We start from the raw sequence: 142,933 nt of genomic DNA, 5'->3' as shown, positions 1-142,933 counted from the left end.
ACATAAAAATAAATAAATAAAGTTTTTAAAAAGGAAAAGAATCCAATTACCTCTAATTGGTAAAGCAAGTGGGTTTGAATCCCAGCTCTGCCACTTTCTGGCTCTATGACCTCAGACAAAGTATGCATCCTGCACCTAGGCCTCCGTTTTCCCAGCTACACAATGGGTAAAATAGACCCTCCCTCATAAGGCTGTTGGGCGTGGTGGGGGCTGAATGGGTTAAATCACAAAAAGCGCCTAATTAGAACATCGCCTGCCTGGCCGAGTGGAGAGCACTCAGGACAGGCTGACCCTCATCGCCATGCTGACAGCGGGGGGCAGGGACGAGGAGCTTGCATCCAACTCATTACCTCTGTAGACGTTACCTTTGTGCCTTCTGAACCCAGTGACTTTATGTTCCACTCAGTTCTGAGTCTCTTTGGCCCCACTGGCCCTCCAGCCAGAAATGCAATGACTGTCAAAATTCTCACCGTGACATCACCAGGTGATGTCCGTGGGAAGTCTATGTCCATAAAATGACTCAAACTAGAGGAAGCGGAGCAGGTGGGAATCCGGCTCTTACTCCCGAATTGTGTCGGATTTGTAGTGTAAATCCCACGGCCTTGAATGTAATATTGCAGCATTTTATTGGCACCAAATTACATTACAGACTCATTAGCTCTCTCCTGGCGCTTCATCTCTGCCAGACGGAAGCTTCCCTTTGATGGATGTCGGTTTCATTATTCATGACTCTCATATAAACAGTGGCTTCGAAAACAGAGATCAGCATGGGACTACGTTGCTGGCCTTCTGAAATAGATTCACTTTTTTTCACTTGGCCAGTCATTTAAGGATTAGTACTGAGCATGCACTGGACAGATGTAGTACCTGCTCACAAAACAACCTTAGGATATATTTAGAAATGCAAACATTTAATTAGGAATCACACAAATCATGAATCATAATTAGGATGGAGCCCACAGAGCAGACTGTTGCTTGCCTGCTGCGGCAGAGGCTGATGACTGTCTCCTAACATGCATTCTCTTTCTTTTGCATAGTAATAAAGCACTTATTTTTAGCAGGATGCTTGCTATCTAGGATAACGACTACATTTCCCAGCCCCCTCTGCTGTTATACATGACCGTGTACAATTCTGGTACCAATTTCAATGTGTGGGGTTTTTTTTTCCCCCCGCATACCTCCAAGCAATTATCAGACACCAGCTGGGTGTCCTACAATTCAACTCAACTCTGACATTATCTGCCTGGAGATAGTATCAGACTCTACGGATTAAAGACTCAGCTTCTCCACCTCCCCTCCCCCATTCAGATGCCAATTGCAAGTCCAGATTGTCACCTGCGCTTCTGACTAACCAGCTGTAGATGGGAGGTTCCAACAACTCCTATCTCCACCTTGGGTTCAATTAATTTGCTAGAGCGACTCACAGAACTCAGAGGAACATTTTACTCACTAGAATCAGTTTACTAAAAAAGGCTGTAACTCTGGGACAGTCAGATGGAAGGGATGCACAGGGCAGGGTGTGTGGGATCTTCCATGCCGTCTCCAAGTGCACCACGCTCTCTGCACCTCCATGTGTTCATCACCTGGAAACTCTCCGAACCCTGTCCTTTTGGGTTTTTATGGAGACCTCATTACATAAACACGATTGACTAAATCACTGGCCATTGGTGGTTGAGCTCCATCCCCAGTCCTTCTCCTCTCCCTGGAGGTCAGGGGGGTGACTGAAAGTTCCAACCCTCTAATTATGAGGTCGGTTCTGGCAACCAGCTCCCACACTCAGGTGCTTCCAAAAGCCACCTCACTAACAAAACAAGACACCTTTGCTGTTTTCATCACGTAGGAAATTCCAAGGGTTTTAGGAGCTCTGTGCCAGGATCAGGGATGAAGACCAAATATATGTTTCTTATTATAAGTCACAATATCACACATGTGACTAAGTCCTGGCCAATGTAATGTGCAGAAGCGGAGTGTGCAATTGTATGTCACGCTCTTAAAAGGAAGTGCACACCCTTTCTTTGTCCTTTTATTCCTTCTCGTGGGCTGGAAGGCAGGGGCTGGTGCACTGTCTTGCAGTGTCGACATCAGGGCAGCACCTGGTGATGGTGGATCAGCGAGATGGAGGGAGCCTGGGCTCCTGACTCCGTGACTATTTCTTGAGAGACAAACTGCTATTTTGTTTCAGGTGCTATAATTTCAGGTTTCTGTAACAACAGCAGAACTTACATCCTAATTAACATATCCAATTCACCCATCACCTAGTACACTTCTTCCTTGTTAGGAGAACCCCAGACTTATTCAAGTATCAACTCTAAACAAAGGTGACTGTTCTCCCCCAACTCAGAGGTAAATCCTCATTAATATAAAGCAGTCAGGGCAATCCATTTCTCTTGCCAGTGACTGGTTTGGGCCTGGACAAGATGCAATTCTAGGCCATGAAAACTGCCAAAAGTTCTGCTGGGGAATTTCTGTGAAATATTTCCTTGTTCCAAAATAGAGACCCAAGGGAGGTAGTCACCTCTATAAAGTACCAAGCAGGGTGTTAGGTCCATCTTCTGATAGATATTGCTGTGTCTGGATGTGATGCTTGGAACTGTGGCAGTCATTTTGTAACTAGGAGGAGAGCTAGTCTGTAGATGATAGAGCAGAAAGATTGAAGGAATCTGGTGGCATGGTTGAGCCATTAAATTAAGCAAGCCTGGAGCTACTCCACCTCCAGACTTTCAGCTTGTGAGGTAGTAACATGTCCTAGTCAATTAAATCAGCTGAATTAGGGTCTTATGTTACCAGTAAACATGAGCATTTTAACCAAACAGCATGGTACGTGAGGTCATGATCAGCTCTCCAGTCTCATCTCTCAACATTTTTCTCCTAAGCCCCAAACTTCAGATTTACTGGAATCAAAACCATGCTTTCATTTCTCCAGGATTCAATACATGAAGGGACTTCTGCACAGCCAGCTTTCTCCATCCCTTTATCTGGCACCGATCAATTTGTCCTCCAAAATCAGCTTAGCAGACACCTCCCCCAGGGAACCTTCTTACCAGACCCAGTTTCCCAAGATCCATTCAACCCTGTCTGCATACCTGGGCCTCGGCCTTGCTTCTTGCCAAGAGTAGCCCTAGCCACGGCTTGCTCCATTCTCACAGTTGGAAAGAGCTGGTTCCTGTCATTGCCTCCAACCAAGGACTTCCTTTGCATGGTGCTGACTGAGAAGGAGAGACTGCCCGCATGTGCTCAGACCTGCAGAGACCCTGGTTGCTCTGTCAGCCCCGTGACACTGTGGGGAAGTGTGGCCAGCTAGTGCCTGTGGGCATACTTTGACAGGTGAGGGACAGGACGTGAGAAGGAGCCGTCCCTTCAATTGTCTGCCCCTTTCCTCCCTAACTGTTTAGAAATAAAGAAGCTCTTTGCATCCTCCTTGGTGACTGGGGAACCGGCCCTGTCTACAGCAATGCTGTGGCCAGCTTGCATGCCTCATGCTGTGTGTGTTCCCCCTCTGTCCCTGCTTCGCTCCCCCTCTGCCCTCACTTTTGCTTCCTTGGGTTTGCACCCCAATAACACATTCACATGAAAGCCATACTCTTAGATCCTGTTTTCCAGGGAACGGGGCTAAAAACCCTCCCCAGCCCTGAGTCAGAGTTTCAGGGAAGAGACACACATACGATCTCAGAGCCCAGCGGGGATTATCATCAGGAACTGAGGCAGCTACTCATCACACAGAAAGGGTGCCTGGGATTCCATCCAGGCACTGGCAGCTGGAGGGCCCCAGCACCAACGCTGACTCCCACATTCTCAGGTTAGCTGCTTGCGCTCCTGGTTCCTTCCTACCCTCCCCTGACCTGCAGTGGTTTCTGTTTCCTCAAGGCCTCTGCCTATTCCATCCTTCTGCTTATATATGGCTTCAGCTTAATTCTGAACTCTGCTTCCTCGTGGTTTCTGTGTCCCATTCAGCCTCCCCAGCAGAGAAGATAGGTTTGGGTCAGGTGGTCACCATCCACTACTGATGACACTGTTGCCAAAGCTGGGTGTCAGGCCCCTTTGTTACTGGCTGCCCTGGTCCAGTCACTTGAGAGTAAGTGTTCAGACACATCTGCATCAACGTGGCTTTGCTGTGACATTCACAAAGTGACCGAGGGGCACATCTCTCTGAAGATGGGATAGACCCGTGTGGGTGTTCTGAGTTGCATGACATGAGCTGTGTAATAGCCATGCACAGTAGAACCCACAGGAAAGTTTAAAGAAAAACAGCAACAGATCATTTATCACAGATACTTTGAGAATCACTGGGAAAGCTGCAGGAAAGGGCTCTGAGCCCAACTTCTGGAAAAGATTCCTAAGCCACACAGCAGAACCAGGTCACCAAGGGAGCTGCTGCCTCTGGCCCCAGTGCTGCCTGTGGAAGGCTTGTTGGAGGAAAGCTGGAATGACTGGCCAGTGAATGCCACAGTGTCCATTTACAAACTCCAGACTTCATAACATCGATGACCTGTTCCCCTAGCTGTCACATGCTCCTTGAGCATTTGCACATTTTGTTTCCGTTACCTGGAATGGCCTTCCTGAATTTCTGCTGGTCAAAATCTCCTTTCTTCCCCTCTCCTTCCCTTCCTTCCTTCCTTCCTTCCATAAAGCTCTAAAAAGTAGCAGGCGTGATGTCGGCTGATGAGACTACCAAGATGAATATGGCAAAGTCCCTGCCCCCAAGAACCTCATCACTTGGTTCGGGAGCTGGAGACAAACATAAATTAACCTGCCTTCCCATAATGCGCCCTTTCTGTGCTACACAGGCGCACCTGGAAGATATTGCAGATTTGGTTCCAGACCACTGCAATAAAGTGAATATCTCAATAAGGTTTTTGTTTGTTTGTTTCCAAGTTCTTATAGAAATTACGTTTACATCGTACTGTAATCTATTAAGTATGCAATGGGATTATGTCTAAAAAACCAATGTACATCCCTTAATTTAAAAATACTTTATTGCTAACAAATGCTAATCATCATTTGAGCCTTCAGTGAGTCAAAGTAGTAACATCAAAGATCATGGATCCCAGATCACCATCACAACTATAATAATAATAAGGTTTGAAATATTGTGATTTTTACCAAAACGTGACAGAGACATGAAGTGAGCAAATGCTGTTGAATAAATGGCACTGATAGACTTGCTCACAGGGTGACAACAAACCTTCAATTTGTTAAAAAACGCAACATCCATGAAGCACAGTAGAGTGAAGTGCTGCAACGAGGTGTGCCTGTAAAACCCTTTACAATGTGAAAGGGAGTGAAGCAGAGGGGTTCAGAGTTCAGCTCTGGAGACAGCCTTGCCAGCTGTGTGATTTTGTGTAAGTTTCTTGCCCTCTCTCTGCCTCTCTTTGCCTGTATGTAAAATGGCATTGATAGCAGCACCTCCCTCACTGGACCAGTTCTGAGCCTCTCAGGAGACACCACAGGGGAAGGGCCATGTCCAGGAGGCACATGGTATTTATCAAAGGGCTCCGGGGACGCACTCACTCAAGCATCTTTGCATAGACAACCTTTCCACAAGCATTTTCCCTGCATAACTAATTGGTCATGAGGCAATTTTGCCGTAAAAGGTAAAATAACTGGATGACAGTTTGCTTTGACAGTTTGCTTGCAACTGGTTGACAGTTTGGTTTCATTTCTCCACTGACAGAGGACTCTCACTTTTATATTCCATCAGTCTTAGCCCTCATGATGGTTTGTACAGTGATGAGTAGACGTGGCAGTCTTAAAATAGAGGGTGATAACTACATACATGAACTTGATAGAAAACATGGTGACAAAAGTTACTGGGAGTGTGAAGTAACAGAGTAAGCCAGAGCACATACTGTACTAGGAAATGATAATGTATCAGTTTGCAAATCCTTCAGTGATTTGAAGGCACAGAGTTGAACCCACACCTTCCATAGAACTTCAGAACGTCAGTGAGTGGACATGTGACCACCTGCCAAGAACAGCTTCCCCAACACAATACAAAGCTCGGGTACAAGTATGCATCCTAGCATATGGAAGCTGATGCCTCTCTTAAAGATGGAAGAAATTTTAGAGAAAAAGAAAAAGTGCAAAGCTGAACGGGGAAATGAGTCACAAGCAAAATATCTCTAAAATACTGTTAACAAAAGACTTGGAAGACAAGTGCTTTAGGTACAACCTCCAAAATAAAATCAATTATCTGCAGTAGTGCCATAAATTGACACACATTTTATTTATTTAGTTTTATTTTTTTTAATAAAAATTTATTTATTTATTTATTTACTTTTGGCTGTGTTGGGTCTTCATTGCTCCTTGGGGGCTTTCTGTAGTTGTGGCGAGCAGAGGCTACTCTTCGTTTGTGGTGCACGGACTTCTCATTGCAGTGGCTTCTCTTGCTGTGGAGCATGGGCTCTAGGTGCATGGGCTTCAGTAGTTGTGGCACGCGGGCTCTAGAGTGTAGGCTCAATAGTTGTGGCACACGGGCTTAGTTGCTCTGCAGCATGTGGGATCTTCCCAGACCAGGGATCAAACCCGTGTCCCCTGCATTGGCAGGCAGATTCTTAGCCACTGCGCCACCAGGGAAGTCCCTTGACACACATTTTAAATGTACTCAAATATTTTTGTATTTTGCAATAAAGTCTTTTTAACTTTGTTATTCATTTCTCATGTTTCATTATGTCTTTTTATTTTATTTTTATTTTTTTAAAATTTATTTATTTATTTACTTGGCTGTGTTGGGTCTTCGTTGCTGCACACGGACTTTCTCTAGTTGTGGCGAGTGGGAGCTACTCTTCATTGTGGTGCATGGGCTCCTCATTGTGGTGGCCTCTCTTGTTGCAGAGCATGGCCTCTAGGCATGTGGGCTTCAGTGGTTGTGGCACATGGGCTCAATAGTTGTGGCTCATGGGTTCTAGAGCACAGGCTCAACAGTTGTGGCACATGGGCTTAGTTGCTGCTCGACATGTGGTATCCTCCGAGGGCAGGGATGGAACCTGTGTCCCCTGCATTGGCAGGCGGATTCCCAGCCACTGCGCCACCTAGGAAGTCCCATTATGTCCTCTTAAATGCCCCTCTTTTATTTTTCATTATTTTACGTTTTACAGCAACCGTTGCCTTAAGGCCAGTTAGTGGTGAAAGTGTTTGCAGTGGAAATACCAGACATGCCATCAAACACACTGTCCCTTCCCATCCTTCAAAGCCTGGTCAGATGTCCCCTCCCAGGAGCCTTTCCTAGGCCTCCCATGGGAAATGAGTCACTGCCTCTCTTCCTCTCCTCCCTGTTGCCATTCTTCCTCCAGAGGACACACCTCTGGGATATCAGAAATGCTGGGAGAGGTGTGTGTGTATATTTGCTGAGCTGTTAAAAAAAACCAGGAGTGGCCTTTGTCAATATTAAACATTAAAGGAGATTTTTAATGAAATAATGATCAAAAGTCGATGAAACAGTGGCAGTTTTCTGAATCCACCCACACTATGTGGTGTTTTAGTCCTTAAGTATAGAGTCCCCTCTTTTCCCTCACATCCCGCTCTGCCTGGCACATGGTATGTTGGGTAATAAATGAATGAATACATGAATTTGCACTTGCATTGAAACATACAGTAGATTTTCCCAGTGCAAAGTTCTGGGATCTGAACCTTGAACTCTCTGGAGGAAATGAGCTATGGAAACTGATTGCAGGCAGAAAAGATAGTAATGGTACTACAGTACATCATTTACTGAGGGCAGCTCCCCGAAAAGATTTGTCCCCATCCTAACCCCTGAAACTGTAAATATGAACTTAATTTGTAAAAAAAAAAAAAAGGGGGGGGCCTCAACATATGAATTCTGAGGGGATTCTTCAGTCCATAGCACCACCCAGGCCAGGCTAATCAGTGCATTTTCTCACCTGGTCACTTTAGCTTAGGATCCAAGGCATGACATTTGCTGCAACTTTCAGGCAACCGAAGCTCTCTTTTCCTCTGCATTGAGGAAACCGTGAGGCTAGAGCAGCCAGGGGCCAATGCAGAGAGGCTGGCAGAGAGTACAGCCCACCCGGAAGAAAGCAGAGCTAAAAAAGTAGATTGAGTGTACCTAGATCCAGCCAGACTGAAGCAGGATCTCCATGGACATCTTGGTTAACATGACAATAAGTGCTTTTGAAGCTGTTTCTGTCACTTGCAACCCACAGAATCCTGACTAGCAGACTGCGCTCTCGTGGCTAACAGTAGTGGAGATGGCGATCTGAACGTATTTCTGCGCAGCTCTGAGAGGCCTTCCTGGGAGCAGTCTTGGTGCTTAAGCCACGATCATCCTCTGAGTCCTGATTCCCAGATGGCATTTGGGTTCTGACATTTTTAATGTACTTACCCTTGCTCCCCTTAATTGGTGGTGGGAGCAAGGAAAGTGAAAGGAGCGTAAATAAGTACAGTTCATTGTTTAAATAAATTCAGATAATTAAATAAATGCCGATCATTTCAGGGAGTGCTCCCTGTTACAAAACAAAACAAAGCTTCCTGGACTGAGGTCCCAGGGTAGGTCCTGACCAAGGACACGGCCCAGCAGTGGAAGAAGGGACTCCCCCGTCTCTTTCCCTGAATCCCGCCTCGGTGCTTCTCTGGAGGCAGGCGCCTGTGTTCAGGCCAAACTCTGCTAAACGCTGTGTGACGTTAGGCAAGGGCTGAACCTGCCTGTGCCTCAGTTTCCTCATCTGAAACATGGGAAAACAAGAGTGAGTGTCCCTTTCCGGGGATGAACTGAGGAGCGAATACGTGTAAGGTGGTTGGCCCAGCACCGGGAGACAGTGCGACCTTTGTAAAGGCCGAGACGATTACTTGCAGGCTGGATCCTGCTCAGCCAGGTCTCGGACCCGCTGTCGCCCCACGGAGAGCCCCCAACTCCCACGGGGCAGCCCCTGCCTTCTCATCCCCTCACAAGGTTTTGTTTCAGAGCATTTTCTGCTGTGCGATCCCTTCTCTTTCGGTTTCTTTCCTTATCTTTCCTTTTACTTTTTATCTTTTGAAGGTCGCAAGCTTTATGAAGGCCAGAAACCGTGTCTATGTCGTCAACGGCTCTTTCCCGAGCACCTGGGCTCCTGCCTGGCACACAGGAGGTGCTCGGTGGATACTGGTTTGAACACAGGACGGGGCACACTGGCAGGGGCCGCTTCCGTTCCAGGGCCCGCCACGCCGCCACCACCACCCCGCCAACCACGCACTGCTGGGGGGCGGGGGGACGGGCGGTCCCGGCGTGAGCTGCTCTCTCCTCCTTTCAACGTCCCGGCGTAACTTGATGTGGATGCAACTCCAGGAGCTCCCCGGACAAGGCCACGGCCCCGCAATCAGAGCCCTCCTAGTTGCGCCCTCGGGGAGGGAGGAGGGGGGTGGCCCGCGGGAGGCCAGTGGCCCGCGCGTCCCGAAGTCCCTCCCGCCGCCCCGCGTCGCTTTAAGGCGGAGGCCCGGGAGGGGGCCGACCCCGCCCGCCGGCTCGGCGCGCGGCCCCAGGCGTCGGCATTTCCTCCCGGCTCGCTGCGGCGGCCTCGCTTCCCCTCGGAAGAGGAAGCTCCCGGGGCCGAGGAACGCCAACAAGCGCGGGGCGGGCGGGAGCGCGGCGGGGGACCCCGGGGGCCCGCGGCGCCGGGAGGGGCGGCCGGGGGCTCCAGGCGAGCGCGGCGGGACCAGAGGCTGGCCGGGGACGGCGCGCGGTGGGCGCGGGGCGCGGCCGGGAGCCGGGGCGGGCCGCAGCTGGAAGGAGAGCCCGAGCGGGGAGAGGAGGCCGCGCTGGAGGGCTGCTGTCCCCGGCCCTGCGACGGGGGCGCCGCCGCGCAGGCCAAGGAGACCGGCACCGCGGGGCTGCCCCGGCGCTGCGCGCATGCTGGGCCGGGGGCGCCGCCGGGGCTCGCGCCCTGGGCTGCTCGGCCGATGCTGCCCCGGGCGCCTGGCATGTCGGTGCACTACACCCTCAATCTGCGCGTCTTCTGGCCCCTGGTGACCGGCCTGTGCACCGCCCTCGTGTGCCTCTACCATGTCCTGCGGGGAAGCGGGGGCGCCCGGGCCGAGCCCCCCGACGGCGCGGACGGCGGCTTCCCGCTGCTCAAGGTGGCCGTCCTGCTCCTCCTCGGCTACATCCTCCTGCGCTGTCGCCACGCGGTCCGGCAGCGCTTCCTGCCCGGCTCTCCCCGCCTGGGGGGCCACTCCTCCTTCTCTCCCAGGCGCTTCCCAGAGCCCAGCCTCGACATCTTGCTGGAGAGTTACTACGAGCATGAGGTGCGCCTGTCGCCGCACGTGCTGGGCCACAGCAAAGCACACGTGAGCCGGATCGTGGGAGAGCTGGTGCGGGCTGGCCGCGCCCGAGGGTCCCCGGGCCCTGTCCCCGGGGGGGCGCTGGCCTTGGCCTTCCGCGGAGACTTCATCCAGGTAGGCAGCGCCTACGAGCAGCATAAAATCCGTCGGCCCGACGGCTTCGACGTGCTGGTGCCGCTGCGCCTCCCGCCCCTGGTGGCGCTGGAGCCGCGGAGCCTGGGCGCGGAGCCCGCGCTGGCCCCAGCCTTCCGCGGCTGCTTCGTGTGCGCACTTAAGGCGCCGCCAGGGGCTTCCGGGGGCCACTGGCTCCGGGACTGCAAACCCTTCGCCGATGGCTTCTGCGTGGATGTGCGCGGGCGGCGCCACCTCTCGGCTACCCTGGTACTGCGCTGGTTCCAGGCGCACCTGCAGCGCTCCCTGGCCACCGTGCGCTACAGTCTGGAGGGGCGTTGTCGGGTCAGCCTGACCCCAGGCGGCCTGGAGCAGCCTCCCACCCTACACATCCTGCCCTGCTGCACCGATTACGGCTGCTGCCGCCTTTCCATGGCCGTGCGTCTCATCCCTGCCGTCCACTTGGGCGACAGCGTCTTCCTGGTGGCACCACCACCGCCACCCTCACCCGTCGGGCCCCTGTCGGAGCTCCCGGGAGGCCTGCGCACCGATGCACTGTGGGGTGTGAACACAGCGCGCCAGGAGCAGAAGCTGCTGAGCTGGCTGCAGGAAAGGGCCCCTCCAGGTGCCTGCTACCTCAAGTGCCTGCAGTTGCTCAAAGCTCTGCGAGACCTGGGCGCCCGCGGGCTGGACCCGACGACCGCCGCCCAGTGGGGACGCCTCCTATCCTCATATGTGCTCAAGACGGTGCTGCTGGCAGTGCTGCTGCGCGAGGGGGCTCCCGCACAAGGCTGGGACGAGGCGCACCTGGGCGAGCGCTTGGAAGAGCTAGTACAGTTCCTCAGGGACTGCCTGCTGCGACGCCGTATGCTCTTCCACTGCGTCCTGGGCCCTGGAGGGGCGGCCGCGGAGGTGGGCCCACTGCCCAAGGTACTGCGTGAAGCCGCTCCGGTTGACCTCCTGGCCGCTTTCGACAGGCAAGCCCGGGAACTCGCGGCGGCGCGGTTGCTGTCGACGTGGCGAAGTCTGCCCCAGCTTCTCCGGGCCTATGGGGGTCCCCGCTACCTTGCCAGGTGTCCCCCACCCCGGAATCAGCACACACAGGGGTTCCCTGAAGATGAACCCTGACCTGGCCTAGTGCTCCTGAAGCCTCACCCACCAGGTGGGGGTGAGGATGGCAATGAAGCCAGTTTAAGGCAAGGTGATGACCTGCAGAAGGCGTTGGAACATTCAGAGGATGACATTTGGTGACTTAAACATCACCCCTGGCTCCACATTGCAAATAGTTACGGCATCTTTTCCACGCGCACTAGAGTGTTCTGGGCAGGCTACAGAAAGACATCCAACGTCAAGAGTGTTCTGGGCAAGCTACAGAAAGACATCCAACGTCAGCAGCTAAGAGTTGGTCCAAATGTTGGTTTGTGTGGAATGGTTCTGTAGAAGGATGCAGCTTTTAGGGAGGTTCAGTAAAGGAAGCAAGAACTAGCTGCAGGGAAAGTTCCCTCTGTTGGTTGTTTACACAGGTCTCTCTGCCCCCACATTTACAGAAGCCACGGTTTTTTGACACAACTGCCTGGTAGGTCCTGGGTTCCTGATTGTCTTTTTAAAAATCTGAATCTTTATCTACAACTGGAATGGTAGTTCTATTCTAGGGGCTCATGTTCTGAGGAACATACTTGCCACTGTTCAAATTAATATTAATGTTTTTTTAAAGGGTCCCATCACAGGCGTTTGATAGAATTGTGCAGAGTTCAGTCACAGGTGTTGAAAGGCAGTCAAGAGTTGGGTAGTGAAACTTCCAGAGCAGATAGCACTTTATTTTGATCAGTTCCTTCTTTTTGTGGTAACTGCTAGTGCCAAGTGTGGCATCTGAAAGGGAGGCCAGTTGCATGTATGGTTAAGAAATGTGCAGTCTTGAAGAGCAGACTTGCTCAGCATCCCCCCAGGCACGTGCTGGGATGTGCACAGTCAGCACCCCTTCATGGAGCGTCTGCTGTGAGCCAGGTACAGTGCAGGGTGGCAACAGGATACATGCTTCACACTGGTGAGGGCATAAAACATGTTGGGTCTCGAAAAAGGTGATATTTCACTCTTTGCCTAGCAAGGTGTCTCGCCAGGGCTTGCTGCTGGCTGGAGACAGAAATCTTCTTTTGTTTTAAGTCTTTTTTAGCAAGCTGTTCTGCATGGAGATATCTTTCCAAGTTGAATGAGATAATGACGAGGCGATGCTTGCTTTCAGCCAATGCTCAGTGATCCTTCTTAGTGGGGAAGTTTTGCTCTCATTGCCCAAGCGGCCTTTATGTGTCCTGAAGGCCACCTTTGAGGAGTGGTTGATTCAGCACAGGTCTTGCAATGCATTTCACTTTAAGTTCAGTATCTGGGGCTCTGTGCTTGAAGAGTATTTCCCAATCAGTCAACAGAACAGAAAGACAGCACAGAGGAGGGCAAGTTAGGGGGAGATGGAGACAGCCCTGGTCAGCTGTCTGCTCTTTCTTCTCTCTGGGCATAAATATCACCAGGCTGGGTGTATTTTGCAGCTAGCCCATTCTGAAATCCCTCCCTGTCCTCCCAGATTTCTAACAGCTCTCAACTGCATCAGTCGACATAAAAGTCAGCTGAAGTTCAGAACGGTCCATCATCCACTGAATAGAAAATGCAGCCTGTCCCAGTGATATAATTTGGGATTTTTTTTTTTTTTTAACAGAGACTCATAAAGGTAAATCTTGGAAGACAGAAATAGCCACATGAATTGGGCCATTGTTTAATTCCTGTGCTGTTGTGAGGGAACCCTTTAAACTTTCTTTAGGGGACCTCCTTGGCCACTGTGGGGAAATCATTGTGAATAAATGATTTATAGGGAATCCTTCTCATCAGAGCTGCATAGATTTCTGATGTCCTTTGCTACCTTGGACTGTAAGAGAAACAGTTGCAAACGTTGTGTTGTCCCTTTGAGGTTATACGGGGGACATTTCCCCTTGATTCCACGAAGTCATTCCTAGTTTCTGAGGTCAGTTAGGTCATAAGGTACTGCATTTAGCAAAGGAATCAGTCTATCGACTTCCTGCGAAGATATAAACTGCACAGTGTTTTTTTAAATTACTTTTTAAATAAATTCCAAGAATAAGTAGATCTTTATATAAATATATATTTATAATGTTTCCATACTCAGCTACCATTTCCCCTGCAGTTGGAGTGGGGGAAAGTGAGGCTATTGGAGGGATTATAAAGCTTTAAAATCTGAATTTTCCAAATATTTCTAGCTGAGTTGATAGGTTCCTTTTTTATTTGAATAGCATTTTGAAGTTTGAATCTGGTAACATACTGTTCTTGTAGTTTTCTTTTTCTTTTCTTTTTTCAGGTTAATTACCCAAAGCCTCATCCATCCTCAAGATTTTTAAATTTTATTTCTTTTAATTAATGGGGCATTGTGTTTGTGAATTTTTAAAATATTGATGTTTTATTTAATCGCCATGCTGAGCAACTGTTCTCTGTACATGGTAACCAAAACCTTAAAGATTTCGATCAATTTTGATCAATGTTTAGTATTCCAAAACATGTACTGTGTACAAATGAAATAATATGGCATGTTAGCCAGGTGTGATGGTTGCCCAAGGCACTTAAATTAAGCTCAAGTCTGTATTTTATTAGGGCTCCATCATGTCCTTGATCTGAAATATATACATTTTTGGTGTATGCTTGGTACTGGAGAGTCATATATGCAAATAGTCTCATACAGGGAGGCTCAAAATTGTTTGTGCTTTTAAAAAAAAGATTAACTGTCCGGCCAGTACCCGAAGAAAGTCTTTTGGGGAGATGACTCAGCCATTTTGCCTTAAGACACCGTTTAGTAACTCCCACTGACCAGTCTTGGGAGCCATCCCGGAATGCTCGTGGGCTGAGAGAAGAAGATGTTTTTTGCAAAATGAAACTGAAGCTAAAAGAAGGGGAAATGTGAGCAAACCAAGAGAAATCTGAAGATTTCAGAAAGGAGGACTTAAGATGGATGTGAAATGAAGAGCTGGGCAGAAGGGGAGATGAGGTGGAAATCATATGAGTGTGTGAGAGGTTTGGGTTAGGAAACACATTTTCTAGATATGTGCTACTTCAAACCAGGGGTCGCAAACTCAGCAACCTGCAGAAGTGCAGTAGGGAGGTAAACAAGGGAAGGTGCGGGCGGGAGCGCTGTGCCCTCTGCAGGGGGCACGTTGCTCAGCTCCCTGCAGGGAAAAGGCTGGAAATTTTTTTTTTTTTTCAGCTTTAGTCCCTGTAAGCCTTTTTTTTTTTTTAATTTTATTTTTTTATTATTTTTTTAATTTTTGGGGGGTACACCAAGTTCAATCATCTGTTTTTATACACATATCCCCGTATTCCCTCCCTCCCTCAACGCCCCCCCAAAGGCTGGAAATTTTAAAAATCGGATTTTTTTTTTTTAAAAAGGAAACGTTCTGATTTTTAAACAACATTATTTTAAAATATCCAAAACACATGTGGGCTAAAAGACACATTTGGTTGAGCCTGGGGGCCACCAGTTTGCGACCCCTGCCTTACACAGTTAACCCCTCAAGTATGTATAAGGGGATATGTGTTGTTATGGATATGATGCTGTTATACATGGTTGGGGGTGTGATGTTTCAAGTCTTTTTTCTCTCTCAGAGCTAAGCTTTATTGTAGAAACAAACCCTCAAAATTAACAGGGCCACAGATAACACTTAACTCACAATTCCCAGAAGCATTCTCCATCCTGGAGTCAGATTGGACATCAGACCACTGGGGGCCGGTTCTTGGCATTTTCTTCCTGGTGAGCTGGGGCTAAACTCTGGCTCTGTTGGAGTCTGCAGATGAGTCATCAGGAAGGATTGCAGAAAAACTTGTTTCTTTTTTATCTGTATTTTATTCTTATTTTTAAACGTATTATTATTATTATTATTATTATTATTATTATTATTTTAGTAGTGTCCTGCCTTTGCAATGATAGTAGGTGGCTGTGAACAGTGCTGGGTCTCCCCGTCAAGCTTCTTAGGCTTGTTACCAGTTCCAGCGCCAAGAGCACTGTTCTGATCAGATGTTTCTATCCCTTTCTGACTCTGTGGCTCCCACCAAAACGGACATCCTAGCATTCTGAAGGAATGCAACTAATAGCTTTCCAAAGTGTCTCCTTTAACCTCATGGAGTAAGTCACTTCTTCTGTCACATGTAGCTTTTGACCTTGATGATGACGTATCGTATCCATGTGGAGGAAGGTTATTACCTCCCTTCCCAGTGGTGGGAAAAATGCATGTCATGAGTTCCAGGATCCCTTGGGAGGGAGAAAAGTTCAGTGTTATCATTGTGGCATTTGTTAATTTTTTTAAAAAATTGCATGTCTGTTTCTTAGACACTACTGTTTATTTTGTTTATACCTACATAGCACATGATTTGGTGGGCATAAAGCAAGTATAAGATGGGAGAGGTTGAAGATATATGTGATCATCTGTACAGAGAGAACAGACTAAAACATGCAGCTAAATTACATGTAATCTGGTTTTTGAAGTATCAGATATTCAGGAATATTTTTAGCACCATTTGCTTTAAAAAAAAAAAGAATGTGCCTTGATTCAGTCACTTGACTTTAAAACATTCCTCTTTTTTTGCTGTTATTTTTAGTGTGGATTTTGACCCCAAACTGTGTATGATGATGCAGTCTATCGGCTGTGGTCATAGCATATGTTTTGTTCCAATAACAAGACCAAAGAGGTAGTCAAATATGGTTCAGCTGCTACAGTTGTGTGATTAGAGGCGTTTTAATCACACCCAATTTCCATGGCCCAGATAGTCAAGGCCGGCCATTTGTTTTCTATTTCAGGTTGGAGTAAATTTGCACTTTTAATCATATGGGTCCTGTGGGGACCTTGTTCTTTCATACTTTGCTTTATTAATAAAGGAACTTGTAGAAACCTCTGGACTGACCATCAGATTTGGGGAGGGTTCTCGTCTGCCTGGAGAGCAGCCTGCGGCCACACTGGCTTGTGATCCCTTACACAGGCCCACCCGCTTTCAGTGAGTAGGTGTACGGGGCTCTTTTCCACACAGCAAAGCTGGGACCATTGTACAGAATTGGCACCGTATGCAGGTGGGAAAGGATGCCAGTTCATGGCTCTGTCAGCAGCCTGGAGTCCTGCCTTCAAGTCTTTCTTACCAAGAACCTTCTGGCCCTGCCTCCTCTCTGCCTCCCCCAGCCACCCCTCCTCCACCCTTGGCTCTCACACACCACCCCAAACACAAATCTTGACCTGTGGCTAATTTATAGCTCAAGAATTTTGCCCAGAAGTCTCTTAGGCCCCCAGGCCCCTTCAAATGGTAAACATTTGCTAACATGAAAAACCACCAGGCTTCATGAGAGATGGAATCTTGGAGGTCACGATAGAACTCTTCAAAACCTCGGAGCCAGGTGGAAGTTTAGGGAAACCTGCGGCACTGGCTGGTTAAACAGTGGTTGTGTAGAGCACTTGCCGGGGGGAAGGGTGTGTTGGGGTGTGTTTTGTTTAGTTTTCAACAATTAGTTCTTGAGTGGGTACTGTCCCCAGGTGTTGAGGACACACAGAGGCAACCGAGACAGATATGGTCTCTCTCATGAGCTCACAAACTGCTGTGAGAGGCAGGCAGTTAAAGAAGGCATTTCTTCACCACTGAAAAGACACTGAATAACCAAGCAGAAAAATTGGCCCAGCCAGTTGACATTAGCCAATATTTTTCATCAGCCACCCTTGCACTGGCACGATGAGTCCCTGAATAAAGTGGTTACAGAAGCAGAGTTAAGACAGTACATGGACTGCCCTTTAGCAATATAGCCGGAAAGTGCATCCTGGATATGGGCCCATTCTTTGAAGAGACTGACTGATTCCTTGATGGCAAGATGGCTCTATTGGACCACGTGGGTCTCATGTTTGCTATGCATCTGGCTGCATCTGCCTCATGAGAATAATGGCCTCTATTTCCCCTTTCTCTTTCCAAATCTCCTATGAATGCCTTTGATTGAAGAACTCTACCCAGGAGCCAATTGAGGAAGGGAATGTAGGAACTGTAGTTCCCACCTTCTCTTCTGTGATACAAAGGACACCTTACAAGGAGGTGGCAATGAGGCCAAGTTAACAACAGACACTTGAGCATGGTTCATCCCTTGTCAACCTGGCCTTTATACATACTCCTGTTGCCCATAACTAAGCTTCTAAGTTGAGACAACAACAATATGTACAGATGAGAATGCTCACGGCTGGCCTTCTAACAATTTCAAGTATGGTATGAGTGTCAATTAGGAAAAAAAAGAATAATTTGACCAAGGCAAAATAAAAAATTTATCTATTCTTGAAAAGAAAAGTCATTTCTGTGCAGTGTGGTGGGTGTTAGGTGGGGGAAAGCTCTGGAAGCACAGAAGAGGGGCACCTCATGCGGTTCAGGGGGTTCATGGAGGGCTGCTCGGAAGAAGTGATATCACAGTTGAGATCCAAAGAGAGATGGGAGTTGGGTGAGTGAAGGGAGTTAGGCTGGAGAGGAATGCATCAGACACACAGGTGGCAGGAGCAGTCAGTTTGGCTGCAAGCTGCGGGTGGGCGGGAGTGGGGAGGCTCCAGGGGCAAAGGATGAGGTGGGAGAGGTAGGAAGGCACCAGGGCATAGGGGTTCTGGAAGCCAGAGCTTCTCAAACTGGAGTGTGCAAACCACCTGTGCGTCTTGTCTGAATGCCAGTTCTGATTCCACAGGTGTGGCTGTGATCTGAGAGCCCGCCTTTCTAACAGATGACGGCAGTGCCATGATGACAGGGCCACACTTTGATCACAAGCTTGTAAACCACCCTGAAAGTCTGGACTGATCCCCAAGATACTGGCAATCCACCTTTGGAAGCAGTGACAGGGTCACATCTGAGTGTGGCGCACTCTGGCTGCAAGGTGGAGGATGGGTTAAGCAGGGCGCGGCAATTCATCTATTTTTGTAAATAAAGTTTTATGGGCACACCGCCACACACGTTCATTTACGTACTGCTCTGGGTGCTTTCTCTCTCCACTAGCAGGGTCGAGTAATTGCAACACAGTGCTGAAAAGAATTACTCTCTGGCCTTTTACAGAAGAGTTGGCTGGGGGTGATCAGACTGGAAGTCATCAGGTGCTGCAGTGGTCCAGGCCCGGTCAGGGGAGTGGGGACAGAGGCACAGGTTACTGTGGAGACAGGCCAGCACTTTCACACCACGAGGCCTGTCTTCAGGTCTTGCATTCTGCTCTTCTCACCTGTGTGTCTCTCTGTAAGTTACCCAATCCTGTCTGAACCTCGATTCCCTCATCTGTAAAATGGGATTAATAATAGAATGAGATTAAGTTGATCGTGCCTGCAAAGGACTTGCTGCACATTAAGTGCCCAGTGTGTGTCAGTGTGGAAATAATTATTGGAATGGGATTATCATTTCGTCTGTGTCTCCACCCTCTTCCTCTGCTCCCTTTGGGCTCATTCTTCCTCCTCTGCAGGGTGTGTTTCCCTTTTGTCCACCCAACCATCTCTCTCTCTGCTACCCAAATGTTCATCTTGCTCCTTGATGCCCATGGTGGTCCCCTCTAGGAAAAGCCCTCACTCTGGGTACCATGTACCCTGATTACAAAAGCAACCCCTGTTCTCCAAAGCTTCCTATACCTCTGCCCATGGCAAAGTGACTTTGCAGTCTCTCCCATCAAGAAGGAAGCCTTTTCACTTACTCCTCAACACTGGAAAGGCTTTGTAGCTTTCTTTAGTCAGTAGGATGTGGCAGAAGGGGCACTGTGCTCATTTCAAGCCTAGGCCTGTCTGCTGCTGATTGTTCTCTTGGAAGCCTGCTGCCCCCATGTGATGACTGGCCTGCTGGAGGATGAGGGACCATGTGGCCCCATCACCAGAGCTGACAGCCACCTTCCCTTTCTCCCCCACAACGAACCAGACAGCAGAATGATTGAAACACTTGAGCGAGCCCAGCCAAGACCAGCCAAGCCTGGCCCAGATCAGCAGAACCACCCAGCTGGCCCACAGGCTCTGAGCAAAAATGAACACATTGTTTTAAGCCACGGAGTTAGTGGTAGTTTGTAGCTCAGCAGTAGCTAAATGATTTGGAAGCTTAAAAAAAAGAATCTGGCATAGAGGGGCTGCCAGTGGAGTAAATACAGGCAGTCTCGACTTCTGTGCATCTGACTCTCAGACAGCCAGAGTTTGATACAACCACCTTCCCACAGAGTATCCAGGTTTCCCTTGCCTGCTGAAGCACAGTGAGTGTTGGCTGAGTTGTGGTAGTGTTGCCATCTTTTTGGGATGTGTTTACGTGGCTGTTTGACTGTGTTCCTGCCTTTGCCCTTATCTCGTAAAAGCAAATGGAAGCTGGAAAATGAAAGTGCTGATTCAGGTGACAACATGCCATAGGTCCAAAGGTAATACCGTTGAGACCCTGATTCAGAGTCCCCTTGGGGCTAAGCTTCAGCTTCAGTACTGGTTGGTGTTAAGCTGGTGGGCGGTGTGTTCAATTGTAAAGGAAAAGAACAACAGTGATAAACGACATGTGGAAAACTATCACTTAGGAAGACATTTGGCACAACTTATAAAAACCTAACCTATAGTGACAAATTATTTTTTCTCATCATCCAGAAGCATGGAGGTAGGCATCCAACAGTTCAGGGATGAATCAGGGACCCAGGCATCTCTTTGCTCTGCCATTCTGGGTATTTTCACTTTTATCCTCATGCTTGTCCTTTCAAGATCCCCAGTGGCTACTATGACCATGGAGAGGAGAGAGTGGATTAAGAAATGCAGTAGCCTTCCCTTACATCTCACTGGCCAGAATGGTGTCACATGACCACTCCTAGCTGCAAGGGAAGCTGGAAAGAGAGTCAGGCACATGGCATACAGCAGCCCTGAGCAAAATATAAAAGAAGGATAGGTATTAGTGAGTAAATAAGATTCTGCCGCAGAAATGCTAGACACAAATAGCAGAAGATTGTGTCAATGAAGTGAGAAGTAATTGGGGAATTCGTAATTCTGTAATTATATAATTTATACCCATCCGGAGTCCTAGCATATAGTAAATGTTAGGATTGAAGTCCTGGCTCTACCACTCCCTGGCTATAATCTTTTAGTTAAGTCCATTAACTTGTCTGGACATCAGTTTGCTCATTTGCAAAATAGGGTTGATAATCCCTACTTTTATAGGCTCATTGGGAGAATCAAAGAGTAATGCACGTGGGATTGAGAAGCGCTACCACATGGTAGCTGTCGTGTCTCAGGAGTGGTGCCCCAGGAGTGGAACAACGGGAAGGTGAATCCGTATCTTAAGGGGTGGGGGTCACCCTCAGGCACTCTGCCCAGAGCCTCCCCATCACCAAACTTCCTTTCCCGCAGGACTGTGAGTTTGCACGCGTGAATGTTTGTTGTACATGTTCCCAGAAGGGAGGACACCCAGTGAGAGAACTGACCACCCCATATCTCTTTCTTTCTTGTGAATTGCATCATCTTCTAAGCATTCTGCTCCCCTCATTTCTCAAGTGAAATCTGAGTCCTGGTGGAAAGCTTAGGCTAGTGGTCCTCAGTCAGCCCTGGCTAAAAAGGGGCTTTGTAAGATTATCCTTGCTCGGGGCGCCACCCTGGCCCAGTGATGTCAGAAACTCCCCAGGTGCAGCCCAGGCATGGACACAGCTCTGTGGATGATTCTAACATACAGCCAGGGTGGTGAACGGCTGACTTAGGTCAGATGGCCCCTCTGGAAACTTTCAGTAGGAAAACTGGGGTCTCCCAACCAGGTGCTGTGGAACCACCAGCTGGTGTGTGTGAGTCTGCTTGGTGACAGAGACAAGCAGCTGACCGGGTACCTGTGGGGAAAAAACCCCAGAAATGAAGTCTTCAGCTGGACATACAAGGCAAGATATTGCTAAGCAGGCACAGGATTTAATCCCACTAGCAATTCCCTTTTTCTACAACCCCAGGGATATGAAAACATCGTTTTTAATTTTTGAATTAAAAAAAAAAAAAGTCATCAGAGTCATCCTGAAACTTCTCAGCAAAGAAAAGCCTCTATAAAGGAAGCAATGGTTCCCTCACTCTTTTCATCCATCTTCTAGCCTGGAGGGAACATCCATCACACACAGCCTGTGTGTGCTGCCTCTTTTCATGAATATTCAATGGTTTTGCCCACACGTTGTCTCAGTGTCTCCCCTCCCCCCACTGCCATCTTAGATGCAGTGACTTTGAACCAGCGCTTAAGAAAAATTACAGTCCGTCAAGCCACCTTCCAATGCAGCCAGGAAAAAAATATTAGGAGTCCCACTGTGTGCCAGACTCAAACTACAAGCTTTTAAGGACCTTATCTCATCCAAGGATTTTTATCTTTATGGTTTATTTAATCACTGGTCTCCTCGAATTAGGAGCTAAGCCTCTGAAGGGCATCTGTTGACACTTATCAAAATGAAACCATTGAAAAGTATTTCAACCATGGAGAGAAATGGTTGTGGCATTCGGAGATGGGGAAGGGGCCCTCAGGGTCTTGCACGGCAGGACACTGCACTGAAAACACTTCTCCACATTTGAAGCAAAGGATTTGTGATGACTGCTTATTTTTCGTCTGATAAATACCTGATTTTCAAAAGTGGAATCAGAGGTATTTCCTTTGATTCCATTATAGGAATCTCCACTTGCCAAGCCTTCAAAATGCATTTGGGTGTTTTCACACTAAGCCTAGAGCTGTGAGACTGGCCAAGAAGTCAGAGCCCTTCCTGCATGTGGCAGAGACTCTTCTGCTGCTTGCCAAGCATCCCTGAGGAGCCCAATATCTCCCAGCGCCCCTGCATTTTGACAGGGCTGAGTGACTGGTTCTGACCAGTAGGCAGGGAGCAGAAGGGACTGGCCATGACCCCGCAGAGGCAATAAAGGCCACACGTGAAGATGAAAGCAGCACAAGATGGAACTGAGAATGACTGCCCTTGCCAGTCACCTGATTCATACAGGCCTTTGAGTGAGTGAGAAATACAACTGTGTGACGTTAGGCCCCTGAAACGAAACATCAGGGCTCTGTTTCAGCATAGCCCAGCGTAACCTAACTCATACAAGAGGCTGCTGAAGAGGGCTCCTAACCTAACCCTGCTTAGGAAGACCCCACTGGAAGCCTCTCAGACTCATGTGTTGATTAAAAATGAGAAGATGTTCTTCCCTAGAGCCCCAGAAGTTTCCAAATTATGAAGTTTTTCACCTCCATTTGCAGTCATTCAGTAACTACTCAAGTGCCAACTGCATGCCAGGCCCTGTGCTGGCCCTGGGGACAGAGTGGTCAGCAAAACAGGCACCATCTCATTTGGCTGCAGCTTTCAGTCTGCTGGAGGAGACAGACGCTCATCCAATAAGCCTGCCAATGAGTGCTGAATAGCTAATAGAGGTAGAAGATTTGAAGGAGAGAAACAGGTTTCTATGACACTGCAAACCAGAAGGAGTTTAAGGCAGCCTGGGGGGTTACAGAAGACTTCCTGGAAATCTTGGAGCCCAGCACAGGAACCCAGGGGGTCTGTCTCAGAGACATCTTGCAGAGCATGTGCTGTGTGCCAAGCTCCTTGCCAAAGTTTTGATACAGAGTATCCTCATCTGATCGTTGCAACAGTCCTAGGAGATGGTGCTAATATCATCCCCATTATACAGGTAAGGAAACCCAGGCTCAGCAGGATGAGGCTGAAGGCCCCAATGCCACTTAGTAATAAGTGCAGACAGGTATTTGAACCCACAACTACTGGCTCCCACGTGAAGATGTGATGTGTTTCTGGTCCCTGCAAACTGAGCCAAGGAGGTTGGTCATGCAGGAAGTAGCCCCTCTGGAGTCCCACAGTGAGAGATCAAAATGAAACCAGCAGGCAGATATTTACAAGTTGCCTGGAAAAGCCACCCACTGCTGCAGGAGGGGGGACAGCTTTCTCCCTACCATTCCCCCCAGCCCCTCCTTAAAAGCTCTAGAGTTCCTTGTTCATTTTTACAGCCTCCCCTCCCCCTCCGCCCAGAGGGAGGGCTGACTTCACCGTCCTTTCAGCAGACAGGAAGGCGTGGGCTGCGTCCTGCAGTAGCCTGGCCACGGAGGATGGCTCCCCTCCAAATTCAGCCCAGATGCAAATGATGGGACAGGGCAGCTCTCTCTTCTCTTGAATTTCTCCAAGGCTTCCCTTTCTCCTCAGAATAGAAGCAGGAAGGGCGGGCAGAGGTGCGTTGAAATGTTGGCTGCTACGAGCTTATTGCTAGAAGGACTAAACAGATTCCCCTCATCCAGACACATGCTTCACACGCAGACACGTGTGTACATGATGCGCACACAAACGTGCACACAAACACGCACACAAACACACACACTCTTGAACTCACACACATGCACTCATAGCTTCTATAGCATGTCCTGTGTTCCAGGAAGTTTTCTGGGTCTGGGCCAACAACTGCCCTGTGGGCCAAATCCAGCCAGCTTCCTGTTTGTGTAAATAAAGTTTTATTGGAACACAGTCACCCTCATCATTCATGCACTGTCTTAGCAGCTTTCCCACCGCCATGGCAGCACTGAGTAGTGTCAGCAGTGACCTCATGGCCCCCAAACCTAAAATATTTACTCCCTGGCCCTGCACAGGAAAAGTTTGCTAACCCCATGTTCTAAGGGCTTAGAAACTCCATAACGTCTCAGTTATCTATTGCTGTGTAACTATCCACCTTAATACTTAGTGACTTAAAAATAACCACCACCATTATTATCTCTCGTGAGTCTGTGTGTTAACTGAGCTCTGCTGGTAGTTCTGTTATGGAACTGAAGTCAGGTCTGTAGCACAGCAAAGCCAATCGACTGATAGCAGCTTGTGGTGAAGGAAAGTGCAACATCAAGCAAGGAGAATGGGCAGCTTGTGCTCAAAGACCCTAACTCCCTGACAGCATTCAGGTGAGGGTTTCTAAAGACCACAGTCGGGGTGAGGGTTGCAGGGTGTGTGATCAGCTCACGGACTTTCTTCTGATTGGTTGATGGTGCGGTAACAAGGTGATGTTTCAGGAATCTCAATCATCAACCTTCTGGTTCCAACCAGTGTGGGGCCCACATGGTTGTGGTCAGCGTGTAGTCACCATCCTCCACCAGGCTGGTGGTGGGAATCTTAGTTTCTGCAGAACAACTCAAAGATATGCATCAGATTGTTATCTACAGCCCTTCAGGAGGAACTAGGAGTCCTATGACCTTATTGTTCTCACTTCTCTGATCATTAACTGAGTCTGCTCTTTGGAACTCAGGGAAGGCCTAAGAGACTAAAGCTTTTTCTGCAAACAAGAAGTGGGACCATATGACCCAGCAATCCCACTACTGGGCATATACCCCGAGAAAGCCATAATTCATAAAGACACATGCACCACAATGTTCATTGCAGCACTATTTACAAAAAAGTCAGGACACGGAAGCAACCTAAATGTCCATCAACAGATGAATGGATAAAGAAGATGTGGTACAAATATACAATGGAATATTACTCAGTTGTAAAAAGAAACAAAATTGGGACATTTGTAGAGGCATGGATGGACCTAGAGACTGTCATACAGAGTGAAGTGAGTCAGAAAGAGAAAAACAAATATCATATATTAACACATATGTGGAATCTAGAAAAATGGTACAGATGAACCAGTTTGCAAGGCAGAAATGGAGACACAGATGTAGAGAACAAACATATGGACACCAAGGGGGGAAAGCAGGAGTGGGGGGGTTGGGGTGGGATGAATTGGGAGATTGGGATTGCCATACATACATAGTAATGTGTGAGAAAATAAGAAAAAAATATCAAATTGTACACTTAAAAAAAAAAAAGAAAGAAGTGGGGATGCGGAGGGCCTTGTACCCAGGAGAGCCCCGCAGGGTCCTTCTCAGTGTCGGTTCTGCTCCTTGTGCTGTCACCTGGGACTGCAGGCCCATCCAGGAGGGCTCGCTCCCGTGATGGGCAGTGGGTGCCCCCGTGGGCTGTGAGCTCCGCTGGTGCTGGACTGGCGTCCCTCCGTGCCTCAGTTTCTCTCCATGTGGCCTCACCATTTGGGTCTAGCATCTCATGGCTCGGCCACTGGGCCCCAAGGGGAAGTGTTCCACGTGTGCAAATGCAGAACTGCCGGCCTCCTAAGGCCCAGATTCCATCAGTCACAACAAACCACAGGACCAGCCCAGGTTCAAGGGGAAGTGACATGGACTCCACCTGTCAATGGCAGGGGTGTAAAGAGTTTGTGGTCACCTTTAATCCACCACGGTAAGGACTTGTTTTCATTTTAGACAGAAGGGAAACTGAGGCACAGAAAAATGAGATAACTTGCCCACCAACACCCAGCTCATAACACGCACATACCTTCACGCACACTCGCTCACACAAATATGCCTGTGCACACAGTCACACATTATCAATATCCACATACCCACCACACACATCCACAGTTCCCACACATATGTGCACGTGCATCCTCACACGGACACCAAATCCTCCTGCAGAGTCACATATGCACGCATTCATATTCGCACACACACATTCACATATACACACGCCACCACATGCACACACTCCTGGCACACATGCCCGCACAGACACCACCCCCCACTCTCACGTACACAGTCGCACCTATCCACATGCAGGTACACACATGCACACACTGTTTCCTCCCTCTCCACCGATCATAGCCATTTCCCCCAATGACTCAGAAGATCTTGTCCTCCTCTCTTTGGCACAGGGTATTGTTCTACGGCCAGAAAGCCCTGCTGCCTCTGCACCATTGTGCAAAATCTCTCTCTACCACAGCAAGGCCTGTGGGTCCAGGGCCCGGGATCCCCGGCACCACTGGGAATGGCCACAGGACTTGAGACCCAGCACCTCAAGCTGACGTTCAATGTGGAGGAAATCACTGAGACGCAGGAAGGCTAAGTGTATCGCCCAGTGTCAGCAGAAGCTGTCCCCCTGCAACACCCCCTGAGCTCCCAGCATGCAGCCGGCTCAGGCACTGGGGGCTCAGGGGTGCCTGATGAATGAACAAGTTGGAACCACTTGTGTAGTCTTTTTTTTTTTTTTTTTATAAATTTATCTATTTATTTATTTATTTTATTGATTGTGTTGGGTCTTCTTTGCTGTGCGCGGGCTTTCTTTTTACTTGTGGTGAGTGGGGGCTACTCTTCGTTATGGTGCGTGGGCTCCTCATTGCCGTGGCTTTTGTTGTGGAGCACGGGCTCTAGGTGCGTGGGCTTCAGTAGCTGCAGCACATGGACTCAATAGTCGTGGCTCACAGGCTCTAAAGCACAGGCTCAGTAGTTGTGGCGCACGGGCTTAGTTGCTCCGCAGCATGTGGGATCTTCCTGGAGCAGGGATTGAACGCGTGTCCCCTGCATTGGCAGGCGGATTCTCAACCACTGCACCACCTAGGAAGCCCCCCCTTGTGTAGTCTTGATTTTAAAAAATACTGTATTTGTTTAGGTTCACGACAAAGTTGACTGGAAGGTATAGAGATTCCCGCTGTCCCCGCCCCCACCACCCCACACACAGCTTCCCTCATTATCAACATCCCTCACCAGATGGTACATTTGTTACAACTGATGGACTTACCTTAGCACATCATTATCACCCAAAGTTTACAGCAGGGTTCACTCTTGGGTTGTACATTCTTTGGATTTGGACAAATGTCTAATGTCATATACCCACCGTTCCAGGATCCTGCAGGAGATGTCAACTGCTCTAAAAGTCCTCTGTGTTCCACCTAGTGATCACTCTCCCCTGCCTCCAACCCCTGATCTTCTTGCTGTCTCCATAGTTTTGCCTTTTCCAGAATGTCATAGAGTATGTAGGCTTTCTCCAATTGACTTCTTTCACTTAATAACATGCACTTAAGGTCCCTCCATGTCTTTTCATGGTTTGGTAGCCCATTTCTTTTCAGTGCTGAAGAACAGTCTGTCATCTGGATGTACCACAGTTCATTCACCTACCGCGGGACATCTTTGTTGCTTTAGAATTGGTTTTTATTAGTGGCTGTAAAGAGCAGGTAGAACAGAAACACTCTTCAAAGCTTATGAGTCAGACACCAAGGATGTTTTGGAGACACATCAGATGCAGAGAAGACATGTCCCCTTTCCTCCTTCATCTGGTTATCCACTGCATCCATCTTCAGCCCTTGCCAGACATTACAGTGACCTGGGGAGATTAAAAATATACCAATGCCTGGTCCCAGCCGCAGAGACCGTGAGTCAGTTGTTCTAGGCTGGGGCCTGAGCATCAGGATTTTGTTAAACTTCCCCAGGTAATTGCAACGCAAGCTTGAGAACTATGGGTCCACAGGACTCTGCTGTAAGTAGACGATGGTTCTGATGGCTCTAGAGTAGGAGTTGAAGCTTGCCTGTTGGAAGTTTAAAACAAGTGAGTCTGGTCTGATAGTGCAGCACTGCTTGGTTTATTTCATCTGAACGTGAGGGTCCAGGCAGGACACTCTCTCCTTTCGTCTGCTCTCAGACACCATCTCCTACTGCCCACTGTGGGCAACTTCACACATTCAGGTATTGGCTTGATACCTGGAGACATTTGGTTTGCCACCAGTGTGACCTGGCTTTGGCCAAGGTAACCAACACATCTCAGTTTTTCCAGGGCTTTCAGAGTTTTAGCACTGAAAGTCCCATGTCCCCAGAACACCCTCAGTCCTGGGCAAACTGGACAGATATTCACCGTACTTTGGTCCTTCTTAAGAAGATAGACCCATAAATCCCTCTAAAATACCTGCTTCTAAATCACTTGGGGAGTGTTCATGAATACCATTGCCAGGCCTCCAGTATTAAACTCCATCATACCCCCAAGTTACTGTTACACCCCTGCAAATTCTGATGTCATTGATCCAGAAACAGCCAGGAAACAGGATTTTAAAAAGCTCCCCAGGACTCCCCTCGTGGTGCAGTGGTTAAGAATCCATCTGCCAGTGCAGGGAATACAGGCAGGTTCCATCCCTGGTCCAGGAAGATCCCACATGCCGAGGAGCAACTAAGCCCGTGCACCACAACTGCTGAGCCTGCTCTCTAGAGCCCACGAGCCACAACTACTGAGCCCATGTGCCACAACTACTGAAGCCCGTGTGCCTAGAGCCCGTGCTCCACAATAAGAGAAGCCACCGCACTAAGCCCGCGCACCCAAATGAGGGGTAGCCCCCACTCACCGCAACTAGAGAAAACCCACATGCAGCAACAAAGATCCAATGCAGCCAAAAATAAAAATTAATTAATTTAAAAAAAAAAAAAGCTCCCCAGAGGACTCAGATGTGACGGCAGGGGCAAAGAGCCCTTGGCAAGGTAAGTGAGGGTCAGCTCATAGAAGAACCACTCAGGGAAGTGACATTGAACTGAATTCAGATTTGAGGGAAAGACATGCCAGGCAGAAGATGCAATGTGGTTTGACTTCAGACCTTTGGGGAAGTCCCTTTGCCTCTCTGAACCTCAGTTTTCTCATCCGTAAAATGGGAACCTCTCTCTCAACCAAGCATGCAAGCAAGGTATTTGGCACAGAACATAGTTACGACTCATGAATAATAATAGAGAGGCCATTTACTGAGTGCTCATTAGGTGCTTGGCTCTGTGCTACATACTCCTCAGTCTATGACTCTTTCGAGCCTAGGAGGCAGCTAGTGTTCTTACTTCAGAGCAGTCTGCAGCTGAAGGAACAGGAGAGAGGCTCCCGGTCTGTTAGGTTATTTTCACAGAGAGCCAGGCCAAGGAGCAAGTGACCCAGATAGGTCGGAAACTGACCCTGGGAATCTAGAAAAGTGCAACTGGCCCTGGATTGTTTTTTCAAAATGGAAATAGCTTTCTTGTTTGTTTTTGATCATAGAAATAATACATGCCCACTGTAAAAATTCAAATAGCACAGAAGCACGTGAGAAAGAAGTAAAGATCTTTGGACGCCCCCGTAAGCGACCAGGAGTGGGAGAGAAGGGCTGCCCCCCGAAGGCCCCTCCCCCAGCCTTGCCATCCCTTCTGGCAAAAACATCAGTTCCCATGACATCATCTCCTGCCTGAGGCCGAGGTGGCGGGGACAATGGCAGGATGTGGACTTCCAACTTAGAATTCTGACCTCAGCCGAGTTGGAAAGGGTTTGGCCTGGAGCTGGAACGTGCCTCTGACCAAGGCCTCAGTTTCCTCAGGGGCTGACCTGGGCCAACAATGGAACCTCCTCCTGGGGCTCTTTGGGAAGTGGGAGGATAAGATGAGTTGCTAGATGTAAAGTGCTTACATTCACAAGTCTCGGTGGTGAGAGTCACTGGTATAGTTACTGTCATGTCATCACCGTTTTCATCATCACCATCAACAGGGGAAAGAATTTGCCTTTTTGAAACTGAGTGACTTGTAGTGAGGAGGGTGGACCTAGAGTCTGTCTTACAGAGTGAAGTAAGCCAGAAAGAGAAAAACAAATACCGTATGCTAACTCATCTATATGGAATCTAAAAACCGGTACTGATGAACCCAGTGACAGGGCAAGAATAAAGATGCAGGTGCAGAGAACAGACTGGAGGACACGGGGTGGGGGTGGGGGGGCGGAGGGGAAGCTGGGATGAAGTGAGAGGGTAGCATTGACGTATACAGACTACCAAATGTGAAATAGATAGCTGGTGGGAAGCTGCTGCGTGACACAGGGAGATCAACTCAATGATGGGTGATGACTTAGAGGGCTGGGATAGGGAAGGTGGGAAGGAGTCGCGGGAGGGAGGGGATAGGGGGATATATGTATACATACAGTTGATTCACTTTGGTGTACGGCAGACACTGGCACAACAGTGTAAAGCAATTATATTCCAATAAAGAGCTTAAAAAAAAAAAGAATTTGCCTTTTTGGAGGATGATCCCAAATCAGGAGAAGAGAAAGCAGGAGAATAGTTCAGATTCTAGTAAAAGTTTCTAGGATGTGACTACTTTTCTTTTCAGACCAGGGAGAGTTTCCCACGCTTACTTATTCTCTTTCTTTAAAAGTGTTAGCAGCTCATGTCATCTGGAGAGGACGGAGCTTCATCTGGAGAGGACGGAGCTTCAATCAGCTCACAGCTTCCCCCTTCCCAAAGGCAAGAGCCACCCGTGGCTTCCTGCCGCAAGGCGGTAGGATCTATCCAGCCCAGGCCGTCTGCCATCACTCCTCTGTTGCGCCGGGGCGGGGGGCAGGGCTGCCAGGCCCCCGCGCCCAAGGAAGGGCCATTCCAGGTCAACTCCCAGAGTAGAGAACAGAGGGAGTTTTCCTTTGTGTCTTCCTCTCCCTGAGGCTGGTGTTGCCAAGGAGCAGGCAATCACGGGGGGGGGGGGGGGGGGGGGGGGGGGGGGGGGCACTTTGTGGTGTAACCCGAGGCTGGGAAGGAGACAGACTGAGGCCTGGGCGGGGCTGCGCTGGCAGCATGTGCTGCGCTCACCTCCGCCCTGTGAAGCCTGCGCGCTGTGAACGCCTGCAGCTCCGCCCGAGGACTCTTAGGCAGCTGTGGCAGGACGTCCCGCCCACGTGCTGGACCAGCAGAAGCGCTGGAGCGTTAGAGCCTCCAGAAGCCCTCAGCCACCTGGAATCAGATGCGGGCTTTCTGATTCACAAGCCGTGTGATCGTCAGTGCGTTGCGTGACCCCTCTGAGCCTCAGACGTCACCGTGGTGAACATCCCCTGTCTGAGTCTCCTTGGCCAGTGGGCGGGAGTTTCTCTAGAGCGCGTGCCTGAGGTCCAGAGGTGCCGAGTGGTGGGGTGTGGGCAGCTGCGGCGTTCTTAGTGAGGGCTCCGCAGTGATTAGCCATGCACACTCCCATCAGCAATGCATGTGCTCCGCACCACACCCCCGTGCTTCTGGAAAGACTTTATACATGGAATTACAGTATCCATGTCCTTCAACGTGCTTTTTGCCCTGAATGGATATTGGAGATTTTTCCATATCAAGCCATGTAGATATGCCTCACTTTTTAAAAACCATTTTTATTGAATTATAATCGTGGAAAAGTGCATAACACGATGAATTTTCAGAGTGAAAAGCACCTGAGGAATCAGTACTTCAATCCGGAAGCAGACTGTTACCCTCATCCCAGAAGCCCCTTGCCTGTGCCTTCATTCTCCCAACAAAATGGGTTGATAAATGATACATAATCTTTTTTTTTTTTTTTTTTGGTCATGCCACATGGTATGCGGGATCTTAGTTCCCCAACCAGAGATAGAACCCGTGCCCCCTGCAGTGGAAGCACTGAGTCCTGATCACTGGACCGCCAGGGAATTCCCAAAATATACTCTTTGTGTGTGTGTGTGTGTTTATGTTTGTGAAATTTATCCATGTTGTTGCATGAAGCAATATTTTGGCAATGTCTGGAGACATTTTTGGTTGTCACAACTTTCGGGGGGCGGGGGTGCTACTGGCATTTATGGGTGGGGCCCAGGGATGCCCGTACATATCCTACAACTCACGAGACAGCCCCCCCCCACCACATAGACTATCCGGCCCCAGGTGTCAACAGTGCCCACAGTCAGAAAGCCTGTTGTAGGCCAGGCTGAGAGCTTTGGATTTGATTCTGAGAGTGATGGAGGCTGAGGAAATCCGGGGTTATGTGTGAGTTCGTCTTAACCGGACATGGACAGACCAGTTTCCAAAGAGGCTGTGTCCTCGTTCCTTATCACCGCGTGCATCCTCTTCCATTCCGTGGGCATATCATTCCACCAGGTCCCGCTGAGTAACTTTATACTGTTTCCAATCTTTTAGCCATGTTACCAGCACCAACATGAGAACCCTTGCAACCGTCAATTTGAGAGAATATTGTATTTGGATATAAACACACACTCTCCCTCACACACACACAGTTACACTTTCTGGAGACTCTGAACAATGGGAACATAACCAAAATTTAAGTGTAAATTTCCTTCCCCAGTATGTTCAACATCGAACTGACTTACAGAAATAGCTCCTGTCATCTTGGCTTCTGCCAGGGATTCACATCTTGTGCAAGTGGACACATGATCTGGAAACATAAACAGGAAATCCCTGAAGGCATGGGAAACGGGGCAAGTCTCTGCTCCTAGGAGAGCTGGGACCTGGAAAAGCTGACTGCCAGCCCAGTGGGACCAGGGGACCCAGAACTGACCCTCCCCTCTTCCTAAGAATAGAATTGACCCGCTCTGGGAATCCCTTACAATTTTCCCCCTAAATGCTTCATCTAAACTAATTCCACTTTGAAAGTACTCTCTGGCATCTCAGTGCCTTTTACCTATGTCTGAAATTCAAGTAACAGGTAATGTTTTGATTTCAAATGCACTGCTTTAACCTATAACTACACAACACATCTTGATTATTTTTACCTACTTTTCAAGTGGCTGGATTAACAATTTTTTTTAATGTTAACTCTAAATGTTATGGGACAATAAAGTCAATAGAACAGAAATTTTAAAGTGCATATAGCATAAAGGAAGACTAAACCTAGATTCTATTTTATATCCATTTTATCCAGTTACTGTTAATAAGAATGGAATTTAGCTCTAAGCTTCCTGGTAGCCAAAGCAAAAAGGGAGACACAACACATTGCACCATTTCTTGTTTTCTAATCAAAGGAAAATGACACATCTTTAGCTGCAATAATTGTTTTTGATCCTAAGTTCTGAAAGGGCAGGTTGTGAAAAATTTAAATTTATTCTTCCTTTTTCTATTTCTATCTCTGCTCTTCCTCCTTGCCCTGATGCAGTGTAGATGCACTGCTATTGCTATCATAAAACGATAGCTGCCAGGTTCTGGGCTAAGTGCTTTTCACTTGGGATCTGGGCTGTTCTTATTCCCATTTTATAGCTAAGGGAACTGAGGCTCAAAGAGGCTAAAGAATAACCCCTAACTCACACTTGGCCAGTACTGGAAGTGACAGGCACGCAGGTAGTGTAGTCCTCTGAGAAGGTGAATAACTTGTCTAAAGTCACACAGCTGGGAAGTGTCAGAGCTGAAATTTAAATAGAATTGAGATGTCTTAAATATCTTTAGCACCTACTAAGTGCCAGGCACACCTGAGCACATTTTATGTAATTGTGAAGGGGTGTAGGGGGAAGTTGATTTGGGCTCAATTCTGCCTCTTAATATCCACATGACTCTGGGCAATTATTTAACTCCATTGAGCCTCAGTTTCTTCCTCTGAAAAATGGGTAGATAATAGCCCCAGCCTCAGGGGCTATTGTCAGAATTCAGTGAATTGCTGCCTGGGGAGGGCTTAGAACCAAATCTAGCAAGGAGGGTGCCCATTATTGTCAGTTTCTGATACCAAGAACCCTTGATGATAAAGAACATGTGGTATATACATATGATGGAATACTATTCAGCCTTAAGAAGGAGGAAGTCCTGCCATTTGCAGCAACATGTATGGACCTGGAGGACATTACACCGAGTGAAACAAGCCAGACCACAGAAAGTCAAATACAGCATGATCTCACTCATATGTGGACTTAGACATAGTCAAATTCATAGAAGCAGAGAGTAAAATGGTTGTTGCCAGGGACTGTGGGGGGGCCGGGGGGGGGGCAGTTGCGGAGGGATGGTCCAAGGGTTTCAGTTATGCAAAATAAAGCTCTGGAGATCTACTGTATAATGTAGGGCTTATGACTAACAGTGCTATATTATGCACTTCAGAATTCACTAAGAGAATAGCTCTTATGTTAAGTGCTCTTACCACAAAAGAGAAAAAAACAAAAGCAAAGGGAACAGGAGGACATTTTGGAGGTGGTGAATAAGTTTATGGCATTGACAGTGATGATGGTTTCATGAGTATATACTTATCTCCAAACACATCAGGGTGTATACATTAAACATCTACAGCTTTATATGTGTGTGTGTGTGTATAAAGAATCCTTGGCGAGGCAGGTATGGCCAGTTCTACGCCTCTCTTCCTGCTTTTGTAAGCCTATCTTCTCCCCTGCCTGCACTCTCCCAGCTCTCTGATTGCCCTGGGGATTGAGGGGAAACAACCAGGACAGGGACTAGAGTTTCATAAACTCCCTTTGACATGGCCGGAAGGCCCCAGCTATGAGCTGTCTGCAGTGGTTTTCACTGCAAGCTTCACAGTAATACCTTCTGCTTTTATTTATATTCCATTTCCCTGTTTACTAAGCCCCATTGCTACACACCCTCATCTGCCCGCCAATTGCCTCACTTCACTTCTCTGCCAGTTCTGCGAAGGGGCAGGATTCTCATCTCCATTTTATAGATGAAGCAAAGGAGAGGTTCGGTGACTTCCTCAAGGTCCCTCAGCAGAGTAGGTACAGAACCCAGCTCTTCTGGTTCCAAGTTCAGGGTTTTCCTCTACCACTTCCTGCTGCAGCCCAGCAGTTAAAAAAAAACACTTCTGGAAATAGTTAAGAGCCAGTCAGAAAAAAGCTCAGTTTGAATTGGCCAAGAGGGATTTGAAAAACAGCACGTCGAATCCTCGGCTTTTCTCCTGATGTGGCTTCTTGTTCCTGTGCTCTGTGCCTCTGGTCTTCATGTTTCTCTGGCCACCTTCACTCTCCCACCCAGAAGCAAAGCAGCAGGCTCGTTCATTTGTTCATTCATTCATTCACGCATTGTCATGGATTGAATTGTGTTCCCCTCAAAATTCACATGTTGAAGTCCTAATGCCCAGTACATCAGGTTGTGACTGTATTTGGAGATAGGGACCTTGAAAGAGATAATTAATGTAAAATGAAGTCAGATGGATGGGCCTGAATCCAATATGACTGGTGTCCTTACAGGGAGAGAAGATCAGGACACAGACAACACGTAAAAGGAGAGGTGACCACGTGAGGACACAGGGAGAAGGTGGCCGTCTGCAAGCCAAGGAGAGAGGCCTTAAGAGAAAGCTGCTGCCACCGTGATCTTGGACTTCCAGAACTTTCAGAAGAAAATATGTGTTGTTTAAGCCCCGCAGTCCGTGGTATTTTGTTATGGTGGCCCTGGCGGACTAACACACTCAGGTATTCCTTCATCACACTTTCTTATCCATCTTGCCACCTGCAGGTCTTTGCTTAATGGTCACCCAGGGAGGTATCCTGACCACCCTCTTTAAAAATGCAACGCCACGTCCCCTTGCCTCATACCCACTAGTTCCCTTTTCTGCTTCATTTTTCTCTGTAGCACTTATCACTATCTGGAAATCCATATATTTGCTTATTTCTGTGTTTACTGCCACCCACCCCCACACTGGTCTACAAACACAATGAGGGCACTGATTTTTTGGTCTGTTTAGTTCACTGCTGCATCCGCAGTACCCGAGTCACAGAGGCTGCTCTGTAATTTGCACCCCCCACACGCCTGGCTTGCTATCCATGGCTTGCGGCACCTTGAGTTGCTCTTCCAGAATTATGTGCGTTTGCCTTTAATTTTACCCATTTAGATATCTTTACAAAGGTGGAAGATCAGCATGGATGAGAAAAGCAGGAACGTGAAGGCGCTTTCTGGGGTGATGGAGATGTTCTATATCGCAATAGGAGTTTGGGTTGCACAGCTGTGTGCCTTTGTCAAAACCCATTCAGTGGCATACATAAGATTTGTGCAAACTGCCATTTGGAATTTTACCTATACACAAATATTGAATTTGGGGGAATGAGAATCTTGCCGAGAAATATTTGGGAGGAAGTGAGCTGATATCTGCAACTTCCTCTGAAACGTATCAGCACTCAAGATGGATTAGCAGACGGAAATCAGGAAGGACACATTCGAGATAAAGTAGAGTAAAATATAACCAGTCGACTTCATGCGATCACTGTAAAATTCTTTAGACTTCTTGGTATGCTCGGGAATTTTTATATTAATTTTTGGAGATAAAAATCATGAGCAAAGCACTCTATCCTTTTGTGGGGAGAAGGGTACACGGGTTCCGTGAAGTACCATTTTCAGAGTAGTTTTCACTGTGCTCCTGGTTTCCTTTTCCTTCTTGAGTAAAGTGTTGCAACATGGATGCCATTGTAGATAGACAGGACTGTGACTCCCAGTTCATCTCACTCTGTCTTGATTTATAAAGTGGATGGCAGGTGTTTTAGAAAGCCCTGTGGTATTTTTTTTGAGCAAAGAAGGATAACTGAAAAGTCCAAGGGATATACTGGCTTCAGGTACAGCTGTATTTTAATATTTATATCAATACATTTTTCTGTCTTGGAATTTGGGGATACATACCACTCACTCACTCACTCACTTACTCCACATTTATTTATTTATTTATTTACCCATTCGTGTCTCCCTCCTTCCTGTCTTTTACTTTTCTTTTAATCGCCCATTCTTATAGAATCTCACTGTTATAATTAATATCAGACAAGCAAAATGAGGAATAATGCTTTTTCATATTAATAATTGACATGTTATGTACCTCAAAAACAGGTATAAGAGTGTAAAGCAATTATATTCCAATAAAAAAAATTAACGTTAGAATCTACAGTCTATGCGGTGTCATTTTAAATAATAAGGTTTATTTCTACTTCTTTATCAATGTTACATTTGGATACGGTTGCCAGATCTAGCAAATAAAAATTCCAAACCCTGGGTGAATTTGAATTTCAGATGAACAATGAATACTTTTTAAAAATATATTTATTAAAAAAAAAAGAAACATATGTATATATATTTATTGCTCCATGCAATATTTGGGGCATATTTATACTAAAAAAAAAAAAAAAGCAGTGATTTTCTGAAATTAAACTTTAGCTGAGCTTCCTGTACTTTTTTCTGACTATCTTACACACAGACTCACCTCACTTACATCACCTGTAGAGTCCAAACCTGGGAAACATCACTGATTTTTAAAAGTCTTCTGGAATAATTGTATATTGATGGAAAAGTTGCAGACATAGTACTGAGAGTCCCAGTATAGCCTTCACTCAGTCCCCCAAAGTTAAATTTTCTAAAACCATGCTGCATTTGTCAAAACTAAGAAATTCACATCGGCACAGTGGTATTCACTAACCTCCAGACTTTATTTGGATCTTACCAAGTTTTCCACTGATGTCCTTTCCTCTGTTCCAGGATTCAAATCGACCGTAGCATGTATTTAAGAAGTCTGATTTTCTTTTAAATTTGCATATTTTTGGAAGCGAGGTTGAGTGTGTTTATCTGCCTTTTATTATAAAAGAGCAACTTTCTGTGATTTTTTGAAGGATTATCTTAAGTTTTTGCAGGCTACCAAAATGTTTGTAGGAGAGGCACAGCAAAAAGAACATAACCTGAGGCACAGATTATTTCCTAATACGTTTTCGTTTTGTTAGAATCTGGGCGTGCTGGTGGGAGTGCACTGTACGTGTGAATACCTCTTCATTTCTGAGCTCAAATTATAGTAGTAATACTATTTATTGAGCAATTACTATGTGCCAGAATCTGTGATGTTATAATCAAATCATGAGCCCCATGAGGACAGAGGCAGTCCTTTACCCATTTTTGGAAACCCAGCACAGTAGCTGGCATATAGGCTGTGCTCTGTAAACATTTACCAAATAAATGAGGCAGATAATTGTTCTCCCCAAGCCCATCACCACCAGTTTAACTGGTTTAAAAAGTTTAGATTGTAAATTAGTCAGGTGAGGCTAAGTTATGTAGGGGTAATAATGAATCCCTGAATCTCAGTGGCTTAAGCAAACAAATGTTTATTTCTTGTTCCTACCACATGGCTGAGTTAGGGTAGAGGAAGCAGGGGTGGGGCTCTTCTCCACTCAGTCACTCAGAGACTCAGGCTGACAGATGTTCAGACAACTCCACCCCTGCACCCTTGGTCCCCAAGCCGGGGTAAGAGAGAACAGAAGGTTGCACCCTGCTTCTTAATGACACTGGTCACTTCTGCTATGGCCCTTTGACTAGAACTAGTTCCATGGCTTCACTTAGCTGCAGAGGGGCTGTGAAATGTAGTCTTCTTTGACCTCCCAAACAGAGGGAACTAAAAGGTGACTTGGTGGACCTGTGGCATTGTGTGTCATGCGTGTAATCGCTTTCCTTTAAGCGGAGCTCACTTGTGATACGTGGCTAAACAGTACCAAGGTGGAAAGAAATCATCCATTTCTATTCACTTGCCTGAACTCCCAGCAGAGGGTGGCACAAAAAAGATGCACTGTCAGGGCTTGTGGATGGAATAAATACATGAATAAATCAAACGAATGGTCATCTAACTTTCTGCCTGGCTTTGGAAAGCACACACTCTGCATCATATTTAATTCCCTCACTCCCAGGCTGAACCCTTTAAGAGACCCTAATTAGATTCTTAGAAGAAATAATACCTATCAGACAAACAAATGACAGGAGGTTGCCTGTGGAGCTGAACTCCAGGCTGAGAAAATGTAATAAGAGGGCCTATCCCTCCGGGAACGAGACAGAGATGAGGGGAAAAGGTCGTGCCAATTCCTAGCGGGCACCGTGCCCGGGAGGAGTGTCCTTCCAGGATCAGAGCCCTATTCGCTGCTAGCCTGACGAGGAAGAGGCATCACTTTTATGTGACCTTAAGGACGTACTTTGTTTCTGAGAAATGAAGCTCCAGAGAGTTCTGGGTTGTTGGTAGACAAGGGTGTTTCACAACCCAAAGGGCTGTATTACAGGCACTATGGGGAATGTCAGACCATCTCTACGCTACAGTTTGGCAAAGCACCAGCCAGGCCTCCTGGGAAAGCGTGACACCTTCCTGTACTGGAATACAATCACTATTTGTTATTCTCCTGGGTGAATACACACATGCTTTGTCACAGTATCGTAAGGTCTCACAAAAGACCTCAGAATCATTCTAGAACAACCAGCTCAATTTGCAGATGAGGAAACTGGAACCCAGACAGTTAAGCTTAGCACCGTTTGATATCTGTGGCTGGGCAGGTTGCGCACTGCCCAGCTTAGAAGGTGCTAATAATGCAGGCCCCGTGTGAGTAGCGCCTCCTGGAGGCGTGCAGTTTGATCGTCCTACATCCTTCCATTGTGAAGAAAAAATGATCTGTTGCTTTGAATGAAAAATGTGTATAAATTTCAAGTATCTTTGAACCGAGATGATTTAGAGATGATTAGATTTCCAAAATTTTGAAGAGTCGCATATTCCTGCTTTCTTTCTGAAAGTCAGTATTCCATTGCAGCTAAGAGCTCAAATTCGGGAATCAAGAGAGAAATGTAATTCGACCACTGATTAGCTGTGACCTTAGGCAAATCAATTTACCTCTCTAATATCAGGCTGTTCATTTGTCATATGGACAAAGTTACCTACAAGTGAGCCATTCCCCTTACTTTTCTGCCTGCTCTGAACTTGTTCCAGGTAGGAGCGGGCTCACCTTAGACGGTGGACCAATAAGCCCATCAATCAGAAATCCCAGTCCCTGCTGTCCCAGACTCCTTCGCAACTAGGGGCATCCGTGTGACCCCGCTTTGGCCAAGGGGAGTGCTGCCTTCGTTTCCAGGAGATTCGATGACACGTGAGTCCCTTTCATTCTTTTACCGAGTTGATTGGTCTTGGAGGCTGTGTCCAGCTGGGAAGAGAATCCATCTGCCAAGCTCTGAATCAGAAATCAGAAACCCAAGTTCTCACTCCAGCTGTGCCAGTGGTCCTGTCCTGTGCCCCTGGGCTAGCCACTTTTCCTTTGGGGATTTCTGTTTTCTCATGCAAAGTGAAGGGGGTTGGGTGGTGCCTGAGAGGTTATTGATTTATTTACATCCACAGAAAGGACTCTTCAGATGTCATGCCTGGCCCCACCGACCGCCACCCTTCTAGCTCCTCTGTGAGGGGAAGGTGCCAGTTGGCTCCCTGAGAGTCCAGGACACTCCCTGGGCCACGCGTCACCGTGGGAGGTGTGGCGAGGGCTGCAGCTCTGCTCTGCCCCTCCCCCACTCCTTCAGGCCGGGCAGGGTCTGAGAGTTATATTCACGGATGGGGGCGAGAGATTACGAAGCCCGTTTTATTCTAGAGCTTAAGCTGAGTGCTCTAAGCTAGCTTTTTAAAGGCAATTTTTTTTTTCCTTTTTAAAAATTGAAGTATAGTTGATTTATAATGTTGTGCTAATTTCTGCGGAAAAGCAAAGTGACTCAGTTATACACACACACATATATATATATTCCTTTTTATACTCTTTTCCATTGTGGTTTATCCCAAGAGATTGGCTGTAGTTCTCTGTGCTGTGCAGTAGGACCTTGTTGTTTACCCATTCTGTATGTGATAGTTTGCACCTACGAACCCTAAACTCCCAGTCTATCTTTCTCCCTGCCCCCATATACCTTGGCCACCACAAGTCTGTTCTCTATGTCTGTGAGTCGGTTTCTCTTTTGTAAATAAGTTCATTTGTGCCATATTTAAAAGGGATTTTACACTGGTGATTCTTAGGTCTAGGTTCAACTATTAATAAAGAAGTGTCTTGATTGCAATCTACTGTACCTTGCACGTGGCTCCCTAAGTAACTTTAGGAATGAGGTGGAGTTAGGGGGTGGTATAAGGCAGCGGTCCCCAACGTTTTTGACACCAGGGATGGATTTCCTGGAAGACAATTTTTCCACAGACGGGGGAGCAGGGGGGATAGTTCCGTGGTAATGCGAGCGATGGGGAGTGGTGGGGAGCGGGGATGAAGCTTTGCTCCCTCAGCCGCTGCTCACCTCCTGTTGTGCAGCCGGGTTCCTAACAGGCTGTGGACTGGCACCCATCCACGGCCTGGGGGTTGGGGACCCCTGGTATGAGGAGATGGACGGGGCAAGATTCAGGCATTCCTGGGGCTTCCTAGGTGGCACAGTGGTTAAGAATCTGCCTGCCAATGCAGAGGTCTCAGGTTCGATCCCAGCTCCAGGAAGATCCCACATGCCACGGAGCAACTAAGCCCGTGTGCCAAAAAAAAAAAAAAAAAAAAAGATTCAGGCATTCCTGGATCCCTGGTCTCAGTAGCACCTAAAAGACAAACTAAATCTCAACCCAAGCTAATTCCTACTGTAACCAAGCAGAAGCCTATGAGGCCTTCCCAGAATAGATCTCCATCCATGGCCTCTGCCTGCCTTTTGTCTGTAGAAAAACCTTCATCAAAGGAAAAATTTAATCAGACAAGTGAGAAAATGCAGAAGGGAAAACAGTTAAGCAAGACAAAATAAGAATACTTTTGCCATTAAACAAAGTCAAGGACCTTTAAGGCCTCCTCAAGGACTATAGATAATATTCTGAGTCATGTCCTTTGAGCTGTTTTGCAGATACTGAAACCCCCCCCAGGTGGAAGAAGTTAACTGTATGCTGCCCACAAGCACGGAGACCCCAGACTGGTTAGAACCAGAAGGTTAATGATGCTGACGCCTGATGACCTCACCATCAGCCAATCAGAAGAATGTCCACGGGCTGACCACGCCCTGCTCCTTAAACACTATGACTCCTGCCTACCCGCTCCAGGAGAGGACAGTTTCGAGAGCATTAGCCTGCTGTGGCCCCCTTTGCCTGGCAAAGCAATAAAGCCATTTTTTTCTACTTCACCCCAAACTCTGTCTCCACGTTTCTATTGGCACCAGTGAAGAGAGGCTGAGTGTTGGCAGCACTGCTAAACTCTTAACAAATATTTCTGAAACACTCAGTCCATGTCACAGCCAGCTCTAATGTGTTAAGATCCTAAAATTCTAATACATAGATTGGGATCAACACTGAACCCCAAATAACTATCCTTCCAGTGGTTTGTGGCTTCCACTCCTGAGACCTGAATAACCCTGGTGGTTCCAAGGGCACAGCATTGTGTGTGTGTGTGTGGGTGTGGGTGTGGGTGTGTGTTTTCCAGGGCATGTGTGTGGGAGGCCGTTATAGCCTTCCCCATCCCTCAGTTTCCATCATCCCACCACTCTTCAATATGGGCAGCTGACATTTTCTTAATCTGATGTGCTATTCCACATCCTCATCTTCAGTCCTCCTTCCCACCAGAGTCCCAACTCCACTTCTTGTATAAAAACTCTGGGGCTACATTTGCTGAGTAATCTCCAAAGATTTACCCTTCCTAAGGTAGCAGAATGGGTTCCATTCAGAAAACCAGCTTTCCTGAAAAGCAAACATCGAAAGTGCACAGCTGAGTCTTGGGCCCTGGCTTTCAACAATGCTAGGGGACTAGCTCTGTGACCAGGGACCCCAGGGCACTGTCACTCTTCTTCTCCATAAAAACACCAAATGGCAGGTGATGCCAGTGCTACGGGAGGGACCAGAGGCCCCGGGGGGGGGGGGGTGGCCAGGAAGGGAGGCTGTGGTGGCTTCTTTGGAGGCAGCGGCAGCTGCTGGGGTTCCCCCCTGGGGTTGGGGTCGGGGCCAAGGCCTCAGAGCTCGCGGAGGTAAGGCCGAGGACAAGGAGTGGCTCCTGTCACCAAGCTGGGCCACTGGTCAAGGACATGAAGATCAAGTTCCTGGAAGAAATCTGTCTCTTCTCTCTGCCCATCAAGAAATCTGAGATCATTGCCTTTTTCTTGGGGGCGTCACTCAAAGGTGAAGATTATGCCTGTGAAAAAGCAGACCCCTGCTGGCCAGCGGACCAGGTTCGAGGCGCTTGTCGCCATTGGGGATTACAACGGACATGTCGGTTTGGGTGTAGAGCTCTCTAAGGAGGTAGCCACTGCCATCTGTGGGGCCATCATTCTGGCTGAGCTCTCCATTGTCCCTGTGCGGCGAGGCTACTGGGGGAACAAGATCGGCAAGCCCCACACCGTCCCTTGCAAGGTGACTGGCTGCTGTGGGTCTGCGCCAGTGCATCTCATCCCTGCCCCCAGGAGCACTGGCATCGTCTCTGCCCCGATGCCCAAGAAGCTACTGATGATGGCCAGACTCGACAACTGCTACACCTCTGCCAGGGGCTGCACCGCCACCCTGGGCACATTCTTCAAGGCCACCTTTGATGCCATTTCCAAGACCTACAGGTATCTCACTCCTGATCTCTGGAAAGAGGCGATGTTCACCACGTCTCCGTATCAGGAATTCACTGACCATCTTGTAAAGACCCACACGAGAGTTTCTGTGCAGAGGACGCGGGCTCCATCTGTAGCCACCAAATAGTTTTATATGAGAAAAATAAAGTAGCACAGGCTATTGTTGAGGACACAGGCAGATGTTGTAAATTGGCCATGTGCATTGGATTCTTGATCTTTTTCCCTAGGCAGATTTAAAGGAAAAAAAAAAAAGGAAGTAGGCTACTTGATAGAATCTCTAATGGGCAGGGTGAGAACTCGATTCAATAACCGTTCCCAGCTATTCACTGTGCCAAGTTCTGTAGTAGATGTTCAGGAAACAGAGAAGTGAAAGAGATGCAGTTTTGCCCTTTCGGGGCTGGTGGCCTAGGGATGAAACAGACTATAAACAGGTAACTAAAATACTGACTAGCTCCAGCCAGTACCTCTCATAATTCAATATTCACATGAACTACCTGGGATCTTCCAAAAATGCAGACACAGAGAAGGAGATTTGGGAAAGAGCCTGAGATCTGCATTTCTCACAGGCTTCCAGGTGCTGCTGCTGCTTCTGGTCTAAAGACCACATTTTGATTAGCAAAGGATCAGGCATTGGAAGCATGGCCTCTAGAGCCTGACAACCCTGGGTTCAAATCCTGGTTCCTCCACTTACTAGCTGAGTGAACCTGGGGAAGCTGTTTAGCTCTCTGAGCCTCAGTTTCTTCCTCTGTACGAGGATAATAATTCCTGCTCAGGCTGTTGTGTCAGCATCAAATGGTATAATTCAGGTGAAGTGCTCAGCCCAGTACCTGGCACACAGTAAGTGCTCACTAAGTGGTGGCTGTTATTGGGATAGGCTATTAAGAACTATTCAATTAGTTTATTTTGTTTGTGTTTTGTAGATTTTTTCATTTTCATTTTTTAGAAGTAATTTTGTTGAAGTAGAGTTGACTTACAATGTTGCGTTAATTTCTGCCATGCAGCAAAGTGACTTAGTTATGAATATATACATTCTTTTCCATGTTCTTTTCCATTATGGTTTATCACAGGAGATTGAGTATAGTTCTCTGTGCTATGCATTGCTGTCTATCCATTCTATATATAATAATTTGCATCTGCTAATCCCACATTCCCAATCCATCCCTCCACTACCCCCTCCCCCTCGGCACCCACAAGTCTGTTCTCTGTGTCTGTGAGTCTGTTTCTGTTTTGTAGATGAGTTCATGTGTCGTATTTGCGATTCCACATATAAGCGATATCATATGGTATTTGTCTTTCTCTGTCTGGCTTCCTTCACTTAGTACGATAATCTCTAGGTCCTACCATGTTGCAGCAAATGGCATTATTTCATTCTTTTTTATGGCTGAGTAATATTTCATTGTATATGTGTACCATATCTTCTTTATCCAGTCATCTATCGATGGACATTTAGGTTGTTTCCATGTCTTGTGAATAGTGCTGCTATGAACATACGGGTGCATGTATCTTTTTGAATTGTAGTTTTGTCTGGGTATATGCCCAGGAGTGGGATTGCTGGGTCATATGGCAACTCTACTTTTAGCTTTTTGAAGAACCTCCATACTGTTCTCCATAGTGGCTGTACCAATCTACATTCCCACCAACATGGTAGGAGGGTTCCCTTTCCTCCACACCCTCTCCAGCATTCGTTATTTGTAGACTTTTTAACAATGGCCATTCTGACAAATGCGAGGTGGTACCTCACTGTAGCTTTGATTTGCGTTTCTCTAACAATTAGTGATGTTGAGCATCTTTTCATGTGCCTGTTGGCCAGCTGTATGTCTTTAAGAACATACAGATGTTTTAGAATTCTGAAGTGAGTGCTATGGGCATTCAAGGAAGCTTCACAGAGATGGCGACATCTTAGCTGTTGGGCAGAATGGAAAGAAGGATAGGGCAGGGCAGGGGGACAGCATGAGCAGCTGTCTTACAAGTGGCAGCGTGCTGGGCACAGTTGTTCTTGGGTCAAGATTTGGTGTGACATGGGGTTGGTGGCGGCTCTGCTCTTCCTGCTCCTTCTGCTTCTTAATCACTCCTGCTGTCATTGCTGCTCTGGAAGGGACATGTGTAGGGGTCTGCATGGAGCTGCTCTGTCCAAAACACTAGCAGCTTGTGGCTAGTCAACATGTGCAATGTGCCTAGTGCCATATGTTGAAATGACAACATTTTGGATATGCTGGGTTAAAGGAAATATATAATAAAATATGTAACAAGACATATGAAAATTAATTTCACTGTTTCTTTTTACCTTTTTAGAAAATGTGGCTAGTAGGAAATATAAAATTAAGTACATGTCTCACATTATATTTCTATTGGTTTGGAGCCTCCATCTGGTCCTGACTGGTTGCCTTGTTAAGCCTGGGGCAGGGTCAGTGGGAAGGTCTGGCCTGGCAGGCTGGGGTATCCTCCCAGTGGCTGGGGCAGCTAGGAGAACAGGCGTGGAACAGAAATGAGGGCTGGGTTTGGTGAAGTAAGGAGATCAATCCCTGTTCCACCAGAAGTTCACATGTGTACTGTGTATCAGTTAGCTACTGCTGCATAACAAACTATTCCCAAACTTAGTTGCATAACACAATACCCTTTATTAATGCTTACACATGTTATTATTGTCTGTGTGTCAGTTGGGCAGCTCTGTTGGTTTACACCTGGCTGGGCTGATTTTGGTCTGGTCTCTTTATGGGCCTTGGATTTAATTGGGCTGCAATGGTACTTAGCAACCACTAAATTTTAAAAGTTCCACAGGAGATCCTAAAGCAACCAGGATGGAGGACTATTGATTTAGACCCTAAAGTAGTGGTTCTCAAACTTAAGCGTGCATCAGAATCCCCTCAAGGGCTTATTAAAACATAGATTGGTGGGTCCCACTCTCAGAGTTTCTAATTCAGAAGGTTTGGATTGGCTCCTAATTATTTGAATTTTTTTAAAAGTTCCTAGGAGATGCTGCTGCTGCTTGTCTGGGACCACACTTTGGGAACTACTAAACAGGAAGAAAACAATTATGAGGTAAAGGTGAAAGAAAGTTCCTACAAGACATAAAGGGGAAGTAGAATCAGCTGGGAGGAGGAGGGGAGAGAGAGAGAGAGGAAGTGAGGTAAGTGATTAGGTTTAAGAGTCCTCACTCCTTACTTCCTGGAGGAAGTAGCAAAGGCCAGTGGGTTGTAGAAATCTCCAGAGAGGTTTGGGGGATCTGAGAGAATCCAGCTTTCCATGACACAGCCTAGAGAAATTGCAGGTCTCTAAAAGAAACCTGCTTTGGCATGGCATTGAGTTCAAGGTGGCTTGGGAATGGTGGATGACAAAAATTGAGGAAGACCTGGAATGAAGGTGGACTTGAGGGAGGCCTCCCAGAATCCTGACCACTGCAGAACCTCCCCCCACTCCCAAGGGTTTATAATACCCTCCCCGCTGCCATGGGGGTATGAAGGTCATAGTGGATGTTTAGAAGCTTGGGGTTGGAAGGAAGCAATCACAGGGACACGAGGATGGAAGCAGGAATAGGACCCGCTGTCATAAGCAATGGATTCCAGCACAAAATCTAGGAAACACCACAACCCAGACCAGTGTAGACCTGCTCCTTCTCAGTGGAAAGTAGCAACAATGGAAACTGACAGACAAAGCAGGGCCAGGACTAGGGTTAGGCAAGGGGGGGCACTTTAGAATCCCAAATTTCAGGGTAGTTCAAGTGAGGGTCAGTGCTCACCATAGCGCCAGTCCCCACACAGAGACAAGTAAGATGAGACCCCCCCCCCCCACACACACACTGAGGTTCCACAGACCCAACAGTCTTCCCAGAATGCCATGGGGATTCTTACATGTTCCCTGCATCCATCTTGGGAAGGGGTCAGGATAGGGCACAGCGCTTGAGCCGAGGTAAAGAGTTCTGATCCCTCTGTTTCCTGGGAAAAGTCTGTTTTAAATGAGAGGAGACTGTATTATCTTTAACAGGTAAATTCCCTGAAGCAAGAAGACAGTTTCAGACTCAGATGAGAAGAATGATGGGAAACAAAGAAACTTGCTGATTTTGCACAACTGAACCATAATCTGTAAGTGTCAAATATGCTGTGAGCTATCTCACAGTTGACATAAATTGCATCAAAAGGTTTGACAAACAGAGTTGCCATATGACCCAGCAATCTCGCTCCTGGGCATATATCCAGAGAAAACTACAACTCAAAAAGATACATGCTCCCCTATGTTCATAGCAGCACTATTCACGATAGCCAAGACACGGAAACAACCTAAATGTCCATCGATAGATGAATGGATAAAGAAGATGTGGTACATATATACAATAGAATACTACTTAGCCATAAAAAAGAATGAAATAATGTCATTTGCAGCAACATGGATGAACTTAGAGATTGTCATACTACGGGAAGTAAGTCAAGAAAAAGACAAATACCATATGATATCACTTATATATGGAATCTAAAATGTGACACAAATGAACTTATCTATGAAACAGAAACAGATTCACAGACATATAGAACAGAACTGTGGTTGCCAAGAGAGAGGAGAGGAAGGGAAGGGATGGATTGGGAGTTTGGGATTACCAGATGCAAACTGTTATATATAGAACGGATAAACAATAAGGTCCTACTGTATAGCACAGGGAATTATATTCAGTATCCTGTGATAAACCATAATGGAAAAAAATATGAAAAATAATGTATGTATGTATAACTGAGTCACTTTTCTGTACAGCAGAAATTAACGCAGGATTTCCCTGGTGGCGCAGTGGTTAAGAATCCACCTGCCAATGCAGGGGACATGGGTTCAAACCCTGGTCCGGGAAGATCCCACATGCTACAGAGCAACTAGAGCCTGAGAGCCACAACTACTAAGCCCGCGTGCCGCAACTACTGAAGCCCATGCACATAGAGCCTGTGCTCCACAACAAGAGAAGCCACCAAAACAAAAAGCCTGAGCACCACAACGAAGAGTAGCCCCAACTCGTCGCAACTAGAAAAAGACCCCGAGCAACAACGAAGACCCAACGCAGCCAGTAAATAAATAAATTAATTTTAAAAAAAGAAATCAACACAACATTGTAAGTCAACTATACTTCAACTTAAAAATTTTTTTTTAATTTAAAAAAAGATTTTGACAAATAAAGATTCTGAGGCAAGAAAGAGTTTGATCCTTAGAAGACTTGGGTGAGGGGTTTGTTAGGAGGCTCAGACATGCCTAGCCAGGATCTAGGTAAGGTTTGAGCAAGATGGGGTGATGGGTGGTTAGATGTGCCTCTCTCTGAGAAACTGGCTGAACCGACAGTGTGAGAGCAGGTCTGAGATCAAGCAGACCAGACCCCTTGGGAATTACTTGGTTACTCACTCGGTCAGCAGCATTTTCTTTGGAGAGGGAGGTGGCCCGAGGGGCAGGGACAGTCTCCGGGTCACGCCAGATCCAGGGAAAGGCTTAGGGTTACCAACTGAACATACCCCATGTTGGGCTGCACCCATAGGCCTGCAAGCCCTGTTCTTGCCCAGCTTCAGGACTGAAGAAAGACCCCGGAGTCATCAATGGTTTAATGGATGGGGGACCATACATGCCTGGAGCGACACCCCACCGTGTGCAGTGCACGACAGGCAGGACATGGCAGCAATCTTCGCTATGGGGGCAGCAGGGGGGGAGGGGCTGCCAGTTATAGAGGGAGTTGACATCAGGTTGGCTCATCAGTTGCCAGGGAAACTAGCAGAAGGGCACTTTGATAAACTATCATCATGGAGATAGTTCACGTCTAAAGATTAGAACAATCGCAAGCTGGGTTGAGGGCGTGTGCAGGCATTTACTGATTAGGCGCTGGTTAAGAGGGAAGGTCAGTCATGTGAGTAGGGTGTAGGTGAAGCAGGGATGCACAGAGAGCAGAGAATGGCCACGATGGGGCAGCCTGACCACACAGCCCCATACAAGGCTTACAAGGTCATGTGTCCAACTCCACCCACTCTGAGACCATGATGCGGCATCTGGTCTCATCAGGGAACTCTGTGGCTCTGGGGGTCAGGAAGGCAAAATGTGGTCCCCTAGACAGTGCAGTCAGCCCAGCCACAAAGAGGAGCCACTGCAAACAGACAGTCAGGGGACCCTTCTCTCTTCCCAACACCTGACCTCACTCTTTTAACTCGGCTCTCCCCAGTACGATCCCTCGCCTTCTCCAGCTTTGCACGCAGTGTGCATCTTCCCTCTACGAGATGGCATGAGGTCAGGTTAGGGAAGGCCTTGAACGCCAGGTCCATGGGTCGGTATTTGTTCTGTAGGCAATGGGGGCCACGGGAGGCCTTTGGGCTGAGAAATGGCCCACCTTGTGTCCGCATTCCCCGCACTCTGGCTGGCTCATAGAAATTTATGCTCAATACACTTGGCGGAGTAAATGATTCAAACAGTGTTTTAGGAAGAACTGGGGAAGTTTCCTCTATTTTAGCACAGCCTCTTCTCCAGCTCTCTAATGCAATCTCCAACCCATCTTTTCTCTGCAGGTGGTTTACACGTACTCATTTCTACTAATTGCCCGTTTGCTTTATTCAGGGAAGTTATCACTCAAGCTTCAGAGATTTTAACTCTGAACCTACAAATACCTACAAACATATGGATAGTTTAGTAGGGTTTGACGTGGGTCCTCACCAAAAGCACTTTGGTTGACCTATCTTTGATTTTCTTTTTCATGATAACCTTCAAAGTTGATCAGTTTTAATGGAATCTGAGCACTGCAAAAGGCATCAACATGCATTTTAAGATAATAAGGACCTCATTCGCCCTGTGTCCAGCCTCCGGGACCCTGTGGGGTTAGAAATGGAAACATGAAATGTTGTTTGGTGTCACAGAAAGAGCAGGACCTCTGCTTCCAGTCAGACCTGATCTCAGATCCAAGTTCTGCCACTTATTAGCTGTCTGACCTGGAATGATTTGCTGAACATCTCTTAGCCTTAGTTTTTCCTTGAAAAGTGGGTACTGCCTGTGCACCTAGCTTACAGAGTTGTCAGGATGAAATGGAATCCATGTATGTGGAGTGTGTAGAGCTGTGCTTGGTCACAGGGTAAGGGCTCAATAAATGGAAATAGTTATTATTAAACATCACCAAGTGGTGACAGCCCTAGTGATTGGGATTCCATTCAGGAAGCTACTCATCTTCAACCCAAGGCCCACATAACACGCTGGGGCTCTTTCTGGGCAAGGATGAGGACAAAGACTGTAAAACATACTTTAAGGTACTTGAAATGCAAAACTTTCTCTTGGCAGAGCTCTCCAGCCTCAGTGATGTTTGGATTTAAACTTGCAAGGGAGGTGGATTTTTCATTTTGTTTTGTTTTTGTTTGTTTTTTAGTTTTCAATACTAGATAAAGGTGGGACAGGGGTGAAGGAAGAGAGGGGCACAAGGGACTAGGAGGAGAGGGGGTACTGGAATCTTCTCAGTAGGACAAAGAAGAAGACTTTTATGTCATGGGGACAGGGCCAGCTTTAGTGGCCGTGGCGCAGATCCTGTGCTCAGAAAAACCCTGTGCTTGCTTTGATGCTCTGCTGGTCATTGTCTTAAAATTATTAATCATTTTGATCAAGGGACCCCTCATTTTCATTTTGCACAGAGCCCTGAAAATTACGTGTAGCCAGTCTGCATAACTATAAAGGTGAGGGGTGGAAGGGACTCAGTGGACAATGAGCTAGCTGCTGTTGACCTTTAAAAACTGTTGACCTTAAATTATTAAAATGGCTAGTTATTTTACCAGCAAATGAGTTTATCTGGTAACAGTACAGAATAGTGATTGGGGACCTGCAATCTATGATAAACCATAAGCGTGTCTAGCAAATAAAGGAAGGGAGCCTGCTTTTATAGGGGAAAGAGGGGAGCTGGGAGGGCTGTTCTAAATGAAAGTTCATTGGAGGGGAGTAGGAGTTCAGGGTGGCAATGGCTTCTCATTAACTTAGCAATGACACTTCTCATCAGCTGGGCTGCTGCTATGCAAGGGGAAATTCTGCCCTGGCACTTCCTGTTTGGAAGAGCAAGGTACCTTCTTCCCTTAGGGCAGGCAATTGACATGGAGTAGCAGGGCATGAGAGCTCCCCCTTCTGGCTTCTCCATTTTATTTTATTTTATTTTATTTTTATTTTTTTCTCAGCTCATGACTAAGTTTATTTAAGCCATCTCCTGCCACAAGCAAAGGGACGGAAGATCAGTATAATGGTCCCCAAGTATAATGGTCATCACCGGATACAAGAAGGTGAGTTTAACGTCCCATACATTTTTCTGGTCCATGTGTGCAGAGTAATGGTGCAAACCAGCGCTGTGGTCCCCTCTGGGTAAGTGGTCCAGGCTCTCTATTCATCTTCATAGCCAGTTGGAAGCGGATTCACATGCGGGTTATGGAACAGGGTATGGTTACCATCTCCCCAGGGAAAGGGCTTGGACCTGATGCGGAGATGGGGGTAGGCGATGAACTCGGGTCTCTCCTCCTCTCCGTGGTGCGACTTCAGGAAGACGTTCAGCATGCTCACTCCCACCCCGGGGAGCGCCACGAAGTAGGTGAGGGCCTTCCACATGCGAGCTGAGCCCTCCTCGCCATGGGAGCCACTCGACACTGGCCGGCTCAGCTGCCTCCGGGAGCGACCTAGCAGCCGAGAAACCCGAGAACCTGCTGCAGCCGCCATCTTCGACCGGGATCTCCATTTTATTTTAAATGAGGTTTCTGTTCTCACACTGCCCATGCAGATCATCCTTTGGACGGCAGGCTATCCAAGAATCCTCAACACTTGCTTAAGTCCCCTTGGTTAGAGAGAGAGGACCTGAACATGTATGGGGCTGGCTCTCAGAAAGGAAAATCTTGCTGCCCTTGATCAAGGTGGACCTGAATATAACCAGGAAGGCATTCTCCTATGAGCAGCTGTTAGACTTGTGCTCTCTGACTTCCACATTGGCTGCCCTTGCGCATAGAACATCTTGCCCTAGTATGATTTTTCTGCATGTGGGAGTAACATAGCGGCTATCTGGTGTTTCTGCCTTCTCACCATCCTTATTCCCTTTGTGGGAACTTCCCTCCTCTTTTCCAAGTATTTTCCTGTGGGCTGCCATTCATGGTGTGCTGTCCCCAGTGCAGCCAGGGGCACTGACCTGGGCTGGGCCAGACCTAGTGCCACACCGCTCCTTGCATCTGCGTGTGCTCCGGGGGCTGCCAAAGTCGAAGCCACCTCTGTCCTCTGATTGCATTGAGATGGAAATTGCAGGTCACTGAGAGACAGACTAATCAGAGTGTTTCGCTCTTTCTCAATCTCCTGTAATCACAATGCAAGATTTTGCTGGTACTCTTCCTGTTTCTACACGAATGTGGATTCTTCCGTTGCTCTGATGGGCACAGATCCCTGGAGCTGGTGCAGTTCACCGAGTGACGGGGTCAGGTGACAAAGGGTCTGCAAACATGAGCAGAAAACCACTTTGAAAGGTCGAAACGGTATGGCTTTTTTATTGCCTTAGGGCAGAAACAAGGCCTGCTTGTTTGTCTATTAACTTGTCTTCATTTATATTATTTGGGACACCAGTGGGGGCTTTTCACGGATCTTTCAGAGAAACAGCGTCTAAAAAGTAGGGAAGCATAATTCTCAAAGAGAATTTGAAAGGAGGGCCTTTAGACATAGAATCGAAAAAGATGTTTAGCAAGGGCTTTTCATTTTATTTTCTTTTTAAAAATAGCTCTATTAATGTACAATTTATATGCCATAAAATTCACTCATTTTTAAGTATAAATTCAATGATTGCTAGTAATTCACAAAGTCATGCAACTATCACCACAGTATGGTTTCAGAATATTTCTATCACCGCCTTCCCGCCCCCCCCCCACCCAGCCCCCGCCATCTGCATTCATCCCCCATTCCCACCGCCAGCCCCAGGCAAACACTCATCTCCCTCCTGCCTTAGAGGTTTGCCCTTTCTGGACATCTCATATAAACGGAGTCATATAATACACCGTTTTTTGTGGGGGTTTTTTTGATGGTGGCCGGGGGGTGTCTGCCTTCTTTCACTTAGTAAAATGCTTCTGAGGTGATCCATGTTGTCGTTTGCTTTCTTTTTTTATTGCTGTAAAGTTAGCCGTTATATGGCTAACCCTCATCTTGCTTATCCAGTCACCCACGGATGAACATTTGGATTGTTTCCACTTCGGGGCAATTGTGAACCGTGCTCCTCTGACTGTTCACACGCAAGTCTTCATGCAGGGCGAGGGCTCTGCAGACGACACGCAATTCTCCTGCCTCACCTCAGAGAGGCAAGCTCTTTCCTGGGAGAAAAGGTACACAGGCCGCTGGGGGAGCCTTGCTTGACAATGATTGGATAGAGCTTTACGACTTATCCGCTGCTCCCAAGAAGGCAGACTGATATACAGATGTCAGAAGGTCTCAGTCCCTGTATGAAGAATTTTCCTGTTTCCCTTAACAAGGCAGGACAAGAGCCAGGTGGGCCCAATTTGAGGTTTCCTGGATTGATACACAGCAGTCTCCCCTTGTTAGTGGGGACTATGTTCCAAAACCCCAGGTGGGTGCTTGAAACTGCAGATGCTACCACACCCTCTATATACTATGTTTCTCCTATACATACATATGATAAAGTTTAATTTACAAATTAGGCACAGTAAGAGACTAATAGCCATAATAAAACAGAACAATTTTAACAATACCCTGTAATAAGAGTCATATGAATGTGGTCTCTATCTCTCAAAATACCTTATTGTACACATTTAATGCCTTTTCCACCTTAACTAAGCCCTTATCATGCACCATGGCTGTAACTTTTTCTGAGATGCAACAGAAAAACGAGTGCAGATTTATTTTTACTTCTTCACAGTTTTGTGGATAAAAGATTCATTTTTACTGTAGATCTTAGCAAACTAGGCACACGATTTTTTTTTCTTCCCTTGTTAAGTCAAGGACTTTCACCTTCCCACTTAAAAGAAGCACCTGACTGCTGCTCTTTGGCACATCCGAATTGCCGGCATCAGGAATTGTGCTTTGGGGGTCATTATTAAGTAAAATAAGGGTTACTGGAACATAAGCACTGAGATACTGCGACAGTCCATCTGATACCCAAGCTGCTGCTCACTGACTCATGGGTGGGACACGCTGGACAAAGGGATGATTCTCATTGCAGAGGAAAGAGTTGGATGGTGTGAGAGTTCATCACATTCTCTGAATAGCATGCAATTTGAAATACATGCATTGTTTATGTGTGGAATTTTTCATTTAATACTTTTGAACCATAATTGACCCCTGGTAATTGAAACTGCAGATAAGGGAGGACTACTGTATACAAATGTCTGGAAAAACCTGTTTTCTCACTGGGGTTGTTATAGTGAAAAACGAAGGTTGGTGTTCCTTGTTGCTACTTGTCCACTGTGCGAAGGGAGACCGTCAGCCGAGTTCATTCATTCATTTGTTCCACACAATCACTGAGTGCTTTCTACATGCTCGGCGCTACTTGAGGTACTAGGGATACAGGTCTGGGAGAAAAAGACAAAAGACAAACAAAAAAGCAAATCTGAGATCGCAAAGCTTACTTCTAGTTGGAGAGAGGCCATAAAAATATGAAAAATATATGTCACGTGGCAATCTGTACTACGGGGAGAAATTAAGCAGAGAAACGGAATAGGATGTTCTTGGCAGAGTGGAGGGGTTGCTATTTTAAAGAGGCAAGTCAGGAAGATCAGATTAAGAAGGTGACATTTGAGCCAAACCTGAAGGGGGTTGTAGTATCTAATGCTGTCTTCCAATAACCACAGCCTTGGCTGCTTTAAAACAACACTTGTCTATCATCTCACAGTTTCTGTGTGTCAGGGGGCTGAGCATGGCTTAGCTGGACCCTCTGTTTCAGGGTCTCTCACAAGTCTGTAATCAAGGTGTTTTTGATGGGGGTTGGGGTCTCACCCGAAGGCTCAGCTGGGGAAGGATCTGCTTCCAAGCTCACATGGTTGTGGTCAGAATTTCAGTTCCTCTAGGACTATTGGACTGGGGGTCTCAATGCCTAGCTAAGCACCCCTCATTTCCTTGCCACGTGGGTCTCTCCAACATGGCAACTTGTGTCACCAAAGCCAGCAAGGGAAAGCATCTGCTACCAAGGCAGAAATCACTGCCTGATGTAACCTAATCACAGAATGGATGTCTCATTGCCTGTGATAGGTCCCACCCATACTCGGTGGTAGGAGGTTACGAAAGGGTGTCAGTAGCAGGAGGCAGGATCACTATGGACCATCCTGGCAGCTGCCTGTCATAGAGATGAAAGAGCAAGAAGCCATAGGGGACCTCAGCGGGGCGGGGGGGTGGGGGGTGGGGGGGGAGGGGAGGCATGTAACAGGTGGAAGGAATAAATGCAGAGGTCCTGGGTGGGAGCTGGCCTGGGGTGTTCAAGGAATGGCGAGGAGGCCAGTGTGGTTGGAGTAGAGCAAGCAGAGCACAGGGGAGAAGAGATGAGGACAGCAGGGTAGGTAATGGGGGCCAGGTTATGTGGGACCTTTTGACTTTTATTTTTTTAATTAATTTATTTATTGGCTGCATTGGGTCTTTGTTGCTGCAAGCAGGCTTTCTCTAGTTGTGGCAAGTGGGGGCTACTCTTCACTGTGGTGCGTGGGCTTCTCATTGCAGTGGCTTCTCTTGTTGCGGAGCACTGGCTCTAGGCGCACGGGCTTCAGTAGTTGTGGCACAAGAGCTTAGTTGCGCCTCGGCACGTGGGATCTTCCCTGACCAGGAATAGAACCCATGTCCACAGGAACTGGCAAGCAGATTCTTAACCACTGCGCCACCAGGGAAGTCTCCTGATTTTTACTCTAAATGAGAAGGGAGTCACTGGAGGGTTTCAAGCAGAGGAATGATGAGCTGGCATTGTTCTGGACCCTTGATACCCAGCCTTTGGTCCATGGACTAGTCGCAGCAGAATCATTTAAAGCTCATTAGAAATGCAGAATCTCAACAAACATATGGGCACCAAGTGAGGAAAGCTGGGGGTGGGGTGGGGGTGGGGAGGGTTGGGGGGATGAATTGGGAGATTGGGATTGCCATATATGTTACTAATAAGAAAAAAAATCAAACTGTACACTTTAAATATATGCAGTTTATTGTATGTCAATTGTATCTCAATAGAAGTTCTTAAAGAAAAAAAAAATGTAGAATCTCAGACCCCACCCCAGACCTACTGCATCAGAAACTGTATTTAACAAGATCCCCAGGTTAGTGGAACACACAGCTGTGGCATCAGAATCACCTGGATCATTTGTTGAAACACAGTGTGTCGGTCCCTACTAACTCCCAGAGTTTCTGATTCAGTAAACGTGGGGTGGGGTCTGAGATTCTGCATCCCTAGCAAGATCCCAGATGATACTGATGCTACTGGTCCAGGGACCCTGCTTTTAGAACTGTTGGGTCAACATCCCTGTCGTGAAGTGGCTCGCAGCTTCAGGCCTTTCTCTGGCCTCTGGAGGAGATGGCATTCAGATCCAAAATATGCCATAAATCCTAGGGTGGTAGATTTTATATGCGGTCCCTTGAAGTCACATCAGTGATGTACTCTCGTGACTCCTCTGGTGTCCTGTTTTATATCTGCAGTTAAATCCCATTTCTGTTTCTCCTAGCCTTGGCAGAGAGAGGGAACAGGTGGTCACCAGCTCTCTGCTAATAACTCTTCATATGTTTGCAACCCATTATTAAATCGCCCTCAGATTCTCCTTCTTGAAGGCTAAATAATTAGCTACCCTTTTCTGAATCATGGGATGGAGAGGGTTCGGCTGACTGTAGCTACCAGCCTCAGTCAGGAGCATATGGGGTAGACATTCTTGAACCGGTGTAGGGGCTGGAGGTATACAGGGTGGGGGCTGCAGTGGGGCTTCGAAGGCTAGACCTTCATATTCCTTCATCTGAGCAAGATCCTTAGAAGTGATGCCAGCAGACAGCATGCAAGATAAGGAGATGTCCGGTGGGATGCAGGGATCAGCTGGAGGTCAAGCATCACGGGTGAGTCAAACATCCTCAGGGATTATGGACACCATCAGGCCTACCCCTGCCTCCATGCAACCTCCCACCTGATCCTTTCTAGCCAATGGAACATCACTCATAGAGCAGCCTGGCTGGTGGTGATCCCCTCCCTCGGTAGGAAGCGTATGACCATCATAAAGATGATGTTCTAGTGTGCAGAGGTCAAGGTCAAACTTTAGACCACCTGCATCAGCATACCCTAGGAGGCTTATTAGGAAATGCAGGTTCCTCAGACACCACTGCACCTGAATCTGTGCTGAGGAGTCTGAGAATGGGGAAATTAATAAGACAGCCCCCACCCTGCTCTTCTGTACAGTCAGGTTTGAGAACAAATGTCCTAGTGTGTGATACAGCTCTCTTTCTTCACTTTTTTGGCCATGAACAGAAAAGGACAACAGTTCAGGGTAAACAAAGCATCTAGTACAGTGACTAGTGAAAAGAATGACTTGTCTGTGTAGTGTGTATATATTTTGAAAATAAAAAATAGCGATAGCTAGCATTTCTTGAGACCCTCCTCGGTGGGATGAATAGAGCCTGGCCTGTTGAATCCTCACCTCTGTGAAATAGAGGCTGTTGGCATCCCATTCAAGAAGGAGGGAGGTGAGGCGCACAGAGAGACAGTTGTGAAGTCACACAGCTGCTAAGTGGCAGGTGGTATGACTTAGACCCAGGCCCAGCTTGACCCTGGAGGTCAGGGTTTTAACCTCCACGTTACCCTTTCCTTCCTCCTGACACACTCTCCCCTTTCAACTGTAAAATAGGGTGAGAGGCACCGTGGTTGCAGGTTAAATGTATGCCATGGGGGAAAGAAGCCACTAGTTTGGACTATGCTCTAGTGGTTCACATGCATTTTTCTCATTGGCCTCATCTCACACCTGCCCTGGGAGGGAAGCATTATACCCATTCTGCAGGCGAGGAAAACTGAGGTTCCCAGGGATTAAATGGGTTGCCTGAGGCCACACAGCTATTATGTAGGTGACGTTGGACTTGAAGCTACGAAACCACACTGCCCCTGGTGAGGACGGAGGTGAAAGCAGTCTGACTCCGACGCAGGGTTACTCGGAGGGTCACTCTGCTATGTCAGCCCTGGGGCCGCCTTTCCTATTTTCAGACCAGCTATTTAATTAGCCCGGAGCCTTCTTCCTTCCGTGGTGTTCAGAAACACTGCCCAGGGTTACGGGCACAGCTAAAACAGGAGCTAAATAGCATGTTCTGGAAGCTGTATAATTAAAACTGACGTGGGAGACAATGCCGTCAGCCTGCACAGGAGAAATGAAAGTCACCTATCTAGAATGCGTTTGCCTATAAGGGTGCCAGTGACTGCTTTTGCCGTTCTGGTGCTTTTTAGCTATAATAGGTATCCTGAGGTCTGTGGTTTGCAGTGCCATCTCTAACTACCTTCTTAAGGATCCTGAACAGAAAACCATTATTATGTGCCTGTGTCTGCCACCCAGGGCTGGGTCTCTGAGGGGAGAAGGTGACAGGCCAGGTTCTTTTTAGACACTGGAGACTGAGATGAGCCCAGGAGTGCCACCAGAAGGTGACTGAAGCCTCATCTCCTGATCTTCAACTCAGTGTCTTTCTGTGTTGGGAGGGGCTGAGCTCTGGATCCGCTGAGCCTGCCCATTGGGCATCTACACCTGGGTGTTCCACTGCCGTGTCATCATGCACGTTTTTGTCTCCTGGAATCTCGTAGAGAAGCCCTTCTGCCCCTCTCTGGGTCTTTATGGGGTCACGGCTCATGATACTCACACACAGTCACCTGGTCCAGGCTGACTCAAGCAAGAGTGCTGGGTCCTCCCGACACACTGCTTGGTCCAGAGGTAGGCATGTGACCTAAGCAGGACCAATCAGAGTTTTTCCCTACAATTTCATACAAAGTCTTTCTTCCTTTTGGAGCAGAAACTGTTAAAAATATAAGCTCAAGGCACTAGTGGCCATTTTTCTGCCATGTGAAGCAAACCTACCCCAGGGGGAAGAAATCCAATGCTCACAGAGAAGATATGGAGAGAGTGAGTCCTTATGACTTCACTGCATCCCTAAATCCAGCCATCTCTGTGGGATTTGCCCTTGGCCTTCCAAGTTAATAAGCCCAGAAGCTCTTTCTCGCTCAAGCTGGATTGAACTGGGTTTCTTTCAGGAACCCTAGACAATACATATCTGAGGTTCAACATACCCAAACACAAAACCCCAAATTCCTCCCCCAGCAAACCTGCCCTCCTCCAGCCTCCCCTGCCTTCCACAGCCTCATCACTGCTTATTCAGTTTTGGCCATTGATTCATTGCCACGACCTTGGTTCAGACTCACATCGCTTCTTACCTGGATTTCTGCACAGCCTCCCTGCCGTCAGGCTTGTCTGTGAGGCACCCACAGACAGACAGACAGACAGACACACACACACACACACACACACGTCAGAAATATTTCTCAGTCTGACCCTTCCTGCTCTTCTATGGGGATAATTCATGAGGCTGCTAGATTACCTGATCCCTGGGCCCTCCTACCTGTTGAATCTCACCTGGTACCGCCCTCCTCTCACTTCAGCTAGAGAGCTACTTGGAGTTCCCACTCTCATCTCTAAGCTAACGCACATGCAGCTGCCAGGGGTTCTTAATCCTTTCTCTGCCATGGGCTCCCTGCCAGTCTGTTGAAGCCTACAGACCCCACCTCAAAATAATGTCTTTTCAATCACAGAGTAGGATACATGGAATATAATGAACTTATAATATATTGATATACGTTTATCAAAATATTAAAACCAATTTAAATTTGAATATGGTAATGTATGTGCTTCTTCATTAATGCATTAAATAGAAAGACCTAGTGAAGGGGCCTAATAACTGTTGCAATTTTCAAACAGTAAAAAGTGTCAATTAAAAGTCAAGTTATTTGCAACAACTGTAATGTGATAGGGATATACATGGTTTCTGTTGGTGACAAAGTCCCAGGTAAGTGACCATGGAGGTATAACTTTATGCCTTTCTAAGTTCATGGACTCCTCCACCCCAATTAAGCACCACTGGTCTCTAGATTAATCTAACAGATTAATCCCCATCTTGGTTCTTTGGGACTCATCTTAAGGTGACCCCCCCAGGAAGCCCTCTCTGACTCTCACCACACTAGGTTAGAGCCCCTCCTCAGTACCCCAACAGCCCCCTGGGCCTCCCTTTATCACACCGCAGGTCACATGCAATGCCACAAATTGGTCCGTGTCCTGGCCTGGGGCTTCTCCGCTGAGGCCCGTGAAGGTGGCAGCTGCCTTATCCAAACAGGCACAGCCTTGGTCTGAGCCCAAGCTATACCTCAAAGCTGGACTGCGGGTCCCCTGTAGGGCAGGGAGAGGCTCGCAGAGCTGGGGACCCTGAAGTGACATCTGGCATTCCCCTGGTGAATGACTTAGGACCGATTTCTTGTTCCTTCTTTCATTGGAGGCAGGATGGTGCAGCCCTAAAGAGCTGGGCCTTGACAGCGAACCAGATCTGCATTCTGCTCCTGTCTCTACCACTTTCCACCTGTTTACCTTGGGCGACTCCCTTCCCCTCTCAGATCCTCAGCTTCCTCACCTGTGATGTAGAACGACGACAGCTCCCATTTGTGCGGCTCTGGTGAGGATTGTACAGGAATGCACGGAAAGGACTCAGCCCTCAATCAGAATAATGACTCAAGAGTTGGAGACACCCATATTAGCTGTTAATACTGTCCACTTATTCATTCCACAAGCACTTATTAAGCACCCATTGCATGCCAGGTGCTTGACATGCATGAACGTATTCGATAATCCCAGAGCTAGGTTCTATTATCCCCATTTAAAATAACCTCCTTCATTACAGGAGGGGTGCTTGGTATTCTGAGACAGTTTTAAGTCTTCACGGATTAAGGTACCAAACTAACCCTAAGGGTCTCATCCCCTCCCCCAACATCCAGCACTGTGCAGCAACGTGGGGCAGTGGCTAAGGAAGGATTTCGGTTTAGGGGGTCTAGGTTTGAATTCCAGCCTCTCGGCACTGTATTTATAGCCCCTGGGCAACTTCGCTGCTTTGTGCCTCCTTTTTTTTCCTCATCTGAAGAGTGGGACAGTAATAGTGCCCACCTCAAGCTTATCAGAGAATTAAAAGATTGAATTTGTTGTAGAAGGTTTTAAAAGGTTGAAAGCCCTGTGTGGCACACAGTCTCAAAAAGCTTAGCTATTCCTCATGGGAACATGTGGCAAACTCCTCCACCTCCCGCAAGTGCCCCCAAGGAGCACCTATCCCAGTAGGCACCCCTCCTCTGAGAAGCCCACTCCCCACCAAGCACACTTCCCATCAGGGCTAAAGAAACATGGCTATACAGCATGAAGTTGTTAGGAGTACAGACAATGTGGGCTCAAACGCCAGTGCCACCAGCTGCCAGCTGCCGTGCCTTGGTAGAGCTGCTTTATCTTCGCGCACTTCAGTTTCCCCCTCTGTAAACTGGGGATAGTTGCCGCACCTTCCTCATAAAGGTGAGGAGTCAAGCACTCTGCTGGATGTATAGGAGTCAGCAAGGCAGAGGAGGACAAGGTGAAATGCTTGTGAAGGGCTGAAGTGAGCACAATGCCTGCGGAGTTATAAACGCTTGACGTTACAGGCCACGTGCTACAAAGGAAACATTATATCATACTTAGAAATGTACATGCATGCTAGATATTTACACAAATGTATATTACACCTTTTGCTTATAACTTCCGCATTCATTTCCTCATTTACTCTCACAAAACAGCCCTGAAGGATAGGCAGGGCAGAGATTTTATGCTGTTTTTACTGATGAAAAGGCAGAGGCTCTGGGAGGATAAAAGGTGACTGGCAACTGGAGACGGCTGGGCATTTTAAAAAGAGAACCGGCGAAGGGCAGCGTTCCATCTCAAATCCTCAGTGGAGAGCCAGCCCCCAGCTCTGTGGCCTTGGGGTGGGAGGACCGGTTTGGGGGAGGCCTCCAGGCCCAGGGCGCCCCAGACAGGAGGACAGGCAGGCTGGCGGGTGGACACGCCCGGGGGCGCACGGTTGCCGGCGCGAAGCTTCCAGCGGGCAGAGATGCGCAGGACGCCGGGCGCGACGCTGAGTGGCGCTGCTGGGCCGCCCCGCGCCAGACCTGTTGCGCCCAGGGCGCAAGACGGGCAGGTTTAGGGTTAAGGGACGCTTCGATTTCTCGGGTCGCCCCTGCCACCCTGGACGCTGTATCTCCCTCGGGGTGCCCACGACCCCACCTTAACTTGAGGTTCCCATTCGTTTGGCTTTTGCGTTTCTCCCCGCAACAGTTCCAGGCGCGTCGGGGGTGGGGGCGGGGGCGGGAATAAAGTTTGTCCAACCTGGTCTGGGAGAGAGCTGGATGGGGAGGACTCTCCCAGCTCCAGACTCCACCGCGGGCCGGACCGTGCCCCTTCGGCTTCACGGCCGCCCCGGGGGCCCTGCCCTCGGTAGGTGCCAGCCTCGGTGCCGACCGGATGGGCTGACCCGCGCACCGCCCCCTCCCACTCCCTTCCCCATCCCGGTCCCCTCCCCCGCCTCTGGTGCGCACGGGCCCCAGCGTCTCCAGCCCCGCCCGCGCCGGGGTCGCTGCAGTCCCCGAGGCTGCCCCGCGCTCCCTCCCCAGGCGGCCCGGCCTTAATCCAGCCTGGGGAGCGCCTCGGGGGGAGCGCGGGACAGAGAGGGAGGCCGAGGCGGGGACCCTGGGCGCCCGAGCTCTCCCGACCTGGGAGGCGGCCCCGACTCCGGGAGCCGGAACGCAGGGGAAGGCAAGGACGGGGCGGCCGGCGGAGGGGCGGGAGCCGCTCATCAGCCACGCCAGTCACGTCTGGGGCCACCCGGCTGCCTTTTTCTTCCTTTCCCCCTTTGCTTTCTCCCCTCTCTCCGGTTGGCGAGGGCAAAGTGGCAGTGGCGGCGCCATGCCCGGGCCGGAGTGAGTGCGCGCGGGCGAAAATGGCGTACATCCAGGTAGGGCTGAGGCCGGGGGTCCAGATCCGCGGTGTGGGTGGGGGGTGCCGCGCCCCCTGCGACTCTGAGCGCGCCGGAGGGAGGGCACACGGCTGGGCTGCCACAAACTTGCCTGGAGAAAAAGGGTGCCCGAGCGCAGGCAACCTGTGCAGCGGCGGGGGTGCGCCCCCGGGAGAAGAGGCTGGGGACCCCCACACCCCGGGATGTAGGGCCCCAAGCGGACTCTGCACGCGCGCCCTTGCCTCCTGGGGAAGGAATGGGGGTGGGGCGGACTTTTCTTCTCCCTTCCCCCATCCCCTCCCCCGTCCACCCCACCCCAGGGGAGGGGCCCCGGGGAGGGCGGCCGGGGGCGCGCCAGCCGCCCGGCCCGCCAGCTGCCGTTGCCTTGGTGACGGCTCCGGCTAATTGGCCGGTGGAGCGAGCCTGAGGCAGCTGTTCCGGCCAGGAGGGACAAGGACGTCGTTTCTCCCGGGCACTGGGTGCTGAGGGGTGGGGGACACACCAGAGGCGCGCTGGTGGTGGTGGAGGGGCAGCCAATTACTTTGGGCCATTGCATTGGGGTCTGGGAGTCGTGGACCCCCATCTTGGGGACACTCCCCCAAGAATCCTTAGGCTGAAATAATTTCCAAGCACCTTTTTTTGGGGAGGGTGGGGGAGCGGTGCTTGACTAAAAGACCTTTCTTCTCAATACAAGGGGGAAGTGCCGACGGGTCAGCGCCAAGGTCATGCAGTCAGACCCGTTGAGCTTGCTTCTGGGGTTGGCTCCTTTGAGGCTGGCAGAGAAACCTGCAGGCTCCCACATTCAGGGTGCATCTGGGCTCACTTCTTCTCCTGGCTACAGCTACGGCTGGGGGTGCTGCTGGTCCCCTCATCCCCCTTTGGCTCACACATCCTGGCATCTTGTCCTTAGACTTTTCCGCCAGCCAGGAACTCTGCTCTGCCCCCTGGCCGTTGCCTCCCCATCCCTCTCCTGGCTCAGATTCGCTCCATTGACTTCCCTTTCATGGACTCCCTAGGTCATCTTTTGAAGTTCAATGAAGGTCACATCTACTGTTCACTTACTGTGTGGATGTTGTTGGGGGTGGGGGAAGGGCGCTGTTCAATGGTTGCTCAGCAAACCCTTGGCTGACCACCTATCATGCGTGGGCACTGGGACACAGCTGAGAAAGCAGCACGGTCCCTGCCCCTCCGAATGCACGAGGCGGTGAGACATGAACAACCTTAGAACAGGCTTCTACGGCTTTTAGGCTCTTATGACTGCCTTCAGCACAGTAATTAAGTGACTTGCCCAAGGCCACACAGGTGCTTCGGGGTCATGGTGAAGCCTAAAGGGGGGGGGGGGGATGGGCATTGGTGGGGGATTGGTTAAGCATCTGGTATGAGGATGGCCTGGTGATACTGACTTTTATTCTAGAATGAGGTGTTAAACTTTTTCTATAAAGGCCCAGATAGTAATTTTTTTTTCCCTTGGAGGGTGGCATGGTCAGTGTCGCAATCTCTTGACTATGGCACTAAACAGTTGCAGACAGTAGTAAACACGTGGGCATGCCTATGTTTAAATAAAACTTTGTGAACACTGAAACTGAATTTCATATACTTTGTACGAGTCAGGAAGTATCCATCTTTAATTTTTTTCTTCAACCAATTAAAAATATACAAACCATTCTTACCTGGAGGGCCATAGAGAAACATGCTGCAGGTTGGATGTGGTCTGCTAGCCACAGCTTGCACCCCCTCTTCTAGAATATCTGGGTTCTCCTCCTTCCTCCTTTTTTTTTCTGGCTTGGATCAGTTCTCCTCCATTGGGTCAAACCCATGAACCCGAGTCTCAAAGACAGCCTGCCTGGGAGCCTCAGTGCATCTTCCCTTTCCTTTTTCTTCATCTCCTTGGTTTCTCTTGGCCCCCTGACAGTCACCTTGCACCTGGGCCTTGAGAAAGCCGCGTGGTTGTTCCTCAGCGGGGCCCCAGAGGTGGACTTGCCTCTGTTCCTTGTGGTTTTAGAAAGTGTTTCTCTTTGGATCACCACATACCCAGGAAACGCTTCCCTGTGAGCCCGGATAGATGTGAAGAAGCACCTCTTTATCCTTGTACTTTACCGAAAGCATTGTAAAACACTTTCTCATGCAAGCCCCACGAGGGCGTAGCTTTTTGCTCCTTCGTTCACCTCCCTGCTCTATGGGCCAGGACAGTCCCCGGTGCCTAGCAGGTGCCAACTGGACTTGACAAAGCGTCTAGTTCTCATAAGCTACAGAAAGTGCAGATATTGTGCAGCTGGGCGGCACAGAGCATTTTCATAGTGTCCTAGCTCAGCCCTTCCACTGAAGAAAAGAGGTAACTGAGGCTCAGAGTGTCCCCCCACCGCAGTTTGCCCAAGTCACATGATTGGCCGCTGGTGATGCCAGGACTAGTCCTTCTTCACTCAGTTTTGTTCCCTCCCTCCCCCCCCCTTTTGATTAGCGCCCGAGACTTTGTTTCCCAAACTGCAGTGAATCCTTTATCACGTCAAGGATTTTGAGTTTTTCACAAGCTGTGTACCACCTGTGCTGTTATTTACTTAATTTTTTTTATATAAATGGGCTTGCACTTTATTTTCACTTTAAAAAATAATATGAAAAGGAAAATTTATGTCACGACCGCAGTAGAAAACCAGGCACTTGATATGAGTGCAACAGAGGGCAACAGGAAAAATAAACACAATGAGAATAATGCCACATGCTTGGATTTTAGCTGGATAGGCTGTCTCCAGGGCTCTGAGCTGGGGTCTGCTCTCTGTTTCAAAAGGAAGGCAGGGATGGGATTTGCAGCTGTTAGAAAGATGTGACATGCAGTGGTACCAAATTACGACTTTCTCCTCCTTTCAAGAGAATTGAAAAAGTAATTAACTTTCTCCCTCTTGATTCAAAGTTCTGAGTTTGATGGGAGACTCCCAACCTACCTGCTTTCCTCGGCCTGTTTGGAAAGCCATTAAGACTCTTCCCTGGAAGGGGGGTATGGGGAGAGCCTGTGCTGTGGGAACCGGGGAGAAGAAGCTGGGGTGGGGGTGGGGCTGAAGGAGAGAGGGAGCCCCTCCCTTCTTCCCGAGGACCAGACTGTGGCTTTCTTTTCGGCTTCCTCTATTTGTGGGTGGTCATATGAAGCTCCCCACCATTGGAGCAGCATTGGAAGGTAGGGCCTCTAGGAGGGCGGGGGAGCCCAGTTACATCCACGCTGTGCCTGCCTGCATGTTAGCTAATCATGTCCTTTTGGGTTGGCTTCATGACTATTTCTGTATAGGAAGGTTTGCTCCTCTCCTGAAGTGTGGCTGCGTTGGATAGCATGACTATCTATCCACCCGCTCTGATTCATAACAGCATACGGTGCAAATCAGATCGAAATGCTAAAGTTTCCCGTTTATTCGGTGTTGGTTAGCCAGGAGGCTGCCAGCAGCCCTGAAGGTAGCAACACCTTGTTAGGAGGTCAGCTCCCTTCCCAGGATGGTAAGTGGAAAGAAGCAGGGCTTTTTTGTTTTTTCTTTTTCTTTTCCCTTTTTGAGTTGCTGGAATATTGCTAAACTGGTCTTATCTCTCTCTCTCCCTCGCCCCCTGCGCCCCTTGGCTTCACTTGGATCTCTAAAAGGGCAGTTGGAACCTTTAAACGAGGTGAGTTAATTCGGTGATGTGTTTGGCCTGGCTTCTAATCAAGAAATGCCTGCTTTTCATGTTGGAGCGTTATGTGGGGCTGAGGGGATATTGGATATTAAACAACAACCGGATGTTGATAACGGCACGATTTCGGTGCCATTCTACAGAAGGGAGATCCCGGTGAAAAGACACTAGTTGATGAGATAGGTTTCCCTTCCCACCCCCTGCCTATTTCATTTGATTCTCTCTGTTTACTTTCATGTCATGAGATTATTTTTAAAAAATATTCTTTGCTTTGCTTTCAAGAAGACAGAGTAATATTCATTGTTTTGAGAACATATTGCATAGCCCTCACGATGTTGAATAAACCACCCACACGTCAAGAAAGACGTTCCCATAAACTACAAAAGAAAATACCTGCAAACGTTTTGCTCGCTATTAATGGCTCTGGCGAGTCGGGGTTTGCCATCTTTGTGCCTGCAGTTGGTAAATAGAAATGGAAAACATTTTGTTCTAAGTGATCAGCGGCAGAGACAGACCTCCTGAATGTCGTTATTTCTCATCAGGGATCGGCTGCTTGTAATTTTGGGTGTTTTTCCTCTTCTTCCTCCCCACCCTCCCCACCTCCCCTCTGCCCCTCTCCACTGCCCACCTCCCCCAATGGCCTCAGGGTTTTCTTTCTAGAATCTCCGATCTGCTGCTCTGCAGATGGACTTGCCGGCACTGCTGTCAGAAGTGCTGTGAGTCCAGCTGTTGCCAGTCGAGTGAGGATGAAGTTGAAATTCTGGGACCTTTCCCTGCCCAGACTCCTCCCTGGCTGTAAGTAAAACCGCTGTGAACTTCCTGGAAAGCAATCTGAAGACCTTTCTTTTCTTGATTGCTGTGAGGGGGGTCTGTGGCACGGGAAGGAGGATTTGGGGTGTGAAAGGGGAAAAGGCTGAGTGTCCATTGACCTGCTAGGTCGTGATGGGATGTGCTCAAGCCTCATTGCTTGGCAAGCTGGTGAGACCAGCTCAGGGCGGGGCTTCAGTTCAGCTCAGCTGGTTTCACATCGGGCCTTCTGAGATAGGAACTGTGTAATACTAACCATGTGGGCACTTTTAATCACGTTGAGTGTCATTCCAAACAGAAAAAGAGATCTGCGAGCATCTCTCTTCTTGAAGGGATGTCCAAATTCTAAAGGTTTCCATCCAAGTCAGTATGACAAACTGTCCTAGCACCTGGCCCCGTGCCTGGCCCATGCTAGATGCTCAGTGAGTATTTGGTGTGGATGGCATGAACAAACAAGTGCCTCTTTGCTGGTTTGAGCAAGAACTTCAGAAACAGGGAAGAAGCAGAAAAGCACCTCCAGTCTCCATCACGTCCTCCAACGCTGTTTATGTTCTCTCTGGCATCTTTCGTTTTATTTCCAATTCGTTCTCCTCCCGCGCCTGCACACAACATCTCCATCTGCCAGTCGCTCAGATATTTTGGGAACGCAGTTTTGAAGCTTCTCAGCCACGTGTCTGGTCCACCTCTCTGTGGCTGGGAGAGGAACGTGGCCAGAAAGTCTGGGTTGAGTCTAGAGGGCCAGGGCCTGGGAATCCTCAGATACGGAGGGGGAGACTCAAAGAGGGGGGAAGACAGTGTGAGGGCCCACAGCTGGAGCCTCAGTGGGGATCCAGTGCTGTCTCAGTTAAATCCTTGGGCTAAGATTCCAGAAGCCTTTGGCACCCCATCTTTCCCTCCAAGTTAGGGGTCATGTCTCAGTCCTCTTATTTTCTTAGAAGCAAGTATCAAATATTTTCATAGCAAAATGGCTCTGGGCCAGGCTCTGTGAATTCACATCCTGTTTCTCCTACTTTATTCTAGTTCTGTTCCCTTGGAAAAGTTGCTTGACCTCTCTGTGCCTGGATTTCCCATCTGTCAAATGGGGATGATAAAAGGAATAGTATTTATCTCATAGGGTTGTTGTGGTGATTGTGTGAATTAATGTATGGAAAAGTTCTGAAGGATGCTTGATACCTTGCTGGCAATCATAAACATAAGTGATTCTTTTTACCCTATTCTCGGTTTCCACATCTGTAAAGTAGGAAAAGTAATAGAACTTACTTTATAGGGTTGCTGTTAAGAGTAATGAGATATGCACATAACGGAGCGCAGTAGTAAGTGTTCATCTCTATCATTATTAGGTATTGATAGAGATTCTTTAAACTGATGTAAAGGGACCGTCCATTACTCACAGGTTATAGCCTGAATCCTGCAGGTGTGATACAGTTGAGAGGTTTGGTGAAACCAAATCATTCCCACTTTCTAGTGACGGAGGCTCAGCCCAACTGGTGTCTTTAAAGCCGTGCTCAGAAGAATTCCAGCTCTGTGATGGCAGGACTATCTTGTTCATTCCAAAAAATAGCTGTTGACCAACTGACTAACCTGCAGGCAGAAATTGAGTCCTGAAAATGGCAATCATGCTGTTGAAAAGTTAGTCTCTTTGGTAGTTATTTCTTGAGGTTGCCCTGCAAGTCTGGATAGAGTCCTGTTCCCATGCTCAGGGGATTTAAACTCTAGTATAGGAGGTAAAGCAAGTACATAAGTTCAGTTGTGTATTCACACCCTGCACATGCATATGACAGTCTTACATAGAGTTTTGTTATGGGAAAATCCTGGGAGAATGGCTTCAGGCATAGCTGGATCCAGGGGCTCAAATGATGTCATGAGTGTGCATGTATGTGCTCCCACTCTCTCTTTTTCTTTCTGTTTCTTCCGTTTTGGCCTCATTCTTAAGCCTTCTTTTTTCTTTGTCTCATTTTTAGCAGCAGCAAAAGTATCAGGAAAGGTTCTCATTGTCCTGGCTCGGGTCATGTGTCAGTCACTTGATCCAGTCACTTTTGCTTGGAGGAAGAAGTGTTGGCATCATGCCTGGGTTTCTTGACCATCCTGGAACCAGGGAAAGGGTTATCCTACCTGAAACACATGAACTAATAAGCTAGTCAAACAGGGATTGGCAAACTTTTCCAGTGAAGGGCCAGATAGTAAATATTTTAGTATCAGAGGCTTAGTTTCTGTTGCAGCTCCTCACTTCTGTCCTTGCAGTGCAAAAGCAGCTGTGGGCAACTCATTCGTGAAGGGACGTGGCTGTGCTCCAGCAACACATCTACAGACTCAGGCAGTGGGTTTGGCCCTGTGGTTTGCAGACCTGGGTAATAAACAGTTTGGGCGCTGTGACTGGATCCTGGGCGGACAGACACCACGAGTGGACGCTACACCTAGGGAGAGTTGGGGGAATCATGGAAAATGAGCCTGTGAGCTCAGGTCGTGTAGGGTCTCCAATGCCAGATGAAGAAATTTGGATTTTCTTCTGAACCAGAGGAGACCCCGGATAGACATTGAAAATCACAGCCCGGTGTCTGTTTGCCCCAGATGCTGAGTGCTGCAGATGCACGGCCGCTGAGTTGGAGGGTAGTTGTGCTCTGCCCAGGCTGCTGACCCTTTGTGCAAAAGCAGGGGATTCTTTCTGGGACGGGACCCGCAGGGAAGACACTTGTTTGGGTTATGCCACAAGCAGAGACGCGGGCTGGAATCTTCCAGCAGAGCCGACACACCACACGGCTTCAGGAGGTGCCCTTCCCATGGTGGTCGTCATGAATGGGACCACCTAGAGCTGTGCGCTGCACCGTCTGAACAGATGTACATGACCTTCGTGCTTCCCAAGATGACCCAGGTCTTCCTTGAATCCTGAGCAGCACTGAGCACGCGTTTGACCGTCAATATCACGCAAAATGTTAAGAGAAATCTGTCAAGGCGAGGCAGGTTAAATCCTTCAAAAAGAGAATTTACAGTTTGTGCTTTCCCCAGATTTATTTACCAAGTGGGCGGCTGCATGTTATCAAACAGGCAGGAAGTAGAAATGTCAAGCGTACAGGCTTTGCAGTGCTGTTCCTACTGTGACATTTGAGCCAAGAACCACGGAACGTGCCTCTCTGGGAGGTGGCATGTGGCAGATGAGCTGGCCCTTTCTGTGTGTGATTTGGGAGGACACACTGTTAATTGTCACATATGCTTCTGTCACGTGGGTCCCCCAGCTTTCCTGGGCTGGGCTGGGCTGGGCTGGTGAGGGTCAGAAAAACTGTACAAGCTGACTGGCTCCTTTTGGGGCATTGCAGGAAAGACCCTCACCGAAGAGTGTATTAGGTTATTTTTGTCCAACAAGCATGTATTGAGTATCTGATACGTGCAAGGCTCTTACAGACCTCCCAGGAGATGCCCAGCTCAGTAGCGTGGGGCATGTGATCTGACGTCTGGTACTGCTGGACTCTGTCGGGGTTCTGTCCTTTAACAGTGGTGCAGATTAACCCTCCATTCCTCCCTCCACGTGACCGGGGCCTCCATTTTGCTGTCTGTAAGGGGGGGCGGCATTCATAACAACTAAGTCCTATATTGTTTCAGGGATGAAATGATGGTTCATACAGAGCATGTAGGAACCCTCTAGTGCTAGTGCCTGGCTCATAGTCGGTGCTCAGCACCTGGTACTTTTGATCATAATAAGTACAGATCCCACCCTTAAGATTGGTCCCCTGTTATTGACAAGACGTGCACTCAGATCAGTGTGACACAAGATAAGTCAGATGAGAACCACTGGAAAGGTGTACTCATTCATTCATTCCTTGAAAAAAAATCAGAGTGTCCCAAGCATGCCACGTGCCATGCCAGGGCTAGGAGACCCATGGTGAGTAAGGCAGATACTGCCCCTGCCACGTGGAGCTGTGGCTTAGTGTCACGCAGAGGATGAGCAGGCAGGCCACACTGAGGAAGAGTTATGTGCTGAAGTGGGGAAAAAGAAGGTGCAGGGATAAGGACTGCCGGGGGTACGAGGAGGTGATGGGACAGGGTGGGGCCTCTCCAAGGAGGTGCTATTGCAGCTGAGATCTGAATGATGAGGAGGAATGAGACAGGTGATGGGGGTGGGAAGAGCATTCCAGGCAGAAGAAACAGAGGGCACGGAGGCTTGGTGGTTGCAGAGGGGGCAGGAGTGGCCTGGGCATACACTGGTACCGTGTCTGAGAGGACTCAGCCCAGGCTTCGGGAAGCAATGGCATGTAAGCTGATCTCTGAAGAAGATGGGACTTCACAGATGGAGGCTGTGGCCACAGTGAGGTGTGACAGCTGGGAAACCGGCTGTGCAGGTGGAGGGGCCCCAGTGGCCATCACGTTTTGGTCCTGCCTTCCTTGGGAGATGCTGCTGCTTTCATTTACAAGAGAGAGAGGAGAATGATTGATCTAGTATGATCCCATCCTGTGCTCTCCCTTCATCCCCCACGTTTCACCTGCTACATCCTTTTACAGACCAGGAGCAGGAAGCAAGCAAGGACCGGGCATTTCGCCCCATAACATGCCCAGCTTGTCCTGGCTGTGACCCTAGCTCTGGAAGAACATCAGATCAGTCTCATGTCATGCACAGGATGCATCTGAAGACCTCAGAGAATTTGAACGTTGCATTTTTCAAGACTAGTTTCACCACAGGTTTAAATGTCAAGTTGGGGGATGCAGTCTCGAAGGTATTGGTCTATGGCCAGGACAGTTGAGGAGCCTGTTATAGGCACCATCAACCTCATGGCCACTTTGCCAGCACCCCCCCCCCGCCCCGCCCCAGCATCTTTACTAGCTGTGTGAGTATTGGGGCATCTGAAAGCCACCTCTGCTATAACAACATCAACTCAAATGTATTGAGCACCTACCCACAACATAACAAGCACTGTTCTAAACCTTTTATGTATGTTAACTCAGTGTTCACAGCAACTGGGTAAGGCAGGTACTGTTATTAGTCCCATTTTACAGATGAGGAGACAGAGGCACAGAGAGGGGGAGGGACTAGCCCTCATTGGGGGCACAGTGAGTTGTGGCTGCTGCTGACTCACAGCTGTTTCTACACGTGAAACTGTTGCACTGAAATCACTGATCCTCAGGGCCGTGTTGTAGTCGTGGCCCTGCTACTCAAAGAACCATTGAGTGACATTGTTATAGGATATTTTTTAAAGATGTTATAGATGCAGTGACTGTTGAAATAGCAGGACACTTCTTACCAAAAGCCACTTGGAGAAGTTCTGATGCGTATGAGCAGCCACTGGTTCCTTCCAGACTGAAGAGCGACAGGTCTTGTCTTGCTTTAGTCAAAGTGGCACCCCTGTGTGGCAATATCCTGAATAAGCTTACATATCCCTCCCCCTACCCCAGCCTCAGCTTTGAAATTATGCAAATTCTTAACAGATTGTTCTAAATTGGAAAATATTCACTTATATCATTATGCATTTTGTGCAAGAAGCAAGACGTTATTGAGAGTTAAGGGCTACTGAGAGTTTGTTTCAAGTTTGCATTATTCCAAGTTGCATAAACTGGGTCTGAGAGCAGGTTCGTCATGGGTCTCTCCCCCCAGGGACAGAGATGCCAGTCCCTGGGGATTCTCCCACAATCACCGAGACGTCTTCCCTCCTGCAGGTTGGCCAGCCGGAGCAGTGACAAGGCCGGGGTCTCTGTCCACACAGCCAGTGAAGTCCCGCTGACCCCACGGACCAACTCCCCAGATCGGAGATGTTCATCCTCAGACACGTCTAAATCTACCTACAGCCTGACCCGGAGGATTTCCAGTAAGCCTCTGCCCTGACGGTTGAGGGTCCTGACTCCAGCTAGCCTTGCTGCTGAGCCACCACTCAGGGTCCACGAAGTACAACCCCGTTATCTGGGTCCCCAGGACGAAGGGAGAGAGCTGGCGTTCCCAGCCGCTCAGCAGCGCTCCAAGGGAAAGACGTGAAGGGCAGGGTCATCTTGGGGGTTGGGGGTGGAGTGCTGTGACCGTCCGGGGGACAAGATGACAGAGAGATAACGGCAGTGTGACAAAGAGAGCATCACACCTGATTTCTTCCAAGTTCAGTCAGAAGCTATCATTTTGATTGATTTTTGTTTCTACTGATCACAAGTTTCATTGAATTGACTCAATTGATGACATTGTCAGCATATATCCTTTCGGACCCCGAAAGGCAAAGGTTAGTTACCATTGTTACAAAGCAGGGCTTGCAAATTCACGTGACTTCAGGGCCGAGTGGATTGTGTCAGTGACTGAGTGCAGAGGGTTGGAGAGAGAGAAATGTCTATCTAATGCAGTGACAAGTGGCAGCCAACTTGGCCTTGTATTAGGGCAGGACGGGAACTGGGGCCCCATTGGGAAGCTGATGTCTCATTGAACGAGGGCAGCTCTACTCAGCTCTAGCCATGGGGTACTGTATCGCCGGATCTTTCGAAAAAAGAACCGGCAGTCTGGGTTTTTATATGAAACTTCCTTACTTTTAAACCCAAACAAAATATATCTCTGGGTTGAATTTGGCCCTCAGGCCGTTCAATTTGGATAGCCTGTTTGTTTGACCAGATGGCATGATTTGGGTGGGGAGGAAAAAGGATGATAAAGCCCTGTCACTCCCCAAATAGATCTCCTCTGCTTCATTCAGCTGATGTCTGAAATTCACTTGACAGGGAAAAAGCTTAAATTCATGAAACTAATCCACTCAGCTGGAAATGATTGATATCTGATCTTTCCTGGGAGTGGGTGGGGGAGAAGAGGGAAGTAAAGTTCAAGGGCTTGAAATCGCGAAATGTGGAGGATGTGGGATTTCTGTAGCCTCTGTCTTGCCATGGTAGAATGAGAGGGCTGACCTGCCCTGTGCTGGGCAGTACAGCGGCTCCCACCCACATGTGGCTGAGCTGACATGCACCCCGTGTGTTGTGTACCCACTGGATTTTGAAGCCAGTATGAAAAAAGGAGAATTTATTGTGTCTCACTAAAGTGTTTTTATATTGATTACATATTGAAATGATCGTATTTTGGATATATTGGGTTAAATAAAATATTAAAATTAATTGCACCTGTTTCTTTGTAGTTTTAAAAAATTGTGGCTACCAGAAAATTTTGTTACCTTTGTGGCTTTGTCTATCTGTATCTGGCTCGCATTTATTTTCTCTTGGATGGCACTGGTCTGGAGGTTTCCTAAATCTCGCGCGCAGCTCTATACAGAGATGACTGCACTTAGTACACAGTTATTAGAGTGTGACCACGCACTGGCAGAGGCTCACGATTTTAGCCAATGTGACAGGCATTTGGGTAATTAAGATGCCATGAAAGGACAAATATTAATCCTACTAATACGAGGCATCTCATAGTCAAACATCTAAGCCCAGAGAGTAGAATGTGGTTACCAGGGGGAGCTAGAACCAGGCAGGTGCTGGCTTCACTTATGCCGGCTGAGTAAGTTCTAGAGATTCACAGTCTAGCAGCGTGCGTAAAATTGACAGTATTGTATGGAGCACTTAAAAATTTGCTAAGAGGGGTAGATCTCATGTTCTTACCACAAACACAAACTTAAATAAATAAAGAAGGCAGGAGGAAACTTTTGTTTTTCGTGTTTGTTTATAAATTTATTTATTTTTTTATTTATTGGCTGTGTTGGGTCTTTGTTGCTGCACGTGGGCTTTCTCTAGTTGTGGTGAGCGGGGGCTACTGTTTGTTGTGGTGCACGGAATCCTCATTGCTGTGGCCTCTCTTGTTGCTGAGCACAGGCTCTAGGCACATGGGCTTCAGTAGTTGCGGCACGTGGGCTCAATAGTTGTGGCTCACGGGCTTAGTTGCTCTACGGCATGTGGGATCTTCCTGGAGCAGGGCCCGAACCCGTGTCCCCTGCATTGGCAGGCAGAATCTTTTTTTTTTTAAGAACTTTTATTGAGATACAGTTAACAGACAATAAACTGTATATATTTAGAGTGTACAATTTGGTATCCCAATCTCCCAATTCATTTCCCCCCAACCCTCCCCGCTTTCCCCACTTGGTGTCCATATGTTTGTTCTCTACATCTGTGTCTCCATTTCTGCCTTGCAAACTGGTTGATCTGTACCATTTTTCTAGATTCCACTTATGTGTTAATATATGATATTTGTTTTTCTCTTCCTGACTCACTTCACTCTGTATGACAGTCTCTAGGTCCATCTATGTCTCTACAAATGTCCCAGTTTCATTGCTTTTTATAGCTGAGTAATATTCCATTGTATATAGGTACCACATCTTCTTTATCCATTCATCTGTTGATGAACATTTAGGTTGCTTCCATGTCCTGGCTATTGTAAATAGTGCTGCAATGAACATTGGAGTGCATGTGTCTTTTTGAATTATGGTGTTCTCTGGGTATATGCCCAGCAGTGGGATTGCTGGGTCATATGGTAGTTCTATTTTTAGTTTTGCAAGGAACCTCCATACTGTTCTCCATAGTGGCTGTATCAATTTGCATTCCCACCAATCAGTGCAAGAGCGTTCCCTTTACTCCACACCCTCTTCAGCATTTACTGTTTGTCGATTTTCTGATGATGCCCATTCTAACTGGTGTGAGGTGATACCTCATTGTAGTTTTGATTTGCATTTCTCTAGTAATTAATGATGTTGAGCAGCTTTTCATGTGGCAGGCAGATTCTTAAGCACTGCGCCACCTAGGAAGCCCAGGAGGAAACTTTTGAAGGGGGTGGATATGTTTACGGCATAGATTATGGTTATAGTTTCACGGATGCATACTTATCTCCAAACTCATCAAGTTGCATATATTAAATATAGACAGCTTTTGTGTGTCAATCATGCCTCAGTTAAGTGCTTTAAAAAAGGAAAAAGAATGCCATGAGCTCACTGCTAGAATAGAGGGTTGAGCAAAGATTGGAATGATGAACCCGGGAGCAGTGAACTCTGCTGCTTGATGGGGAAGGGAGAGGCCCCCGTAAGTGATGAGGTGTGAATGTGATCCTTGAAGAGCTATAATAGCTACCATTTAGTGCCTCTTATCACGTGTGTGTTCCGTGCTGAGCCCTCGCCATGAATCTTCATCACAATCTTTGAGATGGATGCTAGGATTGCCTCCATGTTACAGATGGGAAAACTGAGTGTGTAAAGTGTGCCTGGAGTCACGTGGCTCATTCCTAGAGAGTTACAGTCACTGGGAAGTAGCCAGATTGGAATTTGACCCAGGCACTCTGGCCCCAGAGCCTACCCTGTGAAAGTGGAGGCAGTGTAGGGTCATGGCTAGAACCAGACGCTGGGGCCAGACAGGTGGAGCTTGACTCCTGGCTCCTCCTCTCAGTAGTTGTGAGATCTCTGGTGAGTTACATAAAGTTTCTGTTTCCTCCTCTGTAAAGTGGAGATAACAGTCACTGGATAATGCCTTGTGAATGCTAGATGACTGGATACATGCAGTGCGTTTAGAGCAGCGCCTGGCACTTAGCTGCCGTGATCAAGACGATGGGGATGTGTGTGCTGCCGTGCTGCCTCCCATAGGATAAATAAGAGACTTCCAGGAGCGGTGAGCACATGGCAAAGAGCATTAAAGCAGAGCGAACCGTGGGAATCCAGGCAATGTCACCAGTCTCAGATGGGCCCAGGTCCAGTTCCTTGTTTGGTGGTGTTAATTGTTATTTCTGGTGGGTGTGTAGGTCTCGAGTCCAGAAGACCCAGCTCCCCGCTCATCGACATTAAACCCATCGAGTTTGGCGTTCTCAGCGCCAAAAAGGAGCCCATCCAGCCCTCAGTGCTCAGACGGACCTATACCCCGGACGACTATTTCAGAAAGTTCGAGCCCCGCCTGTACTCCCTTGATGCCAACAGCGATGACGTGGACTTTCTGACGGACGCGGAGATCCTGTCCAAGTACCAGCTGGGCATGCTGCACTTCAGCACCCAGTACGACCTGCTGCACAACCACCTGACGGTGCGCGTGATCGAGGCCAGGGACCTGCCGCCCCCCATCTCCCATGACGGCGCCCGTCAGGACATGGCGCACTCCAACCCCTACGTCAAGATCTGCCTCCTGCCGGACCAGAAGAACTCCAAGCAGACCGGGGTCAAACGCAAGACCCAGAAGCCCGTGTTCGAGGAGCGCTACACCTTCGAGATCCCCTTCCTGGAGGCGCAGAGGAGGACCCTGCTCCTCACCGTGCTGGACTTTGATAAGTTCTCACGCCACTGTGTCATCGGCAAGGTGGCCGTGCCCTTGTGCGAGGTCGACCTGGTGAAGGGCGGACACTGGTGGAAGGCGCTGATTCCCAGTTCTCAGGTAAGGGGGGGGTTGGCAGTGTCTCCTCCTGGAAGCTTTCTTACAAAATGATTATTTTCATTTCCGTATTTAACATTTTTTACAGTTTTGAAAGCTTTGGTTTTTTAAATAATTTTTGACTCTCAAGAAGTTGCAAGAACAGTACAGAGTCCTATGTGTTCTTCCTCAGCTTCCCTGATGATAAATCCAAAACGATCTGAGTGCGTTAGCGATCCCAGAAAACTGATGTTGGTAACTAAACGACAGGCCTTATACAATTTTCCACCAGCCTTCACATGCACCACCCTCTGTGTGTGTGTGTGTGTGTGTGTGTGTGTGTGTGTGTGTGTGGTTCTTTGAAAATGTATCACATGTATGAGTCATGTCACCACCGCTGCCCTGGGAGCTTTTTGTCATCGATGCTGGGTTATTTACTAAGGAGAATGATTGTCCAGGGTATGACGCTATCACTCATTTTGACTTTCAGAAATTGATTTGGGAAAAAGAAAATGAGGGCTGAAGAACAGCATGATAGATGGATGTTTTTCAGGCAAATTGTGAGATTAGCTTCCATCGCTCTTCCAGGCCAGAGATGTGCAGTTGGCTGCCTGGGGAGCCAGCCACGGACCAGGCTCTCTCACCAGTGGGCTTTTAGGGTCCCTCCCTTGGGCATTCTGTGGGCTGGGGGACAGCAGTGCTCCCACTGTGGGTAGAAAGATATGTGGGGGGGGAGGTCCAAGGAAAGGAAAAGACCCCACCAATTGGAGGCCAGTCTAGACCATCCCCACCAGGACAATGGTCCTGTGTCGTGCAGACGGGATTATCTTACATCAGGTACATCAAGGTGCTTCTAAAGCTGAGCTCTACCGGCCAGGGATTTGATGAGCCAGCATCGCATTTGGAGTGCAGGTGTTAAACCAGAGCACTGGAGGGGCTGCTCCACTGTGTGTGTGTGTGTGTGTGTGTGTATACACATCTTCAGAGCTATCACTCTCTTAGTTTGGGTTCCCCAAGAAAAAGAAGACCCTAAGGCAGGGGAAGTCCTTTAGTAGAGAGGTGACACCAGAGGAAACACCAGGAGGGGGTGGGGAAGTCACATAAAGGGTGCAGTTATTGAGCGGACCACCACTGTGGGTGACTGGAGCTGAAACCTGCTGGGGGAACTGGGAGCCAGTGTCAGACACACGCCTAAGAGCCTTTCCACCCGAGGTGCGAGGGAGCCAGAGTCTTTGTACAAGACCTCCTATCAGCCACTGAGTGAGGACTAGGGGGGACGGAGAAGTTCATTTCCTGGTATTTCTCTCCAGTTATGCTGGCAGGTACAGAGACCTTTGACATCCACAAATGCAAAAAAAGTGCAGGAGCTGGTGGGCTGAAGTGGTCACGGTCAGGAGAAGGTGGCAGGATGTTGGCAATGTCTGCTGTGATCCCACATCCTCCTTCCCATCACACGATCAGCATGTATTTGGTGCTTTCTGTGTATCCTTCTCGATATTTGATAGCACTGGGTTTTCAACTGTCAAGAAAATTACGTTGAAAGAGGGAGACCCACCTGACAAAATACATTCCAAATTGCCAGGTCCATCTTTACATCAGTGGAAGGCCTTGAAGGTAGAGAATCTGGACATCCCCCCACCTTGGCTCTTTTAGGTCTTGGCTGAGATGTTACCTTGCCTGGAATGAAAAGTCTTCCTGGGGCACCTGCCCTGGTTTTGTTCTCCTGAAAGCTGAGGCCAAGGCAGGGGCCTGGGTGCAGACCGTTCATTTGGGAGGTGATCCCGAGAAGCAGGAGTGAGGGCTGAGTAGGAGACAGGCAAGGAGGGAATGTCAGAGCCAGTGGCGGTTCTGCAGGTGGCCATTCTGGCCTTGGGATGGACGTGGACCCCGTCCTTGCACACTGGCCAGGTGTGCTCCCGAAAGCTCGCAGAAGGGCTAGGGCAGAGAAGAGAAGGAGCCCAGGTGTGCTGCTCTCTGCCTGAGCTGAGACCTCGCCCAGAGAGGATCATGGGAGCATCTGTATCTGATGCCAGAGGCAGTCCCCACCCCAGACACTGCCTGTCCCCTTCTCCTGCTTTATTTTTGTCCGTGTCACCTGTCATCATTCTGAAGACCGCACATTTTATGGTCTGTCTCCCCTGCTGTGTCCATGAGGACAGTGACTTCTGTCTGTTTCGTTCACTTCTCTCTTCCCTGCTCCTGGAACAGTGCCTGGCAGGTGGTGGTGCTCTGTAATATTTATTGGATGAGTGGAGGATGGAGGAGGGAAGGATCCCCAAAGTAAATTTCCTTTTTCCCTCCCTCCTTCCTTCTTCTTCTTCTTTCTCATGTAAAGAGAGGCTCATGGAAATTGAGGGAAGAATGGACTCAGGTCTCCCATCTCAAGCTTGCTCTGGAATTATCCTGTTTGAGTGGGAAGGTCAGCAGTTGAGGTCCCCAGCAGCAGAGCTTGAGCTAGGATTTCAGTGTGGATTCGTTTTCTGAAGGCTACTGTGGCAGAGCACCACAAATTGGGTGGCTTAAAACTGTAGAAATTTATTGTCTCACAGTTTGGAGGTTTTAAGTCCAAGATCAAGGTGTGGCAGGGCTGTGCTTCCTCTGAAACCTGGAGGGCATCCTTCCTTGCCTATTTCTAGCTTCTGGTTGTTGGCAATGTTGGCTTATAGCTGCCTTGCTCTGCTCTCTGCGTCCCCCTCACATAGCCTTCTCTCTGTGTGTGTCTGTGTCTTTTCTTGTAAGGACATCAGTCCTGTTGAACTAGGGGCCCACCCTGCTCCAGGATGACCTCATCTTCAGTAATCACATCTGCAACGACCTATTTCCAAATAAGGTCACATTCTGAGGTACTAGAGGCTAGGATGTCAACACACCTTTGGGGGATACAGGTCCACCCAAAATGGGATGCAAGAGAAAACCCTACAGGGGAGGGTGTGAAGTGGTCTAGGTGACAGATGACAGCCGCACAGGCTGAGCCTCAACCTGGTGTGTGCTGGGGAGGGGACTTTCCTGCAGCATTTCCTCCACAGACAGGGAGTCAGCCAGCCCAGGTCGTGTGGTTGATGGGGACCAGACGGAAATCCCATTTCCAGCTGGGCAGCCCTGGGCCTCCCTGAAGCCTTTATACTGTGGAACAGTGGTTCGGAGCAAGGACAGTTTCGGCCCCAGGACATTTGTCAGTCCTGGGAGACATTTGGGGTTTGGTGGATGGGAGAGTGCTGCTGGCATCTGGTGGGTAGAGACTAGGGATCCTGCTAAACATCCCGCACCGCACAGGACAGACCCCCAACACAGGAAGATCTGGCCCACAATGTCCACAGGGTGGAGGGTGAGAAAGCCTGCTGGGGGGTGAAGGGGAGGGTGGAGGTTGGGGGGATAGGGCAGGGTCTGCCATGACAGGCAGGATGGGAGCTGGGCTGTTCCTCGTTGGGGTAGTAGGGTTTTCTAGGGAGAGACAGTTGTCAGGGTCGGGGTCAAGTCAAGGGGAGGAGGATGTGAGGGGCAGATCTCCAGGTAGCTGCTTTGCTTTTCATTCCAAATGTGGAAAAGGAGATACCAGTTTTGAATAAAAATCCACATCAAGCAAAACAGCCCTGCATGGGAGACAGAAAACGAAACCCTCACACAGTGTGCCCAGGCTGTTCGGATGCCATCACCACTGATTTCCACTGGAGGCGGGCGTCTGCCTTCACCAAAGCGCTCCAGAGATGCAGTTGTGTGGGGGTGGTGCAAGCAGTTTCTCGTTTTCAGCCTGACTTCATGGTGTGCAGGTCAGAGTGACTTTGAAGGTCTATTAGTCCTACAGTCTCTGCCATGCAGACCCCGTGGGGATGTAGGTTGCTGGCTTGTAGGGCTAGCATATAGGCGTCTTCTGGCTAACAGCAGAATGTCCTAGCTGTTTTGTGCCTTTGAACATTGTGTCTTTGATCTTGACATTCAGGAAATTAGCGGCTAATGGATCTACTGCAGATTTTTTGGTCTCATTGAGAAGGTTGGGCCAAAAGATAATGGAAATGAAGACATAGAAATACCAAGTGCGTGGGGTGATTGATGTGGTATGAAGTTATACTGGCCACTGAGAGATATTCTGTCATCCACGTGGACTGAAGTGAATCGATGCTTTGGCCATTTAGAGGTGAAATCCATGTAGTCCCCACTCTTAAAAAAAATTATTAGTAAGTGTGAGAAAACACACATAACATAAAATTAACCATTATCCATTTTTAAGTGTGCAGTTCAGTGGTATTGAATACATTCACATACATCACCACCCCCACCCATATCCAGAACTCTTTTCATCTCGCAGAAATGAAACTCTGTCCCCATTAAACACTAGCTCCCCACATGCCACTGGCCTCAGGCGCTGGCAGCCACCACTCTACTTTCTGTTTGACTACGCTGGGTACCTCATATAGGTGGAATGGCACAATACTTGTCTCTTCGTGGCTGGTTCACTTCACTTAGCATGATGTCTTCAAGGTTCATCCATGTTGTAGTGTGTGGCAGGATTTCCTTCCTTCTGAGGCTGAGTAATATCGCATTGTGTGGATAGACCACATTTTCTTTGTTCATGCTTCTACTGATGGACACTTGGTTGCTTCCACCTTTTGGTTACTGTGAATAATTCTGCTATGGACGTGGGTATGCAATTATTTCTTCAACCTTTTTTTGAGCCAGAAAAATATTCAGGATGAAGGACGTTCATTTTCTCTTGGGATCATGTGGTTTGGGGAAGGAAAGGGGAGGGAGGTGGAGAGAGCGGAGGCCCTGTGGAGATGCTGGGAGCTCACATAACATTAGGAGGAACCAGAGTTCTCGCTCCAGCCCTTTCCCTGGTTCCCTTGTGACTGGAGTCATGTAACCTCATGGGTCTTGGTTTGCTTGTGTCAAGTGGCGACATGGTCCCCGCCACCCTCTCCCTTGCAGTGCATCTCTAGGGCTGTAAACTCTTCTCAGGAGAAAGTAGCTTCTGGCTGTGAAAGTCCCTCAAATTAAGGAAAATTATAAATATACCGTATGTTATAAATATACAATAAAAATATTGTACATATATAAGCCAATCCTTTATTCAGTGAATATTTGTTAGGTGATTGTCATGTTCTAGAGCCTGGGGCTACTAATTTTGCTCTAAGTTTCCTGAGTCTCTACCATGAGCTAAGCAATGTTCTACACGTGCTCACTTGTTTATCTTCACAAGGGCCCATTTTACAAAGTGGGAAACTGGGCAGAGAGAAGTGAAATCATCTTTCCGTGCTAAGTGATAGAACTGAGGCTCTTTGGCTTAAAAAGTGATGTACCAATACCAAGACGTTAGACTGGTTCTCTACAGCAAACAAAACAAAGCCCCTGCCTTCGTGGAGCTTACATTCTAGTGGATGGAGAAACTCAGTGAATGAATTAACACATCATGTCTGTTGGCATTGTCTCTGGCAAGAGGAAAAATAAAGCAGGATAAGGGGCTGGAGAGGGGTGGCTGGGTGGTGAGAGGCGGGAAGCTGTTCTAGGTGGGTGAGGAGATGGCATTTAAGTAGAGAGCTGCGGGAGTGAGCCTGGAGGATGTCCAGGGGAAGAGCATTCCAAACAGTGAGTACAGGAAGTGCAAAGGCCCTGAGGCAGGGTGTGATGAAGGCTGGAGGAGAGTGAGGGGAGAGCAGCAGGAGACGAGGTTGAACTGGCTTAAAAGGCTGCATGACATTGATCTTGTGGGCTGAGGTAAAGACTTGGATTTTATTCCTATGGGTGACGGTAAGCCTTGGAGTGTTTTGAGAAAGAGGGGTGAGCAGCCAGGTTGCCTGGAGAGAACTGTCACTGGGGGACACATAGGTACATACATATTTCCAAAATATATAGAGAACTCCAGTGATTCAAAAATAAAAGACAAAATCCAATTTTTAAATGGGCAACAATTTTGAACCGATGTTTCACAGAAGAAGACTCATGCAAATGGTCTAAAAACACATAGAAAAGTGCTTAGCTTCATGATCCACCAGAGAAATGCAGGTTAAAACCTTAGTGAGATTCCACCACACCCCACCTACCAGAATGTCTCAAATCACAAAGACTGACAACACGCGGTGTTGGTGAGGATGTGGAGCCACTGGGACTTTCAGGCAGCTCTGTGGGTTTATTATGTGATGTGACCACTTAGGAAGAAATTCTAGTGGTTTCTTGTAAAACTAAACAGATACCTCCCCCGTGATCCACCAGTGCCACTCCCAAGAGAAATGAAAATGTTATGTCCGCACAAAAACTTATACACGCATATTCGAAGAAGCTCTACATGTAAGAGCCCCCAACTAGAAATTGCCCAGTTTGCATCCACAGGATAAAGGATAACAGACTATGGTGTATTCGTATAATAGAACATTATTCAGCAATACAAAGGAAAAATGGCTGACACACATGGCAGAGATGAATGTCACAAACTATGCTAAGAACATCCTGCTGAGAACCATTATGCAAAACAAGCCAGACCCAAGAGAGCACATGTGGATGATTGCACACATATAAAGTTTGAGAACCGACAAAACTGGGGCTTCCCTGGTGGCACAGTGGTTAAGAAGCTGCCTGCCAATGCAGGGGACATGGGTTTGAGCCCTGGTCCGGGAAGACCCCACATGCTACAGAGCAACTAGAGCCAGAGAGCCACAGCTACTGAGCCCGTGTACCACTACTACTGAGCCTGTGTGCCACTACTACTGAGCCTGTGTGCCACTACTACTGAAGCCGTGTGCCTACAGCCCGTGCTCCACAATAAGAGAAGCCACCACAATGAGAAGCCCGTGCACTGCAATGAAGAGTAGTCCCTGCTCACTGCAACTGAGAAAGCCCGTGCGCAGCAGTAAAGACCCAACAGCCGATAAATAAATAAAATAAGTAAATAAATTCATTTAAAAAAAAAGAACAGTGGTTGTGACTGGGGAAAGGGATTGACTGGAAAGGGGCAAAAGGGAAATGTCTGGACTAATAGTGATAGGACATTGGATACACAGGTGTATGCATTTGTCGAACTCATCACTGAGGGTTGGTACATTTCATTGCATATGAATTTTATCTGAAAGATAAAAGAGCCATAAACAATTAATTCTGATTAATGATCTGCCTGCTAAAGTGTTCAGGGCACTAGTGCCTGCAACTTACTTTAAAATGCACTCAAAATAGATGGATAGATATGCAATAAAGCAATCACAGCATATTTTTAAATATTAGTTGCAGAATTAATAACTGTTCATTTTAGGATCTTGGTGATGTATTTAAAGGGGTTCACTGTACAATTATTTCAGCTTCTCTGTATTTGATAACGTTCATCAGGAAATGCTGGGGAACACCAGTTAGGAGTAATATGCTGCGGGCTTCCAGGCGGGAGGTGGTGCTGGCCGGACCCGGGTGTAAAGCGGAGCAAACGGGTGGCCAGCTTGGGACACAGTTTGAAGGCAGAGTCTTTGATGCCCAAAACCGGTCCTGAGCCTTTACACTCCAGCTTCAAGGGTGCCGTAGATGAGGGCTCTCAAACAGAGGTGGGATTCACAGACAGGGGATGCTGCTGTTGTCTTACTCCACAAGCATCGGAATCAGCCCAGAGGTATGGCCATGGGGTTCCCAGACCTCATGGGTTCAGATTTCCTAAGTCTTGGGTGAACATGCACTTGAGTGAATGTGCTGGGAGATTCTGACGTGGGTGAACTGCGGACCACATTCTGGGATGCACCTGGGTGGCCTGTGAAAGGTAGAAAGGGCTTGGCTGTTGGAGCTGGGCACATGGGTGTGAGGTGTGGTCTCGCTGGCCGGCTGCTGTGTTGGTTTAGTGGCCGGCCTGGCTGCCTGCAGGCCCCGTAGAGGCCCCATTAGGGTTTACTGTATGCAGCCATTGGGAGGGAGCAGGCTCAGGGCCATGTGCTTGTCGATGTTCTTGGGGGATCACTCGGACTCATGTGGGGTGTAGTATCTTTTATTACGAAACCAGATTGCAGCTGAGGAACAATGTTTGATTTGAGCCAAGAGAAAGAACATGGGCTTAGTCAAAAGTGATATTTGCACACCCGGCTGCTGGATAATTGTTTCTGCAAACTGCTTTCATGTGAGATTTGCTTTATCCAAAGGAACGCCTTTTAGACCTTTGATGCCTTTAATTCAGGGCCTCGTGGCTTTAGCAAGTGAAGTCTGTGTGTGTTACCTCTGTCGCATGAGAGTCAGAGGTGGTGGCAATAAGTGTGTTCTGGTTCTCACCACGTACCAGACTCTGGGCTTGGCGTAATACCTACAATACCCCCCCAGATGGAAGGCACTGGCACCTGCATTTTATAGATGGGGACCCTGAGCCTCAGCGAAGTTAAGAAACTTGCTCCGAGTTGTACAGCTGGAGTAGGGATTTGAACCTGAGACTGACTCCAAGCCCACATCCATAGCCACTAGGAAATACTCTGTTTTGGACAAGGTCCTGGCTGAGGACTTTGTGAATTGACTTATCCCACATGACCTGATAAGACCGCATTTCTCATAAGTATACCCAGATTTTCCTATCAGTGTGCATCTTGCTACTTTTCACCTTTGGAGCCATCCCCTTGAAAGGAATTCTGTGTTTGCTCGGAGCCCCTTAGGGGAGAGCCTTCAGAGTTTGAGGGGTGAGCTGGTAGCCTTCTCCAGGAGTACCAGCCTGATTGGATCTTCAGAGAAGGCCAAAGGACAGTCTGATTTGGTAACCAAGTTGAGTGTGTGGGGACTGCTGTTTTGACTGAGCAATAGAAAAAAAAAAATTACATGACTCTGAAGTAAGAGATTTACGTTCTTAGGTGGCTCCCAAAATCTTGGTTACAACCGACAGAATCCGTCACAAACTAGCTTTGGCCAAAGAGGAACGTCTCTGGTCGTGTGGGCTCCAGGTTCAAGTGGGTCTGGGGATCTCTCAGCTGGAATGTTCCTCAGCCCTGCCTTCCTCCATTGTCTTTCTTCTCAGGAAGGTCCTTCCCCTGGGGAAGCAATACCCGGGCTTCCCTCCTGCTAGCTGGGCCACGCCAGTGGAAAGAGAGGTCCTCTCTTCCGCAAGTTCCAGAAGTCCCAGGGATGATTCTCGGGGCCAGGCCTCCCTCATCCTGCCCTTCTTGTGCGCAGTGGAGGGTGGCTCTTCACAGCCGCTGGAGGCCTCAAAGTGGGAAGGAGTGTGGTTTCAGAGAAGGATGCATGACTGTCTCCTTATGTCACAACCATGGCCACAGTGTTCTCTTTGTCATTGTGGCCACTTCTCTGGCTAATGTCCCCACTGGAGAACCTTGGCAGGCAGGGGTTCCAGAGCTGGCCCTGGTGGGAGGCATGTGTCAACTATTTGGAACATCCTGGCTGTGGGTGGGTGGACTCCTGGCCCTGGGAGTGTCTCCCATGGCCTCTCACTGTTGGGGTCCCTTCACAGAGGAGCAGCCCCAGAGGGTAGGCCCTAGTCAGGTAGCCCAAATCCCAGTTACCTTCTTTGGGGCTCACTGCCCCATGAGAAAGTCATCTATTGGCCTAGGTCAGGCTCCTCTAGAAATAGACCCTGAGACCGAGACTTGAATGCAAGTATTTTATTTGAGGGGTGATGCCAAGAAAAACCAGCGTTGTCAGGCAAGTTACCATGAGGGCATCTGGATCACAGTCCTCCTGGGCTCTTGGTGCAGGCTGCCCCAGGGGTGGGGGCACTGGGACATGTGTTCACCAGCTCCCAGCAGGCACAGGTTGAAGGATGCTTCCAGAAGCCCTACTTTTTCAGGCTCCTCCAGGCTGTGGTATGCACTGAGGAGAGAGTGTTACTGAACCAAACCAGGGTCCACTCATCTGCACGCAGTAAATCCAGTCTACTGACACCAGGTTGTGGTGAAGGAAAGTACAGTGTTTATCGCAGGGCACCACCCAAGGAGAATGGGCAACTCATGCTCAGAAGACCCAAACTCCCCAGTGGCTTTCAGGGAAGAGGTTTTAAAGGCAGTGGGAGGGAGGGACTGCAGGGAGCGTGGTCAGCTCCGGCACAGTTCTCAGACTGGCTGGCATCAAGGTGAGGTTTCAAGTGTCATCAGCCTTCTGTTTCAGCCAGCCTAGGGTCTGTGCTCTTGTAGTCAGCAGTTTCCACCTGGTGGGCGTCTACTTCCTGTAAAAACAACTTTGGAATGTGTGTCAGGCCTTCACCTGTATCTTTCAGGACAGGGGTCCCCAACCCGTGGGTCGCAGACCAGTACTGGCCTGTAGCCTGTTAGGAACCGGGCTGAACAGCAGGAAGTGAGTGGCGGACAAGCAAGTGAAGCTTTATCTGCCACTCCCCATCATTCCCCATCACTTCCCATCACTTCCCACTGCTCCCCGTTGCTCCCCACTGCTCCACATCGCTCATGTTACCACCTGAACCATCTCCTCCCCCTAGTCCGTGGAAAAATTGTCTTCCACAAAACTGGTCCCTGGTGCCAAAGAGGTTGGGGACGGCTGTTTCAGGGAACTGTGAGTTGGGTGATCCTGCTATATGGCGGATTTATAGTGTAAAGTGTTACCAGTTTCCCGGCCCAATAGCTGGTCTTTGTTTCTACATCTTCACATTTCCTAATCATCAACTCTTGAGCCAGTCTTTAGAGACTCAAAGGGAGGCCTGGCAGACAAAGCAAAAGCCTTTTCCTTCAAAGGACAGGGACACAGGGGTGCGTATACGGTTCCAATCCCCCCCTTTCTTTGATAGTCCTCAATCTTGAGGGGAACAGATTCAGGAAAAGCAAGGGAGTCAAGTTTTGGATAGAGAGGTTACTCATAAACTCAACAGAGGAACTCAGCTTTAGAGGGACTCAGTTTGAAGAGGACCCTGGTGGCCAGAGACTCCACGGGCAGAGAGGCTGAGGGCTGGTCAGGGCCGGGGGTTGGGATGCACGTTCAGCATCGCCGCACTTAACCTTGCCACATCGAGGGCTCTGAGTGCAGGATCTTCCACACTCCCCCTCCTGTCTCCATTCTCCTTTCCTCTGGGCAGGAAGGTGCAAGGCAGATGAGCAAGACCCCTGTTCAGTGGATGCCCGTGGAGGAAAGGGCGCCAGTCTCTCCTTCTTGAGGAGGCAGCCGACCTTTGCGAGCCACCTGATCTTTGCAAGACACCCTCTTGGCAGCCTTGTCTCTCGATTTTGAGGAGGTGGGCAGGGACGATCCCCAGCTCTCCCCACTCGGCCAGTGCCTCCCCTCTGCTTGTACAGGGGGGAGGGGGATGGTCTTGAAAACTGCCTCTTACAAATCCCAGAGGGAGGTGTTGGGCCCAGTCGTTGCTGGCCCCTTGCTACCTCTCTCTAGTCGCCGGCTTTGGGCCCAGGCAGCCAGTTCTGGGATCAACAGGAAAAGTCCCCCTCTGCATTCTGTCCACGTGCAGCTAAAGGCTTGACCAGACCCTCCGTAACATCAGCTTTTGTCACTTATTCTTTGTATCTTTGGCACTTAGAAGGAATTTGATGTGTCTTTTGAATTGAATAAATATCATTGTGTAAAGAGCATTAGCTTTTGAGTTAGACTTGACCTAGTTAAGGCCCTGGCTTCACCATTGACCGCTGAGTGAACCTGGGTTCACCTGCACCTTAGGGTTAGTAATGCTTACTGTGTGGGGAGCTGGGGGACGATTGTGAAGATAGTGGTGATGCCACCTGACTCGCACAGCACGCGCCATGTGCCCGGCGTGTATTGTAGTCACTATTGTCATCATCCCATTTTATGGATGGGCAAACTGAGGCATGCATTAAGTAACACGCCCAAGGCCACAGACTTGGGATTTGAACTCAGGCTGGTCCAGCTCCAGAGGCTGTGCACTTAGCCTCTCTACTCCACTACGTTGCCTCTTGATAAACCAAGATCTGGCAGGCAAAGCACCTGGCATATAATATACACTGAACAGTGGTGACCAGGAGCTCAGGCACCAGGAGGTTGGCGGAGGGAACTGAGGAGGGAGGAGGCCAAAAAGAGGGAGGAGAGGTTGGGGAGTGATTGAGATTGAGCTGTGAGGAATTGGCCTTAGAATCCTATTCGTGTTTCAATATATGCTACTTTGGTTTTAACTATGCCCCAAGCAAAGATAAAAGGAATTTAGGACATTTTTTAATAGCAAAAATGGTGATGATTTGAGGCCTCCAGAGTCCTGTGCTGACTGGGCCTAGTACCTGGAATCTGCCTGGGGCTGTAGACGCCCAGCCTCTCCTGACTGCATATTGTATTTGGTGATCACTCACCACCTGCTACCTTAATAGGCAAGGCACTTGACAAGGCAAATGTCAGTTTTTTAATGAGAATCTGTCTTTAACTTGTCCTGAGCTGCTGTCGGCCTTGACCCTCTCAGCAGAAACCTAGCCTCTGTGTGTGCGAGTTAAAAGGGTTTCCTGCGCAGGTTTGGTGAACAGCGGTGTTTTGGCAACATCGTGCAGCCAGGGCTGGGCCCAGACCAGAGCCTTACAAGCAGCATTAACTGAAGTTTCTATGTGGTCCTTCTTGTTTCTTCCTCCTAAAATACAAATGTAGGTTACATTTCAGGCCTTAACACGAGCTTTTCATTCCTAGTTTATAACGTGAACTGAAAGGGGAAACAGAGATGATTTGAACCAACCCTGTTTTATAGGTGAGAAAACTGCAACACAGAGAGGTTGAGGGACTTGTCCAAGGTCACACAGCTTTCAGTGACAGAAAAGAGACTAGAGTTAGGTCACCTGATGAGCAGGCAGGAGGTCTTACTACTGGCACACACTGCTTTCCCCCACAAGGGAAGTGATCTATAGAGGCTAAGAGCACAGGCCCCAGAGTCATGTAGACCTGGGTTCAAGTCGCAGCTTTGCCACCTTCTACAGATGTGGGTCCGAGAAAGTTAACTTATCATCTCTAAGCCTCAGTTTCTTTGTCTATAAAATGGGAATTGTGATGTGCTGGAACCAGCTTGAACTGGCCCGTAGAGTCAATTATTATTTTCAGGAATTTCACAAACCAGCTGACTTCAAGATGGTAGATTGAAAATCAGCCATTGTGTATGAAACTGACAAACGCTGTAGCATTTGTAATCAGAGCCTCCCCCTTCCATACCCCCTCCCTCCCCCCCCAACTCCCTGCCGCAAAGAATCAAACATTTACCAGCATACCACTGGTCATAGTTATACTTCAGAGGGTTTTCATGGGCAGCCAGATGGCTAGTTCATGTGAGGTTCAAAGCACAGAGCTTTGTGTATACAGTGGTGCCATATCGTGGCCAAGAGCATGACCCTGCAGTCCCCAAATCTTCAGGCTGGAGTCAGTCCAACCACTTCTGGTGATGTGACCTTGGGCAGTTACTCAAGGTCACTGGTAATGATGGAAACTGCACTCTTCCTGAGTGCTTTCCATAGACCAGGTTCTGTCCTAGGGCTTTCCGTGTAAGTTTGAAAACCACCAGGGTCCTTATGCCAATTTTACAGTTAAAGAAAGCGAAACACAGAAAATTTGAGTGACTTGCCCAAGGCCGTGCAGTTAGTGAAGGAAGGAGACTCCATTCTAATCCCAGCATCTGCTCTGGCCACCACCCTGTCTCACTAAGGTTCATCTTCCTTCTTTGGAAAATGGCAGGAATGGCAACCCTGTCCTCGAAGGCTGTGGTTAGGGTGGCATGTGACAACGCCTGTGCTGTTCACACAGGCCCCGCTCTCAGTTGATGCATGCTTGCTGCTGGGAAGCACTGAGTAAATGTCACTGTCAATCGTTACCGTGATGATTGCACTAAAATCTTCCCAGCCGAGGGACTGCGACTCAGTTTGACCAAGGAGATTAAAGCAACATTTGCCAGCCAAGCAATTCATCCACTCCAGCTGGGGTTGAGAAGATGAGGCTCCCGCTCTGAGGGGCTGGCAGGGTGGGTGGTCCAGGCATCTGGTGATGCGCTCCAGAGAGGACGTTGGGGCTCTGTTCAAAGAGGGAGAGGATGGGGACTTCCCTGGTGGCGCAGTAGTTAAGAATCTGCCTGCCAATGCAAGGGACACGGGTTCAATTCCTGCTCCAGGAAGATCCCACATGCCGGGGAGCAACTAAGCCCATGCACAGCTACTGAGCCTGCGCTCTAGAGCCTGTGAGCCACAACTATTGAGCCCATGTGCCACAGCTACTGAAGCCCACGTGTCTAGAGCCTGTGCTCCGCAACAAGAGAAGCCACAGCAATGAGGAGCCTGTGTGCCACAATGGAGTAGCCCCCGCGCGCCGCAACTAGAGAAAGCCCACGTGCAGCAATGAAGACTCAATGCAGCCAATAAATAAATAAATTAATTAATAATACATTAAAAAAAATAATACATTTAAAAAAAAAGAGGGAGAGGATGAAAATTTCCGTGGGCTGTCCCAACTGGTTGAGCACACACAAATGGCATGTTCTGGGGCTACCAACATGAGTGAGACGTGGTCCCTTCCCTTAAGACTCTCATCATAATACATTTGGCCCTCCATATACTCAAGTTCTGAATCCAGATCCAGTTGGTTAAATCCACGGATGCAGAAGAGAAGGCTGGCTGTACTGCACATTTTATATAAGGGACTTGAGCATCCGTGGATTCTGGTATCTGAGGGGGTCCTGGAACCAGCCCCGTGCAGATACCGAGGAATGACCATATAAGAATGGTGAGCACTTGTCAGTGCTTCCTGTTTCCTGCCACTGTGTGAAGCATTTTGCATACGTGATCCCACTGAATACATGATCCCATTGAATCCTACGGGCTTGTGAGGTACAGAGATCATTTTACACAGGAGTAAACTGAGGTTCAAGTCAATGAGTGACTTGCCTTAGGTGTTTAAGGAATACATGTTGGAGCCGGGATTTGAACTTTGGCAACTCCGGAGCTCAGTACCTCCTCATTACCTGGAGGTGCCTCTGAGCAACGAGTCAGGGCCACCAATAACTATGATACAAGGTGAAGATGCGTGGGACCATAGGAGAAGGGTCTGTTCATTTCAAGCAGCAGCAAATCTGACTCTGGCTGGCTTAAGGGAAATGATAAATAAAATAATGGATTCACTTACTAAATGCTGGGCTCTGTGCCCTTCACATATATTAACCCATTTCATTCCTTCATCAGTTATATATGACAGGTGCTCTTACTGTCCCCATTGTACAGTTGAGAAAACAGAGGTCAGAGAACCTGCCCAAGGTCACACAGTGAATGACAGAGCCAGGACACATACCAGGCTCTCTGGGAGAAAAAGAGCGTAGTGTTGAAAGGGTAGTGGAGTAGCTCATAAAAGCAAAGGAAGAACTGAACCATGAAGGCTCCCGGGTAGCTCTGGGACCCTCTGGAGCAGATCTCCACGGACTTCTCTCCAGAGCAGTGGGTGCTGTCCAGCAAAAGTATCACGTGAGCCACTTATGCCATTTCAAATCTCCTAGTGGCCACATTAAAAAAAAAAACTAAAAAGAACCAGATGAAATGTATTCTAGTACTATTTTATTTAATCTGATATATCTAAAGTGTTCTTTCCACGTGTAATCGTCAGAAATTATTAGTGTGAAATTTTACATTCTTCTCTCCACACCCAGTCGTGGCCTCCATAGTCTATTTCATGCTTACGGCACAGCTCAGATCAGAGTAGCCATCGTTCAGGAGCTCGGTGGCCACAGGAGGCTGGTGGTGTCTATTCTGACAGCACAGCACAGAGGAGAAGATGGATTGACTTGGTTCCAAGGACTTGGGGTTGCTTTCTTTCTCTTTCTCCATTCAGATTTCAAACTTCCAAGAGACAGGGATCCAGGGGGCCCCCACCTTGGGCTGGGTGTCTTGGGCAGGTGCTGTCAGCCACCCCCAGAAGGCGAGGCCCTGTTTGATCTGGATGGTTCCTACAGTTGCCGTTGGCCTCAAGACGTGTGTAATCCCAGTGCTGGGGGAAAGGAGAGAGGGCGAGATGAGATGGAGGATTTCACTGTTGAAGCCTTTCTGCCCACAGGGGTGACTCTGCCAGCTTTCTTGGCTCTGGTGCCCCTTAAAGCTGGCATAGGATTTAAACTAGGCACACAGGTCGATGCATGGAGGCGGAAGGTCAGATCAGCTTGCAAACACATCTGGAAGAAAGGCTATACATCCTAGGAGGGGAACCCTCCGGGGACTAGTTCCACCCCCCCCCCCCACCATCCAGGGCTCTCTCAGGGGCCCCTCCCATGTTCTCAAGGCCCATGGCAGAGGTGCCCTTCAGCACCAGGCCCCACGGAGGCCCCAGCCACCCCTGGATGGTGCAGGTGACTACATGACCTGCACTTCAAGCTTGTGTGAGAGAGGAAATTGGTTTCTGGGTGGCAACAGAGTGCTCTCTGCAGCACAGAGAGGCCGGCCTCCCCTCATCTTCTGGCAGGAATGGGGGCTGGGACGTGCCTCCTGTGACATTTGTGAAGTGTATCGGGACCCTTTGGGCCACCAGGAACACAACCCCAAATCAGGCATCCTTTATAGGAGATGGAAGGAGAGATTCTGGCTTAGGGAACTAAGAACCCCTGGAGTTTCCTGAGCTTCCGGCACAGCCAGATGCAGGGCCTCAAGCCTTGTCATCAGGGCCACCTCTCACTCTTTCTCCATCCCTCAGATAGACTATCGTTAGACAGCCACAAGCCAGCTCACAGCCTGGCACCTGTATTCACTTTCTATTCTGTAACAATCACAAATTTAGCAGCTTAAAACAACACCCCTTTGTTATCTCGCACTTTCCAGGTACGGCTGAGCTGAGTGCTCTGCTCAGAGTCCCATCAGGTTGAAATCAAGGTGTTGGCAGGGACTCTGATCTCATCTGAGGCTTGGAGTCCTGGTTCAAACTCCCTGGTTACTGGCAGAATTCAGTTTTGTGTGGTTGTAGGACTGCGCCCTCAGCTCCTGGAGGCCTCCTGCTGTTCCTGCCATGTGGCTGTCTGTACAGATGGAGTTTCTTCAGGGTCAACTTGAATCTGAACTGGAGAGTGTCTGCTGTTGCTCCTCCTCTCTGACTTCGAAATCCTCTTTTAAAGGCCTCATCTGATGAGGTCAGGCCCACCCAGGATGATCTCCCTTTTGATGAACTGAAAGTAACTGAGGAGGGACTTAGTTACACCTTTACCTTTTCCGTTTACGGTAACCTAACATGAGAGTGATGTCTAATCCTATACACAGGTCCCACCCACTCAAAGGGAAGGAACGGATCGTTCAGGGAGTGTAAACTGGGGTGGGGGGTGGGGCAGTGCCGGTGGGTGCGCCAGTCTTGGGGGCCATCTTAGAATTGGACCGCCCACATCCCCCGTGGGGGAGGATTCTGATTGGGTGGTTTAGTCCCATGGCCAGGTCTGAGCCAATCACCTGGCCAGGGAGAGGCGCAGTTACTGTAGTGGGGGTGGGGGGATGGGGGGTGTCAAATGCTGGGGGTTAGCCCCACCCAAACCACAGCCAAAGAGAGTCTGATACCAGAATAAGTGGAAGGGATGCTACGTAGGCAAAAATAACAGATGCATCCTATGGGCCCCCCAAAACCTAAGATTGAGAGAAAGTATGGATTTTCATAAGTGAGGGCTTTTAAGGGCAGCAGATGTAAGCAAGGAAATGTCCTTCCTCCCTCCCTCCCTCCCAACCTCCCTCCTTCCTTCCTTCCTTTCCTTTCTTTTCTTCCATCAATAGATGTATTAGACTTACCAAGTGCCAGGGCCTAGAGTAGGTAAGAGAGTGGGCTTTGAAGTTTGACAGACCTGAGTTCAAATCTAGACTTGACCACGTATACGTAAGCCTTCCTCTATTCAATAAACATGTACTGAGCACTTAGGGCGCTATTGTTGTCATAGGGGCCACTTGCTGTGCGACTTTGGGAAAGTTACTTGACTCTTCTGAGCCTCAGTTTGCAGTGGGGGAAATGGGGATAAAAGCCCAAGAGCACAGCTCTCAAGAAGAACGCACAATCTGGAGCCAGCCTCCTTAGGTTCACACCCTGTAAACGGCTTTCACTCATAATACTTCTGACACCAAATATGGGTTTTTTTTTAATCCACACCAGCAGATTCGCCGTTTCTCTAGACACCAGCTGGGTGTCCTGCAAGTCAGTTCAATGCTGATACTCACTGCCTGGAGTTAGCTCAGACCGCACAGGTGGAGGGGCTCAGCCCCACAAGACTGCCCCCGCTTCAGATGCCCGCTGCAAGGTCCAGGTTGTCAGCCATACTTCTGCCCCACCCAGCTATAAATCAGGGGTTCTCATGACCTCTTCCTCAGGCTTCATAATTTGCTAGAATGGCTCACAGGACTCAGGAAGGCACTTACTGTTATCAGTTTATTGTAAAGAATACAACGCAGAATGGCCAAATGGAAGAGATGCTTAAGGCAAGGTATGGGGTTGGGGGTGGGTGGAGCATCCATGCCCTCTTCCGGGGTACCGTGCTCCCAGCACCTCAATGTGTTCAACTCAGAAGCTCTCTCAGCTCTGTTATAAAGCCCTCTCCCCTCCCCAGATGGTGGGGGTTGGGGCTGAGAGTTCCAACCCTGTAATCTTGCCTTGGTATTTCTGGTGACCAGCGTCCGCCCTGAAGCTATTTAGGGACCCCCAGCCGAAATCAGTCATCTAAGTAGCATGCAGAAGATACTCATCACTTCAGAGATCCCAAGAGTTTTAGGAGATGTATGCCAGGAACTGCGGACAAAGACCAAATAGATATTTCTCATTGTATCACACCCTGGCTCTGCTACCTGCTCACTAAGTACACCCTCACCCTGATGTGTCTTAACCTTCCAGTGTCTCAGTTTATTCTTATGTACAATGAGGATGATAATGGTCCCTTTCCCGGAGGGCTGTAGTGAAGATTAGATGGGAAAATAAAGGAAAGGACTTGGAACCCAGGGCCTGCCACATAGTGTGATCTCAGTGGTGTAGGTCATCATGAGCATCATCCACATCCTCATCATCATCCACATCAATATCATCCTCATCCTCCTCATCATCTTCCACATCCACATCATCATCATCATCATCATTATCAAAGGGTTCTTTTGAGAACTGAATGAGATAACGTACCACATGCTCTACCCCACATGTGGCAGAGAAGTATTCAGTCAATGTTTTCTGCTGCAGTTGTTCATTTCTTTAGTGAACACGTTGGGAGGGTTTCCTGTGTGCCAGCTCTGGTGTGGACTCTCGGTCTAGACAGAGGTCTAGATAGTTAGAACCCAGTGACCTGAGTTGTGCCCTGGGCTGGGCTTCCTGGGGGACACATTCACTGCTCTATGCCCGGTGCTGCGCCAGTGCCTGGCTCAGAGCAGAGCTTCTGTTTGTGGAATGAATGATGTGTTGGTAGCATCTCCTTTGAGAGTCTGAGGCCTGTGGGAGGGGCCCCTGTCCCCACTTGGGGGAGGGGTGGGAGCATGGAGGGAGGCTGGGTGGCCTGGGCTGTGCCGTTTGCACGGCACATAGTTGGATCCTACAAGGAATTTCACAACATGAGCTGGAGGGAAACTGAAGCTGGGGGGTGAAGAACCTCATAGATGGCATTTATCCTAAGGGGGGACGGGGGCAGGAGCCACTGAAAGATGACAATTGGGGGAGAGGTTAGCCAGGGTTGCATTTTAGGCTAATCCTCTGGGGTGTTTAGACCAGATGGCTTAGAGCTCACCCTCAGCACTGCTGACATCTTGGGCCAGATCATCCTCTTTTAGGCAGGACTGTCAGAGTATTGTTAACAGCATCTCTGGTCTCTACCCACTAGATGCCAGTAGCACCTGCTCCCCCAGTTACGACAAGCAAAACTGTCTGCGGACACTGCCAAATGTCCCCTGGGGGCACCTAGCCCGGTTATGAAGCACTGGTTGAGAGATGCATAAGAGCAGAGGTGGGTGGCCCGTGACTGGTGGGCGAGGTGCCCAGCTGTGACTGAGGATGGGTAGTTGTTGGAAGTGATGTGAAGGACGAGGGTGAAGGAGGCCTCCGGGATCTCATTCAGTTTGAGGGTCTTGCTGGTTGGGGGAGCTGGGCAGTGAGGTGGGAGGAGCAGGTAGAAACATGGGGTGGTGGTGAGATGTTCATTTTGGGGTGCGGAGGTTGAGGACGACTGTGGAGTGTCCTCGTGGAGATTTCCTGTGGACTAAACTGAAGTTAAACTCCCTAAGTGATCATATCTGATCCCATCACTTGAAATACCTGTGTTATCGGTTTTTCTGGGGCACTTGTTTAAAATACGAATTCTAAGGCCCCTCCTCTGAAGAATCTGATCAAGTAGGTTCGGGGAGGCCCCACAAATCTGTGTTTTACAAGCACCCCCAGGGATGCTCCTGATGAGGGCTGCTATGGAAACATGGAACTTTATAAGCCTAGGGCCGTCCCCTGCCTGGATTACTGGCTGACACCTCACTCATAACACATCCGAGGCTGAACTGTTGATTTCTCCCCAAACTGCTCCTCCACACGTGTTCTCTGTATCCATCAGTTCTCTGTATCACCATTTACCCCTAAACCTAGGAGTCCTATCCTACACCCGTCAGCAAACCATGCCAGCCCTACCAGCCACTCCTGGTCCCCTCCACTCCGACTGTCTGTCCACGCCATTATCACCTCTTACCTGGGTTATCATAACTTTCCTTATGGGTCTCCCTGCTTCATCCATTTGCCTCCCTCAATGTATTCTTAGCACAGCAACCAGGGAATCTAGTAAAATGAATATCAGCTCAGGTCGTTCTCCTGCTTCTAACTTTCCGGTGGTTTCCCATCTCATTGAAGATAAAAATCTAAACAAGACCCAATCCCTTCTCCCTCCAACCTTTCTTTCCTGGGTTGGTGGCCTCCCTCACTCTGCTCCAGCCATACCAACTTTGTTGGGTTCCTCAAGCACACCAAGCATGGTCGTGCCTCAGGGCCTTTGCACTTGCTGTCTCTGCTTGGAATACTCTCCCTCCAGATACCTGCATGGCTCCCTCCTTTCTTCATTCAGGTGTGGCCTCAGTGTCACCATCTCAGAGAGGCCTTCCTAGACTTCCCTCTTTAAGAGCCACTTTCTATCCCCTTAGGCAGCTTCCTTTTTCTTCACAGTGCTCACCACTAGCAGACATTACAAACTGATTTCTTTATTATCTGTTTCTTCCACTACAATATGAAGATCAAGAGGAGGGGGATTTTTTTCTGTCTTGCTCACTGCTGGTCCTCCAGTGCCTGGTACATAATAGATGTTCCATAAAAATATTTATGGAAGAGAAGTAAGGAGAGAAGAAAGGAAAGAAGAAGGAGGAAAGAAAACATATAAGGCTTAGGCAGGACTAGAACTTGGAAGAAACCAGCATGCTTGGGACACACAGATAATATGATGATTAAAACCGGAGGCGTCCACAGCATTTACCAAGAAACACTGTATAATGTAAGAAGAAAAGGTGACCATGAGCTGAATTTTAGGGGAAACTTCATTTAAGGGCAGGGGAGAAGGATTAGGAACTGTGAGATCAGGAAACAGAAGCTAGAGGGAGAGGGAAGGTAGGCGGGAACTCTGTCACACGTGGCAACACAAGTGCAAGGAGAGCTGGTCTCCACTGGAACGTCATGGGGTATCTATTATGCCCTCCTCGTTTTCCCCAGGAGGAAAGGAAATGAGGCTCACAGGCGTTCAGCAGAACGTCCAAGGCCACTCAGTGAGTACATGGTGGAGCCGGGCATTGGGATGTAGGGCTGTGACTCAGTCCTGCCTAGCCCACCATTGTATGTTTCCTGTGGCCGCTGTAACAAGTGACGACACATCGGGTGGCTTAAAACAACAGGAAAGTGTTGTCTCCCAGTTCTGGAGGCTGGAAGTCCAAAGTCAAGGTGTCGGCAGGGTCGGGTTCCCTCCGGAGGCCTTGAGAGAGATTTGGTTCCATGATCTTTTCGAGGGACACAATTCAATGCATACTAACCACGCTGCCTCCAAATACTGGAGTAGGAAAGAAAGGTCAGTGAGAGCATAGAAGGTGCATTCCTGCCCCAGAGAAGTGATAGTGCATGAAAAGTAAAATAGCCTCATAAAAGAGTCTGTTATGAGAGGTGCAGAGAAGTGAATAATTACAACGTGAGTGGAAGAGGGAGTCGGAGGGAGAGACAGCTTCCATTGAAAGAGGAATGAGGTGCCGGCAGAGAGATCTTTTAAAAATGCATGTCGAGTTAGGTGACGCTGCCTGAAGCCTTCTGTAGCTCCCTGTTCCTCAGGATAAGTCCAAACTCCTTACCTGGCTGCAAGGCATGAGCTGACCTGCTTTTTCCCCCAGCCTCAGCTCTGCACCATGCCCTGCCCCAGCCCTTCCCCCGTTCCTTGTCTGTATTGGCCTTTGCTGCTGTGCATGGGACCTGCTCCTTGGCCCTCTGACTCCTGTTCCTGCTTCTGCAGGAGAGTCTTAGGAAGGTTAGTTCCCACAGCAGTCTGTTATTCCTCATAGCACACACCACAGTGGTAATTAAATCATCTCATAATTAATTAGTTCTGCATAATAATTCATTAAATAATGTTTACTGTCGGGAACTGCATTACAACGACCTTGGCCATCTTACTTACTGCTGTGTCCTCTGTGTCTAGCATGACTGCCCAGTCAACAGGTGATTATTGAGCACCTGCTGTATGCTAGCCCTGTGCAGACATGTGGTAGACACGCTATAAATATCTGTGGACTGGATGGCTGGGTAGAGAGTGGTGGAATTAGTTGACTAAGGCACAGAGTGGCAGAGGGGGGCTTTCTGTGCAGAAATGGGCTGAGCAGACAAAAGAAGGGTCTGGAGGCTGGACCCTTCTGACTTGAAAGCCTTCCTGACTGCTCCCAGCCACTTCCCTGTAAGTGTCCTGGCCCATCCTGGCTACTGCTGCTGCTTCTACTAAGCGGGGACTCTCCCTAAGTGTCCACTGTTGGTCATTCATTATGGACACTGGGTAGCTGGAGACAGGGTTTCATGCCCGCCATTCAGGTTTGGGTTGACAGTGTTGCACATTCTGGAGCCATCTCTGCTAGAATAGCTGTCTCTGCTACAAGATGCTCACTGGGGGCCCAATTTAGAATAGAATCCGTATCTCACTCTTTCAAGATGCTTGAGTGGATCTGAAGTAGGTTGATCTAATTTGGATGGCCATTGAGCCTTAGACATAAACTCTCAGACTTCAAAAGATGGAGCCTCTCTCCCATCTTCCCTGGAATGTTTAGCTTCATACACAGGATATAAACAAACATTTCTCTTGGCCGACATTCACCCAGGGTCTGTTCTGTACCTGGGGAGATGGACAGAGGTAACATAAAATCACTACCCTTGATAAACATACAGCCTCATGAGCAGAAAGATAGGAGAAAAAAGGGTCACCACCTCAGAACTGAAAACAGAACCTTACCTCACACCAGACATCAAAACCAAGTCCAGATCCAAGGACTTTTGGGAAAGCCAAACTAAGTTTCAGAAGGAAAAAAGGGAGACTATCTTTATGACCTAAGTATAGCAAAGCATTTCTGAAAAAGCCATAAAGTGTAAACCATAGAGGAAAAAGATGAATGCATTCTACTGCTTTAAAACTATGAACTTCTGCTTATCAGAAAACATGGTAAAAAAAAAAAAAAAAAAAAAAAGGTAAAAACAAGCCACAAACTGGGAGAACAACACGCGTGTATTAGTTTGCTAGGGTTGTTGTAACAACGTACCACAAACCGGCTTAAACAACAGCAATTTACTGCTACACAGTTCTGAAGATCCAGCTATGCTCCCTCTGAAGGTTCCAGGAAGGATGTGTTGCAGGCCTCTCTCCTGGCTTCTGGTAGCTCCTTGGCTTGTGGCAGCCTACCTCCAGACTTCACACGACATCCTCCTTGTGCGCATGTCCTGTCCAAATTCCCGCCTCTTATAAGGACACCAGTCATATCAGATTAATGCCCACCCTACTCCAGTATGACCTCATCTTAACTAATTACATCTACAACAACCCTATTTTCAAATAATGTCATGTTCTCAGGCACTCGGGAATGGGACCTAAACATGAATTTGGGGAGGGACACAGTTCAACCCATAACACATAACTGGTGGATAACTTCGTAGCCATAATATTTAAAGGCCTTCTTATAGATCAGCAGATGCCCAATAGAAAAATGGGCCAAAAGAAGTGAAGGGTGTTTTCACAGAAGAGAAAAAAGTGAATAGCTGATGCTCAGTCCTTTTAGCAGTCAGGGAGATACAAACTAAATCCATACTAAGATATCCAGGGGACAGGAATCATTAGAAAGCCTGACAGTAACAGACAAATATGATCCAGGGTGAAGTGTATATTGTCCACATACATTGTGTATATTGTGGGCATATCGAGGAAGGTCACTGAACTCAGAAAGTCAGTGTTCCCATGCAAAAGAGGAAATGTAATTAAATCGATATACAGCTAGATATTCAATCAAAGAAATGCAAACAAAAAATATTTTAGCCACCACACTGATTCCACGCGCATTTGTCAAAATGTTAATACCCAGTGCTGGTGATGTTGTAGCAACACTCCTGTCTCTCCCTCTCTCCCTCTCCTGGTGGCTGTGAAGTTAGTTCAGCTGTTTTTGCAAACAGTCTGGCAGTTCATTACTGAATGGCAGAAGAATATCTGGATATTTTTTATATATTTTAATATATTCTTTGACCCAATGATCTCACCGCTGGGTTTTATTAGAGGGATGTAATCTAAAAGAAGAAAAGTGCCAAAGTGCCCTCTTTTAGACCGTTAAAAATAACCTAAGTACCTAGCAATAGGAAAATGGTTAAAATAAATTACAGTATTTCAGCCTAATGGAATATTCTACATAGACATTACAAATGATACTTGTGATGTCTAGGTAATAACTTGGAAAATATGTGTGTCTATTTATTTGTTTAAAAAAGCTTGGAATTCGCCTGTGTTGTCAGTGCAGCTATGCAAATATTGTTTTCATTATTGACAAGGACTAGAAAAGAATCTGAAATGGGGGGCGGTGGAGAAAAGAAAGCATTTGATGAAATGGATAACATCCTGGGATTGTGGTTGGATTTTGCTTTTTAAAAAAATCCATTCCTATTTTAATGTTGTTTGTGCAGTAAATTAAGAGACAAAAGGTTTCTCCCGACCCACAGGAACCCGAGGGAACAAAGACAGCAAGCGCACAGCAGCTGTGTTTGGGCATCATTAAAGGTGTGTGCACACCTCTGAAACCCTCTGCTGGGCGAGTGAGAGCAGGGGTGCCATCAGAAGCACTTCAAAGGAAGTATGTCAGGAGAAGAGCCGGGCTGTTGTTTTCCCCAGAAAAGTGTCTTTTGTCCCAAATGGTTTTCTTTGATTTCCTTTTTATTGATTAGAACTTAGCTGTGTTCAGAGGCTGCAGGGAGACAGAATTCTTCTCTGGGTGGAGAGCGGAGCAGCATTTGCAGGAGCTGGCTGCGGCGGGGGCGGCAGGGTGGCTTCTGGATTCGTTTGAGTGATGTACAGACAGTCTATTTCAAGTTCTCCCAAGCCCACCCGATGTGATTCAACCAATGAAGCACATCAGGCTCTTAAAAAGGCAATGCGGCCTATTTGTGACATTGCCTTGAAATGGGAAAAGGTAGAAGTATCACCCAGGTCCTTCTCCCTCCTCAGCTGCAATTCTCTGGAGGTCAGGTAGGGCGGGCAACAGGCATCATGCTGCTGACCCGTCTCGGACCGGGATGTGGTGCAGGAAGCCTCCATGCTGGGGCCGCATAGCTTGTTCTCATGGCCTCTGGGTTGAGGTTCTTCCACGTGCTCTGAATATAGTGCTGGAGAGATGGACACTGTCTTTGCCTTTATGGAGAACAGGAAAACATATGACAGGACAAGTGCCATGAAAGAAACAAAATAAGGGGGCTTCCCTGGTGGCACAGTGGTTAAGAATCCGCCTGCCAATGCAGGGGATAGGGGTTTGATCCCTGGTCTGGGAAGAGCTCACATGCTGCGGAGCAACTAAGCGCGTGCACCAGAACTACTGCACCTGCGCTCTAGAGCAGGGGAGCCACAACTACGGAAGCCCACGCGCCTAGAGCCTGTGCTCCGCAAAAAGAGAAGCCACCGCAATGAGAAGCCTGCACACTGCAATGAAGAGTAGACCCTGCTCTCCACAACCAAACAAAGCCCACGTGCAGCAACAAAGACCCAATGCAGCAAATAAACTATAAAATAAATTAATTAATTAAAAAACAAAACAAGGTGATGTGATAGAGAATGATGGCAGGGGTCGCTTGTCCATTGGGTGGTCATGGAAAGCCTAGAGGAGGAGGCAACATTTGCGTTGAGATTCCCAGGCTAAGGGAACAGCAAGCCTTGGGGTAGAAACGGTCTTGTGTTTTCAAGGAATAGAGAGAAGGCAGATGTGGAGGCTGGATGAGGTCTGAGATGTAAGCAGGGGTCAGATTATTTAGATCCTGGTAGACAAGTGGTTCTCAACTGGGCACTTTTACCCTGAGGGGACCTTTGGCAATGCCTAGAGACATTATTTGTAAGGAGAATCTTCACTCATCTATTTTAGAAATCCAAACTATTAACCCTCTTTGGCTACTTTATTATTAATAGCAAGTTACTTGGGACTTTATGTTATGAAATCAAGAACTTCGGGACCAGAGAGGCAAAGGAACTGCCGGGACTGCAGTGAAGGGTTCCCTCCTTCTGTTCCATCTGCATGGAGTGCCTCCCCCTGCAATATGTGCTGGACAAAATCCTACTTGTCTTTGTTTTTTCTGGCTTTATTGAGATGTAATTGACATAGAACATTGTATAAGTTTAAGGTGTACAACGTGATGACATATAGAGACGGACACATTTTGAAGTGACGACCATGGTGGGCTGAGCGAACACATCCTCTCTATCTGCTAGGGATTAACTCAAGTGCCCCTGAGTGAGCCTTCCCTGATCTCGCCCCTCCCAAGGGACGTTGTGCTCCAGTCTTGCACGAGTTCTGGCTCATATGGCTCATTTACTTAGGACCTATAATATGGTTGTTTTTAATAAATTTATTTATTTATTTATTGTCTGCGTTGGGTCTTCGTTGCTGCACACAGGCTTTCTGTACCTGCGGCGAGTGGAGCTACTCTTCATTGTGGTGTGGGGGCTTCTCAGTGCGGTGGCTTCTCTTGTTGCAGAGCATGGGCTCTAGGCACGTGAGCTTCAGTAGTTGTGGCTCACAGGCTCTAGAGTGCAGGCTCAGTAGTTGTGGCACGTGGGCTCAGTAGCTGTGGCTCATGGACTTAGTTGCTCCGAGGCATGTGGGATATTCCCAGACCAGGGATGGAACCCATGTCCCCTGCATTGGCAGGCAGATTCTTAACCACCGTGCCACCAGGGAAGTCCCAGACCTATAATATTTTTTTTAACTAAGGTGAAATTCACATAATATCAGTGTAACCATTTGAAAGTATACAATTCAGTGACATCTAGTACATTCTCAACGTTGTGTGACCATCACCTCTCTCCACTTCCAGAACATTTCTATCACTCCAAAGGAGACCCAGTACCCACTAAGCAGTCACTCCCCATTTCCCCCTCCTCCCAGATCCTGGCAACCATTGATCTGCTTCTTGACTCTATGGATTTACCGACTTTGGGTATCTCATGAACAGACTCACACAGTATGTGATTTTGTGTCTGGCTTCTTTCACCTAGCATCATGTCTTCGAGGTTCATCTACACAGCACTGTAGCAGGTGTCAGTACATCATTCCTTTTTATGACTGAATAATATTCCATTGTCTGGATGAACTACATTTTGTTCATCCATTTATCCATTGATGGACATTTGGGCTGTTTCCACCTTTTGGTTACTGTGAATAGTGCAACTGGGAAATTCACAAAAATATGCACATTTTTCTGTCCTCTTGGGTGTATACCTGGGAGTGCAGTTGCTGGGTCATATGGTTTCTGTATGTTTAACCTTTTGTGGAATGGCCAAACTGTTCAGTAGCAGAGCAGCTGTACAATTTTACATACTCACCAGCAATGTGCAGGATTCCAGTTACTCTACATCTTTTATTCAATACTTGTTATTCTCTGTTTTTTTATAACCATCCTAGTGAGCATGAGGCCCGTGGAATTTAGATCTTTTTATATCTTCCATAGTCCTCCCCAGCAGACTGACTTGTGCACGGCTGGGATTATGCTGTAATTAGCAGCAACATGGTGTGAGGGTTAATGCAGGGGCTGAGCTTGCATCCTGTCCTTCTTTATGATTTCTTGAGTCACTCGGCTTCTCTGAGCTGGAATCTGTAAGATGGAAATTTCTAGGGCTATTGAGGGGAAGAAATGAGATTGAGCCTTAGCTTGCCAGGGCCAGTGCCTGGCCTAGGGTGATTTCTCCATGAAGGTGCGCTGTAATTACCATGTTCATGGCTTCCCAGGCCCCAGCCCCAGTAACTGTTTCTTAAATGAATCAACCCTTTGATGTTGCTCAATTAGCCTTCTCTTTTATTTCTACCAACTCCTCCCTGAATTCCTGACAAGTGTCTTGCAAATTGATCACTCCCAAGATGGAGAGAAAGTGGCTAGATCAGGGGAACTGCTTCCCTGGAAAAATACAACATGAAAACCTTGATATGCTCATGTTGGGGGCAGGGTGCCAGGGGAGCACAGCGAGTATGCTACTAAAGGAAGGAAGACTAAAAGAGGGGCTTCCCTGGTGGCACAGTGGTTAAGAATCCGCCTGCCAATGCAGGGGACACAGGTTTGTGCCCTGGTCCGGGAAGATCCCACATGCTGTGGAGCAACTAAGCCCCTGTGCCACAACTACTGAGCCCATGTGCTGCAAATACTGAAGCCCACGCGCCTAGAACCCGTGCTCCGCAACAAGAGAAACCATGGCAATGAGGAGCCCGCATACTGCAACAAAGAGTAGCCGCTGCTGTCTGCAACCACAGAAAGCCTGCTCACAGCAACGAAAACCCAGCACGGCCAATAAAATAAATAATAAAAATAAATTAATTTTTTAAAAAAAGACTAAAAGAGCTCTGCTTTCTTTCTTTTTCTTTCTTTCTTTTTTTTTTAGATGAAAAACCACCTTCTTAGAAAAGTGATGACACCAGGAAGCTGCCTTGTTGAGGGTTCAGTCAATGGCTCCGGGGGAGAGAAAGAGCAGCTCTCTCCACTCCAGAAAGCACTCTCCACTTAGAGAGGGCTCGAGGGCCTCTTAGGTGGTGAGGGCCCAGGAGCTGACCTCAGGCTCCTCTCTCCATCCGTCTCTTGAACTGGCAGCTGGGGGTGAGCAGGCTCCCACCTGGTCAGCCACTGGGCAGCTTTCTCTGGCTCTGTGGACCTTTCCAGAATCCACCTCTTCTCACCCTCCAGCCGCACTGGCTTTCCCTCTGTTTTTTTTTTTTCGAAAAGTAACCTAGCTGTTTTATTTATTTATTTATTTATTGGCTGCATTGGGTCTTCGTTGCTGCACGCAGGCTTTCTCTAGCTGTGGTGAGTAGGGGCTACTCTTCATTATGGTGTGCAGGCTCCTCATTGTTGTGGCTTCTCTTGTTGTGGAGCACAGGCTCTAGGTGCGCAGGCTTCCGTAGTTATGGCACGTGGGTTCCGTAGTGTGGCTTATGGGCTCTAGGGCGCAGGCTCAGTAGTTGTGCCGCACGGGCTTAGTTGCTCCGCGGCATGTGGGATCTTCCCGGACCAGGGCTCGAACCCGTGTCCCCTGCGTTGGCAGGTGGATTCTTAACCGCTGCGCCACCAGGGAAGTCCCTCCCTCTGTTCTTGAATGCACCGGCTTAGTTCCTCCCTCTTTCACTTGCTGCGGTCTCTGCCTGGCATGACCCCCGCCTCCAGGCTCACGTCACAGAGAGGCCGCGCCTGCCGGCCACCCTCGCTGACGTGGTAGCCCCCGCGTGGGCCCCAGTGGTCGCCACTCCCTTGCCTAATTTTTCCTCCTCTCCTTTTTGTTATTTATTTTGTGTTTTTAAATGAAATATTTCTAACATAAAAGAGTAAAACAAACACCCGTGTACCCATCTTCCAGGCTTGACGAGGGCTGATACTCTGCTCTACTTGCTTATGTTAGATCCCTCCTTTTAATCAACTTTACTGAGGTACAATGTACATACAATAAGTACATACATTTTAAATATATAGTTTATGGATTTGGGGGCAAATGCACATGTGTAACCACTACCACAGTCGAGACACAGAATATTTCCATCTCCCCAGAAAGGCCTCTCATCTCCCTTACCCTGCTGGAGTTTTCTTCCTAGCACTCAGCGTTATCTGAAATCACTCCATTCGTGTCTTTTTTAGTCTGTTTACTGTCTGTCTTCGCCGCCAGAGTGCAGGTTCCTCGAAGGCAGGGACCGTGTCTCGTTCCCAGCCCAGGCACATAGGAGGCCCACCAGCAATCAGTGGAAACCATGATATGTGTCTTCATTATCCTGTGTGCACACGTCCTGACACGTGTGTGTGAGGATATCTGTGGGGTAAGTTGCTAGAAGTGGAACTATTGGGTTAAAGAATGTTTACTCTTTTTTTGTTATCACAAAAGAGACATCTATCTCCCTTCCTCTTGTCTGTCCAGCATTTCTCAGCCTCAGCCCTGCTGCCACATGGGGCTGGATTATTCTTTGTTCAGGGCTGGGGGCTGACACTAGATGTGGCTATCCTCCAAAGGCAAGGGTGCCAGGAGCATCCTCCAAAGGCAAGGGTGCCAGGAGCATCCTCCAAAGGCAAGGGTGCCAGGAGCATCCTCCAAAGGCAAGGGTGCCAGGAGCATCCTCCAAAGGCAAGGGTGCCAGGAGCATCCTCCAAAGGCAAGGGTGCCAGGAGCATCCCCCACCACAGTTGGGACAACCCAAAATGTCTCCAGACATTAGCAAAATTGTCCCCAGTGGAGAACCACTGGTTACGTACACTAATTTCTTGCCATCCTAAACTGTTCCTCAATTAGTCCATCTCCAAACAAACAACCCTCGATGACTAGATTGATTGAATCCATTGTTTGCCGTCTTTATGCAGCTCAGCTGACGGAATTGCAGGTCTTGATCCCTGTCTATTGAGTATCTGTTTATTGAGCACCCTGTTTATTGAGTATCTACTATGTACCAAGCGTTGTTCTACAGCTACATCATGAGGTGAGATGTTGGTTCGCGTCAGAGGCAGGGAAGGCATCACTCGGACTCATAACCCTGGGAGGAGCCAAGTCCACAGGACGTGAATGGCTTCTCCCTGGCCTGGGCACCAGCATCATTCACATAGTTCTTTGCCTGAGGACAAATATGTCTTCAGGGTCATGCTCTGAAGATGCTGCATCTTCCAGGCCTCCGAGAACAAGGAGGAAACCCGTAGCAAATGCGGAAAGGGCTCTGAACTTCTTTGATTACTCAGGGCACCGAGTTGGCCACTTCTTTCTTGAAAAATCTGCAAGCGTGTGTGTCCAGAGCTGGACAGCAGGAGCGTAAATGGTGAAGGAGAACAGGTGGGGACCCAGTGACTTGAAGAGGCAGATCCCATCTAGAGGGCACTGCATTGTGGCCAGATGTTGCCAGGTAGGAATGTGGGCCCAGCCTTGCCAGACCGTCCTGTTTTTCAAGAAATACAAGATATCCAGACTTTTTTTAATGTGAAAAATCTTGATTCTTAAATTTTATAACTATTAGCAAGTAATTATCTGTTTAAACATGATGTGAACCAAACAAAATGCATCTACAGGCTGCCAGTCTGCAACCTCTGAGTTAATTTGCAAGGTTGTTTCTTGTTTGGGGACTAACTCCCTTGCTTCAGAAATCTTTTGGTTTGACTCTTCATCTCGTCAGCAAATGTTTATTGAGTATCTACTATGTACCAAGCATTGTTCTAGAGCTGCCATTTGGCATTAATTTGCTCAAATGACTGACACCAAAAGGGACAGAGATTATGGGTGGGTGAGTGGGTAGGTCAGTGAAGGATAGATGGATGGATAGATGGATAGATAGATAGATAGATGATAGATCGAGCTGGTCTTTTAGAGATACAAGCTAAAATATTACAAATAAAAGAATATTATGTCTGGGAATTACTTCAGAATAATATGGGGAGTTGAACAAGGGTGTAGGGGAATCAAAATTGACCATGTGATAATAATTGTTGAAGCTGAGTGATGGTGGCTTTGAGGAGGTTCCTTGTACTCTTCTGCATTCTTTTGAATATGATTAGAAATTTCCCACACTAAAAATATTTGTTTTCATGTTCTTATCCATTAGAAGTGCACTCTGAAAGATATACAGGTAAAATGACATCATGTCTGGGACTTGGTTTAAAATATTCAGCTAAAATTTTTTACAAGTCAGGGTACAGATGTGCTATGGTCTGAATGTTTGTGGTCCCCTCCCCCAGCAAATTCACACGTTGGACTCCTAACACCCAACGTGCTAGTGTTAGAATGTGCAGCCTTTGGGAGGTGATTAGGTCATGAAGGTGGAGCCACCCTTGAATGGGATTGGTGCCCTTATTAAAACTCCAGAGAGCTTCCCAGCCCTCTGCTAAGGATACAGTGAGACGTCTGCGACCCTGAAGAGGGCCCTCACCCAACCATGCAGGCACCCTGATCTTCCAGCCTCCAGAACTGTGAGAGGTACATTTCTGTTGTTTATAAGCTACCCAGTCTGTGGAATTTTGTTATTACAGCAGCCTGTATGGACTAAGACAAGATGAAACATGTTCAGCAAAATGTTGATACTTGTTACAGTTGGGTGATGGGTGTATGGAGATTCATTAAAGTGACCTATTTAATTTGTATTTGAAATTTTCTACAATTAAAAAAAAAGTGTTTACAGGGATAAAGTGGGGGCCTCTTGTTTCTAGGTACTTTTGGAAGTGTGGAGTCATGCACTGGGTGTGTACGTGAATTTCCCACAAGTATGGTAGTGCTGACAGCAAAGGAATGGATACTCTTTAATAAGGGGTGTCATAGTCCGAGCTTGCCGAAGTGAGGCTAGAAACATGAGCTCTGTTGTGGGCTCAGCCTGCAGGTTGAGAACAGATACCTTACCTGGATGGTTTCCCTGCATGGTTTCCCCTGCATGGATACCAGGGAGGTATCCTTCTGGGAGGCAGAATAGCACAGTGGTCAGAGAACCTGGAATCAGCCTCCCTTGGGTCCAAGTGCCAGCACTACCACTTTCTAGCTGTGTGGCTTTGGACATGTTTCCGAGCCTCGGTTTCCTCTTCTATTAAATGTGAGTAATATTCATGTCTCACAGACTCATTATGAAGATTGAACTAAGAATTGTATGTGAAGTACTTAGCACAGTACTTGACATGTGGCATTATTTATTATCATTATTGATGCTTTCATTCTTACTATGTTGTTGCTGCTCTTAAACATTCTAAGAGCAGAGCAAACGTTCTGAGATAGATGGAAGAAAATAATTGGGGACAGAGGCTAAAAGAAGTCGAAGAAAGAGGCACTCACTGTCAGCTGATCCACCCACAGAAGTCCATTTGTGAGCTGCTAGAATCAATTTCCTGCATGATAGATACAAAAGGAATACCAAAAAAAAATGCAACTTCCTGACCATATCCTTCCTCCGCAGAATGAGGTAGAACTGGGGGAGCTGCTTCTGTCACTGAATTATCTCCCGAGTGCCGGGAGACTGAACGTTGATGTCATTCGAGCCAAGCAACTTCTTCAGACAGATGTGAGCCAAGGTTCAGGTACAGTACAGCCCCTCCTCCCCCCATTTCTTTAACAAGGCATCTGTGCTTGACACAAGGGGACCTGATGTTCCTTTTCTGCAGCCTGGATCCTAGGAGGGTAAAATAGCTTCCTGATCTAGGATGTTAGTTCAAGAGGAAAAATAAACCATCAGATGTCTCTTAGGATGAGACAGGTAAATGATGCCATTCCAGGTACTCCATTTGAAGTAGGGGTTTGACCGAGACCAGGTGTGATAACTACTGAAATCAAGATCCTCTTTGCACACATGCAGCCCTGAGGAAGTCACTTGCCTTTCCAGATGCTATGCCTGCAATGAAGACACCATGCTGCAGGTGGCAGTAGCGTGCACTGACCATGCATTCTAATCTGTGAGAGTGGTGGACACACCCCGAGGTTCTTTTCCCAGCTCATTTCAAGTGTAGTATACGTCTTTATAAATCCCGGCTCTGAAAAGACTGTTGTATTTAAAGTGTCTACTTTATAACACAGCAATTCAAACGTGACTTTTAATAAAATAGAACAGATTACATTCCATCTGTATGTAGCTTTCCCATGACAGCAGAGGATATTACCATGAAAGCCGCCATGGTTGCTCAGTGGTGGAAATACAGTCTTCTCTAAGTGCAATAGCTAAAATAAATTACTTTTGCTATAAAGTGACAGCTGAATTTAGAAGACAACTTCAATTCTCAAAAACCACATTATAAAAACAGGTTTTGAAGGGGCCAGTGGAGGGAATGGTATTAAGACTGGAGAGTTTCAGACTCACCACAATGGGAGAGTCAGTATGATAAAATGATTAAGGGCTCTGGAGTCTTGGAACCAAATCCTAGTTCTACTGCTTATAAATGATGTGGCCTTGGGGAAGTTACTTAATCTCTATAAGCCTCAATTTCTCCATCTGAAAAATTGAGATAATTGAGTATTCATCTCATTGGGTTGTTTAAACAAATATAAAATTAGATAATTATGTAAATCTCTTTGTAAACTGTAAAGTGATCTTAGAATGATAGTTATAATTCTGCCATCTTTATTTTCCCCTGCATGGGCTATGGGCTCACTGACATGACAGTGGGCCTCTAAGGGCAAAAGACTAGGACAGGCTCTGGGTCTAGCTCTTCTTCCACTAGCCTGATCTTAAGCAAATCATTTCCTATTATGAGTCCTCAGTTTCTTCATCTGTAAAATGAACACAATGCCTGACACATGGGAGGAGCTCAATAAATCTTGGATGGCTAGAGGAAGAGAGGAAGGGGTGAGCAGATAAGCAGCTGGATGGGAAAAAGGAAGACTATATAATAGGTGGATAGATGGGAAAATGGATGAATGAAAGGAGGAGTGGAAACCTGGAATGGATGGACTGATGAGAAAAGAAAAGATGGGAAAGTGGTTGGGCTGTCAAATGGAAGGGAAGTTGGATAGAAGGATGGATGGATGGATATGGCTGGATGGATATGGATGGATGGATGGATATGGATGGATGGATGTGGATGGATGGATGGATATGGATGGATGGGTGGGTATGGATGGATGGATGGATGGGTGGGTATGGATGGGTGGATGGATGGATAGATATGGATGGATGGATGGATATGGATGGATGGATGGATGTGGATGGATGGATGGATATGGATAGATGGGTGGATGGGAAATTAGATGGATAGATGGATTGGGTTTCATGATCTCCAACACTCTATGAGTCTGTGTCCAATTCTCAGACCCCTTTGTGAAAATCCAGCTGGTACATGGACTCAAGCTTGTGAAAACAAAGAAGACATCCTTCTTAAGAGGCACAATTGATCCTTTCTACAATGAATCCTTCAGCTTCAAAGTTCCCCAAGAAGAACTGGAAAATGCCAGCCTAGTGTTTACAGGTAGGCAGTGTTCCAGATATTGATAAACCGCAGGTGAGGCGTATTCAACATATTGTCCCAGGGAGAGATGGTGATCTAGAGAGGGTGATGTTTAAGAACTTCATGTCTGGTATTCAGCTACCTGGGTTTGAACTTACTTACCATGTGAGTGAGTAACTCACTTGCCTTGTGAACTTGGAAAAGATTCATAGAACCACAAAGTATAATTGTTACAAATGTAAACTTTGGAGCCAGATTACCTGGCACTTCCACATAATTACCAAAGTCTTGGGCAAGTTACTTAGCCTCTCTGAGCCTCAGTTTCTTCCATCTATAAAATGTGGGCAGTAAGAGTACTTGCTTCATAGGTTTGTTGTAAAGATTGAGTTGTGTCTTTGAGATGATAGTAAGTGCTGTGTTAGCTTGGATGATATGATGATTCAAGTAGCTTATGGTCTAACAGGGAAACATGAGAAAACAGGATCACCTAACTCAGAGAGAATTTTGAAAGGCTTCCCAGAGGACATGGTATTTAAGTAGAGGCTATATAGCTGCCACACTCTGGCTGAATCTATTGCTCTCAGCATGTAGGTTAATCTGCTGTTTCCGGGGGGTATTAGTTATCTATTGCTGCAAAACAGATCCCCCCAAACTTTAGTGGCTTAAAAGAACCAACATTTATTACCTCATAGTTCCTGTGGGTCAAGAATCCAGGCCTAGCTTTGCTGGGTGCTCCTGGCTGAAGTTCTCCGACAAGGCTGCAATTACGGTATTGGCTGGGGCTGCAGTCTCACCTGAAGGCTCAGCTGGAGGTAGGGTGGGGATCTGTTTCCAAGCCCCCTCACGTAGTTGTTGGCAGGATTCAGTTCCTTGCAGCATGTTGGCTTGAGACCTCAGTTCCTTCCTGGGTGTTGGCCAGGGACCTTGCCCGACTCCTCACCACAGGGGCTGCTTCCTAGGGCAACGCACGACATAGCAGGTGGCTTCCCTTCGCGTGGGCAAGTGAGGGAGTTAGAGAGGGCGAGCGAGGCGGAAACTAGTCTTTTTGTAACCTAGTCTTGGAAGTGACCTCCTGTCACTTTTGCCATATCCCACTCATCAGAAGCAATTCACTAGGTCCAGCTGACATTCAGGGGGAGGGGATTATACAAGGGTGTGAATACTGGCAGGTAGGGATTGTTGGAGCCATTTTAGAACCTGCCCCCGCCCCAACATAGAGTTCATAGAAGTGATGGTTATAATTTCCTGTGTGCTGTTCACAGACTTCACCTCCGTTTTTGCTAATATTCATCACAGTCCACCCTGTCAAGTCAGCATCGTCCTCATCAACTTACAGGGCGAGGGGCTGAGGCATAAGCAGTCCCCCCCGGGGTCTCAAGCTGGTATAGGCAGGATTCAAGCTCTGGTCTTGCTAGCTTCTAAGATCAAGGGATCTGCATTTCCTCAAGCACCCAAGAAGTGCGAGCATTAGGGAGCCGACGTCATACTTTGAGGAGTCCTGCCCCAGAGTAGTTGGAAACTCTCATCTGTTTAGATCCAGTCTAGAATCCTTGGCGGCAGGTCTCCCGAGAAAGCAGGCCAGGGCTGAAAAATCCTGGCGTGCCATCCTTCCGCTGCACAAGCTTATTGCTTCTCATCCCCAAGACTGCAGATGTTCCGAGCACCGAGATCCCTCCAAGGCAGGCTGGTTCTGGGCTTTCTCAAGACCTGTCACCCAGAGAGTCTGCATCCAATCAGGACCACCTGCCTTAGCAGATGTAATGATTTCTGATAGAGCCTGTGATGGCTTCTGTCCAGATTGAGTTACCAACAGGCAAGGACCCCACTCTCCACAGGGTTTCAGGTCAGGACAGAAGACAGGGATTCCACTGACTCCTTAAAAGTGGCCAGCAGGCAGTGGGAACCATATTGAAACAAGACTGGATCCAAGCAAGGAATATCAATTCCTACATCCCTCCTGAGAATAAAGGACTGAATGTTGCACATTGAGATCACGGAAGGATTTGGGGCGGGGCGGGGGGGGGGGCGGTGTGCATTGAGAGACCCCGTGTGGAAAGTCCTGACACTTTTATATTTTACTTAAAATTTTATGACAAAAGTAGCCCATGCTCGTGAGTGATACAACCGAAGGATGTGTGTGGACGGAGAATCAGAGGAACAGAGGGGTTCAGTGTGTAGCCTGGGTCCTGACTTTGTGGCCTCGGGCAAGGTCTTCGTGCTTCAGTTTTCTCATCTGTGAAACAGGGATAACCATACATGGAGAACCCGAAGGACTGTTATCTAGATTAAATGAGATCCATTCACAATCGGTGCTGAGCACAGAGCAAAGCCCTCAGCTAACTGTTAACTATTATTAAAAGGAAGTTTTACTCTCTTCCTCACCCTCCGTCCAGTCCCTTCTCCCTGAAGTCACCACCTTTACCATCCGGTTTGTCTCACTCCACACTTTTCCCCGTGTTCACGCAAACATCATCCACGTATGAAAGAGTCAGTTCTTTGAAAGAGTATTCATTAATTCCAGAACTGAGTAGTAAGCCCTCCCTGCTCTCGGGGAAGTTTCTGCATCCTTCTGTGGACGTCACTCTGAAACTTGCTTCTGTTTCAGTCCCTCCAGGTCAATGCAAATATGAATGGATCTAACTCTTTCTTTTTAATAACTGCATTATATACCGTCACGTGGTATACTAGGATAAAAAGCCAAGGGTATTCATTCTGGGGGGAGGGGGAGGAGTGTGAGACAGAGCGTCAGAGCATGTGATAGGGACCCTGGGGGACCCTCCCCAGAAAAATACACAGAAGGACAGAAAATTTTGTACACAGTTCAGAGGTGTTCTGAACCCCTTGAGTCCCAGTGTGAAGCCCATAGGGCAGAAGCCTTAAACTGGCATGGCACTCCCATCCCTCACCCCCACCCCGCACCGTAGGTCTCTCATTTGACATCCCCCTCCCCCGACTTCGGCCATCAGCAAGGCCTGTGCTCTCCATTTGTGGAAGACCTGCTTCTCTCCTTTAAAAGTGGGGGTTTCTCTCCTCAGGTTAAAAGCCCATTGAAATTATTCTTTGTAGAGCAGGAAGAATTGCAGGCCTCCATGCCCCGTTAAGTAAGGGATTCTCAAGCCTGGCTGCACTTTCGAATCCACTGGGAGCTTTAAACTGCTACCAGTGGCCAGATCCCACCCCAGAGATTCTGATTTGGCAGGGCTAAGCCAGGGTCCTGGGCTCTCTATAAATATCTGTTTTTTTTAAAGCACCCCAGATATTTCTAATGCTCAGTCAGGGTTTCGAACCACAGCTTTGAGTGGAAATCCCAGCTGGGGTGGCATTTTATATAAAGGCCACTGGCTGGAATAATAAAGAACTGTGGATTGAGCTGGTATCTAGGCAAAGCTGTGATTCTCCTGAATTCAAATGCGTAAGGTTCTCACTTGCTTTATTTATCAACTAGGGGGAAAGAGCTGTCACCTCCAGGCTAAGGATCTGAAACCCAGCCTATTAGCATGTTTCCAAACACTTCCTAACAAAAGGAAGCTTGATCTGCAATTTAAGCATTTGCTGACAATCCTGGTAAAAGCCTGCAATTAGCTGGTGGGCTGGGCTTTCTGAGCAGTTCCGTTCCTGTGTGGGCTGAAGGTTCTTCTGCAGTTTTCAGTCAGGTGATTTCTGCAGCTGAAGTTTAAAAGAAAAGAGGGGGGAGAATGCTTTTTGACCCCTGAGACAGCAGCGTGTGGTCCAGAGGCCTTCCAGAAAGTAAAGCGGAATTGGCCACTGGGCTTATTGGGCTGTTACTGGAAGTAGGAGGAAAAAAGAAAAGAAAGAAAAGAAAGGAAATGTAGCTTGATAACAGCTCTTCGAAAAATTAAAAATAGAATTACCATATGATCCAGCATTCTACTTCTGGGCATATGCCCAGAAGAATTGAAAGCAGAACTCAGACGTTTGTACACCCGTGTTCAAAGCAGCTTTATTCACAACAGCTAAAATGAGCCGGGGTCGGCGTCAGGGGTGGGGACACCCAGGTGTCCACTGATGGATGCATAAATGGGTGAACAGAATGTGGTGTAGCATACACTGGCATGTCAGCCTAAAAAGGAAGGAGACTGACACATGCTCTAACGTGGCTGACCTGGAGGACATTGTGCTAAGTAGTAAGCCAGATATCAAAGGACAAATAGCGTATCATTCCCTTTATATGAGGTACTTGGAGTCATCAAATTGATAGAGACAGAAAGTAGAATAGAGTTATCGGGGCAGAGGGGAGGGGAGAATGGGAAGTTAGTGTTTAATGGGTACAGAGTTTTCCTTGGGGAGGATGTACAGATTCTGGAGATGGATGGTGGTATTGGCTGCATAATGTGAATTGTCTTAAGGCCACTGTATACCTTAAAATGGTAACCTGGTAAATTTTGTGTTACATGCATTTTACCACAATTTAAGAAAAACAGAGAGAGAGAGAGACAAGAAATGTAGCTTGAGCTCCGCAGAACCCTGGTTCAGAGTAGTTCCTGTAGTCTACGGCCGTACCACCCTGAACGTGCCCGATCTCGTCAGAATAGTTCCTGTAGGCTGAGGCCAGACCCTCGCAGACTGTGCTCCCTGAGGGGGTGAGTTTAGTGGTTAGGGGCTGGACGCTTGAGCCGGACGCCCAGGGTTCACTCCGTGATCTTGGCGCTTTCCCCGGCCTCTCTTTGCCTCAGCTTCTTCATCCGTAAAACGGGGACAGTGGCCCTTACTTCAGAAGGTTGTCGTCAAGCTCAAACTGAATTAATACCTGTGAAGGCTTAGAATGGTGCTTGGCTCAGAGAAAGTGCTCCTTAAGTATCGGCTATTATTATTACTACTTGATAGACATCAAATTTATGCAGCCAGATGCCGTCTTAAAGCATCTGAAAGAAGACAGATAATTATACATAAATAAGCGTGTTCTACCCACTTTGTCAGTTTGGAGTCCGAGATTCTGTGGAAAGTCCCACAAGGGAAGGAAAAACTTACTTTACAGACTTACCTGGGTGGGCTGTTGGCTCCTCTCCCTGTTCCTCTCCTTTCCAGTGTCAGAGGAAGACACTCTGTCTGCTTGGAGGTGAAGTCTGGGGATATTGCTAGGTTGGAAGGAACTAAGGTTTATGTCATGCTCCTTGGGCCCTGCGCCTCTGTCCTTTCCCCTAAGTACCCTGGGCTTTCTGGCCTTCTGAAAAGCATTCAAAGCTTTAACTTATCTGGTGACCTTAGTCAAGAGGCACTTAGCTTAGAAAAGGTTCCCAGTGCCCCGGGGGCAGCAGGAGTGGGGACCTGCTGCCTACAGGCGGCCTCTGGTGGCAGAGCTGGGGGCGGGCAGGGTCCAGCTGCCCAGGGCAGGAGCTAGCTAGGTGCCAGTCCCCACCAAAGGAAGTTTTTTGAGCACCTACTATGTGCCTGGCGCCATGCTAGATGCTTCTTATTCAGTAGACAACCAGACACTCACGACACGTGTTCCCACGGAGCTTACTTCTAGGAGGAGACATCAATCAAATGGCACGGCAATGACCATGTAATTGTGAGTTGGTTTAAGGGTTATGAAGCAGAGAAGCAGAACCTGTTGCAGAAGTGCCTGAGCCAGTTTGGGGAGTGAGAGGAGGTGACCTGTGAGCTGGGAGCTGAAAGGTTAGGGAGGGAGAAGGGATGAGGCAGGGCTGGAGAAGAAATCGACACCGACTTCACACTTCACCCTGGGCACAAATGGGCTGCCCTGCTGCCCTCCCATCCTGCTAGAGTTTCTCAAGGCAGCTGCTGCAGGAATTGACCCAGGCATAGTCTTAGAAGGGGGCCCATCAGTACTAACCAGTGCCCAGCGGCTGCAGAACACCCGGGAAGGGAAACCAGGCAATGACTGACACTCCTAGCTTTTTGCCAACTCTTAGTGTCTCTAGCCAGGACTAGAGAACATAGCACCTCAAACTTTCACATGCACAGGCGTACCCCAGGGATTTGTTAAAATGCAGATTCTGACTCCATCTGGGGTGGGGCCTGGGATTCTGCATTTCTAACAGCATCGATGCTGTAGGTCCACAGACCACGCTTTGGGGAGCAGATATGTAGAGACCCAGGAAGTGCTTCAGGGTGAGTGACAGTCTTTCTGCCTGTGTTAGAATGAATCGGACTCTCCAGCAGTGATCCTCACCTCGGCACATCATTACCTTTCCTAACCCTGTCTGTCCTTTAGTATTCCGTGGGGACTTAAAAAAGTCCTGATGCCCAGGCCAGGCCCAGAGCAACTGAATCAGCCAGGGCATTTGTAACTGGGGTGTGTGTGTGTGTGTGTATATTTTTCAAAGCTCTGCAAGTAGATCTCTCGTGCAGCCTGGGTTGGCAAGCAGTTGCCTGTCCTGTTCTGCCTCCCTCCCCACCCTGCTGTCTGCTTGGAGGCCTCCCAGGTCCCTCTGTGAGAGTGAGTTCTAAGGCACCTGGTCTGTTTTCCATAATTGCTTGGCTTTCTGCAGCTGTAGCATCAAATTGGTTAATTGAATCTGCTGGTGAGATGAGATGGGTGGGGAGGCATGGAGGAGAATGAGATGGAAGGTCTGGAGCACAGCGTGCCGCCCTCTTGCCTGCAAAGACCTCAAAGTTGAATGGGCACCAGAAGACATGCTAGAAAAGTGTTGGGGTCTGGGAAGTGGGGCAGTGGGTTTCCAGCAGAAGAGAGAAGGGCAAGCCAGCCTGAGAGGGGCATAGCCGTTCTGTGAGAGCCAGGAACCCCCTTGAGATCAAGATGCTGAGAATTCGTTCCAGGGCACAGATGTTCCCCAGCATCTGGCCTTGGCTCACCTATGCCCCGCCTCCTTTCTGCAGCCTCCTGCAGGCTCTGACTTCTCCCCTCCCAGCCCTACTCACTGGCACCAGTCCCATCTCTGCCTCCTAGGGAGACGGTTTCATGGCCACTCAGAGTATGGATTGAAGCGAGATACAGTTTGGTTCAGAAGTCACCCTTACCACTCAGCAAGTGCGTGTCACCTTGGGTAATTGATATCCCTCTTCTGGGGCTCAGTTTCCTCCTCTGTTATAACCTTACAGTCTCAACAATTCATATAAAAAGCTTTAGGCATTGCCTTGTACATAGTTAGTGCTCAATAAATACCAGATTGATGATGATGATGGTGGTGGTGAGACTGATGGACCCTGCCATGGAGGAGTGGACCCTGGAATTACACAGACTGGCGTTTGAATCTTGGCCCCACTATTAACCAGCTGTGTGACTTCAAGCAAATGACTCCACCTCTCTGAGTCCCAACTTTCTCTTGTGTAAAACCTAGCAAATCATTCCTATTATGGGAATGAAAGGCAGAGCATCACGTGGACCTGTCCATCCCAGAAGTGACCACTTAGAGATTCACACTTGCTGTTGTAATCATTGCAGTGTGTGTGAGAGCTGAAACGCTGGCACTTTTGAGGTTACCAGCTCAGCCCAGCTGCCTGTGGCTGTCTCCCCAGCATCTGCCTCCCTCACCTAATCACCGTTACCCCAGAGCTGCTGGCTGGTACAGCGTCCAGGAGCCAGGGATGGGCACTAAAGCTGTGTGCTGCCCACAGTGCCCTGGGGTTGGCAGTGTGAGGAGCTGGCAGCAGGCACTTGGCTCCAGACCCGGTCGTGGGCAGTGAGTGGCAGAGTGGGGACACTAAAGCCTCCACTTTCTAGCCAGAGGGGCTTGGAAGTGGGCCCCTTGGAGCCAGAGTGAGAAAGGTTGCAGAGAGGAGGCAGCTCCAGAAGGGATCCCATAAACTTACGAACTTCTGAGCTCATCCCAAGCTGTGTGTGAACAGAGATGGCCCTACACGGTGTATCAGAGACTTTGAGAGTTGAATCACAGGGTAGACCACCACCCAGGTCCCAAGCTGGCCCCTGGGGGGACACACATGAGAGGCAGATAGGAATAGCACTGCCGAGGCTTTGCAGAATGAACTGGCATCAGAATAACGGCACATGAAGGCAGGTTAGAACTTGTGGTCTGAACCTAATCTGTGATCAGTTGCCTGCTACAACTAAAAAAATCAGCATATTCAATAGGATTTAGACAAGACTTAGACTATCATGATACAGGATTGGAAATGTCCAGGATACAATCCCAAATTACCTAATTTATGAAGAACCAGCAGAATCTGGCAAATTCCTACAGTAAATATAATCAGCAGATACCAACCACAAGATGACCCAGATACTGAAGTTATCAAAGACATTAAAGCAGCTGTAATAGCCATACCCCAGGAAGTAAGGGGGAACCCTCTTAGAAAGAACGAGAAGACAGCAGATCAACAGATACAGAAATGGAAGATATAAAAAAAGAACCAAACAGAAATTTTAGAACTGAAAAGCACAATAACTGAAATAAAATAGTCACTGGATGGACTCAATAGCAGAATGGAGATAACAGAAGGAAGAATTCGTGAACTTGAAGAGAGATCGAGAGAGATGAGGCAATCTGAACAACAGAGAATAAAAAAAAATTTCTTGGAGCAGGGGGAAGAGGAAAAGAAGGGGAAAAGACCTATGGAGAAATATTGAGACGTCTAATATTTGTGTCGCGTGAATCCCAGAAGGAGAGAAGCAGTGAGGAGCACTGGGATGAGGGTGGATGACCCCAGCTCAGCAGAACACTGCAGTCCTTCCCTTCCCAGAAAGCATCAGCAAGTGAAGGGTAGACAGTATTGCATCGTGGACAAAGTCAGCCAGACCTGGCTTCACACGCTATGTGATTGAGGGCAAGTTGCTTTACCTCTCTGAGCCTCAGTTTCTTTGTCTGAACAATGGGAACAGTAATATTGATACTTAATAGTTTCATGAGGCTCCTGTGTACTCATTAGCTCATGTGATCTTTCAACAACCATATAAGGCGTGATCTCTTGATGGCCATTTTTCAGCTGGGGAACCTGAAGCTCAGAGACGGGACGTGTGACGAGTGGAGTCAAGTGCAAAGCCTGAGAAAACAAGACTGTCCTCGTTTCAGACACAGGGGTCCCTCGCTCAGGGGTCCCCAGGACCACCCTCACTTCAGGCCAGTTGGCTACAAATTCGCAGTCCCTGTGATCACCCTCAGGTTTAATAATTTACCAGAATGACATCCAGAACTCAGGAAAGTGCTACTTCTGACTACAGTTTTATGATAGTGAAAGGGTACAAATTAAAATCAGCCCAGGAAACAGACACACAGGGCAGAGTCCAGACGGTCCCGTCATCTTCTCCCTGTGGAGTCATGGGGGGCGGTACCTGCTCCTGGTCACTAAGGGTGACGGTGTGCACAGAGTATTGCCAACCAGGGAGGCTTACTGAGCCTTTGATGTCCAGGGTTCTGACTAGGGCTTGATCACACGCTGTCTGGTGGCCGACCTTCAGTCTCCAGCACCTCCTGGAGGTCCAGCTTATGCCTTAGTCCTCAGTTTCTCCAGGGGTCTGAACTGAACTGCGTGGCCAGAAGCTCCCATCATAAATCACATGGTTAGTCCCATGCCCAGAGCCCCCAGACAAACAAAGGCATTCCTGCAGGACATTCTGGAGGGCTGGAGATCACCTCCCAGGAGCCAAGGGAATTGACCAGACCTCACTTTGGGTAGGTGAATTCTTCACTGCACAGCAACTAACTAGTCACTTGTGCCAAGTCACCCAGCTGGTGAGTGGTTGAGCTGAGCTTCCCACTCAACCTGTTTGGTTCCAAAGCCTTCCTGACTCTTCACCATACACTTACGTGGGTGTGAATCACTCGGGGATCTTGTTAAAATGCAGATTCTGGATCAGTAAGTCTGAGATGGGACCTGAGCATCTGTATCTCTAATAAGCTCTGGACGACACCAGTGCTGGTGTGAGGACCACGGTTTGGATCTCAGGAAGACCCTGCCTCTCTTCTCCCACATTACCCCAGTACATCCAGAGCAGGGAAGGCAATGCAAGTTTGGAGAAGTGGCAGAGGGCAGATCGAGTAGAGCCTGCAGGGCAAGAAGCTTGTAATTTTTTTTCTAAGTGCTTTGAGATACATTTGGAGGGGTGTAGACCAGGAAGTGATAGAATTTGGATAATCTTTTAAAGTGTCATTCCAGCTGTTGAACTGGGTTGAAGGAGAGCAGGAAGGGGGCGAGGAGTCCATGGGTGAGGCTGTGCTTCTGGTCCAGGGGAGAGGTAATGGTGGCTTAGACCAGGGGGGTGCCGGAAGTTTCAGAGAAGTAACATGGTGGGATGTAATTATATAGGCAGGTGGATTAGATGTAAAGGACCAGTCCCTATCTTGGCAAGTTACTTAACTCTGAACCAGGATTTCCTTATCTGTACATCTCGGTTGCCACCTCACAGAGTGTTGTGGGGACAAAAGGAAATCATGTATGTGACATGCTTAGCAGAGTGCTTGGTGAGGGCTCTGTGGATTGTGGCTTTGACCTTGGATGTGGGCAGAGGCAGAACTCCAGCCAAGTCATCAGGAGATGGAAGCAGAGACCCGTCACCCTGGGGCTCCCCTGGCAGAGCACAGAGCCCCCGCCTCAGCCTCTTCTCCAGAGCGTTCCTCGAGGCTGCCAGAGTCCACCCAGGCGGTAAAACTTGCTGGATCTTAAACATTCATTTTGGTTTCCAGTGGCAGCCTTTGAAGACCAGGCCAGCTGCCAGGGTTCCTGGGGATTTTTATTCCATTTGCATGGCTGTTTAATGATTTTGGTGCCTTTGGATGAAGGCTCGTTCCAGGCAAGTCCCCATGGGGAAAACCATCGGGAGGCTGGGAGTTCATCCAACCATACGTGTCCCTGCAGGACCTGAGCTACACGGAGTGAGAAGGGAGCCAGTGGAGGCCAGGTTCAGCCTCGCCTGTGCCTCAGTGCTGGCTTCAAGCAGTCAGGCTCGGCTGCCAAGGCCAGCACTTGGGGTGTATGGGGTGAAGGCTTGTGCATGATATAAAAATAGAAATCGAAAGTGTCCTTTGCAGACATCCCTTCTGTCCACTGCCTCATCCTGACTTCACCAACCCAGAGCTGCCGGTCAGCCGGAGAAGGCTTAACCTTTAAAATGCCAGGGCTTGCAGGGCACAAGCTGTAGTGTTACCTGGCCCTCTATATTTCAAAGAAAGCTTTTGCTGACGTGGAAATAGCTGTGGCTTAGATATCAGAAAACCAGATTCCAGAGCTTGGTCGCTGTGTCACGTTGTGCACGACCTTTGAATATCTGTGAGCCTCCATCCTCCATCGTTCGGATGCACAGAGAATCTACCTTAGCGTTGTTCATTCAGTTTTTTTTCCTGGTTTCTTATTTTAAATTTCTTTTTTTCCCAGTTTCATTGAGAAATAATTGACATATATCAATGTATATGTTTAAGACGTATCACATGATGATTTGACTTACAGATATTGTGAAATGATCACCGCAATAGGTTTAGTTGACATCCATCATCTCATACAGATACAACGAAAAGAAAAGAAAAAAAATTCTCCCCTTGTGATGAGAACTCTAAGGATCTACTCTCTTAACAACTTTCCTATGTGTCATACCCTGTTAACTGTCGTCGTCACGTCATATGTTACATCCCCAGCACTTATTTATCTTATAATTGGAGGTTTGTACCTTTTGCCTGCTTTCTTCCTCTCCCCGCTTCCCTCCCTGACCCTGCTCATTCAGTTTTTAACAATAATAATAGCAAATACATATACAGCATCTCCTACATGCCAGGAACTACTCCAGCTGTTTTCACATGAGTTAACTCACTTATCCTCATAGAAACACTGTGACATGGGCATGGTCATCATTTTAACAAGGAACGAAGAAACTGAGGCAGCTACAAGAGGAGCTCGTAGTTCAAGATCCTGCAGCCAGGATTCCCACTTGGGTCGTCTGGATCCAGAATCTGGGCTCTCAGTTGCTGGGTTATACAGCCTCAGATATTCATCAAGCCCCTACTATGTCGAGGCGCTGTGCTTAGTTGCTGGAGAAATAGCAGAAAGAGAAATAATCCATCCTTTAATAATGATGGCATTCTAGTTGGGGTGAGACAAACAAGAAATAAATAAACACCTAAAGAAGAGTAAAGTAAGGCAACAGGGAGGGCCTGGAGCATTACTTTTTTTTTTTTTTTTTCCAGCTCTTTATTGGAGTATAATTGCTTTACACTGTTGTACCAGTTTCTGCTGTAGAACAAAGTGAATCAGCTGTATTTATACATATGTCCCCATATCCCTCCCTCTTGAGCCTCCCTCCCACCATCCCTATCCTACCCCTCTAGGTCATCACCAATCATCAAGTTGATCTCCCTGTGCTATGCAGCAGCTTCCCACTAGCTAGCTATTTTACATTTGGTAGTGTATATATGCGAACTCTACTCTCTCACTATGTCCCAGCTTCTTCTCCCTGCCACCTCCCCACCTCGTGTCCTCAAGTCCCTTCTCTACATCTGCATCTTTATTCTTGCCTTGCCACTGTGTTCATCGGTACCGTTTTTTTTTAGATTCCATATATATGAGTTAGCATATGGTATTTGTTCTTCTCTTTCTGGCCTACTTCATTCTGTATGACAGACCCCAGGTCCATCCACCACACTACAAATAACTCAGTTTCCTTCCTTTTTATGGCTGAGTAATATTCCATTGTATATATGTGCCACATCTTCTTTATCCATTCATCTGTTGTTGGACATTTAGGTTGCTTCCATGTACTGGCTATTTGTAAATAGTGCTGCAATGAACATTGTGGTACATGTTTCTTTTTGAATTATGGTTTTCTCAGGGTATATGCCCAGGAGTGGGATTGCTGGGTCATATGGTAGTTCTATTTTTAGTTTTTTAAGGAACCTCCATACTGTCTTCCATAGTGGCTGTACCAATTTACATGCCTACCAACAGTGCAGATCAGAAAGAGGAGTTAAGGAAACTCTCCCATTTACCACGCAACAAAAAGAATAAAATACCTAGGAATAAACCTACCTAAGGAAGCAAAAGACCTGTATGCAGGAAACTGTAAGACACTGATGAAAGAAATCAAAAACGACACAAACAGATGGCAAGATACACCATGTTCTTGGACTGGAAAAATCAACAATGTGAAAATGACTGTACTACCCAAAGCAGTCTACAGATGCAATGCAATCCCTGTCAGATTACCAATGGTATTTTTCACAGAACTGGAGCATTACTTTAAACTGGGTAACGTAAGCTGAGAAAGGAGCAGCCCTGCCAAGATGGGAGAGAGGGACATTCTAGGCAAAGGAAATGGCACATGCAAAGGCCCTGAGGTAAGAATGAGCTTGTTTTGTTCAAAGAAAAGAAAGATGGCAAAGTGGCCAGAGCATGGTTAATGAGGGGAGTGACTTACGCAGTGAGGTCAGAGTGACACGTAGGGGCCGCGGTCAGGAGCTTAGGTGGTGAGTACTACTGAGCACCTCCCAAGTGCCTAGGACTCTTAGGCACCAGAGACACAGATGTGAGCAGAGCAGATGTGGCTCCTGACCTCACGGAGGATGGGTGAGCTGACAGGAGGGCAGGGCGTGTAGCGCATGGCAGATGCTCAGTGGCTGTAACTTTCTCTTTCCCTGTTTGTGAGTTGACGTGACACCTGCTTCCCTGTTTGTCTGCCTGACCCCCACTCGCTGCATGAAATCAGGACAGAATGTAGTTGACTTACAGTGGCAATTATTTCTAGAGATGGCCTTAGGCCAGGGCGTTATTTACCAGAGAAAGAAACAAAGCACACAAGTGGGTGAAGAATAAGAAGAGTGGGTGGAAGGGCTCAGCCTTCCCTCTGTCTCCAGGAGCTGGCGCCCACACTGGCCTGCGAGGGAAGGTCTTTGGGGCTGAACCATCAGCCATTCCCTTCGGAATCCTGAGTTGCAGACATCGAGGATGGGTATCCACTGGCTTGGTGCCGGAGTTCCCATTATGCGTCTGCTTTCAGATTTTCTTCTGCTTCATTTTATCGGGGCTGGAGAAGCAGCAGAGAGGCAGTCTGTGGGTGAGTCGTGGGTAGGGTCCTCTTCCATCCTTGTTCAGGGTTACGTTGGCCTCCCAGTGGCCTCTTTGGTACAGAGGGGCCAAGATGCTTAGATGCCTGGACAAGTGCATGATAAAATGAGGGTCCCCAGCCTCATTACAAGAAGTTTCCCTAAGATCCCGGCGTGTTCCCAAGGCATTGGAGGACGAGGGCAAATCATTCTTCTCCCGGTTATTGAGGGTGACTTGGAAAAGAATTCACAGAAGGGATAATGGGAGCGGCAGGAATTCAGTTGTAGCTCTTCTCCCCACTGATCATAATAGCCAGCCTCTATCAAGGCTCCCTGTGTCCCAGGCACTGTCGCAAGCACTGTCTCAGCTGTTCCTCACAGCAGCCACATGGGGAAGGTACCAGTATTATTCCCATTTCACAGAGGAGGAAACTCAGAGAGCTCAGGTGACCTGCTCAAAAAGCACTGTATCAGTTGAGGTAAGGCTAGCAGCTGAAATAGACTGAACGCTAGGGTTTTGTGGTCCTTATTTCTTGCACACTGGCCTTTTGTGGGTCTTCTCCCAAGTAGCCTTCCACGTGGGGATTCAGCGACCCAGGCCCCTTCCATCTTGTGGCTCTGGCATCTTCTCAGGCCTTGGAGGGTTTCATCACCAGGTGGTGGGTGGGGGAGAGAGAGAGACAGTTGAGGATTGCGTGTTGCCTGGGAAGTTCTTCTGGGGCAGGCCTGGAAGTTACGAATATCACTTCTGCTTCCATTCAGACTCTGTTGGCTACAGCTCCCTGCAGAGGAGGCTGGGGAATGTGGTCCAGCTGCTTGTCCAGGAAGAACAGGCTTTGGAGACTATGCAGCCGTCTCTGCCCCAGGTACCCAGGAGGCACACAAAAGAGCCAGCCTGGGCCCTGGACCAAGGAGCCTGGGCCCTGGACCACCTTGCTCCGCTGCCTCCCTGAGCACCTGTTACCTGAGTTCATGATCAATGTCAGTGGGGCATCCCACACCACCACAGTCCAGGCTCAGGGAATTCAGCCTAACAAGAGCAGTCCTTGCAGTGAATTCACCAAATACCCTGTGGTTGGCACGCCCTGGGTACCTGCTGAAGTAGCAAAGCTGTTAGACAGCTGGTTCTCAGCTGAACTGAGTTTTGTCACCTAGGGGACATCTGGCGATGTCCGGAGGGATTTTGGGTTGTCACAACTCGGGGAAAGCTATTGGCCTCCAGTGGGTAGAGGCCAGGGATGCTGTTAAACATCCTTACACTGCACAGGACAGAGGAGAACGTCAGGGCTGCTGAGGTTGGGACCCCCTGAGCTGGACTAAGCAACTCTGCTGGTCTCCTTGGGGTTTGTGGGTGGGGTGCTGGCCTCAGCCAGGAGCTGTGAAGGTTGGCGTGGGCTTGGAGCCGGTCCACTCCTGTGATGCACCTGTTTGGGGCGTGTTTCTTCTCTCTGTGGCATTTTCGCCTCTCATCCTTCCCAGCAGTTTTGCTTAGCTGCTTGAGTGTGACAAGTTCTGGGGCAGAGCCTGTTGGCTGAGTCCGTGCTCATCTGTGCAGCTTTCAGATGGCTTCCCTGTTTCTGCCCATAAACATTGTGCCAGACAGAAACATCTCACTCTGCAAACAAGCCCTGTGTCCCAGGTAGTATGGCGTGGGCAGATGACTGTGGCCTGGCTCAGCGGGAGACAGCGCTGGGCGACCCTCCTGGGAAGATGAGTGTAGTATTTTTCAATCAGGTCTCTACTCCACCCTACATTGTGGTTTACGGGTGCATGTCACCTGCATGTGGTGATGTGAAGGGGTTACATGGGACAAGGAGTACTGGAGGCTTTTTTATGTTATTATATGTATGTATAAATTTATATACATATACGTATGTCTAATACATATGTGTATATAATACGAACATACAGGAGAGAGTAGAATAAAAAGTAAAAATCCCTAAGTCCCCCTACTTAAAGGTAACTACTCTTAACAACTTATGGTAGCTTTCTTTCCAGGAATGTACACATGTCTGTGTGTGTGTGTGTGTGTGTGTGTGTGTGTGTGTGTGTGTGTGTGAGACGTGTGTGCACGTGTGTATGTATAGATCACCATCCTCTGTTGCTAACATCCAAAATATATAAATATACTTTTCTGCAACTTGCTCTATTCACATAATGTATCTTGGATATTTTTCCATATTAATGTATATATTCATTCAACAAATATCCGTTGAGTACCTCTTGCAAGCCAGGCGCTGTACATACATCAGTGAATGAATCAGACAAAAACCCCAGTTTCACAGGTGAAGGCTTGAATGTTGTAAACAAAACAGCTGAGTTATGCCAAGTAGAAATGATAAGCACTAGGGAGAAAACTTTGTTTACTTAAAAGGGGTGGATTTTATTCTATGTAAGTAACTTTTTTAATGAAACAAGTGAATGTAATTTTAATTTGCATTTCCCCAATGACCTGTGGTGTGGCATCACCTTTTCATGGGGCAGGAGGAAGGCATTGAAGACAGGGGTGTGCTCTGTGGTCGGTGGTCCAAAGTCAACTTGAACCTTTAGTTTGGTGTCGAGAGTAGAGAGATCATCTGGGGGTGAGACCCCTCGGTTCAGGCGCAGGACAGTGTTTCTGGCCGTGTGTGGTCTGGCTGCTGTGGTCGTTGGGATGAGCCGGTGGGACCCACTGGGAGCTCTTTACCGTCTCCCCAGAGAGTCTTGTCCTGCTCGCTCCTGTGTGTCCATGATGCACCAGGTTGCCTTCCTGCTGCAGGATCCAGCAGCCCTGTGACCAGCCTGTGAACGGAATGGTCACACAGTCCTGGAAATTGATATTTCTATGGTATAAAGAAGCAAGTACGCGCTATAAAATGTAAAAGTAGGGCAATCGAGCTGTCTGTGTGTTTGGTTTTTGTTGTTGTTGTTGTTTTAAATCACAACATTTTATTAAGAAACATTTAAAAATTTTGAAAGAATAGTTCAGTCGACCTCCGTATTCCCACCACTTAGATTCTGCAGTGAACATTTTCTGCTTGCCTTTTCACACATCTCTCCATCTCTCTGTTTATCTCTTGATTCATTTTTTTCCATGCATTTCAAGGTCAGTTGTAGATGTTAGTCCCATCGTTTGTTTTTTAAAGTTGCTTTTTGTTTCTGTGTAATATACATATAGAAAATGTGATATACGTATAGAAAATTGCATCAATCCTAAGGATACAATTCATAAACTTGTATACAACAAACACATCCATGTGACTGGCAGTCAGATCAAGAAAGAAAACATTACCAGAAATTCCCTTGTGCCCCTTTCAACCACTACGCCCTCCCCCAGTGTAACCACTGTGCTGACTTTTCTTACCTTCATTTTGCCTCTTTTTGACCTTTATGTAAATAGAATCATACCACTACTTTCACTCACCATTATCCTTATAAAATTGTAGTTTTTCATCACATTTTTAGTATAGTATTTCAGTGTGTGACTATACAACAATTCATGTATCTATTCTAAAAGTAGGGTGATACTTAAATATACTACAATGTGTCTATTCACATCAGCATCCTTTCAAAGCAGAATTTAGAATGTTGCAAATGCCAAGAGAGGTTGAGTCGGGACCCAGGAGATCATCAGGACCTTAGTTCAACCCCAGCTCTACCACCGTCATGCTGGCAGGATCCGAGCTGGGCCTCCACCTGTCACTGGGATTTAATGCCTTGTCTTGAGCTAGGATTCAAGACAAATTGACCCACGTTGTAGGTTAAGAAAGAGACTCTGTTGGGGAACAAGGGAAAAATTATATAGCACAAGTAGATCTCCAGTAGATTCAGTAGATCTGTGATGGGGCCTGAGATCTTGCATTTTTAACAGGCTCTACGTGATGCTGAAGCTGCTGGTCTGGGGACCATACTTTGGGCATCATTGCCCTAGATAGATCAGGGATTGGCAAATCACAGCCCATGGGCCAAATCTGGCCCACTTCCTGTTTTTATAAATAAAGTTTCATTGGAACACAGTGAAAAGAAAAAACTGTCTGTTTTTCTCTACTCACAACATTTCTGACACCAAACATGTGGGGGTTTTCCCCAGCTAAGCCACCAATCCGATGGATATTTTGATCTGCTTCTAACAGTGTGTCTAACCTGACCACACATGAGAATCACCTGGGGAACAGTTGAAAAACACTGGCATCCAGTCCCCCACCCCCAAACCAACCAACAGAAGCTCTTGGGGTGAGGCCCAGGCACTGATATTTTTGAAAGTCTTCTAAGTGATTCTCATGTTCATGGTATCTCTCCTTTATTTTCTCAATTATTTTAGAAGACGAGGGGCATCTTCTAAAACTTTAACGGGTGTCTTTCAACTAGCTCAAAGATAGTTGCAGTGAACATTTTCTCCCAAAGCAATGCCAGCATCTCTGAAACAAATGTACAAAGATGATCCTCGTTCAGATGTGTAAGTTTTGGTTGTTCATGTAAAAACAAGCACATTACATTACAGTCACACTTCTAAATGCTTCCTCCTAGATAGTGTGATTCACACGCAGATCTGAACGTGATTCTTCAACCCATACGTCGTCCCTGTAAATGCAGGCTCCACATGGCTCAGTTTCCACACAGGTGCAAAGAAGTGGTCCGGCCGTGGTTCGGAGGAATTTTAAAACAAATTTTTTTTTAATTAATTATTTATTTTTATTTTTTATTTGTTGGCTGCAGTGGGTCTTCGTTGCTGCGCATGGGTTTCTGTAATTGCGGAGAACAGGGGCTACTCTTCGTTGTGGTGCTCAGACTTCTCATTACAGTGGCTTCTCTTGTTGTGGAGCACGGGCTCTAGGCGCCCGGGCTTCAGTAGTTGTGACACGTGGGCTCCATAGTTGTGGCTCGTGGGCTCTAGAGCGCAGGCTCAGTAGTTGTGGCACATGGGCTCAGTTGCTCTGTGGATTCTTTTTTTTTTTTTTTTTAGAGAAAGGCAGTATCTGTCATTTATTGACGATGCTCTGTGGATTCTTAACCACTGGGCCACCAGGGAAGCCCATAAAGCAAATTTCAACCTTGACTTCTTTCCCTTCGGGAAGGAGGAGAATCTGATTCATAAGCCACAGCGACATTCTCAACAGCCCCTTTCCCCACTCCTCAGTTTCCTCTCGCCCTGAATTTGCTCTGGAATTTCTGCTCTGTTGAGCTCCCAAACCCTCTCTAGCTCAGAGAGGTGGCTTCTCTCCCTCCCTCTCCCCTCCCAGCTCTTTCTCCCTGCATATCTTTGTAGCCCCTGGGGTCGCAGTGACTGTCCTTTGGTGGCGATGGATTGGGTGCTAATGAAGGGAAACCCCCAAAACGCATGCTTTTAAGGCAGGGTTTTTAACCTTGGCACTTGTTGACATTTGGGGCCAGATAATTCTTTGTTGTGGGGCTGTCCTGTGCACTGTAGGATGGTTAAGAGCATCCCTGGTCTCTGCCCACTAGATGCCAGTAGCAAACCCCCACCCCCAGTTGTGACAATCCAGATATCTCCTAACATTGCCCCACTTGGGGGGTAGAATTGGCCCCAGCTGAGAACCACTGCATTAAAGGAATCCAGCACTTTAGGCCAGAACCGCCTGCACACCTGGGCAAAAGGGGCCTCTACCCTGGGCCTTGTACTTTAAATGGGGTGAGAGGGTCTGAAGGTGAAGAGTTCAGGGAGTCAAGGAGGTGTGCCCACCTGGAGCCTACATCTTCCTTTCCAGATCACTTCTGAGTACCGGGATCCCAGAATTTTTCACCCAAATGACCCAAGCCTGCTTAGGGCTTTCTCCAGGTCCATCTTCAGGGAGGCAGGTCATGATGCCAATGTGTGACCTCTGGGCCCAAGGAGATAATAATAGTACTCTCCTTGTAAATAGAGTTGTGTGGACTCAATTAATCAGTATCAAAAGTCCATGGAATGGGGTTGGCACATGATAAGCTCTATATAAGTGTCAGCTACTATTATTACATTTTTCATATCAGTAGTCCCTAAACATAAGCCAGCTTCCTTGTCTGCTGCGCCCCTGAAGAAGCAGCCATCCATTCAGATGTTGGAGGTAAACCTGACCCTGCTGGACCCCAGAGAGACTATGTGAATGTCTCCAACACGGCACCCCTCTGAGAGGGTTTTAGGGCCATTCTGACTCTTGGCACCTCTGCCTTGACATGCTGACTTGAGGACCTGTTGTGTGTATTTCTACTCCTGATCTTGTCTTTGTCTTGTGTCAGGGTCAGTGGAAGGGGGGAATGGGTGAGACGTCTCTTCTTTCTGAGACAGGAGGAGAATCGATGCTGAGCTGTGAGTTTCTATTCCTTCTGTGCCCATGCTGGCTGAGTGACCTTGGACACTCAACCTCCTGAGCCCTCTGAGCCTCTAATTCCCCATCTGCAAAATAGGGGTTTAAACAGCACCTTCCCTGATAGGATGGTGGTGTTAAGTCAAAAATGTATATAAAGTACTTCGCTCGGTGCCTAGTAAAAAGAAGTCAGGATTTGGCATCACTGATTTTAAATTATTGTAATACTGTTATTTAAATTGTCACGATGACTATTAGAAGGAAAAACATGGAGAAAAAGTTCCATCCAAGCAGCTGCTGTGAATCACAGAACGAGCCAAGAAGGCATGAAAAACATCACCCTTAAAACACGGATGAAAATAAATTTATTTTAAAAAAAGGAAAAACATGGATGAAACTAGAACTGAAGAAATTTCAGAGCTGAAAGGGACCTTAAATCCTACGTAAACCCACTCACTGCATGAATAGGGAAACCAAGGCCCAGGGAAGCGATATGACCTACCTCGTTTTGAAGAAAACCCTGAAACAGCTTCTAGGTTCCAGAGAGAAGAAAAATGAGGTATTTGCAGGAGATCGTTTCCAGACCGACCTCGGATACCAAACTCCGTGGATGCTCAAGTCCCTTATATCCGATGGTGGCGTGCACTCGGCCCCTGTGCCCATGGATGTGGGGACCAACTGTAGTTTGAGGAAGTTTTGCAAAAGTTGAAAAGAAAATGGGTACGTTCGTGGGAGTCAGTGCCGGCCCAGGGAGAGGGGAAGGGGAGGAAGCAGAGACGTGTGCGCTGCTTTGGGCTCCTCCAAGGGCTGAGATAACTCCTGAACAGCCTGATGAAGCGCGGAGAGCCCTCCGCAGTGAGGAGGTCAGGAGGACTGTGAACGGCCAGGAGGGTTTTGGTAGCTTAGTGTAGTTTTTTCAGAAATGGGGAAGCAACTCGATCCAGCACCCAAGAGGTGGCTTGCAGGGGACAGTGACAAGGTGGGGTTCCACGAGGCGGGGGTCTCCTTGCATGTGGGAGGCTCCAAGCTGCATATGGGGCATCACCTCGTGAACCAAACCTGCAAAATGGGGAGCCACCAAGTCTGCTCCCGCTGGTATAGATCGAGATTTTTTTTCCTTTTCATTTGCAGTGTTTATCACACCCACACTCTAGTCATCCAGCTTCCCTTCCAGAACCGTCTGCCTTGGCAAACTAAATTAGCAACCAAAAGAGGTTAGCTCTTGTGGGAAAGAACAACATCATTTTTACAGCAAATACCAACATGTGAAAGCCTCAGCTTGCCCCTGACTCACTCAGGGCATGTGGATGTTGACTGGATCTGGGATCTCCCTGTACCTCTGGACCTCGGTCTCCCCAGCTGTAAAGTGGGCTGGTGGCAGCAGCTGCCTGAGAGCAGTGGTTCTCAGTGGAAGCAGAGGGGTGGGTTATGTTTGGCAATGTCTGGAGATACTGTGGTTGTCACAGCTGGGGAGAGGACTGCTAATGGCATCTAGTTGGCAGAGGCCAGGGGTGCTGCTGGAGGCCAGAGGTGGTAGTACAATGCTCAGACCAGCCACCATAACACAGAATGATCTGGCCCAAAATGTCAGCAATGCTGAGACTGAGAAACCCCACGCTGGAGGGTTGCTATGGAGATTGAGTTCATCCACATGATATGCGTAGCCCTGGACCATACACATAGTAGGTGCTTCATAGAGCAGTGGTACTCTCCATGCTCCTTCAAAGCCTTAAGACCATGGGTGCCTCTCTCTCATCATGCTTTTGTTTTGCCAGTTGTGTTTCCCTAAACTGAACTGCCATGGTGATTGGCACCACAGAAGCAGACAGATATTAATGTCAAAATATTGGCTCTCTGTACACTGATGCCGAAATGAGATATGGAGGCAGAGTTTTGGAGGAGAAAGAAAGAGTAGCTTTATTCTTTGCCAGGCAAAGAGGGAACACAGCAGGCTAGCACCTCGAGAACTGTGCCCCCGTCTTTGGGGAATTAGGAAAGGTCTAGGATAGGCAATAGGGATCAAAGCAGTGACAGCCTTGTATTCTCTTTTTTTGCAAAAATTTAAAATGGTCACAGCTAGCTTCTGGCAGCCCAGTAACTGGGTCTGTTGTCTCTGGATTATCAGCCCATGACCTTCTTTCTGAAATGAAGAGGGCTCCAAGGGATAAATTGTTACAAGGGCGTGTAGGGGATGTAAACACTAGGTGCAAGATGTAATTCACACAGAGTCAGAGAGTGTTTAAGGAGTTAGCTTTGTGAAGGACAAGTAACAGTTACAGTAAAACTAAGATTGCCTAACTCTTTCAGGCCAGCTTATGTTGTTTCCATAGCCTGCTCACTGTTCCTTTATTTTCCTTGTTTGTCAGAAAAGGAAAAAACCTCATTTCTATTTTTTGCCACAACGTGACAAGGACGCAGGGGCTTGTACACGGTTTCAATATGTTGGTGATTCTTTAGAGATAAATTCCAGAAAGTAGAATATGCTAGGTCTGCCCATGCCCCGGCCAAGGATAGAGCCGGACGTTGGTGACTCACGGGTCCATGCAGAGGGTGATCCTCGGAGACCGTAGCCTTTTCAGGGTGCTTGAGGTTTGTCGGGGTTAGAGAGAGAGCAGTGTGACAGGGCACAGAGCACATGCCTGGCCACACCCTGTGCTCTGCTGTGATCGCTGGGGGAGGGGCACTAAAGGGGTTTCGGGTGGGTAAATTTTCTACTTCCTGAACACTTTCCCCTTAAACTTTAAAAAAGGCGTTAAAGTTTTAACTGTTTGAAACAAACCTGTTTGTACTTCCTTTGACCCATTAACCAGGACATTGAACTTTCTTAACGATTCAGAATCTTAATCATAAAAATAAATGATCACACAGTGACTATCCCGGGCTCTGTGAAGGAGGAAAGGATTGTTCGCCCGTTCACCAAATGGCCCCGGTTCGACTGTATTTTTTTAAGTTCTGGTATCTGTCTGGTCATCACAGTCCACGAGATTAAATTACTCCAGATGGGGAAACCAGATGACCAAGTTTATTTGAGTTATGTCTAAAGCCATGAAGAGTAAATAGGATCTAAGAGAAAATGTGAGGTGCCCTCTTCATGGTTTTTGTGCACAGACTTTGTGACATCTCTTTCTTTTTTTTTTAATTGAAGTATAGTTAATTTACAATGTTGTGTTAGTTTCACGTGTACAGCGAAGTGATTCAGTTATACGTACGTGGGACGTTCCCTCCAGATGATGAGGGTAAATTAGAGCAGGGGTCCCCAACCCCTGGGCCGAGGACTGGTACTGGTTAGGTACCAGGTGAGCGGCAGGCGAGTGAGTGAAGCTTCATCTGCTGCTCCCCATTCGCTCGAATGACTGCCTGAACATCCCCATCACCGGCCCCGCCTCCCCACCCTGTGGAACAATTGTCTTCCATGAAACCAATCCCTGGTGCCAGAAAGGTTGGGGACCGCTGAATTAGAGCATATACGTTGTGCAGGTATATACGATTGACTGCGGTAAGACGCGTGCCCCCTGACAGCCGGGGGGATACTTGGGATGCCTCACAACAAAATTGCTAGATGTTATTGTTTCTAAAGAGGAGAAACATAGGGATCTCGTTGTGAGGAGTTTGCTTCCTTTACAGATTTTTTTTGCTGCAAATACTGCAAGTGTTATCACCAGCTTGCTTGGTGACCTGGCTTCCTTATCTACAAAGTGGAGTGGGCAGGGGTATCTGGCTTCCTGTCTCTGAGCCCCTTTCTGGATTCAATAAATATCCAGTCTTAAGTCCCTGTTTTCTCCAATAAAACACTCCCTAGACTTTACAGGGATGGCAAATCTTGATATTCTCCCAGACACGTTTTATGATAGAAGTCATTAGTTTTATTCAGCTTATTATAATTTGCATTTTAAAAGTTTGGTTTTTAAAAGACTGTTAAAATTGCTATAACTTTACCAAGTGATTTGCAAGTCCCTAAGCCTGCCAATTAGCTCAGATGGCCATAGCAGCAACTGCTTCCTGTCAGAAGGGCTGAATCACTGAAGAGCGACAACTTTTCAAGTGCCGAGTGATTCACGAAGCCAAGTTACTTTGCACATTGGGATAAGGAGCGTAGGCTATCAGATTTCCGTTCATCCTTCTGCCCCTTCTGGTGATTTAGATGTGGATTCTCTAATAACGACTTATTTTTTCCTTTGTTTTCTTTCCAAAATAATACATTCTTGTAAGAAGTTCAAACTGTGCATATTTATATAATAAGTAGAAAAAGTGGAAAGTTCTCTCTCTTTCCCCTCTCTAGGGAGAGCTACTCTTAATAATTTTGTGAATATTCTTCCAGATATTGTTTTCTATTCTATATATTAACATATTCTTAAAAAAAAAAGAGATTGTTTACATATACTGCTTTGCAACTTGATTTTGTCTCCTAGCAATATGTCTTAGAGATGTTTCCATCTTGTATATATAGGTCTGTTTCATTTTTAACCATGGTTCTGGTTTCCATGGTATTGTCATATCAGAAATTATTTAATTAGTCCTCTCCAGTCTTCTGGGTGCTCCCAAAGCTGATCCTAAGACAAGGACTTGGGTGCAAGCAGGCTACTAGGAAGGTGATCCCAGGAAACACTGATAAGAGATTGGGGAAGTGAGACCAGGAAAGGAGGCAGGCCAATGAGGGATGATTGATGCGTGGGTAACTGCAGCTCGGGAGGGCCCCAGGACCGCCAGCATGTTCAGTGATTCTCTAGAAGGACTCACAAAACTCAGAAAGGCTGTTATACTCATGGTTATAGTTTATTGCAGTGAAAGGATACAGACTCAAATCAGCAAAAGGCAGAGTCCAGAGGAAACCAGGCATGAGTTTCCAGGTGGCGTGTGGACTGCACTTAATTCTCCCCGTAACGATGTGTGGCAGTATGCTTGGAGGACCACCACCCAGGGAAGCTCACTGAAGCCCTGGTGTCTAGGATTTGCATTAGGGGTCAGTCATGTAGGCATGGCTGACTGTCTGGGTGGCTGACCTTAGTCCCCAGCCTTGTCAGAGGTCAAGTTGCTATTGAGTGAAAGTCACATTGTCAGCATACATTGGTATATCCCAGGCAGAGAGCAGTGGGCACTCATGGTAGGATGCCAGCAGCAAAAGCTACAGGTAGCCTCCAGGGTAGGCTGAGGGGGCAGGCAGGATACCAACCGCCTCAGCCACACTTCTTCATAAAGTATTTTTGTTATTTCCATTTTTCATTCTCACAAATGATCTTCTAGAGCAGAGGTTGGCAAACTTCTTTGTAAAGGGCCAGACAGTGAATTGTTTCAGCATTGCACGCCACACAGTCTCTGTCGCAACTATTCAGCTCTGCTGCTGTTGCACAGAAGCAGCTGCAGGCATTATGTAAACAAATGGGTGTCACTAGGTTCCAGTAAAACTTTATTTACAGAAAACAAGTATAGGCCAAATTTGGCTTGAGGGCTCTAGTTTGCCAATCCCTGCTGCAGTGAATACTTCTTGTGAGTGTATCTTTGCCCATTTGTGCAGGTAATTCTATGGGACACATCCCTAGAATTAGAATTGCTGGATCTTGAGTCATGACATTCTTATTCTGAGCAGGTACTGTGAACCTCCCCCAAAAGTTGAACCTGCTTCCTCTTTCACCAACAGTTCATGAGAACATTTGAGATTTCCTTTCTTAAAACCACTTCCCAAGGAAGCAACACCTATACTCATTTACTAGGATGTTTCTGCATTGTCATTCTGAGGCTTTGGAGAGGCAGAGGAAGATAGAACACTTTGCTCCCAGGGAAGAAAACCAAATGGGGCCTGAAATGGTCTCCTAATATCTTGCTTTAGATTTGAGGCCCGCAGGGAAGGGGACTTCGGTAACTTGTTTTCATTCGGTGAAAAGTAAACCTTATGTTGCCTGCTAGGTGTGGTTCAAGAGTCCTGAATGTTACCTATTCAAAAAAGTTTTGTTTTTTTTCAGATGCATCAGAGAGCTTCAGCAATTTCCTTTATGAAGCAAAGATTCTATTCCTAATTTTTCTCTTCTGTAAGGGATTTTCATATAAATAAGGTCTACCTATGCATAGTGAACACTTTACCAAATGTACAACAAAAGATATACACGGTCCAGTTTTTGTTCACAGAGCTGGCAGGTGTGGGACACTCTTGATGGAGGTGGAAGTGTTTCACATAGTCTGGATGGGTTTTTTGTTTTTTCCACTTTTCTTTTTTTCCCCTTATTTTTATCATTTGGAGTTCTTGATATGAAACCCCTGGGGAGAACAAAGATTTGTTAGCCTCCGAGCTCTGTTTGGGGTTGCATATTTTAGCTGGTTTGTTTGATAATGGGCATCCCTCCTGGGATCCAGCCCGCCTGGGCTCTGCTCACGCTGGGTGAATCTGTGCTAGTCCCCATTCTGTAGTCCTTCATTTATAACACAGACACAGCCTGCTTCCCTGCTAGTGAGATGGCATGCCTGGATGACCCACGTGCAGATAAGGAATTAGGCGGAACTCGGCTGGGAAGATAAATCAAGCTATCTCATTAGGCTTGAAAGACAGAAATTAAGCTTGCGTGGGAAATAGCAGCCTTCCAGAGATGCGCAGTGCAACAGGGGGAGAAGAAACTGCCGGAGCCCTTTCTCTCAGGGAACTTGCCTCTGTTGCCTAAGTCTCTTTCGTAAAAGGTCAACAGGTGAAAATTAAGGATCGAAAGAGCAGTGTAGTGTTTACTGAGCACTTATTGAGCACCAGGCACTGTGTGCATTATCTCACCAAAAGCTCCCAAAGGACTAAGATTCCCGTGTAACCAAGGAGGAAACTGAGTGTCAGAGGGGCTCCTTTGCTTGTCTCAGGGTCCCAGAGCTGCCGAATGACAGAGCCAGGATTCACCTAGGATGTCTGGCCTGGCCCGATGGCCCACAGCTTAACCTGGTGGTTCTTACCTGGGATGAAGTGACCCCGCCCCACCCCACCCCGGGGATAGCGGGCCATGTTTGGAGACTTTGGGGTTGTGACAGCTGGGGGCGGGGGGGATGCTCCTGACATCTGGTGTGTAGAGGCCTGAGGTACTGCTGGACATCCTGCAGTGCACAGGACGCCCCCACAACGAATTATCCAGCCCCCGGTGTAAACAGTGCTGGGCTCGACATCCCTGGTTTAAAAGCGCTCAGCTGGACTCCAGGCTGGCTGGCGGTTCCACCAGGACTGTCTGGCTGCAGTGCCCTGAGGGTGAGTCTACGGGTCGGAAGTTTAGAGTTGCAGCCGAGGGACTCAGGGACTCTTGGGAGGGTGACGAGGGAATCAGGGAATTGTCGTGGTTAAAAGGAACAGCACCTAAACACAAGGACGTCGCATCTGGGGCTGAGGAGTGTGGAGACTAACGCCTCTGTCTTGCTCCTGCCCTGCCCCGCCCCGCCCCTTCGCTCCGCCCCGCCCCTCGCCCCGCCCCCCACGTAGTGTTCGGCCACAACGTGAAGAGCAGCAACGACTTCATCGGCAGGATCGTCCTCGGCCAGTACTCTTCGGGCCCCTCGGAATCCAACCACTGGCGGCGGATGCTCGGCGCCCACCGCACGGCCGTGGAGCAGTGGCACAGCCTGCGGTCCCGGGCCGAGTGCGACCGCGTGTCCCCTGCCTCGCTGGAGGTGACCTGAGGGCCGCCCGGGGAGGCCGCTCTCGTTCGTGGAAAAAGGAAGAAAACTTAGGACCCAAAATATGCCATCTGTGTATACGAGTACATCCACACCTGCACACACACGCGCGCGCGCACACACGCAGCTCCTCTCGGAACTGAGAGGAAGCTGGCTATTGATCTCCAACTGGCCGCCCTCAAGGAGCGAGGGCTGAGAACCTTCCAGAAGCCCCGTCCCTAGGTCATGAGCCGAGTGGGCTCTGCTGTGAGACGTACGGGCAGGGCTTGCTCTTGTGGGTCCCCTGCCCCCACATGCACTTTCCACCCTCAGGCCAGGGAAAGGGGCCTCCCCGAGGGGACCAGCCTCCATGGAGACGAAACTTTCCAAGAGTTTGGCCAGCGTTGGGAGGCCTGGCCCCCACGCCCAGCGTGCGCACCCACTGGGCGACTTCTGAACGGGCTGCTGTCCCAGGGGTTCTTCAGACCTGGTACCTTTCCCCCAAAGTGTAAGTACTCTGTCTTCTCTTTAGTGGCTGTGATAAATAGATTAGACTCTTGGGAGAAACCAAATGGCAACAAAAAATATTCCGGTGTAAGACCCCTCTCCTGGCGTAAGTGAACTCGTCCGTGTGTTAGCTTCTTCCTGGGGACTCCCTGTGGGTATGTACGTGGATGTTCTCGTGTGTGTGCCCTCGGGTGAGCACTGTGTGTCCCCCTGGTGAGCGAGGCGCTGGGCCAGGACCTCAGGCCCGCGCACTCCCTTCTCTCTGCCTCGCCCATCAGGGAAGTTTCACCCAGCGTCCTCCTGTGCGTCAAGGCCCCACCTTCAGTAACAGTAGCGTTGTGTGTATGTCAAGTAAATAAAATACGATAGAGCAGAAGTAACATTTTTTGACCGAATCATGGTGATTGTGACTCACAGAAGACCTGCAGAGGACAGTTACATGGAATAAAACAGCCAGCCCTCCCACCGCACCCCCGTCCAAGACAGTCTCCCTCCTTGTCACACTCTGAGGATCTCTCTGTGTTTGTGTGTGAACCAAAGTCATGTCTCTCGTGCTAAGAAATCAGTGTAGTTAGGATAGATCTCTCTCCCTCTGTTGGTTGCTTCTGTGTCTTTTCCCACAGCATATTGTCTGGTATAATGGGGAACTACTTATTGAAATTAAAGATTATTTATTTGTGCCATGCATTTGAGTTCTCTTTTTCTTCACGAACATGGGCATGGAGGGTAGGAGGGTATTTCATTACTACCACTGTGTAACAAACCTTCCCAACGACCCAAAGCTCTGGTATTTATTGGGTCCAGAATTTAGACCAGACACAGGGATGGCTTGTCTCTGCCCTGTGATACCTACGGCCTCAGCTGGACGACTCGAGGGCCACAGACAAGCAGACAACCAGTCACGCTGGACATTGCTGGTAAGATTAGTGTGTGGTGTAGGAAGGAAAAACAGTTGAAATGTTAAGGTATTTTCATCTGACGACTGACAGGAGAACCCGTGCAAAGAGAAGACAAGGATTTATATTAGGTCCCTCCCATTGCAAGCAACAGGAAATTAGAACAGTTTAAGCAACAAAGGAAGGCTGGCTTCAGGCATAGCTGGATCCAGGGGCTCAAAAGAAGTAATCAGGGCTTTATTTATCAATCTCCTGAACAGGCTCTCCCCATTCAATGAGCATCATGGTTACCAGCATCTTAATAGTTCTAACATACTTATCATCAAGACCCAGCTTAAACTGCCACGTCCTGATTTTCCAAGACAGAAATGACAGCTCCTTCCTGTCCTCCCCAC

At 48.0% G+C, this 142,933-nt stretch overlaps 3 protein-coding genes and 1 pseudogene across 12 annotated transcripts; 3 read left to right on the top strand and 1 right to left on the bottom strand.

The window, feature by feature from the left end:
• Positions 1 to 9,261: 9,261 nt before the first annotated feature.
• Positions 9,262 to 15,305, top strand: ITPRIPL2 (ITPRIP like 2). Its single transcript, XM_057695150.1, has 2 exons — positions 9,262 to 11,956; positions 13,739 to 15,305. Exon 1 carries the CDS (start codon positions 9,889 to 9,891, stop codon positions 11,506 to 11,508), a length of 1,620 nt encoding a protein of 539 aa, XP_057551133.1. The 5' UTR covers positions 9,262 to 9,888; the 3' UTR covers positions 11,509 to 11,956; positions 13,739 to 15,305.
• A 27,170-nt stretch (positions 15,306 to 42,475) lies between these two features.
• Positions 42,476 to 43,338, top strand: LOC130861060 (40S ribosomal protein S2-like; annotated as a pseudogene).
• An 8,015-nt stretch (positions 43,339 to 51,353) lies between these two features.
• On the bottom strand, positions 51,354 to 51,892 carry LOC130860524 (cytochrome c oxidase subunit 6A1, mitochondrial). Its single transcript, XM_057748851.1, has one exon. The coding sequence runs from the start codon at positions 51,885 to 51,887 to the stop codon at positions 51,558 to 51,560; it is 330 nt and encodes a 109-aa protein (XP_057604834.1). The 5' UTR covers positions 51,888 to 51,892; the 3' UTR covers positions 51,354 to 51,557.
• Positions 51,893 to 62,627: 10,735 nt separating this feature from the next.
• SYT17 (synaptotagmin 17) lies at positions 62,628 to 142,327 on the top strand. Of its 10 annotated transcripts, XR_009055464.1 has the most exons (10): positions 62,628 to 63,194; positions 66,469 to 66,671; positions 66,811 to 66,833; positions 67,486 to 67,634; positions 73,287 to 73,435; positions 77,302 to 77,921; positions 111,344 to 111,464; positions 113,187 to 113,342; positions 126,429 to 126,541; positions 127,058 to 127,072. XR_009055464.1 is itself a non-coding variant. In XM_057748842.1 (9 exons), exons 2-9 carry the CDS (start codon positions 66,569 to 66,571, stop codon positions 141,157 to 141,159), a joined length of 1,518 nt encoding a protein of 505 aa, XP_057604825.1. In that variant the 5' UTR covers positions 62,628 to 63,194; positions 66,469 to 66,568; the 3' UTR covers positions 141,160 to 142,327. The 10 variants fall into 10 exon arrangements, 9 of the variants coding, with proteins under 9 accessions (XP_057604825.1, XP_057604829.1, XP_057604823.1 ...); XM_057748842.1 differs by lacking the exons at positions 126,429 to 126,541; positions 127,058 to 127,072 and adding an exon at positions 140,963 to 142,327; XM_057748846.1 differs by lacking the exons at positions 126,429 to 126,541; positions 127,058 to 127,072 and adding an exon at positions 139,485 to 140,918.
• The last annotated feature ends 606 nt before the right edge of the window (positions 142,328 to 142,933 follow it).

This window comes from Hippopotamus amphibius, chromosome 9, assembly GCF_030028045.1.
Source record: "Hippopotamus amphibius kiboko isolate mHipAmp2 chromosome 9, mHipAmp2.hap2, whole genome shotgun sequence".
In the NCBI taxonomy this organism is placed as follows: domain Eukaryota; kingdom Metazoa; phylum Chordata; class Mammalia; order Artiodactyla; family Hippopotamidae; genus Hippopotamus; species Hippopotamus amphibius.
Note: the sequence above shows the minus strand (reverse complement) of the source record. Positions and strands in the feature narration are given on the sequence as shown.

Excerpts from the sequence above, each read along its gene's own strand:
- ITPRIPL2 (XM_057695150.1), top strand. The coding sequence starts at position 9,889 with ATGCTGCCCCGGGCGCCTGGCATGTCGGTGCACTACACCCTCAATCTG.
- LOC130860524 (XM_057748851.1), bottom strand. The coding sequence starts at position 51,887 with ATGGCGGCTGCAGCAGGTTCTCGGGTTTCTCGGCTGCTAGGTCGCTCC.
- SYT17 (XM_057748840.1), top strand. The coding sequence starts at position 66,569 with ATGCTAAAGTTTCCCGTTTATTCGGTGTTGGTTAGCCAGGAGGCTGCC. Across the intron at positions 66,672-66,810 it reads TCAGCTCCCTTCCCAGGATG|GGCAGTTGGAACCTTTAAAC; the intron begins GTAAGTGGAAAG and ends GATCTCTAAAAG. Across the intron at positions 73,436-77,301 it reads CCTGACCCGGAGGATTTCCA|GTCTCGAGTCCAGAAGACCC; the intron begins GTAAGCCTCTGC and ends GTGGGTGTGTAG.